Consider the following 144,179-nt stretch of genomic DNA (forward strand, 5'->3'; position numbering starts at 1 on the left):
TTAGATTTATTTGGAGGGTCTCTGTAGTCAAACTGCAGGTCGTTGACCACCGTCAGGCTTGTTCTTCTTCCACATATTATGTCCAAGCCCTCACCTGAACGACCTAAAAGAAAGACATGATGAAATTAGACATAAATATAGACTTCTGTTTGTAGGAAAATAAAACAATCTTAGAAAGTTGATTAAATACTTACTTGGTTATTTTGTAATTCCAGTCAATTTAACTGCTGATTCACAGTTTTGCGCTCGGATGAAAAGATCTCTTTTTTCAATGCAAAAAACGGCAACTTGGTGGTAGTTGTCAATCTGCAATATCTGTTTTTTAAATGCTGATTATATAATTATGGACACGTTGTGTAAGTATCCGGTTACACACGTGTCGTCCTCGTCCAGTTTGATTCTCTTGGATGCGGATGCCATGATGAGCTGTCAGTAGGAGAATGTGATACAAGGTCGATTTTACACACTTTTATAACCTACGCCCATCAGAAGTCAGACAAGGCTAGACAATGATAGATATCAAGTCAAAAGGGTTGAATTAAAGGACAAGCAGTCTTGCCAAAATGAAACATGTTACTAGGCTATTCATAGATGCCACCTACGTCACTCCAAACCGAACGCCGCCATATTTACGCCCGATCTCGCCCGGTACGGCCGCCCAAACTGCCCATTTGACTGAGACGGAGAGACAGAGATATCTGGAGAAAATTTGTATTTTAGCCTCCGATCCTTATTTCTTACCCCCAGTTTTCTTTTATCCATTATTATCTGCCCCAGATAATACACATTTTACACATTTTAGATGTCTTCCCTATCTGTATTATTTTTTTTTTGTCTTGGAGAGTCTCTACCATAGTAAATTGATAAGTTGAATCATCATTAAAAAGACACAATGTTCAGTTTTGGTCCAATACTACTGAACCATGTGTTTGTTTGTTTTTTAGCTGTTTTGCCTCATTTTAACATACAGTAGTATGAAAAGATTTTTTTTTTCAATGCAAAAAACGGCAACTTGGTGGTAGTTGTCGCGATCAATCTGCAGTTGTGCATTGCAATATCTGTTTTTTTTTATGCAGATTGTTTAATTATGGACACATTGTGTGAGTATCCGGTTACACATGTGTCGTCCTCGTCCAGTTTGATTCTCTTGGATGCTTTTTTTTAGCTGTTTTGCCTCATTTTAACATAGTATGTTTTAATTTGAATAGAGTCTGTTCTCTGTTGTCTAATGAATGACCGTAACTGTAGATCATGGATTTGATCCTGTGGAACAAAAACTATTTTTAAAATCAGACAATATCCAAGTCTTGCTGTATTTTCTGGAATGGTGAGTTCGATCTTTTGTACAGGGAATATAACGTTTTCTAATTTTGAAAATAGGGGTTTGATAGTGTTTAAGTGAAATTAAGTACATACATGTGTGTTTTAGATTGAAACAGTTTCTTCTTTTGTAAACTTGTCTTTAAAAGCAGAGGCGGACAGAGTAAAAGTACAGATGTCCCTTGCTAAATGTTACTCAAGTGTAAGTAAAAGTGTGACCGGTGCAGGCCGGGGTGGACTCGGATGACCAGTCGGCCTTCTGACCAGACACCACCGTGAGGAGCCGACGCCACAGGTGCGCGACAGAAAGACGACAGAGGCGGAGATCATTTCAAAGGAGTAACAATCTTTATTGAACACAATATAGTAATGAGCACGAAGTTGATGTACTTCAGCGTCTTCTCTAGGTCTTCTTCAGTTATAGCTAGTTTCTGACCGAACGTCACCACTTCGCCCCACGGCGACTCCACCAACGATACGCCTTCTTTCAGACGGTAAGTATGGAGGTAAAGATTCGATACGTACGACTGATCTTTTAGGGCATAAAACGAAAGTGGCTTTCACATGGTGGAGCAATGATGGGAGTGGCACCATAAAAGTAGTCTAGAGATTGCATTAAGAGATTAGGGGGTGCGTTCATTAATTAACTCTGAGCGCAGTTTCCGAACCATCAAGAGTGTAGCAGAGCGAATTTACAAACGCACCCTAGGTTAACAAGTTCAACTGTGAACATTTCGGTGTGTAGCCTAATATGCTTAGAATTAAAAACAGTTAAATGATTAAATAGTATGAAGGATAAAAGTGCCTTGTGTCACTCCAAGTAGACGACCACCCGCATCCTAGAATCACCCCAAAACCACCCAACCTATGGTTACCTTGAGATGAAAAGGCACGGAGAATCTTTCTAGACTGGACCACACGGAGAAAGGGCAGAAGATTTTCTTCACTTAGAAGGCTCATGTCCTCCTTGTTCTCCACACCAAGTTCCTCCAGGCCTGCCATCAAGGTAGTTAGTGTTTCTGCGGGGAGGTCCGGAAGTACTGCCAAGACAGCCCTCCTGAGCTCCTCCTGTGCTGGAGCCATGTTTCTGGAAAGGAGTGATGGAGACAGATCATTGTAATGTCACACATTGTGTAGGCTGACAAAGGATAATAATCCAGTAGATCATCATGCCTAATGCAAACAAACTGCTCTTGAGGTGTCCCCAAAACACTATAGACCCCAATGTCCCTCAACTTAACAAAACAATATTTTTCAGAGACAAAGGACACAGAGCCATGGTGCACAATGACCAGCTCTATCTTGCCAACCTCCAACTCTTCTTCAGTTTTCCCCAGCTAAATAAACATGCCCTTTTTGTATGATGTGCCCTTCACCATCACTGTGTAAGATGCTACTGTATCTTTAGATTCAAAATGCAAACCAACAACAGCTTCTCGGATTTTGTCACTAGCCATGTTTCCATCGACACGTTTTTATCCGAATTAAGTGATATCGAATGAAAAATGCCTTATGGAAACAGTAAAATTCGATGAAATTTCATGAAAATCGACTCAAATGAAATACGTTCGGTCTCATCGGATTTTCTCTTGATCGATATACGGCTAATGCGATAAAAGCTGATGGAAATGTTATTTGCCGAATAAATAATGAATTGCGATTAAGTTTTATGCCCTTTTATGGTTGCAACACGTCAGAAGACGAGTTCATTTCCGGCCAGTCTGTTTGCGTACACATGTCGGATGACGTCAACAAAGACAGATGTAAGTGGACAAAGCAAAAAGATGCTTCAACCAAAGGGTTTCCGTGAACCACGATCTCCCAGAACTGATGGGCCGCTCGTTCCCAAACCACAGTCACCTCCGCTGTCGTCGGGCATTTACGTGCATCGGCATCATCATAGCAATGTTTATAGCGTCGCTGTTTTCTTAGGTTAGTTTTGCTTGTTTTTACGTGGCTTGGTTGAATTGTAATGTATAATGTGGTCTGTTATTTCTAGTTAACAGATTGCGGCGCTGCTATAACACACCGTTGCCATGGACACAGTTCAGAGACGGAACAGACTATTTTCTTTAGCAGAAGCAATACTCGTTTTTAATTCAATAAACTCGTTTTAAGTCAATATTTTGTGTCAAATAATGTATTTATTTATTTATTTGGTTGATTTATATGTAATAAGCAGGATAATATATAGCGAGGCGGTTGTTAGCGAATACAACCGCTTCAACAACCACCTCATACATTATCCCATACATATGTCGCTATCAACTGGCACATAAGCATTATTAGGCTTCAACTTGTGAAATATTGATCATTTTTGGTAGATGGCGCAATCTGTTTTGTCTAACAAAAGGTTGTTCGCAAAAGTTTGCTTGAATGTTGTTCGATTCAGTGCGAAAATGGATGGAAACATCTTAAAATGTCTCAAATCAATTCGATATACCAATTTGATCGCAAAACAGCATGTGACGTCATTACGTACAGGTTTTTATTCGCTTTAAAGCCGTTTGATGGAAACACACTTTCACCAGCTTTATCCGCATGTGTTTTTTTTACCGAACTTCCGATAATTCGATTGACAAGTGGATGGAAACATGGCTAGTGTTTCAGTTTCATTGTCCAACCCCTGTAGCTACTACGGTTACAGAAACACCAGCTGTCAAAAGAAAGAGATGTTGTACCAGTGAAGTGACCCCATGATAACTGGACTGGACTACAGTGACAGCTTTCCTGAGAGTGGGCAGAGTGGGGAACACAGCTACTGTAAAGACCCATCCATACTGAGAGCTGAGTAGCATGATCTGATGAAGCCTGTGGAGAAACTGACGGATGAGTGAACCAGACTGAGGGCAGAGGTCGGACAGGGTGAGGAAGTTATCTTTCCAGCAGGAGGTGTTCAAAGTACATCATATAAGTTTACTGAGTACATCCTAATAAATGAATAAAGTGTGTGAAAGGTTTGATATTGTGTAGTGTGTGATCCTCCATCAGCAGCTGCAGTTTCTCTCAGCTGTATCAGTGCAGTCACTGTGACGTCTGACTGACAGAGGTTTTTGTACGACTCTTTATCACTGTGTGAACACCCATTTACTGTTTGGATAATGTAAACTCTGACAGTAATAATCTCCTGTATCTTCAGTCTGGACTCCACTGATGCTCAGAGTAAAATCACTGCCATAGTCAGATCCACTGCCACTGAATCTAGATGGAGTTCCAGTATAAAGGCTGTTCACTCTATAAATCAGGAGTTTAGGAGCTTCTCCAGGTTTCTGCTGATACCAGTGTAAGTAATTACCATACACATCACTGCTGGTTTTACAGTTTATTCTGACTTGTTCTCCTGGTTGAACTGCTGATATTGATGGACTCTGAGTTACAGTATACTGTCCTCTACACTCTGGAAGAAAACACACAACAATGATTAATATTTATTTCACATTTTAAGAGAATTTATAATTATTATAAAAACTGTATCACACAAACCTTGAATAAACAGTGCAATGGTCCAGATGAAGATGCAGATGTTGTTCATAGTTGTAGTTTAGTCTTGTGTGATGATGAAGAGTGTGTGTGTTCTGCTCTCAGTCATGAAGTGTTAAACTCACAGCACTATAAACACTCTCAGAGCACTGAAGCATGTGCTGACAATGCAAAGAAGTGGGCAGGATTTACAACAGCTTGTGCTGACAACACACTCATATACACTAGAGTTACACAATCATGACTTTATTTAGTGTGTTTATTGTGACTCCTGAGACACTGAGGATGTGCAGATGAACGTCCATCTCTGTGTCCATATTCAGTCATGTGACCATCATCACTGCTACACTTCCACTAGATGAAGCGCCATCACTAAAGTAAGATCATGAATCATGAGTGTGTTCAGAAAGTATCAGGACTGATTGTGAATCTCTAATCAGAGTTCATGGTGTCACTCCATCTATCATGAAGCCTCATGTGTGTCTGAAATCATCAGATGGAGAAGAAACAGGCTGTTAAAGATGGACACATATTAGAGCTTGTTCACGTTTCATGAGATTCAGAACCAGTCCAGATACTTTTATAACACACCTTGAATATGAAAACATGCAAAACACAACTTTGAGATCTTCATTGTCACACTTTCTATTGACTTTGGCTCTAATATTCAATAAAGTCATTATTTGAACAGATTCTCACTGAAGATTGAAGTGTGAAGCTGCAGGTTTTTCTGTCAATCATGATGATTGATCTGCATATGAAGAACAGAAGCATCATTATGACAAACTCAAACACAACATCATCCATGATCAAAGAGGTCAAAGGTCACCTCAGAGGTCACAGCTCATCACATATATTTCTTTAAACAGTGTTATATCAGAAAGCATTTAGTCAAATCTGAATGAGTGAGTGTTGAGAAGAGCTGAGGATCTTCTAATATCAGTGTGTTGAAGTGTTGTTTCTCTCTCTCTGCTGGAGTGTGTGTTCACTCGAGTGGAATAGAGGTTTTTGTACGAGTGTTTCATTAGATTGAATCACTGTGGTACACATTCGGTGGAGGAACTAAACTGGTGATCAGTAAGTCTGTCCATTTAATCACCTAATTAAAATATAATTTAGATTTCAGAAAGTGTTTTACAGTTGTTAATAATAAATGATTATTTTGATGATTAGATGTTGTGGTAAAACTTTACTTCAAGCTTTAATGTACGATACATTATAAAGTATTTCATAATGTATGTTATAATGCAGTATATATTTTCTTAAATAATTGCAACCACATTTAAAATGTATTATAATACTTAAAATATCTTGTTTCATCTGAAATTGTTTGTTTTTCATGAGTGTGAAAATGAATAGATAATATTATAATGTGTTAAAGCCTTGGTTACAATTATTGATGAGATCATACATGCATTATAATGAGTAAAACAATATATAATTAATGCATTAAAAATACCTTTATAATGCAATATGTATAAAGGCTTTAATTAAAGTGTTACTGATATTTTTGTATAATTATTTAATCTAAAACAATGTTATTATTATCAGAATAGCATTATTTCTTTAAAAAAATCAATACAATTCTAAGCATATCTCTATACTGTGTCTCACTATGAGTTTATTCAGTTTATTACAGGTTTGTTTCTCCTTCATTTATTTCTACACTGAGTTCATATTTAGTTCATCTTTTATTGTAGAAATCATACATGTAAAAAGAGATTTGACATCAGAATGTAAATGTTGCTCCTTTCTGTAGTTCAGTCAATGATACTGAATCTCTTTTGCTCATGTTGTGCTTATAATTCAGTGCTTTATAATACAAACACAGACGTTGTTTTCTAGTTCTTAAAAGTTATATACATTTCTTTTTATGTGAGCTTGAGTCAAACTTTTACATTGAGTTTTTTATTTGATGAATATCTCACTTGAGTACAAACTAACTTTATAAACTAACAGTCTGTGTATTCCGATGTTTAGTTTGATTGATGCGGTGTGTGTGTGTGTGTGTGTGTGTGTGTGTGTCTCCTGCAGCTGGTCCCACAGTGAAGCCCTCAGTGTCTCTGCTGCCGCCCTCTTCTCTGCAGATCTCTGGAGACTCAGCCGCACTGCTCTGCCTGCTCAGCTCTTACTCTCCACAGGGGGCGCTGGTGAGCTGGACACTGGACGGGTCAGAGGTCACCGAGGGGGTTCTGACCAGCGCAGAGAGCCAGCAGGACGGCCGCTACAGCCGCAGTAGCGTCCTGACCCTCAGCAAAGCACGCTGGGAAGAGGGAGAGCTGTACGTCTGCAGAGTAACACATGATGGAGCTCCTCATGAGGTCTCGTTCCACAAGAGCTCTGAGTGCTGATGTTTCTCTCCTGAAGATGAGCCGTATCTGAGTGTCCTGTGTCAGGCAGGATTCACATGAGTCTAGTGCTGCAGCTGGAGTGCTTTACAACTCAATACTCAAACAGTGTGTGTGTGTGTGTGTGTGTTTGCTGCAACATTCAATAAAGCTTCTCAACAAGTTCACTTTGTGTCTGACAACATCATTCAACTAACAGATGAAGATGCAGGAGCTTTTCAGAAGGTTGATGTGGCAGTAAATGTCAAATAAAGCTCTTGGGGTTTGAACATGGTCTCTGGAGACAGAGCTGCTCTATTCTGAGAGATCACAATCACTCCACCCTGACAATGCAAATGGGCTTTCAGTCTCACTCTCTGATTGGTCACATCATCTGGACTGGAACACTTTCACTTCTGCTGCACATTTACATGTCAAATGTTTCACAAATAAAGCTCTTGGGGTTTGGTCCTCAAGCTTGCACACAGATCCTGTCAGCCGGAGCTGGGCCGTATGTGGCATTTAAAGAAGTTTAGCTGTAGATCTAGCGCTATAATTACAGCTGTAATGAGATAAAACACTACAGATATAAATGGGTCATTTAACTGACAATTCCTGAGCAATAAACAAAAACACTTTATATTCATCAATATATTACGCTCATATTCTCCAGAGCGGCTGTATAGATAAATTAAGTAAATTAATTTACAACAGAAATGAACCATCACTGAACTTACTTAACCCGTCCAACGTGTTTTTGGGGTCCTTAAAATATTTTGACATGCCCTGACATTTGTGTTTTTTCCAGTTACTTATAATCATATGAATGTCATTTCTGTCAGGCCCTCTATCGTCAAATATGATTGACAGTTAGCAACAGTTTGGACTGGCGGTGGGTTTCAACATCAATGTATGCAGATATCATTCATTCAAGATTTGAAAGTATTTTAGGGGAATCAAATGCCAAACCCTGCCTGAGACAGGAGGAGCTGGGGAGGGAGGAGGGTAATCGCTCCTGAGAAACGCCACAGCTGCTGATAATACTGAAGGAGCTTATATATGTATACAGTGATAGAGTCGTATTCCTGTAGTAGACGAGGATCAGCCGAGAGTCACTGATGAGAGCTTCACTAACATGACCTGCCAGAACTGACGCTACGCTTGATTTGTGTCGTTACTCTATTCAGCACTACCAGGACTACCATCATATGTGAGCAACATGTTTGTACGGCCACTTTCAACATGCAGTCTCACACAAATTCTCCGTCACTAAACGGCTTGCTCCGCTTAGCTATTTCTTGAGCCGGTGTTACAGCTTCACCGGTTTTAGCCAAATTGTAAAACTGACTGTAGTCAGTCCTGTCCTTGACACTGAACTTATGGTAGGTTTTATGTTTGGTATCATAATGGATTTAACAAGTTGTCAAATTCGTTCAACACTCGTACATATTTGTATACTCGTACATAATCCTGCAGCTTTTACTCCTGCTGTCATTGGCTACTGCCTCAATTCATATTTATGGCCATATTTGTAATTCAGTTTTGCCCCTTCTTGGAAAGTAGTCGGATGTCCCACACACTGTCAGAAAGTTTATATTAATTTCATTGTATTCTTTAAAATTATTACAAATTAACCCGTGTGTGTTCATGATCCAGTGATACATGACGTCTCTCCACACATCATAACCTTCCTCTGTTTGCAAGAGTGGGAAAGCTCATCTGACTTGACACATGACATCAGATACTCGATTATTTGGTCATGATCAGTTACACTGCTGATAACGATCCCGTTTGCATGTAAATCGTGTCATTTTTAAACAAGTTCACATGATTATTGCTTGCTATTAAAGACATACTTTTGGTCATTCCCACATATCAGTGAACTTATTACATAAATGCATTTAACATTGAATTATGCAACACTCTCTAGATAAAAATATCCCACAGCTGTGGATAAACTCATCATCATCATCATCATCATCATCATCAACCAGTGTCCTCCAACGTGTTCGATCCGTGGCCAAGTTCTCCACATCTTCCCATGGGCACTGACATTCTTCAGGTCTTGGTGAAACATCTGTCTCCATGTCTTCCCTGGTGTTCCCCGTCTCCTGATCCTCCTGGTGATGTCCTCTTCATCACTGTCTCTGGGTGTTGGTGTTCAGGCATGTGTAGGACGTGTCAGCGAGGTGCAGCCTGTACTCTGTCTCAGTTTCTGAGTCTTCATGTGGAGTCAGGGCCAGATTAGAAGTTCAGAGACCCCTGGGCACAATGTCTTGTAGGCCCCCTTTTAAGCAGGCCAAATGTATATTTTGTCCAAGGACATTTTAATATGGCATTTACAGTTTTACTGTCTTAAAATTAACTTTGTTGAACTATGCTGGAGTAAAGTTCATAAATGGTTGTTCTTTCCTATAGGAATTTGTAAAACTATGTTGGGTGGACCCTTAAAGGGGGGTTTGACTGCGATTTCACTTTTTTCATTTTAAATAGTGTGTTAAATAGTGTTTAAATAATGTTGCTGTTGGTGCATGAACAGTATTCGCAAAGTTGCAGCGCTGAAAGTTCAGTGTAAGCAGAGATATCGTCTTTTAATATCAGGAAGTATAATTGCCTACAAAAACGACTGGATTGGGACTACAGCTGGGTTATAGACGTCACTAACCCACACATTTGCATCAACCCCTCCCTCAGAATATGCAGAAAAGGGCATGCGCATATTTCAGCAGCTCCAGCTCATCGAGTGTGTTGTTCACGCAGCTGTCAGGTCTTCTGTCTTCGAGCTTCCCACGGACGCTGTACTTCGTCAACCATGGATACAATTTATGTTTGATTATGTTCCTGAAAATGACGATCGTAATTTCGCTCTCTGTGCTGCACATTTACGGAAGACAGCTTCCAGAATCTCCACGAGTTCAACACCGGATTTAACAAGAAACTGTTACTAAAACATGAAGCAGTTCCGACTTTAAAACCAGAGGCAGCAGTTGTTGGGCCACAACCTGTAAGTCGGCGAAGACTTCATCATTTTAAATGTATTTGCATGTATAATTCCAGACGTAGCCTTGTGTTTTATTTTTTTAGCGCTGTCTTTATTGCCACTAGGCTATTAGTTATGCTATTTTGTGTCTACGACAAACGCGTACAAACATAAATTTTGTATAAGTACTAATGTTTTAAACGTATTTTTTCATGTATATATGTTTTATGACGTTATTTTCGATTTGATCAAGAACGTAAACTTGCCGACGCTGTTTGAGTATAACATTAGTAGCCAGTCAGTTGCTAATGTTGCCAGTCAGATGCTATTGTGTAAAACAAACATGTATAAAGTTTAAAAAAAATGTAGCAAATTATCATTCAGAAACGTTTATTAAGAGCCGTGTGTGTGGAGGTTATGCTTGACTCTCTTCATCGCCGCTTTCTCGGTCTGATTCTGCCTCAAACTGATACTGCAGTTCGACGCATATTTACATCTGGACCGGAGCTCATGACGTGCACGTTTCACCCGTAAAGGTAATGGGCGTTAACTTTCCGGACAACGTGAGCGACAGATTAGCCAATCACAACACACCGGGCTAAGCTAACCAATCTGAGCTTACTGCGTGTTTCTGAGGGAGTGTTTTCATAGAATCAGGAAGTGAACCGCTCGTTTGAGGACAGAGGAGAGCGCGGCTGACAATAAAGATGAAGTTTATGAAAAGTAGGACTTTTTAAAAACGAAAAACCACGAATACATGTTATATTGCACCCCATAAACACGGGGGCATGCTCCCCCGCAAGAAAATTTTGTACATTTTAATGTTAAATGCATCAATCTCGTGCTCTCTGAGAGATCAAAATTAAGAGCTTTAACCCATGAACTGCCCGTTGAACAAAGAAAACGCATTGATTTGTGCCAGGACAATAAAGAGGGCTCAAACATCTTTTTAGTTATGAGAGTCTCAGTCTGCATTACATTATCAATGGTGTTTTAGGATCCTAAACAAGTATTATAATAATTTAATAATGATTTATATAATTATTCCTATGACGTAAAATCCATATAGCCTATAAATGTACTATATAAATGAAAATGAATATCTCAAAAGTATATTTTAGTCTACATTACACTATAATATGAAAATTAAAATACTTTTGTCTAGACCTGCACGATTCTGGGAAAAATATGAATCACGATTTTTTTTAGCTTAGAATTGATATCACGATTTTTTCACGATTTTTTTCTCATAAGTGTAATCAGGGTTCGTACAGATTCTGTAAAATGAAATTCCAGGACTTTCAAGGACTTTTCAAGCACTACTTTTTTGGATTTCAAGGACTTCAATAACCAATCCCTGAATTGTCACTGCATTTGTAATTTTTAAATGTTTTTTAAAACAAAATAAGAATAAATAATGTAATTACAAGTAGGACAAATAAATACAAAAATAGAACAAAGAAAAGCTGCAAATTAAATAAACAGTGTTTTTATAGTAGATCGGTATACATTGGAATAAAGTAATCAAATGTGAAAAAATTGCAAATTCATTACTGTATAAATTAAATATAGATGGATATTTTTGTAAAGTTTAAAAGGGCAGACTATTTAGTGTAAAGCAGTGAGTAATTTATTTGTCCTTTGATTAATATGAAAACACAGCAGCAGTTTTATTAAACTCCTGCCCATTTAAAGTCCCCGTGAACCGGAAGTTGCAAACGATTTTTCTCCAGTGCTGTGACGTATTTCCAAGTGAAACGGAATATTGAACAGAGGGCAGGGTTTGACTCTAGCGCTCCTCCTCTCCATCTCTCGCTCATAGCAAACTAACGGTTTGAGGGGAGTGGTTACGCGTTTCCCCACCCAAACTGTGAAACCTACGTCATCAGAAAAAGAAACCGTTCCAGACCGGAAGTAACTTTTCAGATTTTGATTAAAGATTACTAAGGTAAAACATTTTTTAAATATATATTCACTTGCACGGATTAATTGTTCACCACAAGACTAGTAATATGCGCTAACAAAGTAAATAGGTTCAATTTTGATTTCACGGGGACTTTAAGTCCGAACGCATGGACCCCATTTGAACATGGCTAACTTACATTCACTTGAGATATAACCGACTTTGTTAACTAATAAACTTTGTTTACTCTAAACGACTTTATTTTTACATAATTTTGTGTAAATTTGTCCATACAAGCGCAAGACGTGAAAGACAATTTAATTCAGTATTCTTGCATGTTTGCGTTTATTGAACTTCTTGACCTGCAAACGCCCAGTAATAATGTACGTAGACTCACGGTGTTCTGGACGGCTGTAAATTTCTACTCACTGTGTTTCGGACAGGTAGAAAGAGTCATTTCTAATATATAACGCATACATCTCAACAACTATAAGCTGGGTTGGTCGGAAGCGAAAGAGGACGAGGCACAGATGACGTGGATATATATATATCCCAGACAGCAAACTGACATTGAATCAACGTGGAAACGACATCGCTCATGACATTGAAACAACGTTGATTTTGCTCATCGAATTAACGTTGAACCAACGTTAGACGCGGCATTCTTCAAAGCTAAATGAAAATCGAAAATTGGTTTGCTTTCATAACGTTGAAACAACGTTGATTTCAAGTTGATTTTCCGCTAGTTTTGAAAGAATGATGCGTCTGACGTTGGTTCAACGTTAATTCGATGAGCAAAACAATGTCAGATCAACGTTGTTTCGATGTCATGTTTCCACGTTGATTCAATGTCAGTTTGCTATCTGGGTATAGATGCAATGACCGTTAAGTGCTTATTTAAAGAATTTGCAGAAAACGGTCTAGTGTCCGGAATACTGTGATGTCCAGAATACAGCGAGTCTACGTTAGAGAACTACAAACTTTCCACTGATGTCTGTTTAAAGTGATGTGCTCGACCAGCTCGTGCGTTTCTAGTGCTCGCGCACCACACTTTCCACTAATAAGACGCATTTACTTCATAGACAGCCTTCTTTTTTTTATCCCCATTCTGAGTGTTTCTTTGTCTGGACTCACACACACTGTAGTAGGCTATACACGCTTCAAAATAAAGGCCGATTTTTTTTATTTTTAAATCGAAGTCATTTAAAAAATAAATCGTGAACAGGGTGAATCGAGATCGCGATTTTATAACGATTTATCGTGCAGGCCTACTTTTGTCCTTATTTCTTCACTTCCAAGAAATAAACCCGTGAGCTTGTATTTAGGAGAAAACACCAGATGACCGTCCTGATCGCGTGAGCAAAGTGCACACTTTTCTTTAAATCACCCAGCACTGATGCCTATTCTTAAAGTCTTGTGCTGTTTTAGAAACGCAAACAGCCATGCGATTTTAGTTCGTTGGCAAAATAACACGCTAGAGACCTATGTTAGGTTATACATTTTACATCTCATATGTGTTGGGAAAAGGGAGAAGAGACTTCGGCAAAAAGCGAATTCGAACTCGGGTCCGAGCGCATCTAAAGCTGATTTGCACGATTAGCGCATTACGACCTACGCCACTTTAGATGTAACGTGGTCGGCGTCTTTTTTCATAAAAGACAGGCACATTGCACAATACTGAATGCTCAGGTATATAGTATAGTTAACAAACTGTAAATCACTACTAATAAATGGTAGAGCAAACCGAATGCATGTAGAGGTTTAATAATTAGGGAAAGTTGTCAGTGTGAAAGTGTGATGAGATGGGAGATGAGTTTTTATATTTTGTGTAGAATGTATTTTAGATCTATTGCTCAAATTAATAATTGCATGTTTTTGCTCTGATTTTTTATTTATTTTTATAATTTAAGGATGACAAGCCGGAATGAAAACAAGCTGAAATTAAATAGGAGTAACTAGACTATTTTTGAAATGTATGGAGTAGAAAGAACAGATAATCGAGTAGAAATGTAAGGAGTCGGCTGAAAAAGAATTACTCCAGTAAAGTATAGATACCCAAAATGTCTACTTAAGTAAGTTAACAAATAGGGATGTCAACGATTAATCGATTATTATCGATTAATTGTCGATAAAACATGAATCGATCAAACTTATCTATCATCCATTAACCAGGTCTATGCGTGTGCCTGCTGCTCAACCGCGAAACATGTAAGCGAGCGCGCCGGAGTTATGTTTGGGACTTCATCAGGACTACGTTTGCGTGTGTATTCGCAGCCTTTTGTTTAATGCAAATGTAAGTTGTAATAGTTTATTTTGTGTAACGTTATGCCTTACTATATCTGATTTATCTCATACAGTGTCTGGTTGTGTTCCCTTGTTTGTCACTAGAGGTCTTCGTGTTTAAGGTGTCCTTCACTATTGACTTCATTTCCCAGCATTCTGTCTGTCACTGTCACTCATCAGTTCATTGCACTCAGCTGTTTCCCGTCATCATTGTTCCCAGCTGTTCATTGTTAGTCTTGTTAGATCTGTGTATTTATTCCCTGTCTGTGTTAGTATGTGTACGGATTCGTTGTTCGATGGCACCACTTCTTTGGTCTGTTTCCTAGTTGGTTTGTGTTTGGTTTTCATGTTTGGTTTGATTATTTGGATTTTGACTGGAAGACTATGATTTTGGATTGCCCTTTATAATAAACATCTGCAAATTGGATCTTCTGTCCCCTGTGTGTCGTGACACATATTGGATGAATTTTGTGAAGAATTGAAGCGTGATCTTTGGCTCAAACGGCAATGCACGACTAATAATTACTATTTGGGGGTGTCATATTACATAACATTATAAAGACAACAATATTGTAATAAAACGTGGTGAATAATTTGGGTATAGTTGCCCTGTCGCGTTGTTCCAGAAAGAGCGCGTGCACAACATTCAGTTATTCTGAATGTCACATAACGTGGTTCAAGTTCACTTGTGTATTCACGTCATTTTGTGAAGATATTATTTGTAAAATTATGTTCATTTTGTATATATCTGACTAATCTCATATCGGTTGTGTTTCTTTGATTTAAATAACGAAAGTGCTCATCGGTTATTCATTCAGCCCGCGCTGCTCAAGCAGAAATGCACTACTAATAATAACAATGATTAATTTGTGACTGTCATCTTAGATAACATCAGAACACTATTTTATTAAATGGTTGTGAATTCATTGTGTTTGGTTGCTGTTTTCAGTGCGCGTCCACAACACATTCTGACAAGCACGCATCTGAGGCGGCGTTGGTGACACGTTCTATGAGTCGTTATATTTGATTATTAAATAATTAATTTAATTTAATTATCTATAATATTGAAACATTTTACAATCCTACTAGTCCTTTATTTAGATTAAAAACCATTCTCTTTAATTTGGTGAGGAACATAGCGTTTTGAGCAGTAGCAGAGACCCTGTCCAGCTTTTGGCCGTACGCCACCCACTGCAGCAGACGCATAATTGATTGTTAATTTAAATGACGATCAATCATGGGAATTTGTGAAAATGGACATCCCTTCAGTTTTATATTTGACATTTCCAGGTCTGGTAATCTTACTGTGACCTTTCTCACACCAAGGGGGATTATAAGAGCTGCTGCTAATGTTTACATTTTTTTTATACAAGTAGTTTACCAGACAGATTATTATATATAGACTTAATATATTAAGGCTAAGCCTACCCATATGGATTTTTATTAACATATATTTTATCTTGCTAAATGTTTGCAAGAGGTGAGCCAGTGCACGAATATTTTTTTATGTATTTAAATTTTCTATGCATAATTTATTTTGTTAAACTACATAAATGCCATTCTGTACCATATCCCAACTGTTACAATAAAACATCATTTGAGCAATATAACATGCATTTTTATTCAGTATAAGCAATTGTTGCGTTCCAATATGTTACGGTCGGACGGACACCACCCTGAACATAGAGGAGAGACGCACACCGGCCAGCTCGTGTCAAAAATAGGGGTATGTTTATTTAGTAGGTCGGTCAACAAGTACCGGATAGCTTCACGAAACACAGACAGATTAGTTACAAAGGCGGAGCGCTTCTGATTCCCGGGGTGGACTGCAAAAGCTCCTACGACAGACAGCACGGCAGTGCATCGACTCAGGCTCTCGTTCTCAGGCTCTGTGTGCCCTCAGGTGTGGGTCCGGAAAGCGATTGTAGCTCGAGTATGCGGCTGCTGCTCAGGTGTAGCTCATCTATAATTAAGAGCAAGAGAAACTCAGATGTGTAGAAACACACAGCGGGCTGAGGAACGTAACAGCAATATTTCGCTTTTTATGTTAAGACACTATTGATACAGTGAGAAATGTACAATCTCAGGAAAATAGCCGCTTATCAGTTAATCGTTAATCGATCGATAAGGTTAATGAATTAATTGATAATTTGCATCCCTAGTAAGTTACTTGACACGTCTGGTTTAAACTAATCAATGACAGTTCCTAATTGATTATGTTTTTACTAGTAATATTGTTTAATTAGTTTAGATGTGAACCTTTCCTCTCCTCCTTCTTCTAGACGTATCCAAGTCCGGGCGTGAGGTGCCAGTGCAGCGAATGGGCAACAGTTTCCCTAAGACCCTCCAGCAGAAGCGACTGGTTCAAATCTCATCCCTGGTTAGATTACTCGCACTCGAAAGATGCCGTTACTGTTTTGCTGGTGGCCATTTTTCCTCCCCGATGCTCCAAGGACAGTTTTCACCTCATTCGAGGGTTATCGTAACTGTAAAAAGCCTACAATGAAAGACAGTGGTTTCTGTTCTCAGGCCAGATCTGAAGGCCATGTAAAGGCAATGTTCGTATGGACAGAAAACAAGAAAACTATGGATAAAAATACTTCAATGTTTGGACTAATGGATGAGCAAAAGAAGAAGCAGGAGGCTGAAAGTCAATACTATATTAAAATGTTTTCCACAACAGTGTGTTTCATGGAAGCTTTCTAGAGTTTGAAGGGGCAGAACACCAGGATGCTGCCGCCTGAAGTGATGAGATTATCTTCTTCCTTGAGTACCATGGGCTGGAGCACAAGAAAAACCTTGTAGGCCAGGGCTACGATGGCGTAGCAGTGATGTGCGGGGACATGCAGGTGTTCAAGCTGAAATTAAAGAAGAAGCCAAACATGCCACAGTAGTGCACACTGCTTGAACTTAGTTATAGTAGATGCTGTAAAAAGTATGGCAGATGCAGGAAACTTCTGCTCATTATTGGAACGACTGCATGTATTCATGTCTGGGTCTTATGGACAGAACAAATGGCTGGAAGTGCAGCGGGAGATGTTTGATGGTGCACAAGGGAACTCCAGCAGCAAGTGACACACGTTGGGCCTGTAGACACATAGCATGTTGCAATGTTATGGACAGGTTGCCTGCAATAGTACAGATGCTTGAAGAGATCGCACCTGAGAACCATACACAAAGAGCTGTCGAAGCAAGAGGGATATTGGCTCAAATTGATCTGAATTTTGCTGGATCTCTTGTTCTGTTCAGAAAAGGTCCTGAGTGACTCCTGAGGAGGAGACGATGCTTGAACCCATTTGGGAGGCTATCAAAGATCGCAGTCTTGGTTTTAGTGCTTCTGCATCCTAATGCTGATGCTGAGAGGGTATATTCGATGGTTGGTTTGAACAAAACCTCAACAACAAAACAGCTTGTCTCTGGACGGGACATTGTCCTCAATCATGACCCTGAATTTGCTGGACTTGAGCCGAACTGTTTCAAATGGGAGCCAACGCCAGATAAAGAAGTCCAACAAAGTCAACAAACACTTTCAATAAATAGTCTCTCTATCTCTCTCACACACACACACACACACACCCACACACACATACATGAATTGTCAGTGCCATGTGTCAAAGCTTTTCTTCTGCAAGTCTGAGCAATTATTAATAACAACAAAAACACTAATAATAATATTACTCCGCTTTCAAGAAAACTATGAAATAATCCATTCAGCGGTGTTCCAGAGGTTTCTTCCTCACCAATGTTCCTGAGACTGCTGGACGAGAGCAGTCTCGGCCTATTAAGCTCCTCGCAGCACAAGGTGCAAAACAGAACAGTCTAGCCAGTTAGAGATATGCATCCTCATCACAGGAGGTTCCTGAGGTTTGCTTTCGGGGGCGAAGCATACCAATATCGGGTTCTCCCATTCAGCCAAGGTTTCTCACCCCACACCTTTGTTTTCAATATGCGTGGATGCAGCTCTGGCTCCTCTGGACTCCAGGGCATTTGCGTGTTATACTATCAATGATTGATTGATCCTAGCTCAATCTGAGCTTGTGGCAGTTCGGCATTGAGATGTCGTTCGGTCTCATTTAAAGATGTTGGGGGTTGTTGTTCAACGCCAAGAAGAGTGTGCTCTGAGGACCACTTTTCTAGGTGTAGCCTTTTACAGCAGTAAATGGGGTATATATCATGGCAGCTGTGTCCAACGTAGTTATTTTTGGCCTTTTGTACATGAGACCCATGCAGTGATGGCTCAGGACCAAGGGGTTTTCTCCGAGGAGAAAACGTTTCGCATGATCAAGGTCAACTTTGCCTTCGTGCTTCGGTCATGTCGAAGAACCTTGGTCCCTCGCCCAAGCCCAGTTTTGTGGGGCTTCTTGTCGACGCATAATGCTATCGACCGATGCTTCCCTCACAAGTTGGGGGTGATCATGAGTGGTCGCTCGGTGAATGGTTCTTGGCAGGACTATCTACCTTTTAGCACATAATTGGCTAAAAGTAATGGCGGTATTCCTGAAAATCTCAATACTTCCTGCCAGACCCAAGAGGGTCACCATGTGTTTGTCATTTCGGATAAAACACTGATGGTCTCGTATATCGGAGAGATTCAACCAGATATAATAGTCTGGAAACGACACCTCCGGCCATTTGGTTGGGTTATTGACCCAGTTTTTAATTAAATAAGGGCAATCATAACCTATTACAGTTCATTTTGCAATGTACCATTGCCGGTCGGCAGGCATAAATGACTTGCAATACGACATTTTTGTCATTCAAATACATAGGATGGTCGCGCTGCTTTCCCCCACGCCGACCACGCCCCCCCAACTATGACGCGTTGCCGACTGTATGTATAGTGTTGTAAATCCTGGAATTAATGTAACAATAAAGATCTGTTCAACTTCTCTCTCTCTCTCTCTCTCTCTCTCTCTCTCTCTCACACACACGAATTGTCAGTGCCATGTGTCAAGTCTTTTCTTCTGCAAGTCTGAGCAATTATTAAAGAGCCCCTATCATGGATTTTTGAAAATGACTGTTCATATGGTGTGTAATATAGCTCTAAGGGAATGAAAACATCCTGCGAAGATTTATATCTGAAAGTGCACCGTATATAAAGTTATTGTCTTTCAAAAGTGAGAGTCGAATCTGAGTCTATGAAATGAATTGTTTTGAAGTTTGTTTTAGCTGTTACATCGTGACGTAGAGAGGTAATTGGCGGCGCTCAGTTACTGCGCGCGCAGACGGGAGTGAACACATTCAAATACTTCATCATAGCATCATGTGGAGAAGACGCTGTGTTCTACAATGCAAAGATAGTTCAGCCACTTGTTTTCATTTACCAGGGACGAGCAAGTGAAGAATCGGTGGTTAGAGTTCATATTTGCAACAATACCACAACAGTATAGCCCGATTGTGTTCATCATTTCAATGACGAATCGTTCAAAAACATAAATTTGTTCCTGAAGGAGGGCTCAGTAACTTACTTACCCAGTGTATATGGATCAGCTTCCTCCTTCGAATCACAACCTGTAAGTATTATTAATAATTGTTGCTTTTATGGGTTTTGAACAGTTTTGTAGTGTCGGGACGTGAGGTAGTATGTGTGTGCGCTTGTATCTGTGTGTTTGTGTGTAAGTTACGCTCAGCGCAGCTTCTAGGTCTCCAATGTCAATTTTTTTTAAATATGTGAAATGTTTGTCGCTGTTATTGGAGTTGTCATAAAGAATAGAGCGTCTTGTAGTACTGCAGTGCTTTATCAATATGTTTATGCGTTATGCTAATAAACAATAACTGACTGGGTCTGTCATCTGACCAATCACCGCCGATTAGCGTCACGCAAAGGAGTGGTTTGGAAAAATGAGTCATTGTACGAATCATTTGGGAGTCGGTGAGCAAATCAGTTAAAAATAAATCCATATTATAAGACAAATAAAGTGTTTTTTGTCATTGCATTCATGTAAAACTGTTGTTGGGGACTCCCAGAACAATATTAGGAACATTTCAAATGCCATAATAGGTGCCCTTTAATAGCAAAAAAACACTTAATAATCATAAACGGATCCTTGAACCGTGATAATTTTAGCATAAAGAAAATCTGATGTTTTACATTTACCTTTAAAGTCTTTATAAAGTTTGTTAAACATTGATATTGTGTAGTGTGTGATCCTCCATCAGCAGCTGCAGTTTCTCTCAGCTGTATCAGTGCAGTCACTGTGACGTCTGACTGACAGAGGTTTTTGTACGACTCTTTATCACTGTGTGAACAGCCTAGTGTTTCCTGGCCAGTGAAAACTCTGACAGTAATAATCTCCTGTATCTTCAGTCTGGACTCCACTGATGCTCAGAGTAAAATCACTGCCAGATCCACTGCCACTGAATCTAGATGGAGTTCCAGTATAAAGATATGTTGCATCATATATCAGGAGTTTAGGAGCTTCTCCAGGTTTCTGTGAGTACCAGTGCATACGATTACCACCATACACATTACTGCTGGTTTTACAGTTTATTCTGACTTGTTCTCCTGGTTGAACTGCTGATATTGATGGACTCTGAGTTACAGTGATCTGTCCTCTACACTCTGGAAGAAAACAAACAAAAATGATTAATATATTTTTCACATTTTAAGAGAACTAATAATTGTTGTAAAACCTGTTTTACACAAACCTTGAATAAACAGTGCAATGGTCCAGATGAAGATGCCGATGTTGTTCATAGTTGTAGTTTAGTCTTGTGTGATGATGAAGAGTGTGTGTGTTCTGCTCTCAGTCATGAAGTGTTAAACTCACAGCACTATAAACACTCTCAGAGCACTGAAGCATGTGCTGACAATGCAAAGAAGTGGGCAGGATTTACAACAGCTTGTGCTGACAACACACTCATATACACTAGAGTTACACAATCATGACTTTATTTAGTGTGTTTATTGTGACTCCTGAGACACTGAGGATGTGCAGATGAACGTCCATCTCTGTGTCCATATTCAGTCATGTGACCATCATCACTGCTACACTTCCACTAGATGAAGGAAGATCATGAATCATGAGTGTGTTCAGAAAGTATCAGGACAAATTCAACAAAGTGAATTTATACATTATTATTTGTGCTTTTGAGTACTAATGTAACAGTTAAAGGGGGGGGGGGGTGACTGCTTTTTTTCTTTGCATGATTGTGTTTATGGGGTGCAATATAACATGTATTCGTGTTTTTTCTTTTTTAAAAAGTCTTATTTTTCATAAACTTCACGTTTATTGTCAGCCGCGCTCTCCTCTGTCCTCGAACGAGCGGTTGACTTCCTGAGTCTATGAAAACACTCCAGCAGAAACGGTCAGTGGGCTCAGATTGGTTAGTTTGGGCCAGTGTGTTGTGATTGGCTAAACTGTCGCTCACGTTGCCCGGAAAGTTAACGCCCATTACCTTTACGGGCGAAACATGTATGTCATGAGCTCCGGTCCAGATGTAAATATGCGTCGAACTGCAGTTTGAGGCAGAATCAGACCAAGAAAGCGGCGATGAAGAGAGTCAAGCAGAACCTCACCACACACGGCTCTTACTAAACGTTTCTGAATGATAATTTGCTACATTTTTTAACTTTATACACGTTTTTTTTTAACACAATAGCATCTGACTGGCAACAATAGCAACTGACTGGCTACTAATGTTAAACACAAACAGCGTTGGCAAGTTTACGTTCGTGATCAAATCGAAAATAACATCATAAAACATATATACATGAAAAAATACGTTTAAAACATTAGTACTTATAGAAAATTCAGGTCCATAATGTTTGTACGCGTTTGTCGTAGACACAAAATAGCATAGGCTAACTAGTGCTATAAAGCCAGCGCTGGCATTTGAAAAAAATAAAACACAAGGCTACGTCTGGAATTATACATGCAAATACATTTAAAATGATGAAGTCTTCGCCGACTTACAGGTTGTGGCCCAACAACTGCTGCCTCTGGTTTTAAAGTTGGAACTGCTTCATGTTTTAGTAACAGTTTCTTGTTGAATCCGGTGTTGAACTCGTGGAGATTCTGGAAGCTGTCTTCTGTAAATGTGCAGCACAGAGAGCGAAATTATGATCGTCATTTTCAGGAACATAATCAAACATAAATTGTATCCATTGTTGACGAAGTACAGCGTCCGTGGGAAGCTCGAACACAAAAGACCTGACAGCTGCGTGAACAACACACTCGACGAGTCGACGTGCCTCAGAAATATATGCATGCCATTTTCTGAGGGAGTGGTTGATGCAAATGTGTGGGTTAGTGATGTACCATAACCCAGCTGTAGTCCCAATCCAGTCGTTTTTGTAGGCAATTATACTTCCTGATATTTAAAAGAGGATATCTCTGCTTACACTGAACTTTCAGAGCTGCAACTTTGCAGATACTGTTCATGCACCAACAGCAACATTATTTAAACACTATTTAAAATGAAAAAAGTGAAATCGCAGTCAGAAGTTAACCGAGTCAGAAGTTAAAGGTGACAGTGCTTAAAAAAAGGGAACCTGTTGGTTCATAAGAGAAAGTATAATGAACGTGTTCATTCTAATGGCGTGTAAAGAGATAATTATTTTTGCTGACACATGCTATAATTCCTAATTTGAAAAGTTTAAGAGAGTTGAAGACATGAGAAAAGATGCATATGTCTAAATTGTTAGGCAGAGTATCATATGTCAGAGTTTCCCCTATCATTGTATAAGGTGGAGCCCCGCCCTCCTAACGGCTTGCCACACCCTCCTACAAATATCTAGGTCTGCAGTTGGACAACAGACTGGACTGGTCCAAAAACATAGATGCTTTATACAGGAAGGGACAGAGTAGACTATACTTTCTGAGAAGGTTAGGCTCCTTCAATATTTTTCAGAAGCTACTGCAGATGTTTTATCAGACGGTTGTCGCTAGTGTCCTCTTCTATGCTGTAGTATGTTGGGGGAGTGGCATTAAAAAAATGCGGCTGGATAAGCTGGTGAAGAAGGCTGGTTCAGTGGTGGGGGTGAAACTTGACTCTTTAACATCGGTGGCAGAGAGGAAGACTCTTAGTAAATTTTCTTCTATCCTAGAAAATACCTTTCACCCACTGCACAATATAATTGTTAGACAGAAGAGCACCTTCAGCGACAGGATGCTCTCTTTGTCCTGCTCCACCGACAGACTGAGGAAGTCTTTTGTCCCTCAGGCGATACACCTTTTTAACTCATCCCTGTGAGCAGGGCTTAATTTAATTTTTATATATTTTCATATTTTTGTCCTGTTTGTTTGTTTTTAATTCATTGTTGCTACTGGAAACTTGAATTTCCTTAACGGATTAATAAAGTATCTATCTATCTATCTATCTATCTATCTATCTATCTATCTATCTATCTATCTAACAGCTCACCCCGCCCTCCTAACGACTCGCCCCGCCCTCCTAATGACTTGCCCCTCCCTCCTAACGGTTCACCCCGCCCTCCTAACGGCTCGCCCCTACCCCTTACGGCTCGCCCCACCCTCCTCCTTTATAGTGCCAGATTACAATTTGTTAATTTATTAAACAAACTAAATAGCCCTTAAGTAATACAAGACTGATCTTGGTAATTAACTAAATACATACATAAATAAATGTGACAGCAGGGTTCTCATCTAACTCATGACATAGCAATTACTTACGGCCTAACTTATTCATAATATATTGTGGTAATTGCATGAAGGGTAACTGAAACCTGTAATTTCATTAACAATAACATTTATATGAATGAATTACATACCACTTACTATTTACATACTTTAAAATGTGTATTTAAAATGTGTTTAGTCAGGACATTGTAAATCTGCTGATTAAATAAGCACAGAAACCATTCAAAGGAAATTATTTAAGATATCTTTTTGGTTTTATGAATGTTCTGTCGAATATGTAGACAACATAAACAAGCGGTTGTGAGAGGAAATCAGACCCGGCCATTTATAGTCTCCCTGCCAGTCCTACAGAAAGGACAAACTTGACGAACATGTGGCATCTGAGCATCACAGAACAGCCTGTCAGCGCCAGTCAAGTCTGATAGCAGGTCATTTTATTTTATTATGATTCGATCAATAATATGTTTGATTCTTTATTAACAAATTGACAAAACATCTGCAATAGACTGCAAGGAGACCATCTTACAGCATGCATGCAGTCGGATCTCAATAAACAGGCCAGACGTTTCTGACTCCCCATATCAAGAGACTCTGGAAATGCTCTTCCAGCCCAGAAAGAGACACTGCAGTGACAAAAGCTGCACACTTTGTGGATAAATTATATAAAAATAAATGTTCCAATGTTTAGAGTAATGTACAGTTCAAATAATTGTTCAGTTAACATATTGCTGCTGCCCCCCATTTATGTATATTTGTATTTATGTCTATATTTATTTATAGATGTATTGCTCTGTATGCTAATGAGGGGGCGTGTTTTACCTCAGACATAGCAATCGATCTCAGAGTGACTTTACAGGTCAAGCAGGAAATAAATGATTTCTTATATCACAGTTTATGAGCTTTAAAGGGGAACTTGGCAACTCTAGCCATTTGTTGGCTGATCTTCACTTTTGTTGTTGCGTGTTGTCTTTACGAGCTCCCCCTACAGCTGTGGGACGTATATTTCACAACACTGTCGTAAATCCCTCATTTGCAGCACCCTCGTCCCCCCTTCTGCCGCTCATGTGCATTTGTTATTATCGGAGCCGGACAACTTTATCATGTGGAGGTATGTCTACCGAGGTGGGTAACACATCACACACAGGATCATGTGGCGTGTGTGTTAATGTCGAATTACAGAAAATGATTGGCCATAAAACATCAGCTGGTCGGGATTTCTGAACTGTCTGGGCACACATGAACACAATCTGCTGATAACAGACACTTTTACAGGGAAGCGCGTCAAATTATCCACTATTAACCACATTTTATGCCAAACATTGGAGATCCGTACACTCCACATGTGTGTCCATTTTAGTAAGAGATATTACATTATTTGTTACATGTTTACTTACATCCTAATAAATGAATAAAGTGTGTGAAAGGTTTGATATTGTGTAGTGTGTGATCCTCCATCAGCAGCTGCAGTTTCTCTCAGCTGTATCAGTGCAGTCACTGTGACGTCTGACTGACAGAGGTTTTTGTACGACTCTTTATCACTGTGTGAACACATACTGACTGTTGATCCAGTGTAAACTCTGACAGTAATAATCTCCTGTATCTTCAGTCTGGACTCCACTGATGCTCAGAGTAAAATCACTGCCAGATCCACTGCCACTGAATCTAGATGGAGTTCCAGTATTAAGGGTTGATGTATAATATATCAGGAGTTTAGGAGCTTCTCCAGGTTTCTGCTGATACCAGGCTAAGTAATGAACACTCCACAGATACACATCACTGCTGGTTTTACAGTTTATTCTGACTTGTTCTCCTGGTTGAACTGCTGATATTGATGGACTCTGAGTTACAGTGATCTGTCCTCTACACTCTGGAAGAAAACAAACAAAAATGATTAATATATTTTTCACATTTTAAGAGAACTAATAATTGTTGTAAAACCTGTTTTACACAAACCTTGAATAAACAGTGCAATGGTCCAGATGAAGATGCCGATGTTGTTCATAGTTGTAGTTTAGTCTTGTGTGATGATGAAGAGTGTGTGTGTTCTGCTCTCAGTCATGAAGTGTTAAACTCACAGCACTATAAACACTCTCAGAGCACTGAAGCATGTGCTGACAATGCAAAGAAGTGGGCAGGATTTACAACAGCTTGTGCTGACAACACACTCATATACACTAGAGTTACACAATCATGACTTTATTTAGTGTGTTTATTGTGACTCCTGAGACACTGAGGATGTGCAGATGAACGTCCATCTCTGTGTCCATATTCAGTCATGTGACCATCATCACTGCTACACTTCCACTAGATGAAGCGCCATCACTAAAGTAAGATCATGAATCATGAGTGTGTTCAGAAAGTATCAGGACTGATTGTGAATCTCTAATCAGAGTTCATGGTGTCACTCCATCTATCATGAAGCCTCATGTGTGTCTGAAATCATCAGATGGAGAAGAAACAGGCTGTTAAAGATGGACACATATTAGAGCTTGTTCACGTTTCATGAGATTCAGAACCAGTCCAGATACTTTTATAACACACCTTGAATATGAAAACATGCAAAACACAACTTTGAGATCTTCATTGTCACACTTTCTATTGACTTTGGCTCTAATATTCAATAAAGTCATTATTTGAACAGATTCTCACTGAAGATTGAAGTGTGAAGCTGCAGGTTTTTCTGTCAATCATGATGATTGATCTGCATATGAAGAACAGAAGCATCATTATCAGAAACTCCACATGATCAAAGAGGTCAAAGGTCACCTCAGAGGTCACAGCTCATCCCATATATTTCTTTAAACAGTGTTATATCAGAAAGCATTTAGTCAAATCTGAATGAGTGAGTGTTGAGAAGAGCTGAGGATCTTCTAATATCAGTGTGTTGAAGTGTTGTTTCTCTCTCTCTGCTGGAGTGTGTGTTCACTCGAGTGGAATAGAGGTTTTTGTACGAGTGTTTCATTAGATTGGATCACTGTGGTACACATTCGGTGGAGGAACTAAACTGGTGATCAGATGTAAGTCTTTTTAATTACATATTTAAAACATAAATACAATTTTGATTTCAGAAAGTGTTTTACAGTTGAAACAAGAACAACATTTATTAATAATAAATGGTTATTTTGATGATTAGATATTGTGGTAAAACTTTACTTCAAGCTTTAATGTACGATACACCTTAAAGGTTTTCATAATGTATGTTATAATGCAGTATATATTTTCTTAAATAATTGCAACCACATTTAAAATGGATTATAATACTTAAAATTCTTTGTTTCATCTGAAATTGGTTGTTTGTCATGAGTGTGAAAATGAATAGATAATATTATAATGTGTTAAAGCCTTGGTTACAATTATTGATGAGATCATACATGCATTATAATATGTAAAACAATATATAATTAATACATTAAAAATACCTTTATAATGCAATATGTATAAAGGCTTTAATTAAAGTGTTACTGATATTTTTGTATAATTATTTAATCTAAAACAATGTTATTATTATCAGAATAGCATTATTCCTTTCAACTAAATCAATACAATTCTAAGCATATCTCTATACTGCGTCTCACTATGAGTTTATTCAGTTTATTACAGGTTTGTTTTTCCTTCATTTATTTCTACACTGAGTTCATATTTAGTTCATCTTTTATTGTAGAAATCATACATGTAAAAAGAGATTTGACATCAGAATGTAAATGTTGCTCCTTTCTGTAGTTCAGTCAATGATACTGAATCTCTTTTGCTCATGTTGTGCTTATAATTCAGTGCTTTATAATACAAACACAGACGTTGTTTTCTAGTTCTTATAAGTTATATACATTTCTTTTTATGTGAGCTTGAGTCAAACTTTTACATTGAGTTTTTTATTTGTTGAATATCTCACTTGAATACAAACTAACTTTTGGGATATCCAATTAAATTGAATTAAAGCAGTCTGTGTATTCCGATGTTTAGTTTGATTGATGCGGTGTGTGTGTGTGTGTGTGTGTGTGTGTGTGTCTCCTGCAGCTGGTCCCACAGTGAAGCCCTCAGTGTCTCTGCTGCCGCCCTCTTCTCTGCAGATCTCTGGAGACTCAGCCGCACTGCTCTGCCTGCTCAGCTCTTACTCTCCACAGGGGGCGCTGGTGAGCTGGACACTGGACGGGTCAGAGGTCACCGAGGGGGTTCTGACCAGCGCAGAGAGCCAGCAGGACGGCCGCTACAGCCGCAGTAGCGTCCTGACCCTCAGCAAAGCATGCTGGGAAGAGGGAGAGCTGTACGTCTGCAGAGTAACACATGATGGAGCTCCTCATGAGGTCTCGTTCCACAAGAGCTCTGAGTGCTGATGTTTCTCTCCTGAAGATGAGCCGTATCTGAGTGTCCTGTGTCAGGCAGGATTCACATGAGTCTAGTGCTGCAGCTGGAGTGCTTTACAACTCAATACTCAAACAGTGTGTGTGTGTGTGTGTGTTTGCTGCAACATTCAATAAAGCTTCTCAACAAGTTCACTTTGTGTCTGACAACATCATTCAACTAACAGATGAAGATGCAGGAGCTTTTCAGAAGGTTGATGTGGCAGTAAATGTCAAATAAAGCTCTTGGGGTTTGAACATGGTCTCTGGAGACAGAGCTGCTCTATTCTGAGAGATCACAATCACTCCACCCTGACAATGCAAATGGGCTTTCAGTCTCACTCTCTGATTGGTCACATCATCTGGACTGGAACACTTTCACTTCTGCAAATGAAGGTGTTTAAAATATAAAAATATATTTAAAATGTTTTAATTAACCAAATGCAGTGTGTTCAGTTTGATTGATTATATATTACACCTAAAACATGATGATTATATTAAAACACTGACTCATTCTCTTCATAAACACAAGATTGTTGTAGATTGTAAATATATAGTGTTATTAGTGTGAGAAAACACAATCATAAATCATTCTTCAAACCTGGACTAAACACTGCCAGAGAGGAAGATGATGCTGAAAGTCATGTTTGTTGGTTGATGAAGAAGAGCTCTTGATGATGTCATGTTCAGTTCATAGAGCTATAAACACATTGGAGTGAAGTGTGTGTTGATCATATAAAACACACTCTGAATGCAAAAGCTGCTGTAGACTGTGAGCTCACGACGAGACCGAAGAGAGATCAGGACGAGTCGGAGATATATGTGACTGACATTCAATAGAGCTCATAATAGTGAACTAATCCAATCATGAGAGTGTCAGCATCACTTCCTAATTATTTAAGGTTTATTTTTAAAAACTGTCTTTATTAGGATTATTTTATGTTTAAGTTTTAAATAAACAGAGAACATGCGTCCATCCTGGCAAGAGTAGAGGTCACGATCTCAACCTAGCTAATGTATTTAGGGGATATATAAACTTCATAAACTGGTTTCCACAAAGAACCCATTTGAGGCACGTGCTTCTGAAATGTTATGACCATGTTAAGAGTATAAAACCCCCACAATTGTTCACTTTTTAGACATGTTACTTTTGTGATTAGTAATTAATTGGTTATTATTTCTTAGTTCACAAGTAGTTCTCAATGAGGATATATTTCTTTAGTAATAATCAAATACCAAGGAACTACCTTTGTACTAAATTACCTATTACTTAATGCTCAGTTAATATTGCTTCCATATTAGTTAATAGTATTAACTTCAGTGTTAATGCAGTACTACCTATTACTTTCTGCATGGATACTTGTTAACTACTGACCATTATTTTAAAGTGTTACCTTGAAATGATTCCAGCTTTGTGACATGGTGCATTATCCTGCTGGAAGTAGCCATCAGAGGATGGGGACATGGTGGCCATAAAGGGATGGACATGGTCAGAAACAATGCTCAGGTAGGCCGTGGCATTTAAACGATGCCCAATTGGCACTAAGGGGGTAAAGTGTGCCAAGAAAACATCCCCCACACCATTACACCACCACCACCAGCCTGCACAGTGGGAACAAGGCATGATGGATCATGTTCTCATTCGGTTTACGACAAATTCTGACTCTACCAACAGAAATCGAGACTCCCCAGATAGCAGCTGACTCTGGGCCGGATCCGCCTCCAAACCGGCAAATCCGTGTAACAGTCACGTCCGTTTTACTGCCCCATTCCAGATACGGCCCGCATGTAGTCTGTGTACATCGGGAGTAGGCGTGAACATCTATCAGTCGGCGGAATCATAATAGTTCTGGCCCGGACTCGTCGGAACGAGCGCGCGAATTTTTTTCCTTTTTTTTTTTTTTTTTTTTAACCGGTTCATTCCAGATCAGAAGTCAGTCGGCGGAATCGTTGTTGTTCTGGCCCGGGGCCGTTGGAACGAACGCGCGAACTGTCATTTGGATCTTCGGACTGCAAGCTCCGTGTGTAAAGAGTTTATAACGGTAAGTTGAACGATAAAACAGTCAAACAGTTTAGTGTGCTTGTTTTTAATAGCGGTGTAATAGTAAACATGTTTGTTATCAACATTTCGGAAAGTTTTGACCGGGTTTTAACTTCTTACGATGGCTATAGAGATCACCGTACGCTTTTTAGCTGGGTTAGCTAAATTAACAGGTTGCTAACGTTAACTGAATGAACTGATAGCTAGCATTAATAAACAACTTTGTGTGTAGCTAGCTTAAACATTAATGCTGTTTAACGTTAGTTAACTTACAATGATGTTGTAGTTTTGAACAGCACTAACGTTAATTAACAGCATCTTCCTTTTTAGGTTCAATATTTTCTTCACCCCTGGCTGCGAGAGCCCCGGATTAATAGGGTAAGTTAAGTTAACTAAAGTATTTTTTTCCGGCTTTGATTTTATTTATTTTTTAAATCCATATCCTGCTATGGTAAAGCACAAAATTATGAAGTTATGATAGGTAAAGTATTAAAATCAAAGCCAGAAAAAATTAGAATTTTCATCTGACATTAATTATAAGTTAATTCATAGGTGTAAATTAATTCTTTACTAAGTTCACTGTCAAATTATGACAAATATAAGGTCTATGGGCGGGAAAACGCATCTCTCCGTTTCTTTTCGTTGACTTTGTATGAAATCCCGCCGTGGTATTATATGGTTGAGGAGCAGTGCCTGATTCATTTTGGATATTTATTTGGGTTATGGCAAGCCACTTAACATTTAATCATTTTAACCTACTAGTCTCTATTTTCATGCTACTAGTACTTATATTTTAGATACTATTCCATTAAGTACTAGTACTTATTCAATAGCTTTTATTCTTTAAATACTAGTGCCTTTTCTTTAGATACTAGTGTTGATTCTTTAGGTACTAGTACCTTTTTAAAGATACTTAGATACTAGTTCTTTTTTATTAGATACTAGTACTTATTCATTAGATACTAGTACTTATTATTTGATACTAGTACTTCTTTTTACTTATTATTTGATATTAGATACTAGTACCTATTAAATAGATACTAGTACTTATTGTGATAGTGACTGACTATTCTTTTGTGACTAGTAACAAATAAATTTTTTTTTGCCATTGACTTCTATGGGGTTCTGTCATTCAGATATCAACTATTCATATTGTGACTAGTACATATACATTAGATACTAGTACTTATTTTTTAGATACTAGTACCTATTAAATTGATACTAGTACCTATTAAATAGATACTAGTACTTGTTCATTAGATACTAGTACTTATTCATTAGATACTAGTACATATTTATTAGATACTAGTACGTATTAATTAGATACTAGTACTTATTCAATAGATACTAGTACCTATTTATTAGATACTAGTATTTATTCCAAATGTTACTAGTAAGAATTTTTATTTTACTAGTTTTACACAACTGCTTTTTTACTAGTCTTATGTTATGACTAGTCAGAACGGCCACTGTAGAGTTCAATTAAAAATCTTACTAGTAAAATAAAAATTCTTACTAGTAGCATTTGGAATAAATACTAGTATCTAATAAATAGGTACTAGTATCTATTGAATATGTACTAGTATCTAAAGAATAAGTACTAGTATCTAATGAATAAGTACTAGTATCTATTGAATAAGTACTAGTAGCTAATGTATAAATATGAGTATCTATTTAATAGGTACTAGTATCTATTTAATAGGTACTAGTATCTATTGAATAGGCACTAGTACCTAATGAATAACTACTAGTATCTAATATACTAGTATATGACAGATCCCCATAGAAGTCAATGGCAAAAAAAAAAACTGTTACTAGTAACAAAAGAATAGTTACTAGTCACTATTGAAATAAGTACTAGTATCAATTTAATAGGTACTAGTATCTAATAAATAAATACTAGTATCTAATGAATAAGTACTATTAACTAATAAAAAAGCACTGGTATCTAATAAATAAGGACTAGCATCTAATGAATAAGAACTAGTATCTAATGAATAAGTACTAGTATCTAAAGAAAAGGCACTAGTATCTAAAGAATAAGCACTAGTAGCTACTGAATAAGTACTAGTACTTAATGGAATAGATACTAGAATCTAAAAAATAAGTACTAGTAGCATGAAAATAGAGACTAGTAGGTTAAAATGATTAAATGTTAAAACGGCTGGCCATATTTGGGTCGTTTTCCGAGGGATATAACTTAGTGTGCTAGGTTAATGTTAAGCTTATGTTAAATATCTGTCAGGAGCTGTAAGAAATGTTTTGTTTTGTCTAGAGGCTGATGGGTTTGCTGCATGGTATTTTTCTCAAATGTATCAATGTTACATTTCAGCACTTCAGCATGATGGTTCGTATTTGTAAAAGTCTCTCCAAATTGTTCCTCAAACCACTTATCCATCGTCATGCCACGTAGCAATTCGAAATTAACTTTCAACATTTTAGCCTTTTTAATCCTTAAGTTTTTTTTCTATGTTTATGTTGATATGTGTGGTTGCTAAGGGTGTTGCTAAGGGCGCAGTGATAAATAGAACCGTTGGGTGAAGCGGTCATAGCCGTGTTTCATCGTGAATAAAGCACAGCTATTGACCATTCAGAATCAATGATTGGAACTAACCGTTTTATAAAGGCAACTTATTTTGAAAACTGGATGTTGTGTGTATCCTCGAGCTAAATTCATCAACTCCGAGCCAATTTGATATGTTGTATGTGGTTCTCCTATAGCGTAATGTGAAGACAGTTACAGGAGGAGATTGGTGGTGAAGTTAATTGTACCAAAGAGCTGACAGGAAATCAGCTGATGTGTGATTACTTGACGATGTTGACTGTAGAGTGTGCATGTGCTCTGGCACGAATAGTCAATTTTCAGGAAAGAAAACTGATTAGCTTTAGTTCAACATTTTTGTAACCTAAAGGTGTTTTGTGAGGCCATGGAAGGGTGGGTGGGTGCCCTTAATACAACAATGTTATTGTGTATTAACAATGAATAATAAGATGTTTAGTAAATTCAAGTACTTGGTAAATCTAGGGCTTCAAATCCATACAGATTTTCCATTAAATCCTTCATACTGTGAATTTGGCATTAAATTATTTTCTAAGTGGTATTATAAAGGTCTTACAAATTCATACATTTTACTTGGGGAACCCTGCCAGTACACTGTGATGGTTCATTCTTTTTTTTTTTTTGTCACAAAAAATCTTATTTAGAGACAAGATGAAAAGGAGTCAACCTCTATTAACAAGCTCTGGAGTCAGGCGAAGGGCCCGTTTTTCACTCGAAAAACGACTCCATGAAATTGCTGAAGACTGTCAGTTAACATCAGAGCAGACAGTAGCAAACAAAGTAGACACCTGTCACAACACCGATGACAACGATAGCAACAACAACTGTTGCGCTACCAGTGAGGCTGATGACAACAATGATTCTCACACCACCAGTGAGGCTGATGATGATGATGACTGTGACTCTAGTGACTCTGACAATTCAGATGGCCACACAGACATAGAATGGGCAGAGGGAGAACTTGTTTCAGAGTCTGATGCAGAAGAATTAAATGAGCATGTGAGCCTTTTGGACAGCTTGGCCAGTTGGGCTATCCAGTTCAGTGTTTCTTTAGTAGCACTCACAGCTCTTCTTAGTTTGTTGAGGGTGTACCACCCAGAACTGCCCAAAGATGCTAGGACTATTCTCAAAACCAAAATGGACTACAGAATCCAAGAAAAATGTGGTGGGTTTTATCATTATAGAGGTATCCTGAAAGCGCTTTATAACACCTTAACTCAACTGATTGTCAGTGTTGCTGATGGCTTTACATTTAGGCTGCAGATTAATATTGATGGGCTACCACTTTTTAAAAGCACAAATATGCAGTTGTGGCCTATTTTAGGACTTCTTTTAAGTGTTCCAATGAAGGAACCTGCTGTAATTGGCATTTTTTGTGGTGTAAAAAAACCAAATGCTGCCAATGATTTTTTGCAAGACTTCACTCATGAGCTACAGCAGCTGCAGAGAGGATTTGATTTCAAAGGGAAAAAGGTGTTCATCAAACTGGATTCTGTGGTGTGTGATACACCTGCTAGGGCATTTGTAAAAAACACAAAGGCTCACAACGGATACCATGGATGTGATAAATGTTGCCAGCCAGGTGTTTACATTAACAAGCGAATGACATACCCCATTAATGATTACATGTTACGGACTGACTCATCATTTTCAGAGAGGGCTGATGAGGGCCATCATCATAGAGGACCACATGGATTTTCTGACTTAGATGTTGGTATGGTAACTCAGTTCCCCCTAGATTACATGCACCTTGCATGTTTAGGTGTAATGCGTCGACTGTTAAATATTTGGATGAGGGGCCCTTTGAAGTTTCGTTTGTCCTCTAGTCTTGTTGACAGGATTTCAGAAAGTCTAACTCGGATGCGTTCTTATATTCCAGCAGAGTTTGCAAGGAAACCAAGATCCCTCAGAGAGCTAGATCGTTGGAAAGCAACTGAGTTAAGACAATTTCTCCTGTATACAGGCCCTGTTGTTCTGGCACCATATGTAGACAGTAATGTATACAACAACTTTATGTTGTTATATACAGGTATTTGCATCCTTGTCAGTCCAAAGCTCTGCTTGGTGTATAGTAATTATGCAAACACTTTGCTCACCATGTTTGTAAGTCACTTTGGGGAGCTGTATGGCAGAGATGCAGTTGTTTATAATGTGCATGCTTTGGTCCACTTATCTGCAGATGTACAGCTACATGGTTGTTTGGACTCTATCTCTGCCTTTCCGTATGAGAATTACCTCCATAAACTAAAGAGGTTTGTAAGAAAGCCGGAATTTCCACTTGCTCAGATAATAAGAAGGTTATCAGAGGTTCAAAATATTTGCAGCATTGAGTTGCCTTGTAAGGGTTTAAAAAAGCAACATTATGTTGGACCTGTTCCTGATGGCCTTCAGGCAGAAGCACAATACAGAGAGCTACACACAGAAAAATGGCAAATGAAAGTTTCCACAGGTGACAATGTTTTTGCTATAGGCAGAGATATATGTGGGATATACAACATCATTCAAACAGCAGAAGAAATTCATGTAGTATATAAAGTTTTTACAAACATGGGAAATTTCTTCAGCTACCCCCTGAGTTCTGATTTTCTCAAAGTATTTATTGTCACTCAACCAACAGGGCCATTTAAGGTGGCCAAAGCATCAGAGATATCTCATAAGTGTGTGCTCCTACCTTATAAAGATAGGTTTGTTGTCATGCCCTTTTTGCATAGTCATAGTGATAGGGCATAGGTGTGGTGGTGGCTTAGAAGTGAGTTTGAGGAGCTGAGAAGTGGGAGACAAAAAGACTTAAGACTGACTTAATACTAACACACGGACAGACATTAAGGAGAGCAACCTACTCCACAATTGAAATGATGTGAGTATCCCTAACGAATATCTAAAAATTCAGAGCCTCTAACCGACGTAATCTGTTATTTTGGTTATTTAACCCTGGTAATATTGTGTGTTTATGTACTTTCCCCTTAAACTGTGTGTGTAGTCCAGTCCTCGTCATCCAGTCCGAAGGTCTGAAGGTCAGGAAGATGTTAGCTAGTGCTAATCGCCTTCACTTTGCAGTAGTTGTGTAGCAACAGACAGACTTTTAATAACAGACACACTGTCAGGGAACTACACTAACCTTTTCCACTGGTGGCAAAACATGATTTGGTGGCACAAATTATTTATAGTAAGCCGCTCTCTGGATAGTAATGAATAATAATGAAACCTGTACTGGATTAGGGGTGGAACGGTACAGAAGTCACGGTTGGGTTCATACCTCGGTTCAGACATTCAGACTGTTCGGTACGATTTCGGTACAATGGAGTGAAAAGCAAAACAAAAATGCAGAAGGCATTTTATAAATCTCTTAAGCCTCGTATTTTTAAGTTGTTTAAGTTTTATTAATAAAGGCATAGAACCAGTTTATTTGTAGTGCACTGAAAATAGTTTTATATAAATAGTTTATTAATTAAATTAATAAAAAGACAAAATGACCTTGATATATGTTTGGTAATTGTACTTGAATGAATGTAAAATTAATTTGCTATATTTCAGATCAATTTGTTTTCTTTAATTTTAATTAACCCTGACTAACAGTGATACATTTGCGACCCATTACAAATTAGGGTCGCAATGGGGTTTCAAAAGGTCGCATATGAGACCATTTTGGTCGCAGTGTAGTTCCCTGACTGTGACCTACTCTGTACATTACTGCCAGACTGACAACTTATTACTCGCTTTCCACATCACTTTCTGCCGTTCTCTCACTCTCACTCGCTTAGCCATTGACTCGCTATGCAAAGGTGTTTTACAAGCACGAGATAAAACAACAGTGAACACACCAGTGCAGATGTAATTCATTAGCTACCCGGTTGGTTTTCTGATAGGCTATGTCGTTAACAAGACTCCACAAGCGGTGCTTGTGCTGCTATAATGATCACAGATAGTATTTAAGTGGAGGGGGGTTAAAATAACACAGAAAAAAAAAAAATCTGAGTTAAAAGAACTTAAAACTTAAAAAAATAACAACAACATATTTTGCCTTTTCAGATGTATATAGTTGCAGAATTTACAGAGTCCAAGACTGTAAATATTATATCAGACTCATGGTTTGAAGATGGTGCGACTTTGTGGCCAAGCTATAAAAGCGATGAACGCATCAACAGAGCTGTTCAAAAACATGAGGTGCCAGGATCAGACTGGAAAATGTATGACGTTCGAGTCCTTTCAAGAGCTGGTAAGGGTGCACTAATATGTTCCTATTCCATAACTTTTCAACCTATTAAGTATTAAATTGTCAAATACTTGCTAACTGGGTTTGTATATGTGTGTGTAACTGCAAACTGAAGTTAAAGGCTGTCATAGTGATGGGTATTGTTAGGATTTTATTGATATTGATACTGCTTGTCAATACTGATAGTAATCAATACTTTGGTGCAAAAAGTAAAGATGTGAAAACAGAAGTATTTTTATTTTTTTGCAGAAATAACCTCCTGTTTTTTCTAAAAATGTAAAAAAACTGTAAAAATAGTTTTCTATTTTTACAGTGACAATTGCTACAAATGGCTGGTCTGACAATAGTTTTCTCTAGTTGTCAGAGAGACACCTCCCATTAAGTTAAGCTGAAGCTTGAGGGAGCTGCTATCACTAAAATGAGAATAGCTGATTGACCTTAAATATCAGCACATAATGAGCCTGGGCCACTTTAGCTTGTTGCTAACATCAGGACTTGACTTAAGTCTTGCGTTGGGGCATTTATTCACAGCCTAAGCTTTACACATTCTACACAGCTATAACTTTACTGCTTAAAGGAGTAGTTCACTTAAAAAAAAAAAAACTTTTGCTGATAATTTACTCACCCCCATGTCATCCAAGATGTCCATGTGTTTCTTCAGTCGAAAAGAAATGAAGGTTTTTGATGAAAACATTCCAGGATTTTCTCCATATAATGGACTTCAGTGGGAACCAAACGGTTCAAGGTCCAAATGAGTTTCAGTGCACACATCACTATCGCCAAACTATAGGCTATGGTTTGAGAATGGACACGGGTTTGGTTCCCATTGAAGTCCATTATATGGAGAAAAATCCTGGAATGTTTTCATCAAAACCCTTAATTTCTTTTCGACTGAAGAAAGAAAGACATGGACATCTTGGATGACACGGGGGTGAGTAAATTATCAGCAAAAGTTTTTTGAAAAGTGAAAAACTACCCCTTTAACTCGCACACATGCATTGCTACGTTCACAGCTAACTGCCAACTTCACACTCACTGTCACACACACATTATCTGTATCATTTTGTCTTTACTGCTCACTTGGGTTAAATGTTTATATATATATATATATATATATATATATATATATATTTTTTTTTTTTTTTTTAATTATTATTATTATTATTTTTAATTTTTTTTATTTTTTAACACACACATTGTTTTATTTATTAATGCACTTTATTGTTAACAGTGATTTTAGACACAGAACAGCAGAGATAAACTAATATTTAATCTTTTCTCAATTCTGATCAGGTGATTATCAAAAAGCCAGAGAAAAGCTGAGGGCTTCGCTGACCTGTAATACATCGGAGCTACAAACAGATGACGAACAAGAAGTAGTAGTAGCTAGGAAAAGAAAAATTAAGCCAAGGTTTTGTATTTGCACGTATACATGATTTAAAAACAAAAGACCATTCACTGCAGTCAGATACAATTATTCAGAGATCTCACAAAGAAGTTTTGCAAGACAGCATTTAGTCTTTTTCTGATATAGCTATATGCACTGAATGTCAAATGACAAAGGTAGAAATGGTATTGCATCTTGCATTTCAATGTAGTAACTGATTCCTAGTGCAAACTAATAGTGTCGACTAATTAAATATTTTGAGTATCGACATTTAGCACAACATTTCTCACATTTTAAAGTTGGTTGCAGGGGCTATTTTTGATTTTCTTAACTAATTTTAGTATTTTTTGCAAATGCCACATTGTTAACTAGGGCTTGGGGGGTTACTTTGTTTGTTAGGCTCGTCTTTGGTGATACAGACTCTGAAAGTGAGCCAGAGGAGAGGAACAATACAAGACCCACTTATCACTCTCTCACTCCAGCACCAACTATTCCCCCACCGACTCCTAACTTCTCAGCTAGACCTCTGCCAGATCCGAATCATGCTGAACATCTTCATTTCACTGGTATGTTCTTGTACTGCAGTAGGATCATTCAACCCCTGGTTATGAAATATCATTTACATTTGTTCATTTAGCTGATGCTTTTATCCAAAGCGACTTTACAAGACCCACTTATCACTCTCTCACTCCAGCACCAACTATTCCTCCACCGACTCCTAACTTCTCAGCTAGACCTCTGCCAGATCCGAATCATGCTGAACATCTTCATTTCACTGGTATGTTCTTGTACTGCAGTAGGATCATTCAACCCCTAGTTATGAAATATCATTTAAATTTGTTCATTTAGCTGATGCTTTTATCCAAAGCGACAATTGATATATATTTCAGAGGTCATACGCCTCTTGAGCAACTAGGCTTGAGTGTCTTGCTTAGGGACTAGGGGTGTGACGAGATCTCGCGAGATAAAAACATGACAAGATTTCCCGTTGAGTGAAAAGCTGTCTCACAAAATCATGACTGAGTGTGAGGGTGAGATTACAACTAAATATTCCATCCACCGCTACACTCTCACATTCGCCTAAACTATCGTTTTGCTGTTATAAATAGAACACCGAGGTCCTGTGATAATATTAGTCCCGTGCGAATCGACATCTCTGTGATTTGGCCGGATAGTATATCATTTTTTCAATGTTTTTGTTTCATCTGCTTCTTTTTATCCATCTTTCACGAAGAATAGAGGCTGAGTTGAGTGTTTTGATAGTATTTTGGGTGCGGGGTCATATTTTCCACACTATAAAGTCTTTAATTTTCTCAAAAAACGACAATGCGCTTTATAATCCGGAGCGATTTATACACACGAACAGACACACTGTCCCCGGCGCTGCTCGCGTTCATAAAGCGCTCCCCATTCACAGTAACCGGGTCGTCTCATTCAAAACAGCCAGCTGTTGCTGTCAGGGAACCGCAGCACATTGAATACAATAGTCAGGCTGCAAATGTAAGTTACGTGCCAGCCCCAGCGCACTCACACTTACTAAATTTGAGAGATAATCCCGAAGTAATGTTGTACTTGCAAGCGTGTCTAGCTAAGACGTATGGCGACGTACACAGTGACGTAACAACTTCGTTCCCTGGGCGCTCTAGTCAGTGGAAAATCAAACAGGTTCTGAACGGAAGCTGAACCATCTCCGAACCAACTTTGAACCAGCAACAGTTCCGAACCAGTTCTTTTTTGGTGGAAAAGGGGTAATGCATAGCCTATGTCCATTTCTGTCAACTTACTTCTGCGCAGCTCAAGTAACACCTTTTCTTACACCTACTTTCTGCTACTACATTGATCAACCTCTGAATGTCTCCTTTTTTTTTTCTTTAAATATACGTATGCTGCAAATTTTCTTCTATAAGATAACAAGGGCTGTTTTAAAATCTGTTGTCAGTTTTTGGGCCCTAATAATGAAATTTTCAAATGCCTTCTCCTCAGCGGCTGCACCACTTGCTCCCGTCCCTCCACCTTTCATACCTTCAAGTCCTCCATGCCAGATTTCTGCTGGACCTCTGCCTGATCTGAGGCAATGTGATCGTGGTAGTTACACAGGTACCACAATAGAGTATTTTTGTTAAGCTTTTCCTATCAAAGTACTCACCTGTTTGCAAAAATAATATGTTCAATCTACATCTCCTCAGGTCCAGTGGCACTTGTTCCTACCCCTACGTCTCGCATACCCTCAAGTCCTAGGCGCCGGATCACTGCCACTCCTCTTACAAATGACTATCAAGGCCATTGTTTTGTCCCCACTTTTAGACTGGGGAGGACTGGCACTGCACCTGTTCCTTGCTCTGGTAAAATATTTTTTTTTTTAAACTCTGTGACCGACTACATGGTTTGAATGAGCTATTTTGAAAAAAAAAAAAATACTTATAGAAGGATATGATGTATAGTGTGTGTGTGTGTGTGTATGTATGTGTGCATATATATACTACTGTATATATATCCACACATACATACACACACACACACACACAGGCCAAAAGTTTGAATACAATTTCTCATTTAATGTGTTTAGTTTATTTTCATGACTATGAAATAGTAATACGTTACGTCCACAGACCAGCAACATTCAGCAGGTAGCTGCCCTTTACTAAATAAGCCACAAAGCTAATGCCGTGTTTATCAGTGGAGGAGTGCTAACGGTAGTGAGCCATTAAACTGATTGTTTCTGATGTATTGTAAATATTTCTGCCAGCAGCCTTTCTGCAGTTATAGTCTGCGTGTCTGAAATGGTTAAACCAGAGAGGACATGAAGAGTTCAGATGCAAAAGCCTCTAAGTGCCATTTGAAATTTTCTTCTAAAATGATCATTTTTATCAAGCTTGTATATTTAAGTTCAGTAATTTCACTTAAATTACAATGAAGATTACCTATGAATTGTCATTTAAGTGAAATCACTGAACTTAAATACACAAGCTTGATAAAAATGGTCATTCTAGAACAAAATTTCAAATGGCACTTAGAGGCTTTTGCATCTGAACTCTTTACATGTAAATAAATGTGAGCTGAACAAGACTCTAACACGGCTTTCTGCAGCTCCTCTTTGTGTGACGTTGTAGATGTGAAACACTGTAGTACTTTTAATATAGTTATTTCTTAACTCCTTTTGTAGCGGCTGAGCTGCACATTCTAACTTTGCTGGAACATATCAAGGAGCAGCAGATGCAGCTGGCTGCTGCTGTAAATAACATTGCTGCAAGAATGGGGACGGAAACTCCTATGGCTGAGATGCCTCAAAATATCAGTGTTCCGCTGGCCACCATGTCTGAAGTGGAAGAATTGGAGGAGTGGCTTAAAGATGCTAGAAACTCGCATGCTAAGCAAAACATGGTATGGTAACAATGTAGGGCCAGGTGGTATATAGACTTATTAAATCGATTAAATGATTAAATCGATTTATTTTAAAGGGACACTTCACCTATTTTCATTAAGCTTTGTATCTTTAGAAACCCAGTCATATTTTTGAATGGTCATGGTTTATTCGACTTATTTTCCCAGTAGCACCTCATTGCAGTACACAAGATCCAGGGGTGGAGTCAGATCTGAGGGGTGGAGTTGGGTAGGTGTATGGGTGGGTTTAGGGATCAGGGGGTGAAGCTGGGTAGGTTTGAAAAGTATAGAGACATTAGCTCCTCCTTATTTCAGGGGGTGGGACCCACTCACACTACAGGCCTATTACAGATCAGTAGGTGGGACTTCACTTGCAGAAACTGAATCAATATATCAGCCATCTTCACCGGCCTTGCGCCGCTCTCACATTCCTCACCCTCGTCCTGCTCGCCTAGACATTTTGTGGGAAATGAATTTCAAACTCTGGTGACAGCTAACGTTACCTTGTAGACAAAAGAGTGATTTCACTGTTTGCGCTGTTCTGGATTAGTCGGTGTGGCTTGCAGAGCTGTGCAATGTGGTGCATTGTGGGAGTTGTTGTCTTGCATACAAATGTGCCCTTAAGTTATTTTCTGTCTTTTCTCAGTCAAGAGGGCACCAAATAAAAAAAATATTTTACATTTCGACTACATATATGATCCACTTTCAATAAAGATTGATGTTGAAATGGGTGAAATGCTCCTTTAAAACAAGATGTTCAATGAGAATATCGTTTAGATCAGGGGTGCCCAATCCTGCTCCTGGCGATCGACTGTCCTGCACAGTTCATCTCAAACCCTAATCAAACACACCTGAAGTAGCCAATTAAGGTCTTTAGGATCACATTCAGGTGTGTTTGATTAGGGTTGGAGATGAACTGTGCAGGACAGTCGATCGCCAGGAGCAGGATTGGGCACCCCTGGTTTAGATTGATAGTTTAATGTTGTAACCCTTTTTTTCAAAGTTAAACTGTTGTTTACTGTACTGTTTGTTTCATGATTTAGTAAACCGACATACAATTTGCGCAATTGTCTCTGTTGAACTAAAATGCTTTTCTGTATTGTCAGATTTCGGCTCTCGGTGCTGTAGGAGGACAGAACTCCAAAAGAGTAACTTGGAATGTACTTTCGAGGATTTTCTCAAACACAGTGGCCAAACAGATTAATTGGAAAGGAGTAAACGGGAAAAGAAGTTTTAAAGAAATGCTGACACAAACTCTGTTGATCAGTAAGTATTTTAGTATACATATTGTAGTATATGTGTGGGTGACTAGTAGATGAGAACAATAAAAAAAAAAAAATAAATAAATATATATATATATATTAGAGGTGTAACGGTTCTCAAAATTCACGGTTCGGTTTGATACGATACACTTGTGTCATGGTTCGGTTCGGTACAGTTCGGTACGTTTCAATTACAGCAAAAAGAAATAAATGGCAGAGAAATTTCCTTGATTTAATTTTTTTATTATATTTTTATTAAAACTAACATCATAAAGTATGATTTTTTTTTAACTTTGAGCAATGATGGAACTATACTTGACTTTTCTTAGGAGCATATAAAACAAAACAGCACTTTGGACAAAATGAAATGTAATATTGTAGTAGTTATAAACAAAGGTTTATTTTAGTTCAGATTAACATTTGAGGGCAGCAATTGTATTCATAATGTCAAAATACAGCCGACGTGATGTTACTTGAAAGCATTATAGCCTACTATTCCTGCCAAACTTACAGATAGTAGTGTTATACAGTAAATCCTTGGTGATTGCTGATCTGTGGACACTGGATAGTTCATTCATGGCACAAAGTTTCTTCCTGGTTTCCACGTCAGCGCTGTTTGATCCGTTAATAACGGAGAAATGTGAATGTTTCTCACTATATCTCGCAGCGATGTTATTACTTCAGTGGCAAATTCAAATGTTTTCTTTCAAGGCTACTGGATTTGGTGTAACAGTGACAGTGACAGTAACAGTTAGTAACAGTGCTGATGATGAAGATCGGCTCGCGCTGCATTGGTCCAAACTGATAAACGGTCCGTCATCCAAACAACCACACAATAACGAGTAGCTTCGTTCCGCTTACATTACATTTGCCATTTGATGTTGGGCAATGTTGTGGTCGCGCACGGCAGCATCTCTTACATTATGAATGCGCTTCCCATGCGTGACGCGCCTACATTTGAATAACGAAATGTTGGTTGGCAGGAAAAATTAACCGAACGAACCGTTCGTTTCAAAAATGCGTACCGAAAACCGAACCGAAAGCCTCGTACCGAACGGTTCAATACGAATACGTGTATCGTTACACCCCTAATATATATATATATATATATATATATATATATATATATATATATATATATATTAGCACTGTCGCCTCACAGCAAGAAGGTTGCGGGTTCAAACCCAGTTGCTCCGGTCTTTCTGTGTGGAGTTTGCATGTTCTCTCCGGGTACTCCGGCTTCCTCCCACTGTCCAAAGGCATGCAAGCTAGGTTAATTGATGTCCCTAAATTGTCCTTAGGTGTGAATGTGAGTGTGAGTGGTTGTTCAACTATGTGTGGCCCTGCAATGGACTAAACTGGCAACCTGTCCAGGGTGTACCCCACCTTTTGCCCACTGTAAGCTAGGATTGGCTCCAGCCCCCCTGTATGCAGGATATAATCCCTTATAATGCATATAAGGGATGCAACTTTAAAACCAAAAAAAATACTTTGATAGCAGTGCTGAAATAGATTGCAGTCATGACAGAACCGGCTATTCACATAATCACTTCCTCTTGAAAAGGTTGATTTAAGGATGATCCAATACAATCTAGTTGTGATTTGTTATTCATTTGTTTTGAGTTACTAAATGAAAGTCTACACAAAATTAGGTCTTCTGCCACACCAACAATAGTAAACATGGGCAACATCTAAAGCTTTTCTCAAAACAGTGGGTTATTGGCTTGACTTAGAGGTAATTTTCAGAATTTGTGCCCATCAACCAATTGACTTTCTCTCTTAACAGAGGCTGTACGGAAGAACCAAGTTGCTAGCAGCGCATCGGATAACGAAATTAACCAGCACGCCATCCGTTGGTTCAACCTGGCCTCTGACCGCGGAGGTGGCCGCAAAGAACGTGCCATGGCCAGAGATGGATTAACCATGGTAAATTGTAGATAAATCATTGTGCTAGTCTTTTGTAGAAACATTTGTTTTGTGTTTAACTTTGCAAATTGTTGTTAATAGCATTGCAGCTACGTAGTACGTATGTAGGAACAGTGACATTTTTTCAGGGCTGTCCTGGGAACGATAGAAATATTTTGTAGGATGCATCTATAGGACGAAAGGGATTGTGTAATCCTATGTCAGGGATGTGATTTTTCCGGATTAATCCGGAATTCCGGATTTTCCGACCTGAAAATGTGACCTGCGTGAATCATGCAGATCTGTAAAAAAAAAAAAAAAGAGGGGGACGGGTGTCGGCAGCCGGAGTGAAAAGGAGAGAATATGAGGACATAACCCATTACTGGCTGACGTGCGTACAGAAAGTTCCTTTCAAAGTATCCAGAAACACTTATCTAGTATCAACAAGGACGTATTTGCGTTCAGCCAGAGAATGTCTAATTGGTTCAGCTTGTTCACCTGCTCAATTTCGTATCTATAGTCGCTCTCGCGCTGGTATCGTTGTTAGTTGACCAGAACATCACAGTTAGGTCACCAGGGCTGGGCGATATATCGATATATATTTCAAATTTGCGCTATGATCCTTGCTCCAAGCAAGCTGCTGACTGCTTTTGTAGAAATATGTAGCAGCTATATCGTGCATTCTGTCAGTTGCAGTCCTGACACCTCCGTCTCAACAGCATTAGTGTACAACGCGACAAATACTCCCAATATTAACGCAGAGGAACGGCTATCTGTTCAGCGAGTTCACAAAAGTTAATTTGCATGTGCTTTAAAGCCTTGCCGGTTAAACATGTCATTGCGGGGAACACCCGATGTGCCCATGTACTAAAAGCTTGTCTAACAGCACCTGGTTGCTGCACTAAGTTATCTTTCGAGTATGTTTTCGCTAATACTCTCAAATACACACAAGGTTTACATAGAAACATTTGGTTATGTCTAAATTCAAAGCAAACCGAGAAAATTGAGAGAAATCTGCTTGTCAAATGCTCCGTGTATATTAGACGTGTTGCGTACAGGTCTTAAAGTGACAGTAACCCTAATAATAAAAATGCAGCCGCTTGTTCTTAAAGGGATAGTTGACCCCAAAATAAAAATTCTGTCATTATTTATTCACTGTAAATGTTGTTCCAAACCTGTATTAATTTATTTCTTGTGCTTAACAAAAAAGAAGATATTTTGAAGAATGTCGGTAACCAGACAGTTGCTGGTCCCCATTGACTTCCATAGGGAAAAATTTACTATGGAAATCACTGGGGTACCTCAACTGTTTGGTTACCGACATTCTTCCAAATAACTTATATAACTTAAACAGAAGAAAGAAACTTTTTCAGGTTTAAAACAACTTGAGAGAGTAAATGATGAAAATTATTTTTTTTGGGAGAACTATCTATTTAATGTTAATTAAACAACAAAACAGAGGAAATCACTCACTGCTCTTGACTGAGAACTGTAATAGTAGCTTTAATAAGAATCAATGTATAATTTATACAGTGAAGACTATATTTGACTTTGAACATTTGCTCTCATTTTGCGGAAAAGATATTGTGATATATATTGATCGGGGGGGGGGGGGGAGGAGGGGGGCTCGGTACATTTTCCTGATTTTTTGTCCTTAGCCAATTACATGCCTGCTATGTGATTATTTATTACGATCACTTAGCAAATGACAAACTGAACCAACTGAGCGCTGACTACAATGGAGGCCATCTTCTCACACTGTTACGCTGGGGTGTGACCACCAGGGCTCCAGACTAACTTTTTTCACCTCAAACCAACATACTTCCAGAGAAAACATCTATTAACTTGTTAATTTTAATGATTTTTGTTTGAAGTTTGAAAATGCAATACAGATACAGATTTAACTACAAAAAACACCCCAACTACAACAGTTGAGCATGTTTGCGGTACAAGATAATCATTCATTAGTTGTAATTGTGGTAAAATGTTCTCTTAATCTGGATTTTGATTTTAGGTCAAATCTTCCAGCCTAGTCCCCTTTAATATTACCAATCTCAGTGGATTATTATGTAATTTGTGATTGCCATTATCAATTGAGTTCTTACACTCTTTTTATACTTTGCAGGAATGAACGCATCGGCCATCCCACACTCTCCATGTTTGTTGGACGTTATGTGAGGGCTGTTTGCTGTTTGCAGAAATTAGCTGTAGAAAGGTTCTGTTAGCAGTTTCTGTCCTGTTTTTTTTTTTTTTTTTAGACATTTTGAAATAAAATGTTAAATGTGGATTTTAAATAAAATTTATGTGTCACTCATCTGTTCTATCACTTTCTTTGTTGAAATTATATGCAGGACAAATAGAAACAGTCTGTGTAACAGCTTTGACTGTCCATGCTTTGTGCTCCAAGAAAGAAAAGTAATCGGGTTTAAAATGCTAGGAAAAAGAAAACGCAAGTAAAACAAGAAATCGTAAGATTGGTGGGGGAAGGGGATTACGGTAGTAATATTTACTCATTACAATTGACGACAACATTGCCCAGTACAATTGCTCTAAAAGTTGCTCTGTGAATCATCAGCTTTAGTGTACTTTGAAAATATACAAGTCATTATTTGTTACACTTCGCAGACAGAAATGGTATACCTTCACTGATATCTATTACTAGGACCCATAGTACAAGCTGAATCATGCACAACATCTAAAACAAACTAAACTACCCCTTTAACTGAAAAAAATCTGTATTTTTGTATATGGTTTGTTTTGTGGTATAGATCAAGGTTATGACAGATGCCAGAGGTGGTGTGATTCCGGGCCAGAACTAATAAATGGAGCTGGCCCAGTGCCTGTCCAGATCTGGCCCGGATCCAGTATGGAACTGGTCCAGATCTGGCCCACCTTTGGGCCAAATAACTAAAATAATTCTCATCTGTTCTGGAGCTGGGCCAGTGCCGGCCCAGTGCCGGCCCAGATGTGAAAACCGGATCCACACCGGCATTGGCCCGTTGTGCTAAAGGACACCGGCCCGGGTCCGTTTTACAGATCTGGCCCAGAACTTATGAAGGTTCTGGGCCAGATCTGGCCCGCATGATTTTTGCTATCTGGGTCATCAGACCAGGCAACATTTCTCCAGTCTTCAACTGTCCAATTTTGGTGAGCTCTTGCAGATTGTCGCCTCTTTTTCCTATTTGTAGTGGAGATGAGTGGTACCCGGTGGGGTCTTCTGCTGTTGTAGCCCATCCGCCTCAAGGTTGTGTGTGTTGTGTCTGAGATACACACTCATATACTCATATCTAGCGTTACCCAATGTTCACAATGACATTGTGTCCTATACATTTCCTAATATACAGTCACATACAAAACTAATGAAAACGAAATGCATAACTCAATTCACAGACATAGTGTTAATTACCCAAGTATGCAAATTCAAGATAACTGAAATATTCAAACAATGTTGACATCAATGACCGTCTCTCGTGTATAGCAGGCTAACACGCTGACCGCGAAGATCCATGCTAACCATGTGCTCGGGCCGGCTAACTCACGACACACTATCACTAAACTAAAACAAACTACTTTCAACCTGTAAAACTCATCAGTATAGACCCCTTTTCAGTTGGTAAACATGGTGACGTTTTTTTTGTGGGCGGAGCTTAGGTGGAGGCAGAACGATCCCTCTTGCCGCTTCATCAACGCTAGTTAGCAAGGATTGTTAGCTTGTTTTTTAACAATGACTGGAGAAAATCAGATTTTATCTTAATGTGTAAGGTCACTCAGTGTCCAGGACCGTGATTCTTATTTCCAAAAGTACGTTACCTCGGTTGACACCATAGAGAGATATATTGCAAATGAAGTTTTTCTCTCAATTTGTTTCATAATCACTGCATTTATGGTTTTTATGCACACATTGTTAAGGGTTTCTGTCATAATGTGATCAGTGTGATTAGTACATTGTCTGAATTATTTTTGCTTTTAAACGTTTAACTTCTCATTCATGTCTTTCTACACAGGGATGAGAGAGTAGGTCTTCTGATGGGAAGTGTGAGATTTCTCCTTCTAGATGATCGTTGAAGAGTCCAGAGAAACTCTCTCGCTGACAGAGAGGAACTCACTCATATAAAGATGTTCCTCTAGTGGTGAAACATGGAAGTGCAATTATTACATTGGAGAGGCTTTACAGGAACAAGCTCCACTCACATGTTATACACATTTTAGTCCAGTTTAGTGAGAGATATTAGATTATATGTTTACTGAGTACATCAATAAATGAATAAAGTGTGTGAAAGGTTTGATATTGTGTAGTGTGTGATCCTCCATCAGCAGCTGCAGTTTCTCTCAGCTGTATCAGTGCAGTCACTGTGACGTCTGACTGACAGAGGTTTTTGTACGACTCTTTATCACTGTGTGAACACATACTGACTTGTAATGTGTAAACTCTGACAGTAATAATCTCCTGTATCTTCAGTCTGGACTCCACTGATGCTCAGAGTAAAATCACTGCCAGATCCACTGCCACTGAATCTAGATGGAGTTCCAGAATTACGATATGTTGCATAATATATGAGGAGTTTAGGAGCTTCTCCAGGTTTCTGTGAGTACCAGGCTAACCGATCATTACTATACACATTACTGCTGGTTTTACAGTTTATTCTGACTTGTTCTCCTGGTTGAACTGCTGATATTGATGGACTCTGAGTTACAGTGATCTGTCCTCTACACTCTGGAAGAAAACACACAAAAAAAATGAAAATGATATATGATGATATACAGTAAATGATAAACTCACATTTCACATTTTAGGATAATTAACAATCATTATAAAAACTGTATTACACAAACCTTGAGCAAACAGTGCAATGGTCCAGATGAAGATGCAGATGTTGTTCATAGTTGTAGTTTAGTCTTGTGTGATGATGAAGAGTGTGTGTGTTCTGCTCTCAGTCATGAAGTGTTAAACTCACAGCACTATAAACACTCTCAGAGCACTGAAGCATGTGCTGACAATGCAAAGTGACTCTCTCTATTTAAATCATAATCTTGAAGACTGTAGATCAGTCACAAACACATTTTACAAAAACGTCCTCGTTGGAAAATGCCAAGCTATTATACACACATTTGAGTCTATTGGCAGAATCATACAGTAGCTACATATTATTTATCCAGTCATTATTAATATTTAAATTGCACTTATTTAACAACTGTCGTGGAACTATTCAGATGGGGTTCAGATGTTTTGGGAAGAAGGAGGCGGGAAGCGGCGAATAATCAACATTTTTAATCAAATAAAACAAATACAAAATAAAAGCATAAGCCAGAAGCCCCTCACGGACGAATGCTAGGAATAAAATAAAATTTGGTCAATTTTAGACTCATTAGAAATAATTTAACCACTGTGGCTTCAAAGTTATATGTTAATGCCATGATCTTTTCACAAAAGAATTATTGCCTTACCATTTGGATGCAGGGACTACATTACAATCAAGACTCTATAAGCAGGCTTTGAAAAAATTGGATAAAAGGTCTAATTTATATCACCATTGTAAGATTTTAACTAAATATGATTTTTTTTAAATTGGGAAAATATGATTAAATTTGGGGATATTTTTCTTGCGAATAAAATTTTGCATGGTTTGGCCCCACCTCCACTCAAAGCCACAATATGTAATTTTTCTGCTTTAAAAATAGCAAAAATAACTGTATCTATGTTATATATTTCTATTAGATGTGTACTTACATTAACTTCCTTGCGGAACCCGGCGAAACCGCCAAACACAAAGGGGAACACTGACTACCACAAATAAAGCAAAGAAAATGACGACGAAAAAAAAGTAGTACGTATTTTTATTAGGGATGTCCCGATCCGATACTCAGGATCGGTATCGGCTCCGATCCAGCCATTTTTGCGGGATCGGGTATCGATCAGACGAGGCCAATCCAAATCCGATATTGTGTGTATACTATTATGTTATTGTTAAGCCCCACAGAAGGCACAAACACATTCTAAAGTACCATAACGTTTTCGTGCGCTCTATTATAAGTGTTCTGAAGCCATTATGTGTGTAAGAAATTAATATTTAAGTCATTAAATTCAAGATCACATAAACTTTTCCCTCTCGCGGCTGTCAGTCATTCTCCATTCAGCACTCAAACAGCGCGTCACGTTCGGTTACAGTCAATGATGAAACGATCTTCAAGATGATTCAATGTTTATACTATTAAACTTTATCTGTAGATAAAGGTCTATGTTTTCGCATAAAACAACATTATCTTGCTGGACTTTATTGCTGTAACTTAATCGTGTTACTTTCTACCAGGTGTCGGACGCTGTCGGTTAGATCACAACACTAGAGTCACTCGGCACTATTGTTCTTCATGCGCACAATAACTGAAATGTAAAACTGTTTAAAGAAAAGGTACAATAAACTATTGTATAGATAGATACTGTTTAATACACTGTCCATCAATATGTATTTCCTTTGTGCTTTGAACTTTTCAAAGCGGACTCGACGCACAGCATGCATAGCTAGCTAGCTTTAAGTGCTGAAGTACCTGTATTTTCTTTTATATATATATATATATATAGTAGTGTTTGAATAAAGGGTGGCAGTCTTTCATAATCAACTGTTGTTGTGGACTATATACTGGAGGTATATTTTCAAGGGAAATTGCTAAATTTTTTATTATTTTAAAAATAAAAGAAAAATATCGGATTGGTATCGGTATCGGCCGATACTCAGAATTTTGATATCGGATCGGTTTTGAAAAAACGGTATCGTTGCATCCCTAATTTTTATGTGTGTAAATCACGTGCCCGCTCACGAGCGCTCACTCTTAACAGACACACTGACCCCGGTGCTGCTCACGCATAAAGCGCTCCCCGCTCACAGTAACCGTGTCGTCTCATTCAAATCAGCCAACTGTTGCTGTTAGCGAGCCGCGCACATTGGATACTCATATGAGTCAGGCTGCGAATGTACGTGCCCGCTTCAGCGCGCTCATGCTTACTAAATAAACGCCTCACCTCCGGCGCCGCGCACTCGCTACATTCCCTTTAGCCTTTAGCACATAGTGGATGAATAACGCAAACCCAGTCAAACGTTTGACTGCAGTATCTTATGTGCTTTATAATCCGGTGCGCCCTATATATGAAACATGTTCTCAAATAGGTCATTCATTGAAGGTGCGTAATATTAATATTTATATTCGTCTGTATTATAGTTATGGACCACGATTACGCTTTGCCTGCACGTTCTGCTGCTACAGCCAGCTCATTAGCTAAAGCTCAAACGTACCTGAAAAATATGACCGAGAAGGGTTTGGGACAGGAGAAGCATGACACAGGTAAACATTGGGGTTGCATTTAAAGCTTCTCGACAAGCTAAATCTACAGAGAGATGCCGTATATATTTTGTGAAACGATGATGTCATGTCATGACCTGAGCTGGTTGTCATTGACAGCGACAACAACTCCCGTGAGCCCACGCTCTTTCCCGACGTCATCAAAGTACGTCTTTTGTTATTATTTTAAACGAGTGACCCCTGGTGGCCAAAAATCGCATACTGTACGTTTAATGAGTTTATTAGACAAAATCATAGGCCTGACCAAAGTCCCTTTAGGCAAGTCATGCCACTCAGCCACCGTCTTGGCATCGCCTCCGGGCAGCTTTTTCGGACTAACAAGACCAGGCTCCTGTTTAAAGCTGCTGTAGGTAACTTAGGAATTTAGTTTTTTACATATTTGATAAAACTGTCATTATGTCCTGACAGTAGAATATGAGACAGATAATCTGTGTAAAGTGACTGTGGATAAAAGCATCTGCCAAATGCATAAATATAAATACTTGGTACAGATAACATCCCTTAAAAATGTCCTCTACCTTTTTGAAACATGGGACTACAGTTCTAGAAGTTTTAGAAGAGACTAAATTTGATGTTGAAAAGACGTCCACAAACAACCCCATTTGGACCCACGACGTCAATATTAGACGTGCAAAAGACGTCGAATAAAGATGTCGCCTGGCGTTACAAATCAACCCCTTCAGTGGACCGAAATTGGACGTCCAAAAATGACATAGAAAAGACGTCACTGTAACGTCACATTGCGCAGTGGGTTGGATTATAGGATTTTCATGAAAAGTCACTTTTAACTGATAAAATGCAGCACTTCTTTCCCCCCAAAATGTCCATCACCTTCTGTATGCTATATTGCACAATACTGAATGCTCAGGTATATAGTATAGTAAACAAACTGTAAATCACTACTAATAAATGGTAGAGCAAACCGAATGCATGTAGAGGTTTAATAATTAGGGAAAGTTGTCAGTGTGAAAGTGTGATGAGATGGGAGATGAGTTTTTATATTTTGTGTAGAATGTATTTTAGATCTATTGCTCAAATTAATAATTGCATGTTTTTGCTCTGATTTTTTATTTATTTATTTATTTTTATAATTTAAGGATGACAAGCCGGAATGAAAACAAGCCGAAATTAAATAGGAGTAACTAGACTATTTTTAAAATGTATGGAGTAGACAGAACAGATAATCGAGTGGAAATGTAAGGAGTCGGCTGTAAAATAATTACTCCAGTAAAGTATAGATACCCAAAACGTCTACTTAAGTAAGGTAACAATTAGGGATGTCAACGATTAATCGATTATCGATTAATTGTCGATAAAACATGAATCGATCAAACTTCTCTATCATCCATTAACCAGGTCTATGCGTGTGCCTGCTGCTCAACCGCGAAACATGTAAGCGAGCGCGCCGGAGTTATGTTTGGGACTTCATCAGGACTACGTTTGCGTGTGTATTCGCAGCCTTTTGTTTTATGCAAATGTAAGTTGTAATAGTTTATTATGTGTAACGTTATGCCTTACTATATCTGATTTATCTCATATTGTCACAGTGTCTGGTTGTGTTCCCTTGTTTGTCACTAGAGGTCTGTTTGGGACTTCATCAGGACTACGTTTGCGTGTGTATTCGCAGCCTTTTGTTTTATGCAAATGTAAGTTGTAATAGTTTATTATGTGTAACGTTATGCCTTACTATATCTGATTTATCTCATATTGTCACAGTGTCTGGTTGTGTTCCCTTGTTTGTCACTAGAGGTCTTTGTGTTTAAGGTGTCCTTCACTATTGACTTCATTTCCCAGCATTCTGTCTGTCACTGTCACTCATCAGTTCATTGCACTCAGCTGTTTCCCGTCATCATTGTTCCCAGCTGTTCATTGTTAGTCTTGTTAGATCTGTGTATTTATTCCCTGTCTGTGTTAGTATGTGTACGGATTCGTTGTTCGATGGCACCACTTCTTTGGTCTGTTTCCTAGTTGGGTTGTGTTTGGTTTTCATGTTTGGTTTGATTATTTGGATTTTGCCTGGAAGACTATGATTTTGGATTGCCCTTTATAATAAACATCTGCAAATTGGATCTTCTGTCCCCTGTGTGTCGTGACACATATTGGATGAATTTTGTGAAGAATTGAAGCGTGATCTTTGGCTCAAACGGCAATGCACGACTAATAATTACTATTGGGAGTGTCATATTACATTACATTATAAAGACAACAATATGTAATAAAATGTGGTGAATAATTTGGGTTTAGTTGCCCTGTCGCGTTGTTCCAGAAAGAGCGCGTGCACAACATTCAGTCATTCTGAATGTCACATAACGTGGTTCAAGTTCACTTGTGCATTCACGTCATTTTTTGAAGATATTATTTGTAATATATGTTCATTTTGTATATATCTGACTAATCTCATATCGGTTGTGTTTCTTTGATTTAAATAACGAAAGTGCTCATCGGTTATTCATTCAGTCCGCGCTGCTCAAGCAGAAATGCACTACTAATAATAACAATGATTCATTTGTGACTGTCATCTTAGATAACATCAGAACACTATTTTATTAAATGGTTGTGAATTCATTGTGTTTGGTTGCTGTTTTCAGTGCGCGTCCACAACACATTCTGACAAGCACGCGTCTGAGGCGGCGTTGGTGACACGTTCTATGAGTCGTTATATTTGATTATTAAATAATTAATTTAATTTAATTATCTATAATATTGAAACATTTTACAATCCTACTAGCCCTTTATTTAGATTAAAAACCATTCTCTTTAATTTGGTGAGGAACATAGCGTTTTGAGCAGTAGCAGAGACCCTGTCCAGCTTTTGGCCGTACGCCATCCACTGCAGCAGACGCATAATTGATTGTTAATTTAAATGACGATCAATCATGGGAATTTGTGAAAATGGACATCCCTTTAGTTTTATATTTGACATTTTCAGGTCTGGTAATCTTACTGCGACCTTTCTCACACCAAGGGGGATTATAAGAGCTGCTGCTAAGGGACTGTTCGTTATTTATTTAAGGGACCACCGGAGGAGATTTGAGATCTGTGGTCAAAAAAAAACTTGACCCTCCCCTCGCCAGCAAATTTTCTATGACCCTCCAAAATGATTGTGAAAAAAGGCATGACCCTCCCCAATAATTTATTGATTACTTCTGTACTGGTTTGCGCTTGGCAAAGATGTTCAGATAGCCATGATAAACGACTAAACTCCTGCTTTCTCATCTTACTAGGGCTGTAACGATAGACCAAACCTACAATTCGGTTCGTATCACGAGTTTTGATTTGAATTTTTTTTTTTAAATCATGTTTTCGGTGCTGATGCAGTGGTGACGCGTTTATAGGCGCGTTTCCATTACAGATTTGTGCAAAAATTTTGCGATATTTTCCAAATGTCGATAAAAAACTATTGCGAAATGACGGTGTTTCCATTAACCGAAGTTTTGCGACTAAAACGTCTTTTTTTCCTCTCGCGAATAGGTTTATAACCTATTTTACAGCCATGCACCGCAGTAGACATTATTATTATTAATGGAAGGAGACGTGCTGTGTTATCCAAGCATTAATGGCAGGGAAAGACACAGAGTTCCTGGTGTTTCTACCTTATTTCTGCTTCGATGTCTTGTATCACACGAAATAAGTTCTGAGGAAATTATTTTGCAAATCGCAATTACGTTACATGCCAACATATAAGCAGTGCTATTACGTTGGTCCTTAACCTAATGTCTCATTGTTAATACGTAGGTTTAATACAATATTTTCAAAGATATGAAACGTACGTTTTTGTACGTTTGGATAGATGCTAAAACGTATAATATGGACGTATTTGCAACATTTAAACGTGACCTCATTAAGTTTTTACAGCTACAAAACGTTAACTATTTACGTATATTTCATATCATAACGATATCTGTATACTTTCACTTTTAAAGATAAATGTAACAAGACCCCTTAATCCTACTCCAAAAACCTAAACATATTTATTTTATACAGAATATAAAAAGGATAAAACGTAGGCCTAATGGACAGAGAGATGTGTAGGTAAATGAGTTTTAGCATTAAAATATCTTTCGAGCCACTAATCCTACTCCTACCCCTAAACCTAACCATAACCATTCCTTAAAACTACGTAGACTAACACAATTATGAAGAAAAAAAACATGTCGTAACGCTTCTTGAAGGCGCATTATTTGAATTCATCACCAGTGCGGATTTGACGTTTGCGGTCGCTGCTGAGAAATGAAGATGAAGATCACTGGATAAAAGGCTGAATTTGGATCTGTTTCTTTCAAACAATGTATGTATTCTAGGATTTGGTTTACATCAAGCTAATAAAATGTCTTTTGTGAATGTATCAGGAAGTTGTGTTTTATTGGAGAAAATGCTTTTTGTGTAAATATATTTATGAGTATCGTTGGCCTATTATATTAATAAATGCGAATGAAAACCTAATTGATATGACAGTTGAATGCAATAGAGTCACAACTTTAATGCCACGATTATGCATAAATAGTAAAGAAACCTGCTTTGGATGTATTATTCAGGAAAAACGTAATAGCACTGCTTATATGTTGGCTTGTAACGTAATTGCAATTTGCAAAATAGTTTCCTCAGAACGTATTTCGTGTGATACATAGTTGGTGTCTTGATGGCATTTCTTTGAGGTTTAGAGAGGCTATTCCTGTAATTATTGTTTCTTTTTTTAGAGTTGTCATGACAAAGACATTTTAAACAATGTCAACTTTGCATTAAGAGTGTCATAATTTACCGAATGACAACAGTCATAAACATTCATAAAGACTCCTTCATGTTCATGACAGTGTCATGTCAGTCTTATGCACACCCCTTCAAATAAAGTGTTACCCAATCTAGTAATTATATCTACTGTGTTTACGTGAATACTTTGATATATTTCTGTATTTATTTGGCCATTTAGCTGTGCAACCGAAAAGCTAATCAAATGATCAAACTCCTAACACAGTGTCCTAACTACAGTGTCTGTCCACAAAGTGTACAGACTGTCTGTCCACACTAGATGCGACTGTGAGACGCCACACGTCAATCAAAAATCACAGCCATTCAGAACAGCGAGTGGGCGGAGTCTCTCTGTGAAAGCGCACTGTTGACCCGCACTCGCTTTGGAAATGGGTAAGGACATAATCAAATCAAGAAATAACATTATTAAAAATCAAAACATTAACGAAATATATTCATTGACTAATTTTGTTATGACGTACAGTTGTATGTTTGCATATAATTCATTTTGAACGCTATATTATATGCTTTCAAAATCTGTCGCTTGTGGCACAGTGACCTATTTTTAACTAAAAATAAATAATGTGTACTCATAACCAGTGTAATTTCTTCATTCTGTCAGCCGCGACGTCGCAGAAAGAGGAACCGTTTCTAAATTAGAAGCTTTGTGTGTCGCCGGCGCGTCTGGTTAGGACAAAAACTCTGATTAACATGGAAAAGATATCTTTTATCACGTGTCGCGGCGTGTGCAGTTAGGACACGGTGTAAGGCACTGTATTGTGTGTCGTAACGTAACGTCGGCATAACGGCGACCATAAGTAAATGTTATGGATACAAACAATATTTTATATTTTTTATTAAGTTGTTCTTGTCTTTACTAAAATCTAAATTAGATTATCAAAGGGAAGAGTCACGAGGGATCAGTTTGATCGATGATTTTGGCTAACGTAATAGACTCGCTGTTTTTGCTGATGCTGAATCGTCTCTAGCATACAATACATTCATCACAAATGTAACTAAATTAATTAAGTAATTAATAAGTAATTACTCTGTATCACGTACACAGAAAAGCGTATATTACATTTACCTTTAAATGTTAAGTCTTTAGAAACTTTGAACTAAACATTGATATTGTGTAGTGTGTGATCCTCCATCAGCAGCTGCAGTTTCTCTCAGCTGTATCAGTGCAGTCACTGTGACGTCTGACTGACAGAGGTTTTTGTACGACTCTTTATCACTGTGTGAACACATCACCACTGTGATAACTCTGACAGTAATAATCTCCTGTATCTTCAGTCTGGACTCCACTGATGCTCAGAGTAAAATCACTGCCAGATCCACTGCCACTGAATCTAGATGGAGTTCCAGACTGGAGGTGGTTTGTCCAATAAATCAGGAGTTTAGGAGCTTCTCCAGGTTTCTGTGAGTACCAGGCTAATAAATGATAACCACTCCACACATACACATTACTGCTGGTTTTACAGTTTATTCTGACTTGTTCTCCTGGTTGAACTGCTGATATTGATGGACTCTGAGTTACAGTGATCTGTCCTCTACACTCTGGAAGAAAACACACACAAAAATGAAAATTATATATGATGATATACAGTATATGATCAAAATATATATATTTAACATTAAAAAAATAAATATTATTAAAACATGTATAACACAAACCTTGAATAAACAGTGCAATGGTCCAGATGAAGATGCAGATGTTGTTCATAGTTGTAGTTTAGTCTTGTGTGATGATGAAGAGTGTGTGTGTTCTGCTCTCAGTCATGAAGTGTTAAACTCACAGCACTATAAACACTCTCAGAGCACTGAAGCATGTGCTGACAATGCAAAGAAGTGGGCAGGATTTACAACAGCTTGTGCTGACAACACACTCATATACACTAGAGTTACACAATCATGACTTTATTTAGTGTGTTTATTGTGACTCCTGAGACCAATGGCGGATCTAGAAAATTTGACATGTATGTGAATTGATTTAACAAAACAAACATAAAACACTTTTAAACTATAGTAGTTTTTGTTTAATCAAAGGTTTGAGCCCAGTGCAGTGTTCAAACAAAACAAACTGTGCATCTTTTAAAAAGTAAAAGTAGAAAAAGCAAAATGAAAATTTATTTCAAAAAGTACAATAATTGTGTCCAAGGTGTAGTGGACTACAGATATAAAACAGTTGACAGTAACATCATTTCAACTAATGTTAACTAATACAACCTTTGATTTTAATAACGTATTAGTAAATGTTGGAATTAATATTAACTAAGATTAATAAATGCTGAAGATGTGTTGTTCATTCTTAGTACATGTTAACTAATGAACCTTATTGTAAAGTGTTACCGAAAATGTACTCTTGATACTCAAGTACTTTTAAAAACAAGTTCTTCAGTACTTTTACTCAAGTAGACATCTGACTGTAGTACTTTTACTTGTACTTGAGTAAAATTTAGCAAGAGGTATCTGTAGTTTTACTCAAGTAATAAAGCTGTGTACTCTGTCCGCCTCTGGATTTAATGTGACACTTTAGTAAATTATAAAGTGGAAAGTTACATGTTAGGGTTAGTGATATATTAATCTTATTTTTAAAACACAAGCTTTGAACTTATTTCTGATTATTATTATTATTAAATTGTTTTGTTTTTCTTGTTTTTCGTAGCAATACCTGGCAACATTTTACTGTCGGCATTAAAAAAAAGCTTATGGACAAACTGTAATTGCATAAACAAACGCAATGATCATCGTGATTATCTGTAAGAAATGTATAACACTATATTAAACTATAGCATAATACAGATCTGTAGGTTATGTTACAGAATGAAATTTGCCAAAAACTTACTGGCCAGCAGGAAGACGCCTCATGCTGTTTACTTAACCTTTCACAAAGTCGTCATAAAAACATTAATTAAAGCAGTGTTTCTTAACTAGTAATCTATTCTGTCAGCATATTTGTGTTTTGATCTGTGTGAATTACAAAAATATAAGACTTGTTAGACCTGCTTTTTTCTATATTTCTTTGCACAAAACTCTCCAGAAAGTGCAATTTAATGGTTTATTTTTCTTTTTTTTTTATCTACTTTTTTTCGTTCTCTTTTAAAGATAGGATGGGGGGCCCCATACTACCTTCGCCTTGGGCCCCCAATTAGCTAAATCTGCCACTGGTCTCATTCCTATTTAACACCTATTTATCCTATTTAACATTTTCCCCTCCACAGACGCACGTCGGTAAACTAGGGAATGAACTTGCGCTCCCTGGGCGGATCGGCACAAAAAAGAGGCGTGTTTCGGCGCAAACATTCCCTGGTGCTATTTTACACTTCCAGAAAACAATTGCGTCACTGACCAGAAAAAACCTGGTCTAAAGTCAGTGGCGCGTTGTTCATAATGCTATTTTAACCGCACATGCTTGGCCATAATGTAGCAGGTACACAACGCGCTTTGATTCTCTCATCAACAGATGCAGCAGTTTTTATTTTTGCAAATCATACATTATAACAAGGAAAAATATTAACACATGAGGGAAATCATTGTGCTTTACATGAAGATGAAAAAACCGAATTACCCATTTTTTAAGGCTAATTTTATTAAGGAAGGATCAGACCTGTTTGCCCAATAGTGGCAAGAAACATATGTATATAATGTTTAACCGACGCTGATGTGCGAGAGTTTCTCCCATCCCCATACACCGTCACCTCTCTGTCTTTCACTGTCTACAAGATCGTCGGTCTCATCGGCTGTGAACGCTCCTGACGCGCGCCTGGTAAACCCGCCGTTATAATAACAATCCGTCATGCAACATGCGCACCTGCTCTTAAAGGGTATGTTGGATGGCGCTCTGATTGGTTTATTTCACGTTACGCCCAAACCACACCTATGAATAATGAAGCTACTTCAGACCAACCCCTTTTAGATTTGCGCCAGAGGCATTTATCCCGCCGGGAAAACAGCAACAGCGCCGGGACCCGCCCACAAAGTCGCGCTGTGACATCGTTCGTTAAAATAGGGCCCAATATGTGAAAACCTCTAGTTATCCTTGTATTCAGGGGCGCAACTACCCAGTTTCAGAGGGGTATGCAGCAACAATTTTAGCGCCCCCCCCCCCCCCCAAAAAAAAAAATAAAATAAAATAAAATAAATGTAATGTAAGTGTGCTATGTAATAACTGAGTAGGAAGAAATCAGAGCTAACAGAAAAAAATAAGTGCAAAATTGTCGTTTATTAACACAATTAAACTATAGCAACTCCACCTTGATGAACCCCCCCTAAGAAAACTAAGCTCCATTGTAACAGCAATAGCAGTGTTTCTCACAGGATTTTAGGTAAAACTGTGGTAGGTGGACCTCTGTTTCTCTAGGGGGGTTCGGGGCATGCTCCCCCGTAAGAAAATTTTGTGTTCTGTAATGTTAAATTCAGCAGTCTGGTGCACTTTGAGAGTTCAAAATTAAAAGCTCCAACCCATATTCAGGGTGCAAATTAAACAGAGAAAAATTTGAACCTCTTTTAGTTAGTGTCTGTCTACATTACACTACTACATAATAATAGTTATAATATTAATCCCATGATAGTAATTGCCATTAAGGCTATTGTAAAACAAATGCACAGAAAAATAAAGGAAACTTTCATAATTCGTTTTGCACTAATTTCTATACTTGAAAGATACTTGCGCATAATGACATATTTCATGGGCCAGTGTGTCAGAAAAAAAAACTAAAGCTGACTTTTTTGACCAATGCATTACACCAGCACAGCGCCGCCAATTAAGCAAAAAACAAAACAAAAACAAACAACAAACAAACAAATGGGCCGCCGATGTATGAGTTTTGTGGGCCGTTAAGACAAATAAATTAAAAAAGGAAAAGCACGTCGGCCCAGCGGGAATCTCCCGGTAGTCCCGATGGCCACCGAGATATAGATAGCCTATGCCTGGATGTCACATTTTAAATCCTACCTGTTGGCTTTCAGCAATGCATGCAGTTATTTAGCTGCTGTTGCATCAATTGACATGCCATCTCCTTTTCTCTCTTTCTTTTTCTATTTTTAGCCCCACAGCATTTTGTTTTATCCATCTTTTTCGACGACAACTAACTACTCGTACCTGCTCGCTCAGAGCTCACGGCGCCCCCGCCCGCTCGCGATATTACCCGCCCCCCCTCTCCATGAGGGCGCCTACTCTTGTTAGTCCTCTAAAATTTTATATAACATTGAAGGAATGCAGAAATGATTTAGAAACGGACAACGGCAGCTACATATAGAAATACAATATAGCCTATATATATATATATATATATATATATATTTTTTTTTTTTTACCATCGCTTTGGCGCCCCCCATTGTGCTGCGCCCCTATGCGCTGCATATAGCGCATACCCACTTTTTGCGCCACTGCTTGTATTACATTACACTGTAGGGCCATATAGCTAATAAGTAGCTTATAACAAATATAAAATCTGAAAGATTTATCACATGCACACACCAGTTATGTTTAGACTACTTAATCCTATTGTATTTGTACCTGGTTTCATTGAGTGATATCTGAGAGGAATTAGATTTATAAGACTGCTTATCTCAGGGGTCCCGAACCTTTTTTGACCAAATAGCCTTTTTTTTTTATTTATGGTTAATGCATTTTTCCAAAAGAGCCACAGTAAAATAAATATATAATATTATTATTAAAGACGTGCTTTTTTCAGTTAAATTTCAACAGCATTAGGCTAATTATTAGGTCCATAAAAACAAACAAATATTTAGCAAACAAACTTTCAATATTATTAATTGTGAAGGGCTTTCACAGTGAGGTTGAGTTATCAACTGATGAGTATAGTTCCCTCTGTCTGCGTGTGTGTGTGTGTGTGTGTGTGTGTGTGTGTGTGTGTGTGTGTGTGTGTGTGTGTGTGAGACAGAGAGAGAGAGAGAGAGAGAGAGAGAGTACTTACAGTACTTACAATCTAGTAATTACATCTACTGTGTTTACGTGAATACTTTGATATATTTCTGTATTTATTTGTTCATTTAGCTGTGCAACTGATCAAACCCCTAATAACACCGTGTCCGAACTACACGTGACACGATAAAATTCCAGCGACACCAAGAGTGTCTGTCCACACTAGACGCGACTGTGAGACGCCACACGTCAATCAAAAATCACAGCCATTCAGAACAGCGAGTGGGCGGAGTCTCTCTGTGAAAGCGCACTGTTGGCCCGCACTCACTTTGGAAATGGGTAAGGACATAATCAAATCAAGAAATAACATTATTAAAAATCAAAACATTAACAAAATATATTCATTGACTAATTTTGTTATAAAGTACAGTTGTATGTTTGCATAAAATTCATTTTGAACGCCATATTATATACTTTCAAAATCTGTCGCTTGTGGCACAGTGACCTATTTTTAACTAAAAATAAATAATGTGTACTCATAACCAGTGTAATTTCTTCGCAGTAATAGGAACCGTTTCTAAATTAGAAGCTTTGTGTGTCGCCGTCGCGTCTGGTTAGGACAAAAACTCTGATTAACATGGAAAAGATACCTTTTATCACGTGTCGCTTCGTGTGCAGTTAGGACACGGTGTAAGGCACTGTATTGTGTGTCGTAACGTAACGTCGGCACAACGGCGACCATAAGTAAATGTTATGGATACAAACAATTATTTTATATTTTTTATTAAGTTGTTCTTGTCTTTACTAAAATCTAAATTAGATAATCAAAGGGAAGAGTCACGAGGGATCAGTTTGATCGATGATTTTGGCTAACGTAATAGACTCGCTGTTTTTGCTGATGCTGAATCGTCTCTAGCATACAATACATTCATCACAAATGTAACTAAATTAAACACGTGTTTAAACAACACCTGGGGAAACACGTATGTAACCGACTCGGCCTGTAACACATGTGTAACAGTAGCTGCCTATTACTCGAGTGTAATTACAATCTGTAAGTGCAGGCTGTAAAATGTTCATTACATTTTTTAATATGTTCTTACAATGTTTAATACTAAGTAATTAATAAGTAATTACTCTGTATCACGGACACAGAAAAACGTATATTACATTTACCTTTAAAGTCTTTATAAAGTTTGCTAGACATTGATATTGTGTAGTGTGTGATCCTCCATCAGCAGCTGCAGTTTCTCTCAGCTGTATCAGTGCAGTCACTGTGACGTCTGACTGACAGAGGTTTTTGTACGACTCTTTATCACTGTGTGAACACATAACCACTGTGATAACTCTGACAGTAATAATCTCCTGTATCTTCAGTCTGGACTCCACTGATGCTCAGAGTAAAATCACTGCCAGATCCACTGCCACTGAATCTAGATGGAGTTCCAGTATAACGGGTTGATGTATAATATATCAGGAGTTTAGGAGCTTCTCCAGGTTTCTGTGAGTACCAGGCTAATAAATGATAACCACTCCACACATACACATTACTGCTGGTTTTACAGTTTATTCTGACTTGTTCTCCTGGTTGAACTGCTGATATTGATGGACTCTGAGTTACAGTATACTGTCCTCTACACTCTGGAAGAAAACACACACAAAAATGATTAATATTTATTTCACATTTTAAGAGAATTTATAATTATTGTAAAAACTGTATTACACAAACCTTGAATAAACAGTGCAATGGTCCAGATGAAGATGCAGATGTTGTTCATAGTTGTAGTTTAGTCTTGTGTGATGATGAAGAGTGTGTGTGTTCTGCTCTCAGTCATGAAGTGTTAAACTCACAGCACTATAAACACTCTCAGAGCACTGAAGCATGTGCTGACAATGCAAAGAAGTGGGCAGGATTTACAACAGCTTGTGCTGACAACACACTCATATACACTAGAGTTACACAATCATGACTTTATTTAGTGTGTTTATTGTGACTCCTGAGACACTGAGGATGTGCAGATGAACGTCCATCTCTGTGTCCATATTCAGTCATGTGACCATCATCACTGCTACACTTCCACTAGATGAAGCGCCATCACTAAAGTAAGATCATGAATCATGAGTGTGTTCAGAAAGTATCAGGACTGATTGTGAATCTCTAATCAGAGTTCATGGTGTCACTCCATCTATCATGAAGCCTCATGTGTGTCTGAAATCATCAGATGGAGAAGAAACAGGCTGTTAAAGATGGACACATATTAGAGCTTGTTCACGTTTCATGAGATTCAGAACCAGTCCAGATACTTTTATAACACACCTTGAATATGAAAACATGCAAAACACAACTTTTAGATCTTCATTGTCACACTTTCTATTGACTTTGGCTCTAATATTCAATAAAGTCATTATTTGAACAGATTCTCACTGAAGATTGAAGTGTGAAGCTGCAGGTTTTTCTGTCAATCATGATGATTGATCTGCATATGAAGAACAGAAGCATCATTATGACAAACTCAAACACAACATCATCATCCATGATCAAAGAGGTCAAAGGTCACCTCAGAGGTCACAGCTCATCCCATATATTTCTTTAAACAGTGTTATATCAGAAAGCATTTAGTCAAATCTGAATGAGTGAGTGTTGAGAAGAGCTGAGGATCTTCTAATATCAGTGTGTTGAAGTGTTGTTTCTCTCTCTCTGCTGGAGTGTGTGTTCACTCGAGTGGAATAGAGGTTTTTGTACGAGTGTTTCATTAGATTGGATCACTGTGGTACACATTCGGTGGAGGAACTAAACTGGTGATCAGTAAGTCTGTCCATTTAATCATCTAATAAAAATATAATTTAGATTTCAGAAAGTGTTTTACAGTTGTTAATAATAAATGATTATTTTGATGATTAGATGTTGTGGTAAAACTTTACTTCAAGCTTTAATGTACGATACATTATAAAGGTTTTTATAATGTATGTTATAATGCAGTATATATATTTTCTTAAATAATTGCAACCACATTTAAAATGTATTATAATACTTAAAATATCTTGTTTCATCTGAAATTGTTTGTTTTTCATGAGTGTGAAAATGAATAGATAATATTATAATTTGTTAAAACTGTGGTTACAATTATTGATGAGATCATACATGCAATATGTATAAAGGCTTTAATTAAAGTGTTACTGATATTTTTGTATAAATATTTAATCTAAAACAATGATATTATTATCAGAATAGCATTATTCCTTTCAACTAAATCAATACAATTCTAAGCATATCTCTATACTGTGTCTCACTATGAGTTTATTCAGTTTATTACAGGTTTGTTTTTCCTTCATTTATTTCTACACTGAGTTCATATTTAGTTCATCTTTTATTGTAGAAATCATACATGTAAAAAGAGATTTGACATCAGAATGTAAATGTTGCTCCTTTCTGTAGTTCAGTCAATGATACTGAATCTCTTTTGCTCATGTTGTGCTTATAATTCAGTGCTTTATAATACAAACACAGACGTTGTTTTCTAGTTCTTATAAGTTATATACATTTCTTTTTATGTGAGCTTGAGTCAAACTTTTACATTGAGTTTTTTATCTGTTGAATATCTCACTTGAGTACAAACTAACTTTATTTTGGGATTTCCAATTAAACTGAATTAAAGCAGTCTGTGTATTCCAATGTTTAGTTTGATTGATGCGGTGTGTGTGTGTGTGTGTGTGTGTGTGTGTCTCCTGCAGCTGGTCCCACAGTGAAGCCCTCAGTGTCTCTGCTGCCGCCCTCTTCTCTGCAGATCTCTGGAGACTCAGCCGCACTGCTCTGCCTGCTCAGCTCTTACTCTCCACAGGGGGCGCTGGTGAGCTGGACACTGGACGGGTCAGAGGTCACCGAGGGGGTTCTGACCAGCGCAGAGAGCCAGCAGGACGGCCGCTACAGCCGCAGTAGCGTCCTGACCCTCAGCAAAGCACGCTGGGAAGAGGGAGAGCTGTACGTCTGCAGAGTAACACATGATGGAGCTCCTCATGAGGTCTCGTTCCACAAGAGCTCTGAGTGCTGATGTTTCTCTCCTGAAGATGAGCCGTATCTGAGTGTCCTGTGTCAGGCAGGATTCACATGAGTCTAGTGCTGCAGCTGGAGTGCTTTACAACTCAATACTCAAACAGTGTGTGTGTGTGTGTGTTTGCTGCAACATTCAATAAAGCTTCTCAACAAGTTCACTTTGTGTCTGACAACATCATTCAACTAACAGATGAAGATGCAGGAGCTTTTCAGAAGGTTGATGTGGCAGTAAATGTCAAATAAAGCTCTTGGGGTTTGAACATGGTCTCTGGAGACAGAGCTGCTCTATTCTGAGAGATCACAATCACTCCACCCTGACAATGCAAATGGGCTTTCAGTCTCACTCTCTGATTGGTCACATCATCTGGACTGGAACACTTTCACTTCTGCTGCACATTTACATCTAAAGAAGGTTGTGATACTTCATATATATAAAGTATAATAAAAATGATTAAGAAACCATGATCACAACTCAAGAATCAGCCGTTGTGACAGTATTTGTGTAATAATGTAAACATTTCTAATAAATATGGAGTTCAGTCATGAAACTCTAGATCAGGTTCTCCAGCTGGACACATTTTGGACGTCTCTCTAATCTGACAAACATTTCAGGTGTTGCAGTCTCTCTATATTCAAATGTCAGAAGAGAAAATATATGTAGGCTACTAAATATTTATTAGATTAATTATATGAAATAGTCTAAAATGGCTGGATTGTCTGAGAGGAAAAGTAATTATTAAGGCGTATAATTCTTTGACGTGTTGACTCCAAGATGTCTTTGATAACATTATGATAGCATTGAGGAAGAAGTTTTTTTTTTGTAAAGGTGTAATTCACTATGAATACCACAATGAAATGTTAATGCAATATCAGTAAAGATATTTGTCAAATATACAAAAATTATTTTAAATGACTATGGTATTTTTAAATATTATTTTTCTTAAGGTGTAAGCCTATGTGTAGCTCATTGTAGCTATGCTTTAAATATTGTAGCCGAAGTCTAAATTTGTGTAGCCTGTAATGTGTAATAAAAAGTCAGCACGAGATTACAGTTGCAAAAACAGAACAGTTTATTGAAAATAAGCAACAATACAACGAAAGTGTCACAGTCTGCGTCTCCAGCACTACACTTCCCAAGATCCTCTTGTCTCCTCTCCTGAACTCACTCCCTCATTAGCCACCTGTTCCTCGTTTTGTTCATCTGTTTCACCTGTTTTCACCCCATTTAGCTTAATTCCTCTGTGTATTTAGTTCAGTTCAGTTCCATTCAGTCTTGGTCGGTCGATGTTGCATGTTACCTTGTGTTGCTCCTACCTGTATTCTTGTGATATATATTGATAGTAAAAGTTCTCTTCGTTGTAATCTGGACTCTGTCTGCTCTTCTGCCTGCACCACACCGTGACAGAAAGTAACAATAATAATGTCAATACAACACAAAGAAATGAAATTTAAACACAAAGAACAGAAAATTATTGAGAAATAGGCTATAAAAAATACAACAACAAAAAATGCTATTTATAGGCTATATGCAATGCAAATATTTTAATTTAACTTTAGTTTTAACATGAACATTATTTGTTTAGGTCCAAATAGAAAGTTTAACATTAACATTTTTAACGTTTATTGAAATTATTTTTGAACAATTGAAGTTTTCTAATTAAAATGAACATTTCTTTGTTTAATATAGAGTAATTAAGAAGCAGGCTTTGGAAAACCTTCTGGCATTAGTGCTGCGACTGCGGGCGGTTGTGGAGAGGATTTCATGGACTTTCAGCGACAATTTCCACTGCAACGACATTGTCGTTTTGAATGTTCACTTTTAATAAGGAAGTCCTCCTCCACGTCCTGTCCATCCTCTACAAGTTTAGAAAAGAGTGATGTGTGCTGTGGCAGTGGCTTTGGACATGGACGTTTTTTGCAGCATGTTGCATTTTTGGCAACGGTGAAATTTGTTTTTGGGGAAAACTCAAAATGTGCAATTCCCTCAGTTGCGGGACACAGCGACCTCGGCCGGTTAATGACGCCGGACACAGCTGTTACCGGTTGCTCTGTTTATGTCACCCAGCCCAGGCCATGATGGGATTTCTTGGATTTCGGTTTCTTTCGTTGTTGTAATAAACAGTTCTCCATCGAATTCCCTTGTGGTCAAAGAGGTGAACTGGTCGCATTTTCTGTAGCAAATCAGTCCAATTTGAGCATCCCAGAGCTGTAGCTTTATCCTGCGGTGAGGTCCTCCACCTGAGCGCTCTGAGTTTCCAGCTGTTCCAGCAGTTTTTAAGTATAATTTAAAATAATATAATTTACTTAAGAACTTACATGTTGCTTTTGGGACATTTTTTATCCTCCTCCACGGTCCGTTTAGATTTATTTGGAGGGTCTCTGTAGTCAAACTGCAGGTCGTTGACCACCGTCAGGCGTGCTCTTCTTCCACATATTATGTTCAAGCCCTCACCTGAACGACCTAAAAGGAAGACATGATGAAATTAGACATAAATATAGACTTCTGTTTGTAGGAAAATAAAACAATCTTAGAAAGTTGATTAAATACTTACTTGGTTATTTTGTAATTCCAGTCAATTTAACTGACGATTTACAGTTTTGCGCTCGGATGAAAAGATCTCTTTTTTCAACGCAAAAAACGGCAACTTGGTGGTAGTTGTCAATCTGCAATATCTGTTTTTTAAATGCTGATTATATAATTATGGACACGTTGTGTGAGTATCCGGTTACACACGTGTCGTCCTCGTCCAGTTTGATTCTCTTGGATGCGGATGCCATGATGAGCTGTCAGTAGGAGAATGTGATACAAGGTTGATTTTACACACTTTTATAACCTACGCCCATCAGAAGTCAGACAAGGCTAGACAATGATAGATATCAAGTCAAAAGGGTTGAATTAAAGGACAAGCAGTCTTGCCAAAATGAAACATGTTACTAGGCTATTCATAGATGCCACCTACGTCACTCCAAACCGAACGCCGCCATATTTACGCCCGATCTCGCCCGGTACAGCCGCCCAAACTGCCCATTTGACTGAGACGGAGAGACAGAGATACCTGGAGAAAATTTGTATTTTAGCCTCCGATCCTTATTTCTTACCCCCAGTTTTATTTTTTTATCCATTATTATCTGCCCCAGATAATACACATTTTACACATTTTAGATGTCTTCCCTATCTGTATTAATTTCTTTTTTGTCTTGGAGAGTCTCTACCATAGTAAATTGATAAGTTGAATCATCATTAAAAAGACACAATGTTCAGTTTTGGTCCAATACTACTGAACCATGTGTTGTTTTTTTTTTGTTTTTTTTTAGCTGTTTTGCCTCATTTTAACATAGTATGTTTTAATTTGAATAGAGTCTGTTGTCTAATGAATGACCTTAACCAACCGTAGATCATGTGGAACAAAACCTATTGTTGAAATCAGACAATATCCAACTCTTGCTGTATTTTCTAGAATGGTGAGTTCGATCTTTTGTACAGGGAATATAATGTTTTCTAATTTTGAAAATAGGGGTTTGATAGTGTTTAAGTGAAATTAAGTACATACATGTGTGTTTTAGATTGAAACAGTTTTTTCTTTTGTAAACTTGTCTTTAAAAGCAGAGGCGGACAGAGTAAAAGTACAGATGCCCCTTGCTAAATGTTACTCAAGTGTAAGTAAAAGTGTGACCGGTGCAGGCCGGGGTGGACTCGGATGACCAGTCGGCCCTTCTGACCAGACACCACCGTGAGGAGCCGACGCCACAGGTGCGCGACAGAAAGACGACAGAGGCGGAGATCATTTCAAAGGAGTAACAATCTTTATTGAACACAATATAGTAATGAGCACGAAGTTGATGTACTTCAGCGTCTTCTCTAGGTCTTCTTCAGTTATAGCTAGTTTCTGACCGAACGTCACCACTTCGCCCCACGGCGACTCCACCAACGATACGCCTTCTTTCAGACGGTAAGTACAGAGGTTAAGATTCGATACGTACGACTGATCTTTTAGGGCATAAAACGAAAGTGGCTTTCACATGGTGGAGCAATGATGGGAGTGGCACCATAAAAGTAGAGATTGCATTAAGAGATTAGGGGGTGCGTTCATTAATTAACTCTGAGCGCAGTTTCCGAACCGTCAAGAGTGTAGCAGAGCGAATTTACAAACGCACCCTAGGTTAACAAGTTCAACTGTGAACATTTCGGTGTGTAGCCTAATATGCTTAGAATTAAAAACAGTTAAATGATTAAATAGTATGAAGGATAAAAGTGCCTTGTGTCACTCCAAGTAGACGACCACCCGCATCCTAGAATCACCCCAAAACCACCCAACCTATGGTTACCTTGAGATGAAAAGGCACGGAGAATCTTTCTAGACTGGACCACACGGAGAAAGGGCAGAAGATTTTCTTCACTTAGAAGGCTCATGTCCTCCTTGTTCTCCACACCAAGTTCCTCCAGGCCTGCCATCAAGGTAGTTAGTGTTTCTGCGGGGAGGTCCGGAAGTACTGCCAAGACAGCCCTCCTGAGCTCCTCCTGTGCTGGAGCCATGTTTCTGGAAAGGAGTGATGGAGACAGATCATTGTAATGTCACACATTGTGTAGGCTGACAAAGGACAAAAATCCAGTAGATCATCATGCCTAATGCAAACAAACTGCTCTTGAGGTGTCCCCAAAACACTATAGACCCCAATGTCCCTCAACTTAACAAAACAATATTTTTCAGAGACAAAGGACACAGAGCCATGGTGCACAATGACCAGCTCTATCTTGCCAACCTCCAACTCTTCTTCAGTTTTCCCCAGCTAAATAAACATGCCCTTTTTGTATGATGTGCCCTTCACCATCACTGTGTAAGATGCTACTGTATCTTTAGATTCAAAATGCAAACCAACAACAGCTTCTCGGATTTTGTCACTAGCCATGTTTCCATCGACACGTTTTTATCCGAATTAAGTGATATCGAATGAAAAATGCCTTATGGAAACAGTAAAATTCGATGAAATTTCATGAAAATCGACTAAAATGAAATACGTTCGGTCTCATCGGATTTTCTCTTGATCGATATACGGCTAATGCGATAAAAGCTGATGGAAACGTTATTTGCCGAATAAATAATGAATTGCGATTAAGTTTTATGCCCTTTTATGGTTGCAACACGTCAGAAGACGAGTTCATTTCCGGTCTGTTTGCGCACACATGGCGGACGTCAACAAAGACAGATGTAAGTGGACAAAGCAAAAAAAGATGCTTCAACCAAAGGGTTTCCGTGAACCACGATCTCCCAGAACTGATGGAGCGCTCGTTCCCACACCACAGTCACCTCCGCTGTCGTCGGGCATAAACGGGCATCATCATAGCAATGTTTATAGCGTCGCTGTTTTCTTAGGTTAGTTTTGCTTGTTTTTACGTGGCTTGGTTGAATTGTAATGTATAATGTGGTCTGTTATTTCTAGTTAACAGACTGCGGCGCTGCTATAACACACCGTTGCCATGGATGCAGTTCAGAGACGTAACAGACTATTTTCTTTAGCAGAAGCAATACTCGTTTTTAAATCAATAAACTCGTTTTTAAGTCAATATTTTGTGTCAAATAATGTATTTATTTATTTATTTGGTTGATTTATATGTAATAAGCAGGATAATATATAGCGAGGCGGTTGTTAGCGAATACAACCGCTTCAACAACCACCTCGCGTACATTATCCCATACATATGTCGCTATCAACTGGCACATAAGCATTATTAGCCTTCAACTTGTGAAATACTTGATCATTTGTTGGTAGATGGCGCAATCCGTTTTGTCTAACAAAAGGTTGTTCGCAAAAGTTTGCTTGAATGTTGTTCGATTCAGTGCGAAAATGGATGGAAACATCTTAAAATGTCTCAAATCAATTCGATATACCAATTTGATCGCAAAACAGCATGTGACGTCATTACGTACAGGTTTTTATTCGCTTTAAAGCCGTTTGATGGAAACACACTTTCACCAGCTTTATCCGCATGTGTTTTTTCTACCGAACTTCCGATAATTCGATTGACAAGTGGATGGAAACATGGCTAGTGTTTCAGTTTCATTGTCCAACCCCTGTAGCTACTACGGTTACAGAAACACCAGCTGTCAAAAGAAAGAGATGTTGTACCAGTGAAGTGACCCCATGATAACTGGACTGGACTACAGTGAGAGCTTTCCTGAGAGTGGGCAGAGTGGGGAACACAGCTACTGTAAAGACCCATCCATACTGAGAGCTGAGTAGCATGATCTGATGAAGCCTGTGGAGAAACTGACGGATGAGTGAACCAGACTGAGGGCAGAGGTCGGACAGGGTGAGGAAGTTATCTTTCCAGCAGGAGGTGTTCAAAGTACATCATATAAGTTTACTGAGTACATCCTAATAAATGAATAAAGTGTGTGAAAGGTTTGATATTGTGTAGTGTGTGATCCTCCATCAGCAGCTGCAGTTTCTCTCAGCTGTATCAGTGCAGTCACTGTGACGTCTGACTGACAGAGGTTTTTGTACGACTCTTTATCACTGTGTGAACACATCACCACTGTGATAACTCTGACAGTAATAATCTCCTGTATCTTCAGTCTGGACTCCACTGATGCTCAGAGTAAAATCACTGCCAGATCCACTGCCACTGAATCTAGATGGAGTTCCAGTATAAAGGGTTGATGTATAATATATCAGGAGTTTAGGAGCTTCTCCAGGTTTCTGCTGATACCAGGCCATACGATTACCACTAAACACATTACTGCTGGTTTTACAGTTTATTCTGACTTGTTCTCCTGGTTGAACTGCTGATATTGATGGACTCTGAGTTACAGTGATCTGTCCTCTACACTCTGGAAGAAAACACACAACAATGATTAATATTTATTTCACATTTTAAGAGAATTTATAATTATTATAAAAACTGTATCACACAAACCTTGAATAAACAGTGCAATGGTCCAGATGAAGATGCAGATGTTGTTCATAGTTGTAGTTTAGTCTTGTGTGATGATGAAGAGTGTGTGTGTTCTGCTCTCAGTCATGAAGTGTTAAACTCACAGCACTATAAACACTCTCAGAGCACTGAAGCATGTGCTGACAATGCAAAGAAGTGGGCAGGATTTACAACAGCTTGTCTGTGTCCTGTGTCTTTTATTGACTATATCTCCCCTTACCAGTAGAGGTGGGCAGATCGATACTAATATCGATAATATCGATACCAACGTTGGTATCGGTATTGATCGATACCAACGTGAAAATATCGATACTTAAGTTTCAGTTTCTCTCGTTTTGCGACCTGACCGTGTTTGTCAAAATGCTGCAGCGGTCGCAGAGCAGAGCAAGCTCTCTGTGATCCTAGTGCTGCTCTCGCCCCCCTCTCCTGTGTTGTACCGTCACGTGACTCACCACTAGCGCGCTCCAGGACTACCACCAGTCAGGCACGCGCGGCCGCGCATTTCTACTCTACAGCAGCACAATCAGAGACGGAGAACTTGTGACTTTGTTTATTTAAGAAAAAAAATACCGAAAAGAAGTGCACTAAAGAAGAGAAACATTTTTTTGTTAACATGCTACTTGAAAAGAGAATTTTTTTTTACATTTTTTATATTTGTGAAGTAATAATTTTGTAACTTTGTTTAACAGAAGTAACCAAAAGTTGTTTCTGAACAAAAGCTTTTGTAGTACTGATTTTAACTGATTAATAACCCAAAATGCAAATCACAAAAACAAAAGTGATGAAAATTCATTTAGATTTAGGCCATGTCCACACGGACACGGGTATTTTTATAACCGTGCCTTTTTACGCGGTTCGGCCGTTCGTCCACACGGAAACGCAGTATCAGGATACTGAAACCGAACATTTTTGAAAACCCCTGCCAGGGTGAGTATTTTCTGAAACGCCGGTTGCTGCGTTGTCGTGTAGACAGTGAAACCGGAGTTTTTTCAGCGCTGACGGCTTCTGATTGGCTAACGTGGCTTTACGGTTAGGTTTATATCGCCGCCTGCTGGTGTTGCATGCTCTTGACAGCGCTTGAAAGCGTGTTTTTGCGTTTTCATGTGGACAGAGGTTTTTTTTTTTAAACGCAGGAGGGAAAAACTCTGGTTATAAAAATACCTGTGTCCGTGTGGACAAGGCATTAGGTTGAAGAGGCATCCACCCTAATTATTAAAAAGTATCGGTATCGGTATTGGTATCGGTATCGATACTGGCCCTGTATTTACTTGGTATCGGATCGATACCAAATCTAGCGGTATCGCACACCTCTACTTACCAGGTGTTAAATGAGTAAATTGTCATGGAAATACATGTTAAATGAGTCAAGGCTGTGAAAAATGGCAAATGCCATTCTTTGAAGTGTATTTATTGTTTTTATATTGATGTCTAAAAGTTTGGTTCAAGTTAACCAACTGGTGAATGCTAAACTGATGGCAGAGACCATGCAGTTACAGAAATATGAAAAACAAAGTGAATTTATACATTATTTGTGTTTTTGAGTACTAATTTAAGTTTTTCTGTGGTGGAAATACATTAGCTACTAAAACTTCTCTGTCGTTGTGGAGAGCGCAGTGCATGGTTGTATTATAGCAACGACAGCCATGGGCAAATCGGACCGAATTTTACTATTAATAATAAAGATAAGCTACTGTGCTTTATAAATGTCAGGATCTTTATTGACTCATTCTTTTTATAGAGTTGATTTAAATGCTGAAATATGAGGTTTATCTTTTTATAAAAACTTTTTTGTGTTAACCTTTTTTTTTTAGTTTAGTAGGTAACATAAAAGACACTCCTTTAAAACAAATCTTTAATGTTATTAACTTGGTGAATTGATTTCATTGTGTATTAGGCTTTTTTGAACAAGATTCTGTGTTTATGATAATTTTGGTCACTATATTCATGAAATGAAAATAATTTTCATATTGATCAACTAAAATCAACTTTAATTATGTGTTTTTACAGCAGCCTATAATATGCAAAGTACAATTTTCTATTTTCTAAATAATCTCTGATTCTGTCCTCTTCTCTGACATTTAAGAGTGACATATAGGGCTACAAAAGCTATTTTAGGTCTATAACAGTTTGGATAGTTGTTAATATGAGAGCTGTTGGAAATTATTTAAGAGATAGCCTAAGTATTGTGTTACTAAATAAGTATCTCTTTGACCCTTTAACTTTTAAAAACTCCATTGCGTGACAAATTATAGTTTAAGAAGTCATAACTAAAAGTGTGCAATGCAGAGCTCCCTTTCAAGGGAACTTCGAGCTGCGTTGTCAAACGCGATGGGAACGCTCTGCGTGATTGCGTCGTGAAGCGTCTGTACAATCAGTCCAATGAGAGAGTAGGACGTCAGGTGACGTCATCGACCAGGAAACTATAAAGCACCCTTGAGATCAGACCGCGACAGCTTCTGTAGCCTTCAGCAAGCGATCGCTGTACTCTGTCCTTGTCTATTTAATGTTGTTTGTCAAAGCCAAGAAAAGAAATATATATCACTATCTATATTTATGGCAAGCAAGATTATAGACGATGTGTGGTTCCCTGCCCTCGTTACATCACGGGTGGGGACACACATCAGCTATTTGTTTGGGAGTGGAGCATGCCAGCGGTCAGTTCTCGAGGGAGCTGCTGACTGTGGGCATTGCCAGAAGCTGTCCGCTCCCGCCGGGCGTTCTCCGAGGAGGATGGTTCGGTTCGGTTCGGTTCGCGTTCCCCGTGCGGGTCTCTCTGTTGCCGAGGCACAGAGACGACTCGCATTTCGGGGTTCGCAAATGGATCTGACAGCGGGGGTTGGGACGAGCTCAGCTCTATCTCAGCTTTCACATGCCAGATCTAGTGGACTGCGATTTCCAGTTCCGAGGAATTGGTATTGTTAGTGTTTTGTTTTAAAAAGAAAGAGTACAAAACAAATAAAAATGTTAAGAGAAATGCAGATGTTTGAGTTTTAAATGAATGATGAATAAATAAGTCCGCTCATATCTACTGAATAAAGAGGAGCTTTTAAAAGGAGGTTTTATTTATGCTTTTGCCAGTTAAAATTTTACTGGCTAGCTGAACATTATGAGATTGAAAAATAAATAAGAGTTTTTAGATTAAATTTATTTTAAAAACTAGAAAACTCTGTATCTGTGTCCAGTGTTGGTCAAGTTACATGGAAATAGTAATTAGTTACTGATTACTTCTCCAACAAAGTAATCCAATTACTTAACTGATTAGGCCTACTTATTTTCAAAAGTAATTAGTTACTTTACTAGTTACTTTACTAAGTTACTTTTCAAAAACATAATGCACAACCTGAATACGCTAAAGCATAGACCTTTCAGCCTAATCCTATTCTTTCTGCATATTCCATCATCTAAAATGTAATCAAATTAAACATTCTCTTTTTAAAACTTGTTTTATTTGTTTCAATATTTTATCTTTATGCACATTGCATTAAGCAAAAATTAAATTAAATGCAACAGTCTCAGACTAGAAGAAAATTGTTGAACATTTAACATTTCGATCATTTCTGCACATTCCAAAATTTTAATGAAAAAGACAGCCCTTCTTCTGTTAATATAAATTTCTACATATATTTCCAGCATATAAAATAAATATATTTTGTAAAATCCTTCATTTCAATAGATGTTAAAATAAAATAAAATCATGAAAGTCGCTCCTGACTATATTACAGTGTATTAACACTTACGTCTTTTAACAGTAAATTGCAGAGAGGAGTAAAAATTAGTTGATCAAAACAGAAAATGCTGTTGCATGCCGTATTTTGACTTCAAGTTTTTTTTTTTTTTTCTTCTTTCGGAGTTAAACAGTCAGCATGTAGCCGCAAGCGGTCATGTCAGATGGGGGAGTTTCACATTCCTGTACCGGCTTGTTGCGTTGGTTAACCGTGTGAGGCTGTCTCGTGACATGCTTGCTCAGATTTGAGGTAGAATTTTGACATTCTCCAACGGGGGTCCTGTTTCCAGATCAGGATGCTCTCTGCATAGTACGCAAGTCTCTCTCTCCTCGTCGTGCGCGCGATACGAAGTTTGGACTTTGGAGCAGTCTCGCATGCGCGCTCGCTCTAGATTCCGGGAGATTTTAACTAATTTGCGCTATAACAAGTCAATCACAAATGTGGCTCAACGGTTAGATTTATAGATAAACTCATCTTTCAGGCATTTGACCGACGGGATTGACACTTCAGCGCGAGAAATCAGGGGTGTGTCGTGTGAGCGTGTGTGAGAGTTGGCAGCTCGGCTGCTCTCTCCCGCGCTCTAGTCGTCTCTCACTGATGTCGCGGCGCTCATACATCATTTTTATTCACGCACGACTCATGTCACGAGACAGTCTGACTAAACGAAATCACGGTTAACTAACGCAGTAACGCAGGCTGTTTACGGAGAAGTAACGGTAATCCAATTTTTTCAATTGTAATCCCTTACTTTACTCGTTACTAGAAAAAAGTAATTGGATTACAGTAACGCGTTACTTCTAACGCGTTACTGCCCATCAGTGCAGATGTCTAATTATAGCAATGTTTGGGTACTGTATTTCAGTGCCTCGGGTTAAAGAGACTCTTGCGAGCTTTCGCTCTCCCGAGTCGGTGTCATCGTTTTTAACCCCGACGTTACCCACCAGCCATCATAAATAATGAATACATTTTTATTAGGCAGCCCCGGTGGGTATGGAATGAGTGTGAGGAGCGACTCTCTGAGGAGGGTCACAGCGCTGCCAGTTCGGTTGTTCCCGCTGGTGGCCACAGAATTATATATATGTATATATATATATATATATATGTTTTTCCGATATAAAGATAATGGAAAATAAAGATATAAATATGTCTGTTCTTCTGGACGCTCCGCTTTCAAGAAAACTATGTAATAATCCATTCAGCGGTGTTCCAGAGGTTTCTTCCTCACCAATGTTCCTGAGACTGCTGGACGAGATCAGTCTCGGCCTATTAAGCTCCTCGCAGCACAAGGTGCAAAACAGAACAGTCTAGCCAGTTAGAGATATGCAAGATCTGAGGACTGTTTTATCTCTAAAAAAGCTTGGACAAAGGAGAATCCCTGACGCCGAGGCGGTCAGGCTCATAAGGGTGGTCCCCTCTGGGGTAGGGACTGTTTTGAGAAATCGTTTCTCCTCAGCGCCCTTTGGGATGCGACTCTCTGAGGAGGGTCGCAGCACTGCTAGTTCGGTTCCCTGCCGGTTCGCCGTTTCAGGGCACCAAGGTCTCAGTGTCCCCAAACAAGCTTTAAAAAACGGCAGTCAGTTCGGTCTGGCTTTGGCTCCCTTTGAGCTCATTGAAGAGGTTTCAGAAAAATTCCTCACTTTGAAAACATTTCTCCTTGCTGTTTCATTTACCGGAGATTAGGAGATTTGCATGCCCTGTCGGTTGCTCCTTTATGCCTGGAATCTGCACGGGGTATGGTGAAAGCATTTCTATACCCTAGACCGGGTTATACTCCTTAGGTCCCAGTTAATTTTGTGGGGGCCTTATAGTGCTGCAGGCCTTTTATCCTCCACCTTTTAATACCCCAGATCAGGAACGACTGAACCATGTCCAGTTCGGGCATTAGATGCCTACGTTCACAGAGCTGCCCTGTGGCGCAAGTCTGAACAATTATTTGTCTGCCGTGGGTCACTCAAGAAAGAGTCCCCTGCATCTTAACAGGTTATGAGCAAATGGATAGTCGAGGCTGTATCATTAGCTTATGAAGCGGCTGAACAGCTTTCACCTATGGCTGTTCGGGCCCATTCTACTAGAAGTATGGCGGCCCCTACGGCCTTTATTCTGAGTGTTTCCCTTCTCGATGTTTGTAATGCGGCAGGATGTCCTCTCCACATACATTTGTCAGATTTTATGAGCTTGGCCTCTCCACTCCTCGGGCTAGGTTGCTTGCTTCTTAGTGTACGCAAGGACTTAACACAGAACGGGCATTTCTCAGCATGGCGTAGTGGGTATGGGGTTCCCATCGCGTTTGACAACGCAGCTCGAAGTTCCCTTGAAAGGGAACGTCTCAGGTTACGTATGTAACCCTGGTTCGAGAGGGAACGAGACCTGCGTTCGCCTGCCATACTTCCTGCATGCCCTGATCGACTTGCTTCAGGCCTTTCACAGAAGCTGTCGCGGTCTGATCTCAAGGGTGCTTTATAGTTTCCTGGTCGATGACGTCACCTGACGTCCTACTCTCTCATTGGACTGATTGTACAGACGCTTCACGACGCAATGACGCAGAGCGTTCCCATCGCGTTTGACAACGCAGCTCTCGTTCGCTCTCAGGGAACCAGTGTTACATACGTAACCTGAGACGGTTTTACAAGAACAAGCTCCACTCACATGTTATACACATTTAAATCCAGTTTAGTGAGAGATATTAGATTATATGTTTACTGAGTACATCCTAATAAATGAATAAAGTGTGTGAAAGGTTTGATATTGTGTAGTGTGTGATCCTCCATCAGCAGCTGCAGTTTCTCTCAGCTGTATCAGTGCAGTCACTGTGACGTCTGACTGACAGAGGTTTTTGTACGACTCTTTATCACTGTGTGAACACATACTGACTTGGAATGTGTAAACTCTGACAGTAATAATCTCCTGTATCTTCAGTCTGGACTCCACTGATGCTCAGAGTAAAATCACTGCCAGATCCACTGCCACTGAATCTAGATGGAGTTCCAGTATTAAGGCTGTTTACTCTATAAATCAGGAGTTTAGGAGCTTCTCCAGGTTTCTGTGAGTACCAGGCTAAGAAATCATTATTATACACATTACTGCTGGTTTTACAGTTTATTCTGACTTGTTCTCCTGGTTGAACTGCTGATATTGATGGACTCTGAGTTACAGTGATCTGTCCTCTACACTCTGGAAGAAAACACACACAAAAATGATTAATATTTATTTCACATTTTAAGAGAATTTATAATTATTGTAAAAACTGTATTACACAAACCTTGAATAAACAGTGCAATGGTCCAGATGAAGATGCCGATGTTGTTCATAGTTGTAGTTTAGTCTTGTGTGATGATGAAGAGTGTGTGTGTTCTGCTCTCAGTCATGAAGTGTTAAACTCACAGCACTATAAACACTCTCAGAGCACTGAAGCATGTGCTGACAATGCAAAGAAGTGGGCAGGATTTACAACAGCTTGTGCTGACAACACACTCATATACACTAGAGTTACACAATCATGACTTTATTTAGTGTGTTTATTGTGACTCCTGAGACACTGAGGATGTGCAGATGAACGTCCATCTCTGTGTCCATATTCAGTCATGTGACCATCATCACTGCTACACTTCCACTAGATGAAGCGCCATCACTAAAGTAAGATCATGAATCATGAGTGTGTTCAGAAAGTATCAGGACTGATTGTGAATCTCTAATCAGAGTTCATGGTGTCACTCCATCTATCATGAAGCCTCATGTGTGTCTGAAATCATCAGATGGAGAAGAAACAGGCTGTTAAAGATGGACACATATTAGAGCTTGTTCACGTTTCATGAGATTCAGAACCAGTCCAGATACTTTTATAACACACCTTGAATATGAAAACATGCAAAACACAACTTTGAGATCTTCATTGTCACACTTTCTATTGACTTTGGCTCTAATATTCAATAAAGTCATTATTTGAACAGATTCTCACTGAAGATTGAAGTGTGAAGCTGCAGGTTTTTCTGTCAATCATGATGATTGATCTGCATATGAAGAACAGAAGCATCATTATGAGAAACTCAAACACAACATCATCCATGATCAAAGAGGTCAAAGGTCACCTCAGAGGTCACAGCTCATCCCATATATTTCTTTAAACAGTGTTATATCAGAAAGCATTTAGTCAAATCTGAATGAGTGAGTGTTGAGAAGAGCTGAGGATCTTCTAATATCAGTGTGTTGAAGTGTTGTTTCTCTCTCTCTGCTGGAGTGTGTGTTCACTCGAGTGGAATAGAGGTTTTTGTACGAGTGTTTCATTAGATTGGATCACTGTGGTACACATTCGGTGGAGGAACTAAACTGGTGATCAGATGTAAGTCTTTTTAATTACATATTTAAATAATAAATACTATAAATATTTCAGAAAGTGTTTTACAGTTGAAACAAGAACAACATTTATTAATAATAAATGGTTATTTTGATGATTAGATGTTGTGGTAAAACTTTACTTCAAGCTTTAATGTACGATACATTATAAAGGTTTTCATAATGTATGTTAATATGCAGTATATATTTTCTCAAATAATTGCAACCACATTTAAAATGGATTATAATACTTAAAATTCCTTGTTTCATCTGAAATTGGTTGTTTGTCATGAGTGTGAAAATGAATAGATAATATTATAATGTGTTAAAGCCTTGGTTACAATTATTGATGAGATCATACATGCATTATAATGTGTAAAACAATACATAATTAATAGATTAAAAATACCTTTATAATACAATATGTATAAAGGCTTTAAATTGTTACTGATATTTTTGTATAATTATTTAATCTAAAAAAATGTTCAATACAATTCTAAGCATATCTCTATACTGCGTCTCACTATGAGTTTATTCAGTTTATTACAGGTTTGTTTCTCCTTCATTTATTTCTACACTGAGTTCATATTTAGTTCATCTTTTATTGTAGAAATCATACATGTAAAAAGAGATTTGACATCAGAATGTAAATGTTGCTCCTTTCTGTAGTTCAGTCAATGATACTGAATCTCTTTTGCTCATGTTGTGCTTATAATTCAGTGCTTTATAATACAAACACAGACGTTGTTTTCTAGTTCTTATAAGTTATATACATTTCTTTTTCTGTGAGCTTGAGTCAAACTTTTACATTGAGTTTTTTATTTGATGAATATCTCACTTGAGGACAAACTAACTTTTGGGATTTCCAATTAAACTGAATTAAAGCAGTCTGTGTATTCCGATGTTTAGTTTGATTGATGCGGTGTGTGTGTGTGTGTGTGTGTGTGTGTGTGTGTCTCCTGCAGCTGGTCCCACAGTGAAGCCCTCAGTGTCTCTGCTGCCGCCCTCTTCTCTGCAGATCTCTGGAGACTCAGCCGCACTGCTCTGCCTGCTCAGCTCTTACTCTCCACAGGGGGCGCTGGTGAGCTGGACACTGGACGGGTCAGAGGTCACCGAGGGGGTTCTGACCAGCGCAGAGAGCCAGCAGGACGGCCGCTACAGCCGCAGTAGCGTCTTGACCCTCAGCAAAGCACGCTGGGAAGAGGGAGAGCTGTACGTCTGCAGAGTAACACATGATGGAGCTCCTCATGAGGTCTCGTTCCACAAGAGCTCTGAGTGCTGATGTTTCTCTCCTGAAGATGAGCCGTATCTGAGTGTCCTGTGTCAGGCAGGATTCACATGAGTCTAGTGCTGCAGCTGGAGTGCTTTACAACTCAATACTCAAACAGTGTGTGTGTGTGTGTGTGTGTGTGTGTTTGCTGCAACATTCAATAAAGCTTCTCAACAAGTTCACTTTGTGTCTGACAACATCATTCAACTAACAGATGAAGATGCAGGAGCTTTTCAGAAGGTTGATGTGGCAGTAAATGTCAAATAAAGCTCTTGGGGTTTGAACATGGTCTCTGGAGACAGAGCTGCTCTATTCTGAGAGATCACAATCACTCCACCCTGACAATGCAAATGAGCTTTCAGTCTCACTCTCTGATTGGTCACATCATCTGGACTGGAACACTTTCACTTCTGCTGCACATTTACATATAAAGAAGGTTGTGATACTTCATATATATAAAGTATAATAAAAATGATTAGGAAACAATGATCACAACTCAAGAATCAGCCGTTGTGACAGTATTTGTGTAATAATGTAAACATTTCTAATAAATATGGAGTTCAGTCATGAAACTCTAGATCAGGTTCTCCAGCTGGACACATTTTGGACGTCTCTCTAATCTGACAAACATTTCAGGTGTTGCAGTCTCTCTATATTCAAATGTCAGAAGAGAAAATATATGTAGGCTACTAAATATTTATTAGATTAATTATATGAAATAGTCTAAAATGGCTGGATTGTCTGAGAGGAAAAGTAATTATTAAGGCGTATAATTCTTTGACGTGTTGACTCCAAGATGTCTTTGATAACATTATGATAGCGTTGAGGAAGAAGTTTTTTTTTTTGTAAAGGTGTAATTCACTATGAATACCACAATGAAATGTTAATGCAATATCAGTAAAGATATTTGTCAAATATACAAAAATTATTTTAAATGACTATGGTACTTTTAAATATTATTTTTCTTAAGGTGTAAGTCTATGTGTAGCTCATTGTAGCTATGCTTTAAATATTGTAGCCGAAGTCTAGTAAATTTGTGTAGCCTGTAATGTGTAATAAAAAGTCAGCACGAGATTACAGTTGCAAAAACAGAACAGTTTATTGAAAATAAGCAACAATACAAAGAAAGTGTCACAGTCTGCGTCTCCAGCACTACACTTCCCAAGATCCTCTTGTCTCCTCTCCTGAACTCACTCCCTCATTAGCCACCTGTTCCTCGTTTTGTTCATCTGTTTCACCTGTTTTCACCCCATTTAGCTTAATTCCTCTGTGTATTTAGTTCAGTTCAGTTCCATTCAGTCTTGGTCGGTCGATGTTGCATGTTACCTTGTGTTGCTCCTACCTGTATTCTTGTGATATATATTGATAGTAAAAGTTCTCTTCGTTGTAATCTGGACTCTGTCTGCTCTTCTGCCTGCACCACACCGTGACAGAAAGTAACAATAATAATGTCAATACAACACAAAGAAATGAAATTTAAACACAAAGAACAGAAAATTATTGAGAAATAGGCTATTAAAAATAAAAAATGCAAAAACAAAAAATGCTATTTATAGGCTATATGCAATGCAAATATTTTAATTTAACTTTAGTTTTAACATGAACATTATTTGTTTAGGTTGAAATAGAAAGTTTAATATTAACATTTATTGAAATTATTTTTGAACAATTGAAGTTTTCTAATTAAAATGAACATTTCTTTGTTTAATATAGAGTAATTAAGAAGCAGGCTTTGGAAAACCTTCTGGCATTAGTGCTGCGACTGCGGGCGGTTGTGGAGAGGATTTCATGGACTTTCAGCGACAATTTCCACTGCAACGACATTGTCGTTTTGAATGTTCACTTTTAATAAGGAAGTCCTCCTCCACGTCCTGTCCATCCTCTACAAGTTTAGAAAAGAGTGATGTGTGCTGTGGCAGTGGCTTTGGACATGGACGTTTTTTGCAGCATGTTGCATTTTTGGCAACAGTGAAATTTGTTTTTGGGAAAAACTCTAATGTGCAATTCCCTCAGTTGCGGGACACAGCGACCTCGGCCGGTTAATGACGCCGGACACAGCTGTTACCGGTTGCTCTGTTTCTTTGTGAGGAGTTATGTCACCCAGCCCAGGCCATGATGGGATTTCTTGGATTTCGGTTTCTTTCGTTGTTGTAATAAACAGTTCTCCATCGAATTCCCTTGTGGTCAAAGAGGTGAACTGGTCGCATTTTCCGTAGCAAATCAGTCCAATTTGATCATCCCAGAGCTGTAGCTTTATCCTGCGGTGAGGTCCTCCACCTGAGCGCTCTGAGTTTCCAGCTGTTCCAGCAGTTTTTAAGTATAATTTAAAATAATATAATTGATTTAAGAACTTACATGTTGCTTTTGGGACATTTTTTATCCTCCTCCACGGTCCGTTTAGATTTATTTGGAGGGTCTCTGTAGTCAAACTGCAGGTCGTTGACCACCGTCAGGCTTGTTCTTCTTCCACATATTATGTTCAAGCCCTCACCTGAACGACCTAAAAGGAAGACATAATGAAATTAGACATAAATATAGACTTCTGTTTGTATGAAAATAAAACAATCTTAGAAAGTTGATTAAATACTTACTTGGTTATTTTGTAATTCCAGTCAATTTAACTGACGATTCACAGTTTTGCGCTCGGATGAAAAGATCTATTTTTTCAACGCAAAAAACGGCAACTTGGTGGTAGTTGTCAATCTGTAATATCTGTTTTTTAAATGCTGATTATATAATTATGGACACGTTGTGTAAGTATCCGGTTACACACGTGTCGTCCTCGTCCAGTTTGATTCTCTTGGATGCGGATGCCATGATGAGCTGTCAGTAGGAGAATGTGATACAAGGTTGATTTTACACACTTTTATAACCTACGCTAATTAGAAGTCAGACAAGGCTAGACAATGATAGATATCAAGTCAAAAGGGTTGAATTAAAGGACAAGCAGTCTTGCCAAAATGAAACATGTTACTAGGCTATTCATAGATGCCACCTACGTCACTCCAAACCGAACGCCGCCATATTTACGCCCGATCTCGCCCGGTACGGCCGCCCAAACTGCCCATTTGACTGAGACGGAGAGACAGAGATATCTGGAGAAAATTTGTATTTTAGCCTCTGATCCTTATTTCTTACCCCCAGTTTTCTTTTATCCATTATTATCTGCCCCAGATTTGCCTTATATCTTGAGCATAACCCCTCGAAACAGAGCTCAATACATTACTCGTGCGCTGTATAGGGGAATACGGCTGCACGCTTCGGCTCGGGTGTGTGTGTGTGTGTGCGCACAGAGAGATGAGACATGATACACTATGAGACATGAAGCTCTTCTCTTCGAATGACAGCCAGGGTTGCCAGATGCCAGCAAGTTTTCCAGCCCAAAACCTCGTCAAAAACCGCGAGAATGCACAAAAAAACGCCCATTTTTTTGCCTTGTTTGTTTCTCGCTATGGTTTCTCGTTTAAATCATTAACTAGTTAGTCCGTTTTTCCTTTTTTAACCTGTAATTGAAAAACGAAAAATTAACAGTTGTTTTATTTTTAAAATGCAAAGTTGAACACCAAAATTTGAATTTGAACAGCAAATGCTGCAGTAAAAAAAAAAGCGTACACATTGTAAAATAAATAAAATAAATAGGCCTAGATAAGAAATATTTCTTTTTATATAATAATTAAAAAAAAAAATATTGACATATTGTTTATTTTGTCCCTTTATGAAACATTTAAAATGTCCACAAATTAATATGAAAAAAATTCGATTTTACTGGTTTTCTAAGGCCTATGTGAAGTTAAATATCTAAGCATCGTATATATAAAGAAAATAAAAAAGTTTGTGAATATTGTTTCACCAGTCTAAAAACGAATAAAGAAAGCATGTTTTTCATTATTCAATTACGAGTTAAAAAAAGGGAAAAGGAATGTACGCAAAAGTACACCGGCCTTTGACTTGGCCTATTCGATTTCAGAAATCAAATGAACGCAAAAGTAGGCTATTATAGCCTACTATTAAACTAGCGTATTTTATGTAAAATAATGCGAACAACTTAGGCTATCAATAAGTCTGTTTATTGTCAATAAAAGTCACTTGGAACAAAACCATTCAGAAACATCAAAAACATTGAGTGGATATGGACATACAAAATAACCCATTTTAAAATTGAAATTATTTCAGTTAGCAACATAAAACATGCATATAGGCATATTTATGAATAACATTAGGCTATATGAAAATCGAGTTGATTATAGAACAGGGCTGTGCTGCAGAACAGAACACAGAAACAAACAATAATTGTGTTAATAGAATTATTCTGAATAACATGTTCAAAGCGATTTTCACAAAAACATACGTCGAACTGCCTGAGGTTATTCCCCGTCCGTCAGACAGTAAGGAGCGTGAGTTTTCTGAAAATAGCTTTGAACAATTGTTATTAAGAATAATCTGAATTGATTAACACAAAAGCTGTAGTATATACTAGAGTCAAACTTATTCAACAACTGTCCGGGCGGACGGAATGTAGCTGATGTCAAGACCTGTGCTCGCGGGGAGGAGCCGCCGGCGTGCGTGAAGTGAGCTGAAGGGAGGGAGTGTCTGTTTTGAGTTTAGACCTGTAGTGGGTGTGTATGTGAGTGAGTGAATGATAGTAGCTATCCACAAGTTTCCGAGGGGCGCTCCTGTAAAAAATAAAGTGGGTGAAACTTCCGGTGACGCGGCGGAAGTAGCATTCCAATGGTGTTTTGTGTGTTAGTTAGCGAAGGTGCTAGCTGTTTTTCGGAGAATTATTTTACTATTTAAAGACACAAATCTTCATGAGAGATGTCGTTACGGAGCTCAGGGACAACATGTGCTGTTCGCGGTTGTATGTATAACCGGACTAAACTAGTTCAGTGGCTTAAACGTGATTGTTTTGAACATAAGCTGAAAACGAAATCAGAGTGATCCTGCCAGAGCCCGTCTCTGATCCTGCCAACGACTGTAGTTTCCATCACCTCCCAAAAGACGACGAATCTTCCTGTGTACATTTGTTTAAATTCTTAATGTTCTATAAACTCTATCAGCATGTGATTGGCTGTTCGCTACTGATGTTACACCTTAACTCAGGGTCAAAGCCTGTGTTGACAGAATACCAAATGTGCCAGTTAATGTTATTCAAGCAGCACATTCATTTATAATTTTGAATAAACTCCAAAGCACAATGACTAAGCGTGTATTTTTTATTTTAATTGTTTGTCAGCTCGCACAACTGTCTGTCACCATGCCTTGATGAGTATTGATTATTAATAATGTTATTATAATACTCCCAATCAGCTACTGCCGAGGGTAAAGGTACTGTTATTTCACCCTTTTTAATTTCGTTGAGGTTGTGTTCCCACATCGTTAGCTAGTTTGGATCGCTATAACTTGAATGACTGTCAACTGTTGAATGAACGAGTGTCAAGCATGTCAAGTCGCGCTTTGTTTACTTCCAACCGGAAGTCACGCCCACTTTTGACGCAAGGCCTCATGGGGTGTAGGAAACTTGTGGATTCAGAGAGTCGCTGAAAGAAGGATCTGAAGTACCGGTGTTTTGACTACAAAAACCCGTCGAACTGATCTGAAACCAGCCCAATTTTTATCCACCCGCCCAAACCCATTTTCGCCCGCAAAAAATATTACAAAACCGCCCAACCCTGATGACAGCTAAACACTTCTTTCTTCTGCCCTATTCTTTTTGTATATAATAAAATACCAGTTCGGGTTCCTCTTTCGGCTGTTTGTGACGTGTAGCCAACTGCACAACATATTGCAGGCATTACTGAGACCGTCGGTCGTAAAGATGGCAGCGCAAAGCAACAGTGACGTCATGTGACCCGAATGAATACTTTTATGCTATAGAATAACAGTATAATCAGGGGCGAAAATTTCATCAAAATGTTGGGGGGGACAATAAACATAACAATTCTCAAGAGCAAATTTTGAAGGGGACACCAATAATACAGGCAAAAAATAACAGAGGAAAGCCTTACTACTATTATTAGTGTAGCATGGAGATCATTTCATTATACTTCTTAAAATTTCTTTCTGGTTTAAGCCAGCTGCGAATCTGTTTACATACTCTCCTCACGCAGCGCAGCGATTTCATTTCATTCATTGACTCATTCTTTAACTATATTAAATGATATAAACCAACAAAATCACAGTGAAAGCGTTACAATCTAAATGCACAGCGCACCCGGACTTTCTCACCAGTGTATGGCCAGCAATATTGTAATGTTTAATGACATGAAGATAATGTCTGTTCTAAGTTATTATTGTACTGTACAATTAAAAACAATCGTTCCTGAGTCTGCAGTCTGAAAACTTTACCTCAGAGCATCCGTTTACTGAATGAATTGAGAATATCACCTGAAAAATCCAATAACCAGCAAGTCATTCAAGCAGCTGATTTCTGTAAATAAATGCAAAACTAAATGCATATTGCAGCATAGGGCGAAGTCAGGATCCGTCAGCACCGATTTGAGACAAAAATAATTTAAATTGTATATAATACTATGTAAATGGCGCTCTGTGGCGCAGCAGGGTTTTGAACACGGTCCTGAGCCGTTGCTGGGCGCCGCGGACAGACGCCGAACGGCGCCGCCGGTGTGTGTACACTTATAGAGAATAATGTGTTCGAATTTTAAAGACGTGGCACTGCGCGACGCGACGCTTCTCGTCCGGTGTGCGACCCCTTTACTGGAGTTCCACAACTACTCAAAAACTGTTTTTCTCTCCCGCCACCGGAATGTGTGTGTCTAAGGTAAAAGGGACGGAGGCAGTGGACCAATGCACTGTGAGGCAAGGGAGGGGGGTCTCAAAATGTTTAGAACGCTTTTTTCGATATTGCCCCGTTTGCATTTGTGTTATTTTATTTCTTAATTATTTTAAGAACATATCAATACATTATTTACAATACACATATTTTAATGGTTTTTTTGGGGGGACAACCCTCAGATAGGGGGGGTCCTGACCCCCCCGACCCCCCCACGATTTCCGCCTATGAGTATAATTTCAATGTTAGTTATTTATATGTATTATTTGTTTTGTAATACAGTAGGTAGACAACCAGAATGTGGCTTTTACCGCTGGCGTTCTGCCGCGGCAGTAAAATTTGGGGTGTATTTGCTGCCTTTTGCCGCTAAGAGGCGCTACAATCACAGACTTTGAAAAGTGTCCGTTTATTGTGTAATCTGCAGCTGCGCCGCGGCTCATTCAGAGCGATTGAAAGCTGGTAGCAGATTAATTTAAGTGAAATGTAGTTAAATTAAGTGATTAATCACAATACTGAAATAAGGAATTCTTCAGAAACGTGTAGAGTATCAGTGACTGTAGCGGCTGCGAAGAGGAGCTTTACAAAGATCAAGATCAAGCTGATTAACACACACATGAGGTCTACCATGAGCCGAGAGAGTCTAAGTGGACCAGCAGAGATCAGCATCCGCCATCATGAGTCTCAAACTTGGCTTTTGATTCTGTCATCGATGACTTGAGATAAAGAGCTCTAGGCGAGTGCAGTTTTCAAATGAACCGTTTCTCACATTTTTGCGCAAATAAACGTGAATAACCTCACAATTGTTCTCTGTAATGCTGAAATGTTTGCCTGGTTCAACTAGACTTTAGTACATTTCATTTCCACATAGAGTCTGGCCCCTCTCCATTGAGAAACGTTTCCTTCCTTGTAGGCGGGTTCACTATTAAAGTTCAAAACTATTGGATCTTCCCAAAATCACTCACGAGTCACGACCTGCCATAGCCAATCGCTAACGTGTGGTCGTGAGTGACGTATGTCACGCGCCGAAACGGCTGGAAACAACAAGTCCGAATGACCAGAGGATTATGTTTTCAATAGGATTTCAGTCAACGAGAGCTGCAGGTTTGGTTAATCAAGGAACAATTTTTAATGCGAAATGTATATTTGACACGAAGGACAGTGATATATTCATTCAACGGTGGAAGCTGTGTCTAATCATTACAAATACGCAGCTGAGGTCATTTCTGATCTACCGCAAATGCTGTAGCAGCTACAGTGAATGATCAGTCTGTCTCTATCTGCAGATGTGTAATAAACGACAAATTTTCATATTACGTCTTGTTGTTTCTTAATTACCTTAATTATGGTCTTCAAAGTATGTGTTTGTACATTTTTATGTGGCATTTATTTTTTTTAGTAAAACAAATCAACCATTGCCATCTAAAACTGAAAATCAAATATCTTGAAAGTATGGTTTTTCACATTTTTATTTATGACAATTATTTTTTAAAAATCACAACCAATTTGTATGAATTACAACATGTGAAACTGACACACCAACCTCCTGCACGAGTACACAAAGGGGCTCAAAATGTTCTATTCATCACAAGAATCAGTAAATGTACAGTTGGGAATATGAGCGACTGACACATGACTCCTGAGCGGATCTACAATAGTTTAGCAGCGGGACTCGGGGCTTCTGAACACCGCGAACACCAGACTAAACCGTCCGTCCAAAATGTCACGGTCATCGTGCACGAGCTGCCCAGCACAAACTTCCAACCTTTCTGCCTCCTTCACTTGGTCCTCCGTTGTGCAACAAGAGGAGAGACGACAACAATCCGGCTTTAAATTCTGTATATTCGGCAGTTTCTCTTCCAACAACGGACCGAATAGCTTTTCTCACGTCTTTCTCCGCCGCCATTACTGAACTCAAACTGACTCGCTTACATCAACGTCATCGTTCTCAGCCACTCCCTCTATTCGCTGATTGGTCCTACAAAAAATTGATTTCTGGAAACCTAAGGATACACAGCAGTCCCAGACGCAGTACTGAAGGAAAATGAAATTGAGCGGAGCCAGGCTACTGAACTGTATCATGTAATAGAGTTTTTACACCTTTTGTCGATTAGTACTTTAATTATTGTGATTTGTTTTCTTCCAGAATTGTTGTTTATTATTTATTTCACCATTTATTTAACTTATGTATATGTTAACGTTGATCAATATTCATGCTATATTATTGTAAACTGTAATTCGTATGAAAGATCTGTCTAAAATCTGCATGTCTAAAATCTGCATGTCGGTCCTGCATTCGAGAGAGATACACACATGAATGGCAGTAATAGTCAATGAACAATGAACTGGGTTAATGTATTTTAGCATAAAGAAAATATTACATTACATTTACCTTTAAAGTCATTATAAAGTTTGCTAGACATTGATATTGTGTAGTGTGTGATCCTCCATCAGCAGCTGCAGTTTCTCTCAGCTGTATCAGTGCAGTCACTGTGACGTCTGACTGACAGAGGTTTTTGTACGACTCTTTATCACTGTGTGAACACATACTGACTGTTGATTACATGAAAACCCTGACAGTAATAATCTCCTGTATCTTCAGTCTGGACTCCACTGATGCTCAGAGTAAAATCACTGCCAGATCCACTGCCACTGAATCTAGATGGAGTTCCAGTATAACGGCTGTTCACTCTATAAATCAGGAGTTTAGGAGCTTCTCCAGGTTTCTGTGAGTACCAGTGCATACGATTACCACCATTCACATTACTGCTGGTTTTACAGTTTATTCTGACTTGTTCTCCTGGTTGAACTGCTGATATTGATGGACTCTGAGTTACAGTGATCTGTCCTCTACACTCTGGAAGAAAACACACACAAAAATGAAAGATATAAATATTTGACATTTTAAGAGAACTAATAATTGTTGTAAAAACTGTATAACACAAACCTTGAATAAACAGTGCAATTGTCCAGATGAAGATGCCGATGTTGTTCATAGTTGTAGTTTAGTCTTGTGTGATGATGAAGAGTGTGTGTGTTCTGCTCTCAGTCATGAAGTGTTAAACTCACAGCACTATAAACACTCTCAGAGCACTGAAGCATGTGCTGACAATGCAAAGAAGTGGGCAGGATTTACAACAGCTTGTGCTGACAACACACTCATATACACTAGAGTTACACAATCATGACTTTATTTAGTGTGTTTATTGTGACTTCTGAGACACTGAGGATGTGCAGATGAACGTCCATCTCTGTGTCCATATTCAGTCATGTGACCATCATCACTGCTACACTTCCACTAGATGAAGCGCCATCACTAAAGTAAGATCATGAATCATGAGTGTGTTCAGAAAGTATCAGGACTGATTGTGAATCTCAATACAGAGACCCAGAAGATGTTGCCGCCGCTCTCCGTGTCCTGTGACTTTAATTGACTATATCTCCCCTTACCAGGTGTTAAACGACTAAATTGTTGTGGAAATACATGTTGAGTCAAGGCTGTGAAAAATGGCAAATGCCATTCTTTGAAGTGTATTTATTGTTTGTATATTGTTGTCTAAAAGTTCGGTTCAAGTTAGTTAACCATGTGTGTAACTGGTGAATGCTAAACTGATGGCAGAGACCATTACAGAAATATGAAAAACAAAGTGAATTTATACATTATTATTTGTGTTTTTGAGTACTAATGTAACAGTTAAGTTAACCGAGTCAGAAGTTACAGGTGAAAGTGCTTAAAAAAGGGATCCTGTTGGTTCATAAGTGACAGTGTAATGAACGTGTTCATGCTAATGGCTTGTAAAAAGATAATTATTTTACATTTACATTTAGTCATTTAGCAGACGCTTTTATCCAAAGCGACTTACATCTGGGGACTAAAACAATGTCATCGTGAAGAGGCAATAACAACACAAGATATGCTCAAAATACAATTGTCACGAGGTGACGAAGTTGAAGCGGAACCAAGTCCCGCTGAAGTTGTGTTCCCCCCGGAACGGTGCCATTGTAACACCGGGCCGGTTCCGGTTGTGTATCTGTCACCATAACAACGGTGGCAGTGTTGTAGTACTCGAGACTCGGACTCGTCTCGGACTCGGTCTCGAGACCATATTTTAATGGTCTTGGTCTTGTCATGGACTCGTGTCCATTTGGACTCGGAATTGACTCGTACTCGAACATTTTTTTTTTTTTAGGACTCGGAATTATTCCCGAGTCCACTCGAGTTCAATTAAAAATATTTTTCATGATAATAATTTTTCATGATAACAATAATAAAATATTTCTTTAAATTGATTGAAACGCCCAGTGATTGGTGATTTTCTAGTGCGCAACTGCGCATGACAAATTGTAATAAAATTACTTTTAACACCACCTACTATGTGGCCTTTTTACCCTAAACTGATAATATTTTTTAAACTCTAAGTAAATTCAGTAAAAAAAAAAGGATTTCTCTAAATAAATAAAAGTAAATTAGGTAATCAACCCTCACTGGTCTCGGACTTGACTCGGACTCGACTCTCTCTGGTCTCGGTGTCAACTCGGACTCGAGTGAGGTGGTCTCGACTACAACACTGAACGGTGGCTAATGACAGATCAACATCAGGTGCGGGGGATTTGTGATAGGGCTGTGGAGGCGAATGGAGTGTATAAAAGGAAAGTGAAGAGACAGTCGAGTGTGGTGTTCCCCCGGGAGAAATCGTTTCTTTGGTGGTGTCGCTGATTCGCGGAGGCATCTGGAGAATTTTGTGAGGACTCTGCTATATTGAGGGGCAACGGCGATTGTATGAACACGAGTTGAAGACGTCAAAGGATGGGAAGTGAGTGAATTGTGGAGATGAATTGTGGAGATTCATGCAGAGATGAACAGAGGAGTGACGTGGGCCCTTTTGGGCTTGTTGAAGACAAGACGAGCAGCAGCATTCTGGATCATTTGTAGAGGTTTAGTTGCACATTATGGAAGTCCAGCCAGAAGAGCATTGCAGTAATCAAGCCTAGAAATAACCAGGGCCTGGACAAGAAGCTGTGTCGCCTGCTCAGTTAGGAAAGGCCTGATCTTCCTGATGTTGTGCATTGCAAACCTGCATGATCGTGCTGGTCATCAAAGATTACTCCAAGATTTCTGACCGATCTTGATGGGGTGATTGAGGAAGAATTTAGCTGGATAGTGAAGTCGTGCTGTAGAGACGGGTAGGCAGGGAGGATGAGAAGCTCAGTCTTAGCCAGGTTGAGATGCAGGTGATGCTCCTTCATCCATGCTGAGATGTCTGCCAGACAGCTTGAGATTCGTGCAGCTACTGAGTGATCATCTGGTTGAAATGAGAGGTAGAGCTTGGTGTCATCAGCATAGCAATGGTAAGAGAAACCATGTGCCTGTATGATGGGTCCCAGTGATGTGGTGTAAATGGAGAAGAGGAGGGGTCCAAGTACTGAACCCTGGGGAACACCTGTGGTCAGTTGATGTGCTTTGGATACCTCGCCTCTCCATGCGACCCTGAAAGACCTACCTGTGAGATAGGACTCAAACCAGTGGAGGGAAGTTCAATATGTTTGATTCTTTATTAACGATCCATGTAATTTCAGGCAATGCTGTCCTTGCCTCATTTGAGCCCACATTTGTCCTGGAACATGAAGCTATGAAGCAGGCGTTCAAGTCAAGTCTCCTTTATTTATATAGCGCTTTTTACAACACAAATTGTTTCAAAACAGCTTTACAGAGATAACAGGAAAGAAAAGTTGTAATGGTATTGTTAAATTCAAAATTAAATGTTAAATGTCCCCAACTAAGCAAGCCAAAAGCCAATGGCGAACAAAGGCGAACAAAGGCAAAAAAGGCGACAGTGGCGAGGAAACAAAACTCCATCAGTAAGAGAATGGAGAAATAAACCTTGGGAGAACCCAGACTCAGTCAGGGGCCAGTCCTCCTCTGGCCAACGAACGATCCAGTTCATCAGGTTAGGGGTCGGAGTCATCACGCAGGTGTGGAGACGAGGTTGTTCAGGTGTCCATGAGGCCTTCACAGTGCTTGTACTGGCTAATAAAGCATGAAATAGCCCACCACACCAACTCTCCTGCCTTGCTGCAACTAGCTAATCTTTTGACTTTTAGAGATTCTCGGTGTGTGTGATCTGGACGTGAAGGTAAATAAGATAACTTATGCCTAAAAGAAAATGCCATATATGAATACTTTACTTGGATTAATTTATTTTTTTAAACTGTTTTTTTTTTTCTGTCATTGACTAGTAAGTAAAGGACACACAGTGGCTCTCCCAACATGAAGCAGTAAAAAACCTGCTAAGGAGCAAAACTGCTGTACTGGATGCCTTGGCAGACGAAGTAGAGACCCGCTAATGTCCTACTGCTAAGAGACTTATTCATTCCTTGCCACCTATCGCTTCATTGCCGGCCTTCGTCTGCAAGCTGATGTGTTCCTCACCTGGCACGCCTCTCTAAGCTCTTTCAAAAGGAGGATGTCATGTTCCTGGCAATCAAAGATCGGGGAACTTAAATAACTCAGCCATGTTTTATCTAGTCTATTTATTTGTATTTATATAGGGTACCACAATTAATATGCTTATTTTCTCCAGTTATCTGTCACCCTGGCCTTAATAAAGGGCATACAGGACTCTGGTGGTCATCAACCTGGCTCACACCTGAGTAAGTTGACCTACAATGTGGAAGGCTCTTCAGGACTGGGTGCATTTCTGCATCTCTGCCGAACATGAAAGAGGGAGAAGAGGGGTAAAGCAGGAGACAGACAGCAGTACTGCCAAAGATTTCAATCACAGGGATGATTATGTGGCTTTTGTCTAACTTTATTGATCTAAATAAAATATTGTACAGTTTTATTTATACTAATAGTTTACTGACATTTTTCATGTGTTTGATTAGGTCATCGGTTCCCAACAGGGGGGTCGCGGCCCACAAGGGGGCCTCAGCGAGCTCTGTGGGGGGTCACGGCATATTTTGAAGGTTTGAGGAATGAGCATTAAATAAAAGTCCTTAACTTTTTTCTGTTCAAAATTTACAAAATCTATATGAGTGAGTTCATCATGAATCCATTTTCCAATCCGTGTTTTTGTCTTATCCTGAACCACTATGGTACACCTATAATAAGTGTTTACATTGGGACTATTTTCCACTGGTTCGGATCGCTGCCGCTGCGGAGTATTACAGTACCTGCGTGACTCGTCATAGACGTACACAGAGAGAAGTAGTGGGGGCGTGTTTTACCTCAGACATAGCAATCGATCTCAGAGTGGCAGTGCTGAAGCTTTGAGGCCACAGTGACACCTTGTGGTGAGACCAAACACTACGCAAGAGTTTTGTGGACGTAACTTTACAGGTCAAGCAGGAAATTAATGATTTCTTATATCACAGTTTATGTGATTTAAAGGGGAACTTGGCAACTCTAGCCATTTGTTGGCTGATCTTCACTTTTGTTGTTGCGTGTTGTCTTTACGAGCTCCCCCTACAGCTGTGGGACGTATATTTCACAACACTGTCGTAAATCCCTCATTTACGGCACCCGCGTCCCCCCTTCTGCCGCTCATGTGCATTTGTTATTATCGGAGCCGGACAACTTTATCATGTGGAGGTATGTCTACCGAGGTGGGTAACACATCACACACAGGATCATGTGGCGTGTGTGTTAATGTCGAATTACAGAAAATGATTGGCCATAAAACATCAGCTGGTCGGGATTTCTGAACTGTCTGGGCACACATGAACACAATCTGCTGATAACAGACACTTTTACAGGGAAGCGCGTCAAATTATCCACTATTAACCACATTTTATGCCAAACATTGGAGATCCGTACACTCCACATTTGTGTCCTTTTAAGTAAAAGATATTAGGTTATCTTACATGTTTACTTACATCATAATAAACAAATGAATAAAGTGTGTGAAAGGTTTGATATTGTGTAGTGTGTGATCCTCCATCAGCAGCTGCAGTTTCTCTCAGCTGTATCAGTGCAGTCACTGTGACGTCTGACTGACAGAGGTTTTTGTACGACTCTTTATCACTGTGTGAACACATACTGACTTGGAATGTGTAAACTCTGACAGTAATAATCTCCTGTATCTTCAGTCTGGACTCCACTGATGCTCAGAGTAAAATCACTGCCAGATCCACTGCCACTGAATCTAGATGGAGTTCCAGTATAAAGGGTTGATGTATAATATATCAGGAGTTTAGGAGCTTCTCCAGGTTTCTGTGAGTACCAGGCTAAATGATTATTACCATGCACATTACTGCTGGTTTTACAGTTTATTCTGACTTGTTCTCCTGGTTGAACTGCTGATATTGATGGACTCTGAGTTACAGTATACTGTCCTCTACACTCTGGAAGAAAACACACACAAAAATGATTAATATTTATTTCACATTTTAAGATAATTTATAATCATTATATAAACTGTATTACACAAACCTTGAGCAAACAGTGCAATGGTCCAGATGAAGATGCCGATGTTGTTCATAGTTGTAGTTTAGTCTTGTGTGATGATGAAGAGTGTGTGTGTTCTGCTCTCAGTCATGAAGTGTTAAACTCACAGCACTATAAACACTCTCAGAGCACTGAAGCATGTGCTGACAATGCAAAGAAGTGGGCAGGATTTACAACAGCTTGTGCTGACAACACACTCATATACACTAGAGTTACACAATCATGACTTTATTTAGTGTGTTTATTGTGACTCCTGAGACACTGAGGATGTGCAGATGAACGTCCATCTCTGTGTCCATATTCAGTCATGTGACCATCATCACTGCTACACTTCCACTAGATGAAGCGCCATCACTAAAGTAAGATCATGAATCATGAGTGTGTTCAGAAAGTATCAGGACTGATTGTGAATCTCTAATCAGAGTTCATGGTGTCACTCCATCTATCATGAAGCCTCATGTGTGTCTGAAATCATCAGATGGAGAAGAAACAGGCTGTTAAAGATGGACACATATTAGAGCTTGTTCACGTTTCATGAGATTCAGAACCAGTCCAGATACTTTTATAACACACCTTGAATATGAAAACATGCAAAACACAACTTTGAGATCTTCATTGTCACACTTTCTATTGACTTTGGCTCTAATATTCAATAAAGTCATTATTTGAACAGATTCTCACTGAAGATTGAAGTGTGAAGCTGCAGGTTTTTCTGTCAATCATGATGATTGATCTGCATATGAAGAACAGAAGCATCATTATGACAAACTCCACATCATCCATGATCAAAGAGGTCAAAGGTCACCTCAGAGGTCACAGCTCATCCCATATATTTCTTTAAACAGTGTTATATCAGAAAGCATTTAGTCAAATCTGAATGAGTGAGTGTTGAGAAGAGCTGAGGATCTTCTAATATCAGTGTGTTGAAGTGTTGTTTCTCTCTCTCTGCTGGAGTGTGTGTTCACTCGAGTGGAATAGAGGTTTTTGTACGAGTGTTTCATTAGATTGGATCACTGTGGTACACATTCGGTGGAGGAACTAAACTGGTGATCAGATGTAAGTCTTTTTAATTACATATTTAAAACATAAATACAATTTAGATTTCAGAAAGTGTTTTACAGTTGAAACAAGAACAACATTTATTAATAATAAATTGTTATTTTGATGATTAGATGTTGTGGTAAAACTTTACTTCAAGCCTTAATGTACGATACATTATAAAATATTTCATAATGTATGTTAATATGCAGTATATATTTTCTTAAATAATTGCAACCACATTTAAAATGTATTATAATACTTAAAATTCCTTGTTAAATCTGAAATTGGTTGTTTGTCATGAGTGTGAAAATGAATAGATAATATTATAATGTGTTAAAGCCTTGGTTACAATTATTGATGAGATCATACATGCATTATAATGAGTAAAACAATATATAATTAATGCATTAAAAATACATTTATAATGCATAATGTATAAAGGCAAGTGTTACTGATATTTTTGTATAATTATTTAATCTAAAACTATGATAATGATAATTATTATCAGAATAGCATTATTCCTTTCAACAACAAAAATATAATACAACATTAAATACAATTCTAAGCATATCTCTATACTGCGTCTCACTATGAGTTTATTCAGTTTATTACAGGTTTGTTTCTCCTTCATTTATTTCTACACTGAGTTCATATTTAGTTGATCTTTTATTGTAGAAATCATACATGTAAAAAGAGATTTGACATCAGAATGTAAATGTTGCTCCTTTCTGTAGTTCAGTCAATGATACTGAATCTCTTTTGCTCATGTTGTGCTTATAATTCAGTGCTTTATAATACAAACACAGACGTTGTTTTCTAGTTCTTATAAGTTATATAAATTTCTTTTTATGTGAGCTTGAGTCAAACTTTTACATTGAGTTTTTTATTTGTTGAATATCTCACTTGAGTACAAACTAACTTTTGGGATTTCCAATTAAATTGAATGAAAGCAGTCTGTGTATTCCAATGTTTAGTTTGATTGATGCGGTGTGTGTGTGTGTGTGTGTGTGTGTGTGTGTGTGTGTCTCCTGCAGCTGGTCCCACAGTGAAGCCCTCAGTGTCTCTGCTGCCGCCCTCTTCTCTGCAGATCTCTGGAGACTCAGCCGCACTGCTCTGCCTGCTCAGCTCTTACTCTCCACAGGGGGCGCTGGTGAGCTGGACACTGGACGGGTCAGAGGTCACCGAGGGGGTTCTGACCAGCGCAGAGAGCCAGCAGGACGGCCGCTACAGCCGCAGTAGCGTCCTGACCCTCAGCAAAGCACGCTGGGAAGAGGGAGAGCTGTACGTCTGCAGAGTAACACATGATGGAGCTCCTCATGAGGTCTCGTTCCACAAGAGCTCTGAGTGCTGATGTTTCTCTCCTGAAGATGAGCCGTATCTGAGTGTCCTGTGTCAGGCAGGATTCACATGAGTCTAGTGCTGCAGCTGGAGTGCTTTACAACTCAATACTCAAACAGTGTGTGTGTGTGTGTGTGTGTGTTTGCTGCAACATTCAATAAAGCTTCTCAACAAGTTCACTTTGTGTCTGACAACATCATTCAACTAACAGATGAAGATGCAGGAGCTTTTCAGAAGGTTGATGTGGCAGTAAATGTCAAATAAAGCTCTTGGGGTTTGAACATGGTCTCTGGAGACAGAGCTGCTCTATTCTGAGAGATCACAATCACTCCACCCTGACAATGCAAATGGGCTTTCAGTCTCACTCTCTGATTGGTCACATCATGTGGACTGGAACACTTTCACTTCTGCAAATGAAGCATATTTGCATTTAATGAAGAAGAAAAAAAAGAAAGAAAGAAAGAAAAGAAAATCATTAATAAAACATGATCAGTTTGATTGACAGGATCATATATTACACCTAAAACATGATGATCATATTAAAACACTGACTCATTCTCTTCATAAACACAAGATTGATGTAGATTGTAATGATATAGTGTTATTAGTGTTTGTGCTGTGGTCAGTGTGTGTGTGATTGTGTTGTATGTATCAGTGCAGTCACTGTGACGTCTGACTGACAGAGGTTTTTGTACGACTCTTTATCACTGTGTGAACACATACTGACTTGTAATGTGTAAACTCTGACAGTAATAATCTCCTGTATCTTCAGTCTGGACTCCACTGATGCTCAGAGTAAAATCACTGCCACGGTTAGATATGCCACTGAATCTAGATGGAGTGTTTGAAACTCTTTGGTTTACAGAATGAATCAGGAGTTTAGGAGCTTCTCCAGGTTTCTGTGAGTACCAGGACAAACATGTATTTGAACCAGAACAGCCATGGCTCACTACTGTGTTTGTTTTGCAGTTTATCGAGACTGATTCATCAATTGTAACCGTTTTTACAGAAGGAGTCTGAGTCACAGTCACCTGTCCACTGAAACCTGTGAGAAAAAGCAGCATTGTTAATAATATTATAATCATTTATTGTGTAAATTTCTTATTTATTTATTTTTTACCTTGAATAAACAGTGCAATGGTCCAGATGAAGATGCAGATGTTGTTCATAGTTGTAGTTTAGTCTTGTGTGATGATGAAGAGTGTGTGTGTTCTGCTCTCAGTCATGAAGTGTTAAACTCACAGCACTATAAACACTCTCAGAGCACTGAAGCATGTGCTGACAATGCAAAGTGACTCTCTCTATTTAAATCATAATCTTGAAGACTGTAGATCAGTCACAAACACATTTTACAAAAACGTCCTCGTTGGAAAATGCCAAGCTATTATACCAACGCATTCTCACCCCAAGGCGTCACCTTTGACCATGCTTCAATATTTGACGTTTTAGGCGCCCTTTAGCGTCACTTACATGACGCGATCCTACGGCGTCATCTAACTGACGCTAAAGGAAAGCGTCAGTTAGAGGACGCGGTTAGGTTTAGGTATGGGGTGGGGGTAGGGTACACGCGATCCTAGGGCGTCATCTAACTGACGCTAAAGGGCGCCTAAAGCGTCAGATATTGAAGCATGTCCAAATGCTTCCCAAGGCGTCAGTTAAGTGACGCCTTGGGGGTGAGAATGGGCTGATTATACACACATTTGAGTCTATTGACAGAATCATACAGTAGCTATATTATTTATCCAGTCATTATTAATATTTAAATCGCACTTATTTAACAACTGTCGTGGAACTATTCAGATGGGGTTCAGATGTTTTGGGAAGAAGGAGGCAAGAAGCGGCGAATAATCAACATTTTTAGATAAAAGCATAAGCCAGCAGCCCCTCACGGACGAATGCTAGGAATAAAATAAAATTTGGTCAATTTTAGACTCAGTAGAAATAATTTAACCACTGTGGCTTCAAAGTTATATGTTAATGCCATGATCTTTTCACAAAAGAATTATTGCCTTACCATTTGGACGCAGGGACTACATTACAGTCAATAGAAAGACTCTATAAGCAGGCTTTGAAAAAATTGGATAAAAGGTCTAATTTATATCACCTTTGTACAATTTTAACTAAATATGGGAAAATATGATTAAATTTGGGGATATTTTTCTTGCGAATAAAATTTTGCATGGTTTGGCCCCACCTCCACTTAAAGCCACAATATGTAATTTTTCTGCTTTAAAAATATCAAAAATAACTGTATCTATGTTATATATTTCTATTTCTATTCTATTCCTATTAGTTTGTTCGTTTATTTATTTATATAGCACCTTACAGACTGCTACCGCAGTTCCAAAGTGCTGTACATTGTCATAAAAAAGTCACACAAACATGAAGACAAAATAAAATAAAAGAAACACAAAAACATCCACGTACTAAAATGCCAAAGAATACAGATACGACTTTAAGCGGTCCTTAAAAACATTTAGATCTGCGGAGGATCTAATATCCAACGGCAGATTATTCCACAGTCTAGGACCGGCGACAGAGAAAGCACGATCACCTTTCGTTTTGAGACGTGCACAGGGAACAGTTAAAAGGAACTTGTTTGCTTATCTTAATCTTACACCTACCCCATAGGGCTTATTAAGCTCAGCCAGGTATTCTGGTGCCATTCCATGAAGCGATTTAAAAACGTATATCAAAATTTTATACTGTACTCTAAAATGTATTGGTAGCCAGCCTAAAAAAGATAAGAAGGGAGTAACATGGTCTGTTTTCCTACCATTCATCAACAACCTGGCGGCAGCATTTTCAAGACGTGAAAATATATAGGCATGAACAACTTTTTCCAGGTTGCTGGCTGAAAGTATTGGTTTCAGCTTGGCTATTGCTCTCAAGTAAAAAAAGCAATTTCGAACCACTGTTCTTATCTGTCGATCGAAAGTAATGGATGAGTCGAAAATAACTCCCAAGTTCTTGTACTTGTTCCTTTGGGTACCCCTTCCATGGGCCTAAGTGGTCAAGTAAAGTTTGGCTACTAGCAGTGCGGCCAAGAATAATAATTTCAGTCTTGGTTTCATTTAATTGAACAAGATTTGTAGCCATCCACTGCTTTACTTGCTTTAGATGTGTACTTACATTAACTTCCTTGCGGAACCCGGCGAAACCGCCAAACACAAAGGGGAACACTGGACTACCACAAATAAAGCAAAGAAAATGACGAAGAAAAAAAAAGTAGTACGTATTTTTATTAGGGATGTCCCGATCCGATACTCAGGATCGGTATCGGCTCCGATCCAGCCATTTTTGCGAGATCGGGTATCGAAATCCGATATTGTGCGTATACTATTATGTTATTGTTAAGCCCCACAGAAGGCACAAACACATTCTAAAGTACCATAACGTTTTCGTGCACTCTATTATAAGTGTTCTGAAGCCATTATGTGTGTAAGAAATTAATATTTAAGTCATTAAATTCAGGATCACGTAAACTTTTCCCTCTCGCGGCTGTCAGTCATTCTCCATTCAGCACTCAAACAGCGCGTCGCGTTCGGTTACAGTCAATGATGAAACGATCTTCAAGATGATTCAATGTTAATACTATTATACTTTATCTGTAGATAAAGGTCTATGTTTTCGCATAAAACAACATTATCTTGCTGGACTTTATTGCTGTAACGTTAACTTAATCGTGTTACTTTCTACCAGGTGTCGGACGCTGTCGGTTAGATCACAACACTAGAGTCACTCAGCACTATTGTTCTTCATGGGCACAATAACTGAAATGTAAAACTGTTTAAAGAAAAGGTACAATAAACTACTGTATAGATAGATACTGTTTAATACACTGTCCATCAATATGTATTTCCTTTGTGCTTTGAATTTTTCAAAGCGGACTCGACGCGCAGCATGCATAGCTAGCTAGCTTTAAGTACTGAAGTACCTGTATTTTCTTATATATATATATATATATATATATATATATATATATATATAGTAGTGTTTGAATAAAGGGTGGCAGTCTTTCATAATCAACTGTTGTTGTGGACTATATACTGGAGGTATATTTTCAAGGGGCTAATTGAGGAAATTGCTAAATTTTTTATTAGTTTAAAAATAAAAGAAAAATATCGGATTGGTATCGGTATCGGCCGATACTCAGAATTTTGGTATCGGATCGGATTTGAAAAAACGGTATCGTTTCATCCCTAATTTTTATGTGTGTAAATCACGTGCCCGCTCACGAGCGCTCACTTTTAACAGACACACTGACCCCGGTGCTGCTCGCGCATAAAGCGCTCCCCGTTCACAGTAACCGTGTCGTCTCATTCAAATCAGCCAACTGTTGCTGTCAGCGAGCCGCGCACATTGAATACTCATATGAGTCAGGCTGCGAATGTACGTGCCCGCTTCAGCGCGCTCATGCTTACTAAATAAACGCCTCACCTCCGGCGCCGCGCACTCGCTACATTCCCTTTAGCCTTTAGCACATAGTGGATGCTAACGCAAACCCAGTCAAACGTTTGACTGCAGTATCTTATGCGCTTTATAATCCGGTGCGCTCTATATATGAAACATGTTCTAAAATAGGTCATTCATTGAAGGGGCGTAATATAAATATTTATATTCGTCTGTATTGTTGTTATGGACCACGATTACGCTTTGCCTGCACGTTCTGCTGCTACAGCCAGCTCATTAGCTAAAGCTCAAACGTACGGGTGAAAAATATGACCCGAGAAGGGTTTGGGACAGGAGAAGCATGACACAGGTAAACATTGGGGTTGCATTTAAAGCTTCTTGACAAGCTAAATCTACAGAGAGATGCCGTATATATTTTGTGAAACGATGATGTCATGTCATGAGCTGAGCTTGTTGTCATTGACAGCGACAACAACTCCCGTGAGCCCACGCTCTTTCCCGACGTCATCAAAGTACGTCTTTTGTTATTATTTTAAACGAGTGACCCCTGGTGGCCAAAAATCGCATACTGTACGTTTAATGAGTTTATTAGACAAAATCATAGGCCTGACCAAAGTCATTTTAGGCAAGTCATGCCACTCAGCCTTTTCCCTCTGCGCGCCGGAGTTATGTTTGGGACTTCATCATGACTACGTTTGCGTGTGTATTCGCAGCCTTTTGTTTTATGCACATGTAAGTTGTAATAGTTTATTATGTGTAACGTTATGCCTTTCTATATCTGATTTATCTCATATTGTCACAGTGTCTGGTTGTGTTCCCTTGTTTGTCACTAGAGGTCTTCGTGTTTAAGGTGTCCTTCACTATTGACTTCATTTCCCAGCATTCTGTCTGTCACTGTCACTCATCAGTTCATTGCACTCAGCTGTTTCCCGTCATCATTGTTCCCAGCTGTTCATTGTTAGTCTTGTTAGATCTGTGTATTTATTCCCTGTCTGTGTTAGTATGTGTACGGATTCGTTGTTCGATGGCACCACTTCTTTGGTCTGTTTCCTAGTTGGTTTGTGTTTAGTTTTCATGTTTGGTTTGATTATTTGGATTTTGACTGGACTATGATTTTGGATTGCCCTTTATAATAAACATCTGCAAATTGGATCTTCTGTCCCCTGTGTGTCATGACACATATTGAATGAATTTTGTGAAGAATTGAAGCGTGATCTTTGGCTCAAACGGCAATGCACGACTAATAATTACTATTGGGAGTGTCATATTACATAACATTATAAAGACAACAATATTGTAATGAAACGTGGTGAATAATTTGGGTTTAGTTGCCCTGTCTCGTTGTTCCAGAAAGAGCGCGTGCACACCATTCAGTCATTCTGAATGTCACATAACGTGGTTCAAGTTCACTTGTGTATTCACGTCATTTTTTGAAGATATTATTTGTAAAAATATGTTCATTTGGTATATATCTGACTAATCTCATATCGGTTGTGTTTCTTTGATTTAAATAACGAAAGTGCTCATCGGTTATTCATTCAGTCCGCGCTGCTCAAGCAGAAATGCACTACTAATAATAACAATGATTAATTTGTGACTGTCATCTTAGATAACATCAGAACACTATTTTATTAAATGGTTGTGAATTCATTGTGTTTGGTTGCTGTTTTCAGTGCGCGTCCACAACACATTCTGACAAGCACACGTCTGAGGCGGCGTTGGTGACACGTTCTATGAGTCGTTATATTTGATTATTAAATAATTAATTTAATTTAATTATCTATAATATTGAAACATTTTACAATCCTACTAGTCCTTTATTTAGATTAAAAACCATTCTCTTTAATTTGGTGAGGAACATAGCGTTTTGAGCAGTAGCAGAGACCCTGTCCAGCTTTTGGCCGTACGCCACCCACTGCAGCAGACGCATAATTGATTGTTAATTTAAATGACGATCAATCATGGGAATTTGTGAAAATGGACATCCCTTCAGTTTTATATTTGACATTTCCAGGTCTGGTAATCTTACTGTGACCTTTCTCAGACCAAGGGGGATTATAAGAGCTGCTGCTAATGTTTACATTTTTTTATACAAGTAGTTTACCAGATAGATTATTAAATATAGACTTAATATATTAAGGCTAAGCCTACCCATATGGATTTTTATTAACATTTACTTTATCTTGCTAAATGTTTGCAAGAGGTGAGCCAGTGCATGAATATTTATGTATTTAAATTTTCTATGCATAATTTATTTTGTTAAACTACATAAATGCCATTCTGTACCATATCCCAACTGTTACAATAAAACATCATTTGAGCAATATAACATGCATTTTTATTCAGTATATAAGCAATTGTTACGTTCCAATATGTTACGGTCGGACGGACACCACCCTGAACATAGAGGAGAGACGCACACAGGCCAGCTCGTGTCAAAAATAGGGGTATGTTTATTTAGTAGGTCGGTCAACAAGTGTCGGATAGCTTCACGAAACACAGACAGATTAGTTACAAAGGCGGAGCGCTTCTGATTCCCGGGGTGGACTGCAAAAGCTCCTACGACAGACAGCACGGCAGTGCATCGACTCAGGCTCTCGTTCTCAGGCTCTGTGTGCCCTCAGGTGTGGGTCCGGAAAGCGATTGTAGCTCGAGTATGCGGCTGCTGCTCAGGTGTAGCTCATCTATAATTAAGAGCAAGAGAAACTCAGATGTGTAGAAACACACAGCGGGCTGGGGAACGTAACAGCAATATTTTGCTTTTTATGTTAAGACACTATTGATACAGTGAGAAATGTACAATCTCAGGAAAATAGCCGCTTATCAGTTAATCGTTAATCGATCGATAGGGTTAATGAATTAATCGATAATTTGCATCCCTAGTAACAATGTTTTTGTACTTCGTTACTTGACACGTCTGGTTTAAACTAATCAATGACAGTTCCTAATTGATTATGTTTTTACTAGTAATATTGTTTAATTAGTTTAGATGTGAACCTTTCCTCTCCTCCTTCTTCTAGACGTATCCAAGTCCGGGCGTGAGGTGCCAGTGCAGCGAATGGGCAACAGTTTCTCTAAGACCCTCCAGCAGAAGCGACTGGTTCAAATCTCATCCCTGGTTAGATTACTCGCACTCGAAAGATGCCGTTACTGTTTTGCTTGTGGCCATTTTTCCTCCCCGATGCTCCAAGGACAGTTTTCACCTCATTCGAGGGTTATCGTAACTGGAAAAAGCCTACAATGAAAGACAGTGGTTTCTGTTCTCAGGCCAGATCTGAAGGCCATGTAAAGGCAATGTTCGTATGGACAGAAAACAAGAAAACTATGGATAAAAATACTTCAATGTTTGGACTAATGGATGAGCAAAAGAAGAAGCAGGAGGCTGAAAATCAATACTATATTAAAATGTTTTCCACAACAGTGTGTTTCATGGAAGCTTTCTAGAGTTTGAAGGGGCAGAACACCAGGATGCTGCCGCCTGAAGTGACAAGATTATCTTCTTCCTTGAGTACCATGGGCTGGAGCACAAGAAAAACCTTGTAGGCCAGGGCTACGATGGCGTAGCAGTGATGTGCGGGGACATGCAGGTGTTCAAGCTGAAATTAAAGAAGAAGCCAAACATGCCACAGTAGTGCACACTGCTTGAACTTAGTTATAGTAGACGCTGTAAAAAGTATGGCAGATGCAGGAAACTTCTGCTCATTATTGGAACGACTGCATGTATTCATGTCTGGGTCTTATGGACATAACAAATGGCTGGAAGTGCAGCGGGAGATGTTTGATGGTGCACAAGGGAACTCCAGCAGCAAGTGACACACGTTGGGCCTGTAGGCACATAGCATGTTGCAATGTTATGGACAGGTTTCCTGCAATAGTACAGATGCTTGAAGAGATCGCACCTGAGAACCATACACAAAGAGCTGTCGAAGCAAGAGGGATATTGGCTCAAATTGATCTGAATTTTGCTGGATCTCTTGTTCTGTTCAGAAAAGGTCCTGAGTGACTCCTGAGGAGGAGACGATGCTTGAACCCATTTCGGAGGCTATCAAAGATCGCAGTCTTGGTTTTAGTGCTTCTGCATCCTAATGCTGATGCTGAGAGGGTATATTCGATGGTTGGTTTGAACAAAACCTCAACAACAAAACAGCTTGTCTCAATCATGACCCTGAATTTGCTGGACTTGAGCCGAACTGTTTCAAATGGGAGCCAACGCCAGATAAAGAAGTCCAAAAAAGTCAACAAACACTTTCAATAAATAGTCTCTCTCACTCTCTCTCTCTCTCTCTCTCTCACACACACACACACACACACAAGATACACAAAATGAACACACGGATCCATGAACTGTGACAATTTTAGCATAGAGAAAATCGTATATTCTACATTTACCTTTAAAGTCTTTAGAAAGTTTGAACTAAACATTGATATTGTGTAGTGTGTGATCCTCCATCAGCAGCTGCAGTTTCTCTCAGCTGTATCAGTGCAGTCACTGTGACGTCTGACTGACAGAGGTTTTTGTACGACTCTTTATCACTGTGTGAACACATACTGACTGTTGATTACATGATAACTCTGACAGTAATAATCTCCTGTATCTTCAGTCTGGACTCCACTGATGCTCAGAGTAAAATCACTGCCAGATCCACTGCCACTGAATCTAGATGGAGTTCCAGTATTAAGGGTTGATGTCACATATATCAGGAGTTTAGGAGCTTCTCCAGGTTTCTGCTGATACCAGGCTAAGTAATGAACACTCCACAGATACACATCACTGCTGGTTTTACAGTTTATTCTGACTTGTTCTCCTGGTTGAACTGCTGATATTGATGGACTCTGAGTTACAGTGATCTGTCCTCTACACTCTGGAAGAAAACACACACAAATGATTAATATTTATTTCACATTTTAAGAGAATTTATAATTATTATAAAAACTGTATCACACAAACCTTGAATAAACAGTGCAATGGTCCAGATGAAGATGCCGATGTTGTTCATAGTTGTAGTTTAGTCTTGTGTGATGATGAAGAGTGTGTGTGTTCTGCTCTCAGTCATGAAGTGTTAAACTCACAGCACTATAAACACTCTCAGAGCACTGAAGCATGTGCTGACAATGCAAAGAAGTGGGCAGGATTTACAACAGCTTGTGCTGACAACACACTCATATACACTCTTGATAGAAGATTTTACTCTCAAAATAATATTAGTCAACCATTTATTATTTATTAATTGTGAAATATGTTTTTGAGAATCATGAATGTAGATCATTTTAAACATATTTGTCAAACTCAGAAATCTCTTTATGAGTACAGTCATCGGCTACACCTTTAAAAGCATGATAACAACGAGAAATCAAGAACTAAATAAATAAGTTTTACTATATTTAGAGTAATACGAAAATAGTCCATTATGGTCTTTGGAATCAATGTTGATCTGGGAAATATTTGTCTATTTTCCACATTTTCCACATGAAGTTCATCAGGTCTTATAATCAGTTCATATGAGACTTCATTAAACAATGTGGATCTGAAATATTCATAATAATTCATTTATGTCAACATCATCCATGATCAAAGACGTCAAGGGTCACCTCAGAGGTCACAGCTCATCACATATATTTCTTTAAACAGTGTTATATCAGAAAGCATTTAGTCAAATCTGAATGAGTGAGTGTTGAGAAGAGCTGAGGATCTTCTAATATCAGTGTGTTGAAGTGTTGTTTCTCTCTCTCTGCTGGAGTGTGTGTTCACTCGAGTGGAATAGAGGTTTTTGTACGAGTGTTTCATTAGATTGGATCACTGTGGTGGACATTCGGTGGAGGAACTAAACTGGTGATCAGTAAGTCTGTCCATTTAATCACCTAATAAAAATATAATTTAGATTTCAGAAAGTGTTTTACAGTTGTTAACAATAAATGGTTATTTTGATGATTAGATGTTGTGGTAAAACTTTACTTCAAGCCTTAATGTACGATACATTATAAAGGTTTTCATAATGTATGTTATAATGCGTTATATATTTTGTTAAATAATTGCAACCACATTTAAAATGTATTATAATATTTTAAATTTCCTTGTTTCATCTGAAATTGGTTGTTTGTCATGAGTGTGAAAATGAATAGATAATATTATAATGTGTTAAAGCCTTGGTTACAAGTATTGATGAGATCATACATGCATTATAATGATTAAAACAATATTTAATTAATGCATTAAAAATACCTTTATAATGCAATATGTATAAAGGCTTTAATTAAAGTGTAACTGATATTTTTGTATAATTATTTAATCTAAAACAATGATATTATTATCAGAATAGCATTATTCCTTTAAAAAATCAATACAATTCTAAGCATATCTCTATACTGTGTCTCACTATGAGTTTATTCAGTTTATTACAGGTTTGTTTCTCCTTCATTTATTTCTACACTGAGTTCATATTTAGTTCATCTTTTATTGTAGAAATCATACATGTAAAAAGAGATTTGACATCAGAATGTAAATGTTGCTCCTTTCTGTAGTTCAGTCAATGATACTGAATCTCTTTTGCTCATGTTGTGCTTATAATTCAGTGCTTTATAATACAAACACAGACGTTGTTTTCTAGTTCTTATAAGTTATATACATTTCTTTTTATGTGAGCTTGAGTCAAACTTTTACATTGAGTTTTTTATTTGATGAATATCTCACTTGAGTACAAACTAACTTTATAAACTAACAGTCTGTGTATTCCGATGTTTAGTTTGATTGATGCGGTGTGTGTGTGTGTGTGTGTGTGTGTGTGTCTCCTGCAGCTGGTCCCACAGTGAAGCCCTCAGTGTCTCTGCTGCCGCCCTCTTCTCTGCAGATCTCTGGAGACTCAGCCGCACTGCTCTGCCTGCTCAGCTCTTACTCTCCACAGGGGGCGCTGGTGAGCTGGACACTGGACGGGTCAGAGGTCACCGAGGGGGTTCTGACCAGCGCAGAGAGCCAGCAGGACGGCCGCTACAGCCGCAGTAGCGTCCTGACCCTCAGCAAAGCACGCTGGGAAGAGGGAGAGCTGTACGTCTGCAGAGTAACACATGATGGAGCTCCTCATGAGGTCTCGTTCCACAAGAGCTCTGAGTGCTGATGTTTCTCTCCTGAAGATGAGCCGTATCTGAGTGTCCTGTGTCAGGCAGGATTCACATGAGTCTAGTGCTGCAGCTGGAGTGCTTTACAACTCAATACTCAAACAGTGTGTGTGTGTGTGTGTTTGCTGCAACATTCAATAAAGCTTCTCAACAAGTTCACTTTGTGTCTGACAACATCATTCAACTAACAGATGAAGATGCAGGAGCTTTTCAGAAGGTTGATGTGGCAGTAAATGTCAAATAAAGCTCTTGGGGTTTGAACATGGTCTCTGGAGACAGAGCTGCTCTATTCTGAGAGATCACAATCACTCCACCCTGACAATGCAAATGGGCTTTCAGTCTCACTCTCTGATTGGTCACATCATCTGGACTGGAACACTTTCACTTCTGCTGCACATTTACATCTAAAGAAGGTTGTGATACTTAAAATGTAAAATATAATAAAAATAATTCAGAAACCATGATCACAACTCAAGAATCAGCCGTTGTGACAGTATTTGTGTAATAATGTAAACATTTCTAATAAATATGGAGTTCAGTCATGAAACTCTAGATCAGGTTCTCCAGCTGGACACATTTTGGACGTCTCTCTAATCTGACAAACATTTCAGGTGTTGCAGTCTCTCTATATTCAAATGTCAGAAGAGAAAATATATGTAGGCTACTAAATATTTATTAGATTAATTATATGAAATAGTCTAAAATGGCTGGATTGTCTGAGAGGAAAAGTAATTATTAAGGCGTATAATTCTTTGACGTGTTGACTCCAAGATGTCTTTGTTAACATTATGATAGCGTTGAGGAAGAAGTTTTTTTTTTGTAAAGGTGTAATTCACTATGAATACCACAATGAAATGTTAATGCAATATCAGTAAAGATATTTGTCAAATATACAAAAATTATTTTAAATGACTGGTATTTTTAAATATTATTTTTCTTAAGGTGTAAGCCTATGTGTAGCTCATTGTAGCTATGCTTTAAATATTGTAGCCGAAGTCTAGTAAATTTGTGTTGCCTGTAATGTGTAATAAAAAGTCAGCACAAGATTACAGTTGCAAAAACAGAACAGTTTATTGAAAATAAGCAACAATACAAAGAAAGTGTCACAGTCTGCGTCTCCAGCACTACACTTCCCAAGATCCTCTTGTCTCCTCTCCTGAACTCACTCCCTCATTAGCCACCTGTTCCTCGTTTTGTTCACCTGTTTTCACCCCATTTAGCTTAATTCCTCTGTGTATTTAGTTCAGTTCAGTTCCATTCAGTCTTGGTCGGTCGATGTTGCATGTTACCTTGTGTTGCTCCTACCTGTATTCTTGTGATATATATTGATAGTAAAAGTTCTCTTCGTTGTAATCTGGACTCTGTCTGCTCTTCTGCCTGCACCACACCGTGACAGAAAGTAACAATAATAATGTCAATACAACACAAAGAAATGAAATTTAAACACAAAGAACAGAAAATTATTGAGAAATAGGCTATTAAAAATAAAAAATACAACAACAAAAAATGCTATTTATAGGCTATATGCAATGCAAATATTTTAATTTAACTTTAGTTTTAACATGAACATTATTTGTTTAGGTCGAAATAGAAAGTTTAATATTAACATTTATTGAAATTATTTTTGAACAATTGAAGTTTTCTAATTAAAATGAACATTTCTTTGTTTAATATAGAGTAATTAAGAAGCAGGCTTTGGAAAACCTTCTGGCATTAGTGCTGCGACTGCGGGCGGTTGTGGAGAGGATTTCATGGACTTTCAGCGACAATTTCCACTGCAACGACATTGTCGTTTTGAATGTTCACTTTTAATAAGGAAGTCCTCCTCCACGTCCTGTCCATCCTCTACAAGTTTAGAAAAGAGTGATGTGTGCTGTGGCAGTGGCTTTGGACATGGACGTTTTTTGCAGCATGTTGCATTTTTGGCAACGGTGAAATTTGTTTTTGGGAAAAACTCAAAATGTGCAATTCCCTCAGTTGCGGGACACAGCGACCTCGGCCGGTTAATGACGCCGGACACAGCTGTTACCGGTTGCTCTGTTTCTTTGTGAGGAGTTATGTCACCCAGCCCAGGCCATGATGGGATTTCTTGGATTTCGGTTTCTTTCGTTGTTGTAATAAACAGTTCTCCATCGAATTCCCTTGTGGTCAAAGAGGTGAACTGGTCGCATTTTCCGTAGCAAATCAGTCCAATTTGATCATCCCAGAGCTGTAGCTTTATCCTGCGGTGAGGTCCTCCACCTGAGCGCTCTGAGTTTCCAGCTGTTCCAGCAGTTTTTAAGTATAATTTAAAATAATATAATTTATTTAAGAACTTACATGTTGCTTTTGGGACATTTTTTATCCTCCTCCACGGTCCGTTTAGATTTATTTGGAGGGTCTCTGTAGTCAAACTGCAGGTCGTTGACCACCGTCAGGCTTGTTCTTCTTCCACATATTATGTCCAAGCCCTCACCTGAACGACCTAAAAGGAAGACATGATGAAATTAGACATAAATATAGACTTCTGTTTGTAGGAAAATAAAACAATCTTAGAAAGTTGATTAAATACTTACTTGGTTATTTTGTAATTCCAGTCAATTTAACTGACGATTTACAGTTTTGCGCTCGGATGAAAAGATCTCTTTTTTCAATGCAAAAAACGGCAACTTGGTGGTAGTTGTCAATCTGCAATATCTGTTTTTTAAATGCTGATTATATAATTATGGACACGTTGTGTAAGTATCCGGTTACACACGTGTCGTCCTCGTCCAGTTTGATTCTCTTGGATGCGGATGCCATGATGAGCTGTCAGTAGGAGAATGTGATGCAAGGTTGATTTTACACACTTTTATAACCTACGCCCATCAGAAGTCAGACAAGGCTAGACAATGATAGATATCAAGTCAAAAGGGTTGAATTAAAGGACAAGCAGTCTTGCCAAAATGAAACATGTTACTAGGCTATTCATAGATGCCACCTACGTCACTCCAAACCGAACGCCGCCATATTTACGCCCGATCTCGCCCGGTACGGCCGCCCAAACTGCCCATTTGACTGAGACGGAGAGACAGAGATATCTGGAGAAAATTTGTATTTTAGCCTCTGATCCTTATTTCTTACCCCCAGTTTTATTTTATCCATTATTATCTGCCCCAGATAATACACATTTTACACATTTTAGATGTCTTCCCTATCTGTATTATTTTTTTTTGTCTTGGAGAGTCTCTACCATAGTAAATTGATAAGTTGAATCATCATTAAAAAGACACAATGTTCAGTTTTGGTCCAATACTATTGAACCATGTGTTTTTTTTTTTTTTTAGCTGTTTTGCCTCATTTTAACATAGTATGTTTTAATTTGAATAGAGTCTGTTCTCTGTTGTCTGATGAATGACCGTAACTGTTGATCATGGATTTTATCATGTGGAACAAAAACTATTGTTGAAATCAGACAATATCCAAGTCTTGCTGTATTTTCTGGAATGGTGAGTTCGATATTTTGTACAGGGAATATAACGTTTTCTAATTTTGAAAATAGGGGTTTGATAGTGTTTAAGTGAAATTAAGTACATACATGTGTGTTTTAGATTGAAACAGTTTCTTCTTTTGTAAACTTGTGTTTAAAAGCAGAGGCGGACAGAGTAAAAGTACAGATGCCCCTTGCTAAATGTTACTCAAGTGTAAGTAAAAGTGTGACCGGTGCAGGCCGGGGTGGACTCGGATGACCGGTCGGCCCTTCTGACCAGACACCACCGTGAGGAGCCGACGCCACAGGTGCGCGACAGAAAGACGACAGAGGCGGAGATCATTTCAAAGGAGTAACAATCTTTATTGAACACAATATAGTAATGAGCACGAAGTTGATGTACTTCAGTGTCTTCTCTAGGTCTTCTTCAGTTATAGCTAGTTTCTGACCGAACGTCACCACTTCGACCCACGCCGACTCCACCAACGATACGGCTTCCTTTGGGACTCAGACGGTAAGTACAGAGGTAAAGATTCGATATGTTCGACTGATCTCGCCGCCCAAACTGCCCATTTGAATGAGAGAGAGACATTTCTTATTTTAGGCTCCAATCCTTATTTGTTCCCCCAGTTTTCTTTTGTCCATTATTATCTGTCCCAGACTTGCCCTCCATGACATATATATATATATATCAGTCCCTCCAGAAAAACGCGATTATGCGATCGCTGAATTCAATGCAAAATCAGCCAAAGTCCGCATATTTGTGCGGGGGCCGCATTTTTTCAAATACGCCGCACTCATAAATTGCCGATTTCCTTGCAAAATATGCGGGGTTTGCATAATTTCATAATCCTCGCATTTTCGTTGCAAAAAAAGTCACGTGTATTTTAGTAGAAAGTTGAAAAATGTTCCGTTTGCTTCACACAAGAGCAGCCATTTCCCCGTTTCCATGGGAACGTTATGAAGTGACGCAATTACGCGACGCCTGACAGACTCACGGAGGCGATCGTCATCTCACAAATCGAACTCGTATAACTGTCTCACACGTTCTACCGTCACATCGTTACTTAATAAACAACATAAGATAAAAGAAGTAGCATCAAACAGAAATTACCCGCACACATGGGGTGTTCGAGGCGCACATATAACACTGCAGACAGTTCAACAGGAGCGCGCAGCTCTTAAAGGGGCCACACCTTATTTACACTCGTTACAGTCTGAAATAAAACAAGATGAGAAATGAAATATTCCCAGCACTTTCTATGATGTAGTATGCTTGCTTATCAAAGGAAGTAATAAGAAATGACTCTTACATTAGCCGAGTGAGAACAGGATGTTGGGGGAATCACTGAAAAAGAGAAATCTTTTTCATCAAACCTCAATTTTTGCAAGTTCTCTCAATTTTTGCAAATTCCTGCAATTTCATCGCATAAAATTGCATTAATATCCCGCATATTCGGTTGTTAAGTCTGACGTCACGCGTGACGTTTAGCCTCTTCCGGGTCCAAGCGCTCCGCTCGTCCATATCTTAACGTTACAACCCATAACGTTAGAGTAAGCCCTTTTCTTAAAGGACTGGCTTCGCTTCAGCGCCAGTGGGTGTTAGGGATAAAGGAAAGAATTGTAACTTACCTTATCAACTGCAGCCATTTTCTCTTTTCTTTCTCGTCACAGTGAAAGCGGTAGAATGACAGTTGAATGTCACTTGTTTTTTTTTTTTAACTCCGATCTATTTAAACAACATGGGACACAGCACTGCGGCATGTTAAAACTCGGGCAAAAGCGGTAAGCAGATAGAGAGGACCCAGCATTTGGACCCGGAAACAGTATTATCAGAGTGTGATTACGTCACGACTTAACAACCGAATTCCATCGCAGTTTTAAAGAAAACGGGCCGAGTAAGCTAATCAATCAATTTTTGCCCGCAACAATCACAAAAAAACTCCGCGTTTTTCTGGAAGGACTGAATACTATTATGGTAAATGTTATATATAAATCGCAAATTTTTTCACAAATTTTTGGAAATTACCACCACAAAATCAGTCATTTTGATCGCAAAAATCACAAAAAAAAATCGTGAAATCCTGGAGGGACTGCTATATATATAATGTACATAACTGCTCCATACAGTGGCGATCGCTTGAAGGCTTTCGAGAGTCCCGATGCTGTGGCTGGATGGGTAAAACACGGAAAAGTGCGGCACCTGGCCACCAAGGATTGATATTGAATCATGGGAAATGTAGGTATTAGAAATAAGACAAAAAATTTAGATATATGTTTTTGGCGGTAGTTTGCTCTGATTAGGTAGCGAGTTGTTAGCTAGCTAAGTGGCTAACAGCTGATAGCTTTCCAATCTCTTTTTTCATCTATTAGATGTTTCTCTCTGTCCACGCACACACACACACACACACACACACACACACACACACACACACACACACACACACACACACACACACACACACACACACACACACACACACACACACACACACACACACACACACACACTAAGATTGTTTAATATTTTTAAAAGAAGTCTCTTCTGCCCACCAAGCCTTCATTTCTTTGATCCAAGAAAAACTGTAATATTGTGACTATATTATTATTATTATTTTAACAACTATTTTCTATTTGAATATATTTTAAGATGCAATTTAAATAAATAATAAAGTGAAATGCTTTATTGTGTGTGATTTGCATGTTATTTATTTTAAGACATGTAAGCTGAAGCTAAACTAAGTTAAAATGGTTGGTTCAACTGATTTAATTGTCTTATTTTATATATATAAATGAGCTTAAATTTTAAGTTAACAGAACTAAGATTTATTTTGATCTCACATGGCCTGCACTGTGTTGGATTTACTTAAAAGATATGTGCACATTTTTTGATACAAAAATGGTGCATATATATTTTAAGTAAATCCAACTCATCATTTTTTAGAGTGTGGACAATATGAAACTAAAACGACATAAGCTTAATTTAAAATGTCTTAGGAACTACTGGATATTTAGAGGTGGATAAACGTAATTGAAAGGTGGATAAACGCACTTTGGAGGTGCAAACGCAATTCCCGAATATTGGGAGGTGGGTAAATGGCATTTACGTGCATTTAGCCTCCACTACATCCCTGGGTATGACATCACAGTACTGATTCGAAAATATACAGTGATCAACTAGAAGCAGCACTATACAGAGTACAGACGATTGGTGTATGACATCACAGTACTGATTCGAAAGCATACAGCAGACAGTGATCGACAGCACTGTACAGAGTACAGACGATTGGTGTATGCAGAGGTGTAGTTGAAGAGGTGGGTAAACTATAAATTCTGGTGGACCGACCAAGACATGGTCACCAGGTAAGGTGGGCCACTGCCTACCGGTGTATGTGTGTCTCCTGATGACATTGCTATATAGGGAGGGCTCGACATTAAGCCTTTTCATATGCTAAGTAAATCTGCCTTTCACTTGTCCGAGTAAAAAAGTTGCTTGTTCAGATTTTTTAAAAATTTGACTTATTCTTAAAAAATATTCTCATCATTGATATATCAGCTTTGATATTTAAATCACCATATTGTAATTTCTGCACCTTTAAAGGGCACCCCCCTCCCCCAATATTATTAAATGTATGCTTCATATTTCATTTTAAATTCCTAAATTTGATCAATAAATTCAATTATTTCTAATAATAAGACACCATAGGGCTGTTACTCTAGGGGTTGATCAAATTAAATCATTTACACTGAAAAATTACAATTGCATGAAATAATGTTATGAAATTGATTTTAATTTACATATAAGAAAGAATGATGCTACTTTTAAACATTTAACACTAAACCGCCAGTAGGTGGTGGCAGGCGACCGTCTTAATGAGTAAAAAAGTTCGCCTTAGGTTTAACAACCTATACTAAATTAACTAAATTAAAGAAACTAAATTAACGACATAAGCTTAATTTAAAATGTCTTAGGAACTAGGATATTTAGAGGTGGATAAACGCAATTGAAAGGTGGATAAACGCACTTTGGAGGTGGGTAAACGCAATTCCCGAATATTGGGAGGTGCGTAAACGGCATTTGCGCATTTAGCCTTCACTACATCCCTGGGTGTATGACATCACAGTACTGATTCGAAAGCATGCAGTGTACTTTGATCACCTTGACGAAGCACTGGGGAGACCGGGGGCAATTGTAACAGGGGGCAATTGTACCACACTCAATTCCTCCAATCAGAAACAAGCTAGAGTGATGACACTTAATCTGTACATGCCCAATAGGATTCTCTCTCTATCTGTGGAAAAGAAGCGTGACATTTTCAACTTTAGCAGAAGTTATTAACGACAAACTGATTTTGAGGTGTGAAAGTTATTTTTTGGATGTACAGTATTTTTCTTCTGCTGTCTAAAGTTTAGATGTCTGTCAATTTAAACTTGTATACATTTTATCCCTAGGTTATTGATTAAAAACGAACATAAACAGCACTGTAACACTGTGTTACTGTTACAGTTGCCCCCGAGCCACAAGGCCCATTGTAATAAGCTTGTTTGTGTGTGTTGACATACTTTTCTGTTAAAAAAATGAACATATTTCACTAAATTCTATTGTAAAACTTCATTTTAAAAGGGTGTATTAAAATAAATGTTTGTTCCAGTATTAACAAATCATCAATTAGCATTTTTTATATAAAATAATGTGTGTTTTATATGTGCTTGACAAAGTGGGAATATTATATAAACTCTTAAAATTAACAGCAGTAAAGTGATTACTTTGAGGTAGGCTTTTATTTGAGATAAAGTGGGTTAATAGGAGTTATTTCTCAGTGTTACAATTGCCCCCACACTGCATTTAATTGAATATTTTAGTCTTGTTCTTATAAGTAAAAATATATAAATTGTATTATTAATTAGTGCACATATATATGTTTCTTGTATCAAAAGATGACTAGTCTATCTCAAGTAGTTTGTGAGTTATTAAGGAAAATGTAAAATACGTTACAATTGCCCCGGGTCTCCCCTACAGACGATTGGTTTATGACATCACAGTCCTGATTCGAAAGCATACAGTATGATCTTGAAGCAGCACTGTACAGAGTACAGACGATTGGTGTATGACATCACAGTACTGATTCAAAAGCAAACAGTATGATCTTGAAGCAGCACTGTACAGAGTACAGACGATTGGTGTATGACATCACAGTACTGATTCAAAAGCAAACAGTATGATCTTGAAGCAGCACTGTACAGAGTACATACGATTGGTGTATGACATCACAGTACTGATTCAAAAGCAAACAGTATGATCTTGAAGCAGCACTGTACAGAGTACAGACGATTGGTGTATGACATCACAGTACTGATTCAAAAGCAAACAGTATGATCTTGAAGCAGCACTGTACAGAGTACATACGATTGGTGTATGACATCACAGTACTGATTCAAAAGCAAACAGTATGATCTTGAAGCAGCACTGTACAGAGTACAGACGATTGGTGTATGACATCACAGTACTGATTCGAAAGCAAACAGTATGATCTTGAAGCAGCACTGTACAGAGTACAGACGATTGGTGTATGACATCACAGTACTGTTTCGAAAGCATGTATGATCTTGAAGCAGCCGAACAACCAATACTTATGAAAGTAATTGGATCAAACATAAAAAAAATAAAGTATTCCTAACTTTTCAACGTTTACTTAACATATGTGTGTAACAAAAAAATATAAGCTACTAGGTGCACTTAAATGTATGCATAAATAAAATAATAAAAAAACATAATGCATGTCAACTACTACAATAATTGCATCAAAATTAAGTAAATCGATTATATCAGTTTAAGTAACTGTATGAGCCACGTGATATAGGCTATGCAATTTCCCGTGATGCCTATCCAGACAAAAAAAATATGAAACACATGTGAAGACGTTGAGAAGCGGTAAGCTTAATTTTTGTACTTAGGCCTACACATGATCATTTATTGCATTTTTGGTCAAGAAATTTACTTTTAACTGAATTTCAGAATTGCTACAAATTTTGCATCAACAATTAGAAACGTTTCTTACGAATGCAAACATTTGTAGTCTACATGTTAACGAATGAAATAAGTGTTTTGCACGCGAGTAGCTATATATTGTGTTTTTTCAAAATATATGACCATGATGTTGGCTCGTATATGCATTAATGGTGTGTTTACACCGAACGCGAATTTAATTGCGATAGCAGAGTACATTCATAGTCAATGCAAAGACGCGAAGACGCATCATTCGCGCCGGGCGTCGCGAATTGGGTGACTCGTTTGCCGCGAACGTCTTTCTCAGTAGAAAATTTTGAACTTGAGCGGGCTGCAGAAGATTCAAGCGTCTAACTAGACTTGACGTGTTTGACGCGTTCGGTGTGACCAATTCGGACTGCGCTCTCTCTCCCCCACGGATAGATTATAGGCCTACTTTATTAGCGAGTTGTTTTTGGATAAAACTAATGTACTTTGCATACTTACAAATTCCCATGTTCTCTATCTCTATTGTCTATAGGCCTACATGGATCGCGGGAACGGGGGCCTTGGGCGCGGGTTAGCCTACTTTTGGTAACGTTAACATACAAATATTAATTTCGAAAGCACATTGCCTACAGCTCCGTGTGTGCACGATTTATCATTAAATAATGGCAATCTTGATTCTAGCACAATATTATTCCTAAATGACAGCATTAATTCAGTAAATTAAACCTTCAAAATTATTATCAAAATAAGTAAATACCCTTTAAACAAAACTTTAGCTTCAAATAAAGATTGTAGATCTTTACTGTTTTCCAGTAGTTACTGCTAAAATGTTTTTGAAGAGATTCGTTCATAACCTCTGGAGGAAAGTCATTAATTAACTTCTGTTTTGTTTAAATTAATAGATATTATTTAATAGACTATTTTTTTATATTTATAGGTATTTAATAATGGACTAATTTGTTGCATTTAATTGTTTTTTTTTTATTGGTTTTTGAAAAAAATAATATATATATATATATATATATATATATAATTATATATATAGACACACACACACACACACACACACACACACACACACACACACACACACACACACACACACACACACACACACACACACACTAAGATTGTTTAATATTTTTAAAAGAAGTCTCTTCTGCCCACCAAGCCTTCATTTCTTTGATCCAAGAAAAACTGTAATATTGTGACTATATTATTATTATTATTTTAACAACTATTTTCTATTTGAATATATTTTAAGATGCAATTTAAATAAATAATAAAGTGAAATGCTTTATTGTGTGTGATTTGCATGTTATTTATTTTAAGACATGTAAGCTGAAGATCTAAACTAAGTTAAAATGGTTGGTTCAACTGATTTAATTGTCTTATTTTATATATATAAATGAGCTTAAATTTTAAGTTAACAGAACTAAGATTTATTTTGATCTCACATGGCCTGCACTGTGTTGGATTTACTTAAAAGATATGTGCACATTTTTTGATACAAAAATGGTGCATATATATTTTAAGTAAATCCAACTCATCATTTTTTAGAGTGTGGACAATATGAAACTAAAACGACATAAGCTTAATTTAAAATTTCTTAGGAACTACTGGATATTTAGAGGTGGATAAACGTAATTGAAAGGTGGATAAACGCACTTTGGAGGTGCAAACGCAATTCCCGAATATTGGGAGGTGGGTAAATGGCATTTACGTGCATTTAGCCTCCACTACATCCCTGGGTATGACATCACAGTACTGATTCGAAAATATACAGTGATCAACTAGAAGCAGCACTATACAGAGTACAGACGATTGGTGTATGACATCACAGTACTGATTCGAAAGCATACAGCAGACAGTGATCGACAGCACTGTACAGAGTACAGACGATTGGTGTATGCAGAGGTGTAGTTGAAGAGGTGGGTAAACTATAAATTCTGGTGGACCGACCAAGACATGGTCACCAGGTAAGGTGGGCCACTGCCTACCGGTGTATGTGTGTCTCCTGATGACATTGCTATATAGGGAGGGCTCGACATTAAGCCTTTTCATATGCTAAGTAAATCTGCCTTTCACTTGTCCGAGTAAAAAAGTTGCTTGTTCAGATTTTTTAAAAATTTGACTTATTCTTAAAAAATATTCTCATCATTGATATATCAGCTTTGATATTTAAATCACCATATTGTAATTTCTGCACCTTTAAAGGGCACCCCCCTCCCCCAATATTATTAAATGTATGCTTCATATTTCATTTTAAATTCCTAAATTTGATCAATAAATTCAATTATTTCTAATAATAAGACACCATAGGGCTGTTACTCTAGGGGTTGATCAAATTAAATCATTTACACTGAAAAATTACAATTGCATGAAATAATGTTATGAAATTGATTTTAATTTACATATAAGAAAGAATGATGCTACTTTTAAACATTTAACACTAAACCGCCAGTAGGTGGTGGCAGGCGACCGTCTTAATGAGTGAAAAAGTTCGCCTTAGGTTTAACAACCTATACTAAATTAACTAAATTAAAGAAACTAAATTAACGACATAAGCTTAATTTAAAATGTCTTAGGAACTAGGATATTTAGAGGTGGATAAACGCAATTGAAAGGTGGATAAACGCACTTTGGAGGTGGGTAAACGCAATTCCCGAATATTGGGAGGTGCGTAAACGGCATTTGCGCATTTAGCCTTCACTACATCCCTGGGTGTATGACATCACAGTACTGATTCGAAAGCATGCAGTGTACTTTGATCACCTTGACGAAGCACTGGGGAGACCGGGGGCAATTGTAACTAACAGGGGGCAATTGTACCACACTCAATTCCTCCAATCAGAAACAAGCTAGAGTGATGACACTTAATCTGTACATGCCCAATAGGATTCTCTCTCTATCTGTGGAAAAGAAGCGTGACATTTTCAACTTTAGCAGAAGTTATTAACGACAAACTGATTTTGAGGTGTGAAAGTTATTTTTTGGATGTACAGTATTTTTCTTCTGCTGTCTAAAGTTTAGATGTCTGTCAATTTAAACTTGTATACATTTTATCCCTAGGTTATTGATTAAAAACGAACATAAACAACACTGTAACACTGTGTTACAGTTGCCCCCGAGCCACAAGGCCCATTGTAATAAGCTTGTTTGTGTGTGTTGACATACTTTTCTGTTAAAAAAATGAACATATTTCACTAAATTCTATTGTAAAACTTCATTTTAAAAGGGTGTATTAAAATAAATGTTTGTTCCAGTATTAACAAATCATCAATTAGCATTTTTTATATAAAATAATGTGTGTTTTATATGTGCTTGACAAAGTGGGAATATTATATAAACTCTTAAAATTAACAGCAGTAAAGTGATTACTTTGAGGTAGGCTTTTATTTGAGATAAAGTGGGTTAATAGGAGTTATTTCTCAGTGTTACAATTGCCCCCACACTGCATTTAATTGAATATTTTAGTCTTGTTCTTATAAGTAAAAATATATAAATTGTATTATTAATTAGTGCACATATATATGTTTCTTGTATCAAAAGATGACTAGTCTATCTCAAGTAGTTTGTGAGTTATTAAGGAAAATGTAAAATACGTTACAATTGCCCCGGGTCTCCCCTACAGACGATTGGTTTATGACATCACAGTCCTGATTCGAAAGCATACAGTATGATCTTGAAGCAGCACTGTACAGAGTACAGACGATTGGTGTATGACATCACAGTACTGATTCAAAAGCAAACAGTATGATCTTGAAGCAGCACTGTACAGAGTACATACGATTGGTGTATGACATCACAGTACTGATTTGAAAGCATACGTATGATCTTGAAGCAGCACTGTACAGAGTACAGACGATTGGTGTATGACATCACAGTACTGATTCGAAAGCAAACAGTATGATCTTGAAGCAGCACTGTACAGAGTACAGACGATTGGTGTATGACATCACAGTACTGTTTCGAAAGCATGTATGATCTTGAAGCAGCCGAACAACCAATACTTATGAAAGTAATTGGATCAAACATAAAAAAAATAAGTATTCCTAACTTTTCAACGTTTACTTAACATATGTGTGTAACAAAAAAAATATAAGCTACTAGGTGCACTTAAATGTATGCATAAATAAAATAATAAAAAAACATAATGCATGTCAACTACTACAATAATTGCATCAAAATTAAGTAAATCGATTATATCAGTTTAAGTAACTGTATGAGCCACGTGATATAGGCTATGCAATTTCCCGTGATGCCTATCCAGACAAAAAAAATATGAAACACATGTGAAGACGTTGAGAAGCGGTAAGCTTAATTTTTGTACTTAGGCCTACACATGATCATTTATTGCATTTTTGGTCAAGAAATTTACTTTTAACTGAATTTCAGAATTGCTACAAATTTTGCATCAACAATTAGAAACGTTTCTTACGAATGCAAACATTTGTAGTCTACATGTTAACGAATGAAATAAGTGTTTTGCACGCGAGTAGCTATATATTGTGTTTTTTCAAAATATATGACCATGATGTTGGCTCGTATATGCATTAATGGTGTGTTTACACCGAACGCGAATTTAATTGCGATAGCAGAGTACATTCATAGTCAATGCAAAGACGCGAAGACGCATCATTCGCGCCGGGCGTCGCGAATTGGGTGACTCGTTTGCCGCGAACGTCTTTCTCAGTAGAAAATTTTGAACTTGAGCGGGCTGCAGAAGATTCAAGCGTCTAACTAGACTTGACGTGTTTGACGCGTTCGGTGTGACCAATTCGGACTGCGCTCTCTCTCCCCCACGGATAGATTATAGGCCTACTTTATTAGCGAGTTGTTTTTGGATAAAACTAATGTACTTTGCATACTTACAAATTCCCATGTTCTCTATCTCTATTGTCTATAGGCCTACATGGATCGCGGGAAAGGGGGCCTTGGGCGCGGGTTAGCCTACTTTTGGTAACGTTAACATACAAATATTAATTTCGAAAGCACATTGCCTACAGCTCCGTGTGTGCACGATTTATCATTAAATAATGGCAATCTTGATTCTAGCACAATATTATTCCTAAATGACAGCATTAATTCAGTAAATTAAACCTTCAAAATTATTATCAAAATAAGTAAATACCCTTTAAACAAAACTTTAGCTTCAAATAAAGATTGTAGATCTTTACTGTTTTCCAGTAGTTACTGCTAAAATGTTTTTGAAGAGATTCGTTCATAACCTCTGGAGGAAAGTCATTAATTAACTTCTGTTTTGTTTAAATTAATAGATATTATTTAATAGACTATTTTTTTATATTTATAGGTATTTAATAATGGACTAATTTGTTGCATTTAATTGTTTTTTTTTATTGGATTTTGAAAAAAATAATATATATATATATATATATATATATATATATATATATATATATATAATTATATATATAGACACACACACACACACACACACACACACACACACTAAGATTGTTTAATATTTTTAAAAGAAGTCTCTTCTGCCCACCAAGCCTTCATTTCTTTGATCCAAGAAAAACTGTAATATTGTGACTATATTATTATTATTATTTTAACAACTATTTTCTATTTGAATATATTTTAAGATGCAATTTAAATAAATAATAAAGTGAAATGCTTTATTGTGTGTGATTTGCATGTTATTTATTTTAAGACATGTAAGCTGAAGATCTAAACTAAGTTAAAATGGTTGGTTCAACTGATTTAATTGTCTTATTTTATATATATAAATGAGCTTAAATTTTAAGTTAACAGAACTAAGATTTATTTTGATCTCACATGGCCTGCACTGTGTTGGATTTACTTAAAAGATATGTGCACATTTTTTGATACAAAAATGGTGCATATATATTTTAAGTAAATCCAACTCATCATTTTTTAGAGTGTGGACAATATGAAACTAAAACGACATAAGCTTAATTTAAAATTTCTTAGGAACTACTGGATATTTAGAGGTGGATAAACGTAATTGAAAGGTGGATAAACGCACTTTGGAGGTGCAAACGCAATTCCCGAATATTGGGAGGTGGGTAAATGGCATTTACGTGCATTTAGCCTCCACTACATCCCTGGGTATGACATCACAGTACTGATTCGAAAATATACAGTGATCAACTAGAAGCAGCACTATACAGAGTACAGACGATTGGTGTATGACATCACAGTACTGATTCGAAAGCATACAGCAGACAGTGATCGACAGCACTGTACAGAGTACAGACGATTGGTGTATGCAGAGGTGTAGTTGAAGAGGTGGGTAAACTATAAATTCTGGTGGACCGACCAAGACATGGTCACCAGGTAAGGTGGGCCACTGCCTACCGGTGTATGTGTGTCTCCTGATGACATTGCTATATAGGGAGGGCTCGACATTAAGCCTTTTCATATGCTAAGTAAATCTGCCTTTCACTTGTCCGAGTAAAAAAGTTGCTTGTTCAGATTTTTTAAAAATTTGACTTATTCTTAAAAAATATTCTCATCATTGATATATCAGCTTTGATATTTAAATCACCATATTGTAATTTCTGCACCTTTAAAGGGCACCCCCCTCCCCCAATATTATTAAATGTATGCTTCATATTTCATTTTAAATTCCTAAATTTGATCAATAAATTCAATTATTTCTAATAATAAGACACCATAGGGCTGTTACTCTAGGGGTTGATCAAATTAAATCATTTACACTGAAAAATTACAATTGCATGAAATAATGTTATGAAATTGATTTTAATTTACATATAAGAAAGAATGATGCTACTTTTAAACATTTAACACTAAACCGCCAGTAGGTGGTGGCAGGCGACCGTCTTAATGAGTGAAAAAGTTCGCCTTAGGTTTAACAACCTATACTAAATTAACTAAATTAAAGAAACTAAATTAACGACATAAGCTTAATTTAAAATGTCTTAGGAACTAGGATATTTAGAGGTGGATAAACGCAATTGAAAGGTGGATAAACGCACTTTGGAGGTGGGTAAACGCAATTCCCGAATATTGGGAGGTGCGTAAACGGCATTTGCGCATTTAGCCTTCACTACATCCCTGGGTGTATGACATCACAGTACTGATTCGAAAGCATGCAGTGTACTTTGATCACCTTGACGAAGCACTGGGGAGACCGGGGGCAATTGTAACTAACAGGGGGCAATTGTACCACACTCAATTCCTCCAATCAGAAACAAGCTAGAGTGATGACACTTAATCTGTACATGCCCAATAGGATTCTCTCTCTATCTGTGGAAAAGAAGCGTGACATTTTCAACTTTAGCAGAAGTTATTAACGACAAACTGATTTTGAGGTGTGAAAGTTATTTTTTGGATGTACAGTATTTTTCTTCTGCTGTCTAAAGTTTAGATGTCTGTCAATTTAAACTTGTATACATTTTATCCCTAGGTTATTGATTAAAAACGAACATAAACAACACTGTAACACTGTGTTACAGTTGCCCCCGAGCCACAAGGCCCATTGTAATAAGCTTGTTTGTGTGTGTTGACATACTTTTCTGTTAAAAAAATGAACATATTTCACTAAATTCTATTGTAAAACTTCATTTTAAAAGGGTGTATTAAAATAAATGTTTGTTCCAGTATTAACAAATCATCAATTAGCATTTTTTATATAAAATAATGTGTGTTTTATATGTGCTTGACAAAGTGGGAATATTATATAAACTCTTAAAATTAACAGCAGTAAAGTGATTACTTTGAGGTAGGCTTTTATTTGAGATAAAGTGGGTTAATAGGAGTTATTTCTCAGTGTTACAATTGCCCCCACACTGCATTTAATTGAATATTTTAGTCTTGTTCTTATAAGTAAAAATATATAAATTGTATTATTAATTAGTGCACATATATATGTTTCTTGTATCAAAAGATGACTAGTCTATCTCAAGTAGTTTGTGAGTTATTAAGGAAAATGTAAAATACGTTACAATTGCCCCGGGTCTCCCCTACAGACGATTGGTTTATGACATCACAGTCCTGATTCGAAAGCATACAGTATGATCTTGAAGCAGCACTGTACAGAGTACAGACGATTGGTGTATGACATCACAGTACTGATTCAAAAGCAAACAGTATGATCTTGAAGCAGCACTGTACAGAGTACATACGATTGGTGTATGACATCACAGTACTGATTTGAAAGCATACGTATGATCTTGAAGCAGCACTGTACAGAGTACAGACGATTGGTGTATGACATCACAGTACTGATTCGAAAGCAAACAGTATGATCTTGAAGCAGCACTGTACAGAGTACAGACGATTGGTGTATGACATCACAGTACTGTTTCGAAAGCATGTATGATCTTGAAGCAGCCGAACAACCAATACTTATGAAAGTAATTGGATCAAACATAAAAAAAATAAGTATTCCTAACTTTTCAACGTTTACTTAACATATGTGTGTAACAAAAAAAATATAAGCTACTAGGTGCACTTAAATGTATGCATAAATAAAATAATAAAAAAACATAATGCATGTCAACTACTACAATAATTGCATCAAAATTAAGTAAATCGATTATATCAGTTTAAGTAACTGTATGAGCCACGTGATATAGGCTATGCAATTTCCCGTGATGCCTATCCAGACAAAAAAAATATGAAACACATGTGAAGACGTTGAGAAGCGGTAAGCTTAATTTTTGTACTTAGGCCTACACATGATCATTTATTGCATTTTTGGTCAAGAAATTTACTTTTAACTGAATTTCAGAATTGCTACAAATTTTGCATCAACAATTAGAAACGTTTCTTACGAATGCAAACATTTGTAGTCTACATGTTAACGAATGAAATAAGTGTTTTGCACGCGAGTAGCTATATATTGTGTTTTTTCAAAATATATGACCATGATGTTGGCTCGTATATGCATTAATGGTGTGTTTACACCGAACGCGAATTTAATTGCGATAGCAGAGTACATTCATAGTCAATGCAAAGACGCGAAGACGCATCATTCGCGCCGGGCGTCGCGAATTGGGTGACTCGTTTGCCGCGAACGTCTTTCTCAGTAGAAAATTTTGAACTTGAGCGGGCTGCAGAAGATTCAAGCGTCTAACTAGACTTGACGTGTTTGACGCGTTCGGTGTGACCAATTCGGACTGCGCTCTCTCTCCCCCACGGATAGATTATAGGCCTACTTTATTAGCGAGTTGTTTTTGGATAAAACTAATGTACTTTGCATACTTACAAATTCCCATGTTCTCTATCTCTATTGTCTATAGGCCTACATGGATCGCGGGAAAGGGGGCCTTGGGCGCGGGTTAGCCTACTTTTGGTAACGTTAACATACAAATATTAATTTCGAAAGCACATTGCCTACAGCTCCGTGTGTGCACGATTTATCATTAAATAATGGCAATCTTGATTCTAGCACAATATTATTCCTAAATGACAGCATTAATTCAGTAAATTAAACCTTCAAAATTATTATCAAAATAAGTAAATACCCTTTAAACAAAACTTTAGCTTCAAATAAAGATTGTAGATCTTTACTGTTTTCCAGTAGTTACTGCTAAAATGTTTTTGAAGAGATTCGTTCATAACCTCTGGAGGAAAGTCATTAATTAACTTCTGTTTTGTTTAAATTAATAGATATTATTTAATAGACTATTTTTTTATATTTATAGGTATTTAATAATGGACTAATTTGTTGCATTTAATTGTTTTTTTTTATTGGTTTTTGAAAAAAATAATATATATATATATATATATATATAATTATATATATAGACACACACACACACACACACACACACACACACACACACACACACACACACACACACACACACACACACACACTAAGATTGTTTAATATTTTTAAAAGAAGTCTCTTCTGCCCACCAAGCCTTCATTTCTTTGATCCAAGAAAAACTGTAATATTGTGACTATATTATTATTATTATTTTAACAACTATTTTCTATTTGAATATATTTTAAGATGCAATTTAAATAAATAATAAAGTGAAATGCTTTATTGTGTGTGATTTGCATGTTATTTATTTTAAGACATGTAAGCTGAAGATCTAAACTAAGTTAAAATGGTTGGTTCAACTGATTTAATTGTCTTATTTTATATATATAAATGAGCTTAAATTTTAAGTTAACAGAACTAAGATTTATTTTGATCTCACATGGCCTGCACTGTGTTGGATTTACTTAAAAGATATGTGCACATTTTTTGATACAAAAATGGTGCATATATATTTTAAGTAAATCCAACTCATCATTTTTTAGAGTGTGGACAATATGAAACTAAAACGACATAAGCTTAATTTAAAATTTCTTAGGAACTACTGGATATTTAGAGGTGGATAAACGTAATTGAAAGGTGGATAAACGCACTTTGGAGGTGCAAACGCAATTCCCGAATATTGGGAGGTGGGTAAATGGCATTTACGTGCATTTAGCCTCCACTACATCCCTGGGTATGACATCACAGTACTGATTCGAAAATATACAGTGATCAACTAGAAGCAGCACTATACAGAGTACAGACGATTGGTGTATGACATCACAGTACTGATTCGAAAGCATACAGCAGACAGTGATCGACAGCACTGTACAGAGTACAGACGATTGGTGTATGCAGAGGTGTAGTTGAAGAGGTGGGTAAACTATAAATTCTGGTGGACCGACCAAGACATGGTCACCAGGTAAGGTGGGCCACTGCCTACCGGTGTATGTGTGTCTCCTGATGACATTGCTATATAGGGAGGGCTCGACATTAAGCCTTTTCATATGCTAAGTAAATCTGCCTTTCACTTGTCCGAGTAAAAAAGTTGCTTGTTCAGATTTTTTAAAAATTTGACTTATTCTTAAAAAATATTCTCATCATTGATATATCAGCTTTGATATTTAAATCACCATATTGTAATTTCTGCACCTTTAAAGGGCACCCCCCTCCCCCAATATTATTAAATGTATGCTTCATATTTCATTTTAAATTCCTAAATTTGATCAATAAATTCAATTATTTCTAATAATAAGACACCATAGGGCTGTTACTCTAGGGGTTGATCAAATTAAATCATTTACACTGAAAAATTACAATTGCATGAAATAATGTTATGAAATTGATTTTAATTTACATATAAGAAAGAATGATGCTACTTTTAAACATTTAACACTAAACCGCCAGTAGGTGGTGGCAGGCGACCGTCTTAATGAGTGAAAAAGTTCGCCTTAGGTTTAACAACCTATACTAAATTAACTAAATTAAAGAAACTAAATTAACGACATAAGCTTAATTTAAAATGTCTTAGGAACTAGGATATTTAGAGGTGGATAAACGCAATTGAAAGGTGGATAAACGCACTTTGGAGGTGGGTAAACGCAATTCCCGAATATTGGGAGGTGCGTAAACGGCATTTGCGCATTTAGCCTTCACTACATCCCTGGGTGTATGACATCACAGTACTGATTCGAAAGCATGCAGTGTACTTTGATCACCTTGACGAAGCACTGGGGAGACCGGGGGCAATTGTAACTAACAGGGGGCAATTGTACCACACTCAATTCCTCCAATCAGAAACAAGCTAGAGTGATGACACTTAATCTGTACATGCCCAATAGGATTCTCTCTCTATCTGTGGAAAAGAAGCGTGACATTTTCAACTTTAGCAGAAGTTATTAACGACAAACTGATTTTGAGGTGTGAAAGTTATTTTTTGGATGTACAGTATTTTTCTTCTGCTGTCTAAAGTTTAGATGTCTGTCAATTTAAACTTGTATACATTTTATCCCTAGGTTATTGATTAAAAACGAACATAAACAACACTGTAACACTGTGTTACAGTTGCCCCCGAGCCACAAGGCCCATTGTAATAAGCTTGTTTGTGTGTGTTGACATACTTTTCTGTTAAAAAAATGAACATATTTCACTAAATTCTATTGTAAAACTTCATTTTAAAAGGGTGTATTAAAATAAATGTTTGTTCCAGTATTAACAAATCATCAATTAGCATTTTTTATATAAAATAATGTGTGTTTTATATGTGCTTGACAAAGTGGGAATATTATATAAACTCTTAAAATTAACAGCAGTAAAGTGATTACTTTGAGGTAGGCTTTTATTTGAGATAAAGTGGGTTAATAGGAGTTATTTCTCAGTGTTACAATTGCCCCCACACTGCATTTAATTGAATATTTTAGTCTTGTTCTTATAAGTAAAAATATATAAATTGTATTATTAATTAGTGCACATATATATGTTTCTTGTATCAAAAGATGACTAGTCTATCTCAAGTAGTTTGTGAGTTATTAAGGAAAATGTAAAATACGTTACAATTGCCCCGGGTCTCCCCTACAGACGATTGGTTTATGACATCACAGTCCTGATTCGAAAGCATACAGTATGATCTTGAAGCAGCACTGTACAGAGTACAGACGATTGGTGTATGACATCACAGTACTGATTCAAAAGCAAACAGTATGATCTTGAAGCAGCACTGTACAGAGTACATACGATTGGTGTATGACATCACAGTACTGATTTGAAAGCATACGTATGATCTTGAAGCAGCACTGTACAGAGTACAGACGATTGGTGTATGACATCACAGTACTGATTCGAAAGCAAACAGTATGATCTTGAAGCAGCACTGTACAGAGTACAGACGATTGGTGTATGACATCACAGTACTGTTTCGAAAGCATGTATGATCTTGAAGCAGCCGAACAACCAATACTTATGAAAGTAATTGGATCAAACATAAAAAAATAAGTATTCCTAACTTTTCAACGTTTACTTAACATATGTGTGTAACAAAAAAAATATAAGCTACTAGGTGCACTTAAATGTATGCATAAATAAAATAATAAAAAAACATAATGCATGTCAACTACTACAATAATTGCATCAAAATTAAGTAAATCGATTATATCAGTTTAAGTAACTGTATGAGCCACGTGATATAGGCTATGCAATTTCCCGTGATGCCTATCCAGACAAAAAAAATATGAAACACATGTGAAGACGTTGAGAAGCGGTAAGCTTAATTTTTGTACTTAGGCCTACACATGATCATTTATTGCATTTTTGGTCAAGAAATTTACTTTTAACTGAATTTCAGAATTGCTACAAATTTTGCATCAACAATTAGAAACGTTTCTTACGAATGCAAACATTTGTAGTCTACATGTTAACGAATGAAATAAGTGTTTTGCACGCGAGTAGCTATATATTGTGTTTTTTCAAAATATATGACCATGATGTTGGCTCGTATATGCATTAATGGTGTGTTTACACCGAACGCGAATTTAATTGCGATAGCAGAGTACATTCATAGTCAATGCAAAGACGCGAAGACGCATCATTCGCGCCGGGCGTCGCGAATTGGGTGACTCGTTTGCCGCGAACGTCTTTCTCAGTAGAAAATTTTGAACTTGAGCGGGCTGCAGAAGATTCAAGCGTCTAACTAGACTTGACGTGTTTGACGCGTTCGGTGTGACCAATTCGGACTGCGCTCTCTCTCCCCCACGGATAGATTATAGGCCTACTTTATTAGCGAGTTGTTTTTGGATAAAACTAATGTACTTTGCATACTTACAAATTCCCATGTTCTCTATCTCTATTGTCTATAGGCCTACATGGATCGCGGGAAAGGGGGCCTTGGGCGCGGGTTAGCCTACTTTTGGTAACGTTAACATACAAATATTAATTTCGAAAGCACATTGCCTACAGCTCCGTGTGTGCACGATTTATCATTAAATAATGGCAATCTTGATTCTAGCACAATATTATTCCTAAATGACAGCATTAATTCAGTAAATTAAACCTTCAAAATTATTATCAAAATAAGTAAATACCCTTTAAACAAAACTTTAGCTTCAAATAAAGATTGTAGATCTTTACTGTTTTCCAGTAGTTACTGCTAAAATGTTTTTGAAGAGATTCGTTCATAACCTCTGGAGGAAAGTCATTAATTAACTTCTGTTTTGTTTAAATTAATAGATATTATTTAATAGACTATTTTTTTATATTTATAGGTATTTAATAATGGACTAATTTGTTGCATTTAATTGTTTTTTTTTATTGGTTTTTGAAAAAAATAATATATATATATATATATATATATATATATATATAATTATATATATAGACACACACACACACACACACACACACACACACACACACACACACACACACACACACACACACACACACACACACACACACACACACACACTAAGATTGTTTAATATTTTTAAAAGAAGTCTCTTCTGCCCACCAAGCCTTCATTTCTTTGATCCAAGAAAAACTGTAATATTGTGACTATATTATTATTATTATTTTAACAACTATTTTCTATTTGAATATATTTTAAGATGCAATTTAAATAAATAATAAAGTGAAATGCTTTATTGTGTGTGATTTGCATGTTATTTATTTTAAGACATGTAAGCTGAAGATCTAAACTAAGTTAAAATGGTTGGTTCAACTGATTTAATTGTCTTATTTTATATATATAAATGAGCTTAAATTTTAAGTTAACAGAACTAAGATTTATTTTGATCTCACATGGCCTGCACTGTGTTGGATTTACTTAAAAGATATGTGCACATTTTTGATACAAAAATGGTGCATATATATTTTAAGTAAATCCAACTCATCATTTTTTAGAGTGTGGACAATATGAAACTAAAACGACATAAGCTTAATTTAAAATGTCTTAGGAACTACTGGATATTTAGAGGTGGATAAACGTAATTGAAAGGTGGATAAACGCACTTTGGAGGTGCAAACGCAATTCCCGAATATTGGGAGGTGGGTAAATGGCATTTACGTGCATTTAGCCTCCACTACATCCCTGGGTATGACATCACAGTACTGATTCGAAAATATACAGTGATCAACTAGAAGCAGCACTATACAGAGTACAGACGATTGGTGTATGACATCACAGTACTGATTCGAAAGCATACAGCAGACATTGATCGACAGCACTGTACAGAGTACAGACGATTGGTGTATGCAGAGGTGTAGTTGAAGAGGTGGGTAAACTATAAATTCTGGTGGACCGACCAAGACATGGTCACCAGGTAAGGTGGGCCACTGCCTACCGGTGTATGTGTGTCTCCTGATGACATTGCTATATAGGGAGGGCTCGACATTAAGCCTTTTCATATGCTAAGTAAATCTGCCTTTCACTTGTCCGAGTAAAAAAGTTGCTTGTTCAGATTTTTTAAAAATTTGACTTATTCTTAAAAAATATTCTCATCATTGATATATCAGCTTTGATATTTAAATCACCATATTGTAATTTCTGCACCTTTAAAGGGCACCCCCCTCCCCCAATATTATTAAATGTATGCTTCATATTTCATTTTAAATTCCTAAATTTGATCAATAAATTCAATTATTTCTAATAATAAGACACCATAGGGCTGTTACTCTAGGGGTTGATCAAATTAAATCATTTACACTGAAAAATTACAATTGCATGAAATAATGTTATGAAATTGATTTTAATTTACATATAAGAAAGAATGATGCTACTTTTAAACATTTAACACTAAACCGCCAGTAGGTGGTGGCAGGCGACCGTCTTAATGAGTGAAAAAGTTCGCCTTAGGTTTAACAACCTATACTAAATTAACTAAATTAAAGAAACTAAATTAACGACATAAGCTTAATTTAAAATGTCTTAGGAACTAGGATATTTAGAGGTGGATAAACGCAATTGAAAGGTGGATAAACGCACTTTGGAGGTGGGTAAACGCAATTCCCGAATATTGGGAGGTGCGTAAACGGCATTTGCGCATTTAGCCTTCACTACATCCCTGGGTGTATGACATCACAGTACTGATTCGAAAGCATGCAGTGTACTTTGATCACCTTGACGAAGCACTGGGGAGACCGGGGGCAATTGTAACTAACAGGGGGCAATTGTACCACACTCAATTCCTCCAATCAGAAACAAGCTAGAGTGATGACACTTAATCTGTACATGCCCAATAGGATTCTCTCTCTATCTGTGGAAAAGAAGCGTGACATTTTCAACTTTAGCAGAAGTTATTAACGACAAACTGATTTTGAGGTGTGAAAGTTATTTTTTGGATGTACAGTATTTTTCTTCTGCTGTCTAAAGTTTAGATGTCTGTCAATTTAAACTTGTATACATTTTATCCCTAGGTTATTGATTAAAAACGAACATAAACAACACTGTAACACTGTGTTACAGTTGCCCCCGAGCCACAAGGCCCATTGTAATAAGCTTGTTTGTGTGTGTTGACATACTTTTCTGTTAAAAAAATGAACATATTTCACTAAATTCTATTGTAAAACTTCATTTTAAAAGGGTGTATTAAAATAAATGTTTGTTCCAGTATTAACAAATCATCAATTAGCATTTTTTATATAAAATAATGTGTGTTTTATATGTGCTTGACAAAGTGGGAATATTATATAAACTCTTAAAATTAACAGCAGTAAAGTGATTACTTTGAGGTAGGCTTTTATTTGAGATAAAGTGGGTTAATAGGAGTTATTTCTCAGTGTTACAATTGCCCCCACACTGCATTTAATTGAATATTTTAGTCTTGTTCTTATAAGTAAAAATATATAAATTGTATTATTAATTAGTGCACATATATATGTTTCTTGTATCAAAAGATGACTAGTCTATCTCAAGTAGTTTGTGAGTTATTAAGGAAAATGTAAAATACGTTACAATTGCCCCGGGTCTCCCCTACAGACGATTGGTTTATGACATCACAGTCCTGATTCGAAAGCATACAGTATGATCTTGAAGCAGCACTGTACAGAGTACAGACGATTGGTGTATGACATCACAGTACTGATTCAAAAGCAAACAGTATGATCTTGAAGCAGCACTGTACAGAGTACATACGATTGGTGTATGACATCACAGTACTGATTTGAAAGCATACGTATGATCTTGAAGCAGCACTGTACAGAGTACAGACGATTGGTGTATGACATCACAGTACTGATTCGAAAGCAAACAGTATGATTTTGAAGCAGCACTGTACAGAGTACAGACGATTGGTGTATGACATCACAGTACTGTTTCGAAAGCATGTATGATCTTGAAGCAGCCGAACAACCAATACTTATGAAAGTAATTGGATCAAACATAAAAAAATAAGTATTCCTAACTTTTCAACGTTTACTTAACATATGTGTGTAACAAAAAAAATATAAGCTACTAGGTGCACTTAAATGTATGCATAAATAAAATAATAAAAAAACATAATGCATGTCAACTACTACAATAATTGCATCAAAATTAAGTAAATCGATTATATCAGTTTAAGTAACTGTATGAGCCACGTGATATAGGCTATGCAATTTCCCGTGATGCCTATCCAGACAAAAAAAATATGAAACACATGTGAAGACGTTGAGAAGCGGTAAGCTTAATTTTTGTACTTAGGCCTACACATGATCATTTATTGCATTTTTGGTCAAGAAATTTACTTTTAACTGAATTTCAGAATTGCTACAAATTTTGCATCAACAATTAGAAACGTTTCTTACGAATGCAAACATTTGTAGTCTACATGTTAACGAATGAAATAAGTGTTTTGCACGCGAGTAGCTATATATTGTGTTTTTTCAAAATATATGACCATGATGTTGGCTCGTATATGCATTAATGGTGTGTTTACACCGAACGCGAATTTAATTGCGATAGCAGAGTACATTCATAGTCAATGCAAAGACGCGAAGACGCATCATTCGCGCCGGGCGTCGCGAATTGGGTGACTCGTTTGCCGCGAACGTCTTTCTCAGTAGAAAATTTTGAACTTGAGCGGGCTGCAGAAGATTCAAGCGTCTAACTAGACTTGACGTGTTTGACGCGTTCGGTGTGACCAATTCGGACTGCGCTCTCTCTCCCCCACGGATAGATTATAGGCCTACTTTATTAGCGAGTTGTTTTTGGATAAAACTAATGTACTTTGCATACTTACAAATTCCCATGTTCTCTATCTCTATTGTCTATAGGCCTACATGGATCGCGGGAAAGGGGGCCTTGGGCGCGGGTTAGCCTACTTTTGGTAACGTTAACATACAAATATTAATTTCGAAAGCACATTGCCTACAGCTCCGTGTGTGCACGATTTATCATTAAATAATGGCAATCTTGATTCTAGCACAATATTATTCCTAAATGACAGCATTAATTCAGTAAATTAAACCTTCAAAATTATTATCAAAATAAGTAAATACCCTTTAAACAAAACTTTAGCTTCAAATAAAGATTGTAGATCTTTACTGTTTTCCAGTAGTTACTGCTAAAATGTTTTTGAAGAGATTCGTTCATAACCTCTGGAGGAAAGTCATTAATTAACTTCTGTTTTGTTTAAATTAATAGATATTATTTAATAGACTATTTTTTTATATTTATAGGTATTTAATAATGGACTAATTTGTTGCATTTAATTGTTTTTTTTTATTGGTTTTTGAAAAAAATAATATATATATATATATATATATATATATAATTATATATATAGACACACACACACACACACACACACACACACACACACACACACACACACACACACACACACACACTAAGATTGTTTAATATTTTTAAAAGAAGTCTCTTCTGCCCACCAAGCCTTCATTTCTTTGATCCAAGAAAAACTGTAATATTGTGACTATATTATTATTATTATTTTAACAACTATTTTCTATTTGAATATATTTTAAGATGCAATTTAAATAAATAATAAAGTGAAATGCTTTATTTTGTGTGATTTGCATGTTATTTATTTTAAGACATGTAAGCTGAAGATCTAAACTAAGTTAAAATGGTTGGTTCAACTGATTTAATTGTCTTATTTTATATATATAAATGAGCTTAAATTTTAAGTTAACAGAACTAAGATTTATTTTGATCTCACATGGCCTGCACTGTGTTGGATTTACTTAAAAGATATGTGCACATTTTTTGATACAAAAATGGTGCATATATATTTTAAGTAAATCCAACTCATCATTTTTTAGAGTGTGGACAATATGAAACTAAAACGACATAAGCTTAATTTAAAATTTCTTAGGAACTACTGGATATTTAGAGGTGGATAAACGTAATTGAAAGGTGGATAAACGCACTTTGGAGGTGCAAACGCAATTCCCGAATATTGGGAGGTGGGTAAATGGCATTTACGTGCATTTAGCCTCCACTACATCCCTGGGTATGACATCACAGTACTGATTCGAAAATATACAGTGATCAACTAGAAGCAGCACTATACAGAGTACAGACGATTGGTGTATGACATCACAGTACTGATTCGAAAGCATACAGCAGACAGTGATCGACAGCACTGTACAGAGTACAGACGATTGGTGTATGCAGAGGTGTAGTTGAAGAGGTGGGTAAACTATAAATTCTGGTGGACCGACCAAGACATGGTCACCAGGTAAGGTGGGCCACTGCCTACCGGTGTATGTGTGTCTCCTGATGACATTGCTATATAGGGAGGGCTCGACATTAAGCCTTTTCATATGCTAAGTAAATCTGCCTTTCACTTGTCCGAGTAAAAAAGTTGCTTGTTCAGATTTTTTAAAAATTTGACTTATTCTTAAAAAATATTCTCATCATTGATATATCAGCTTTGATATTTAAATCACCATATTGTAATTTCTGCACCTTTAAAGGGCACCCCCCTCCCCCAATATTATTAAATGTATGCTTCATATTTCATTTTAAATTCCTAAATTTGATCAATAAATTCAATTATTTCTAATAATAAGACACCATAGGGCTGTTACTCTAGGGGTTGATCAAATTAAATCATTTACACTGAAAAATTACAATTGCATGAAATAATGTTATGAAATTGATTTTAATTTACATATAAGAAAGAATGATGCTACTTTTAAACATTTAACACTAAACCGCCAGTAGGTGGTGGCAGGCGACCGTCTTAATGAGTAAAAAAGTTCGCCTTAGGTTTAACAACCTATACTAAATTAACTAAATTAAAGAAACTAAATTAACGACATAAGCTTAATTTAAAATGTCTTAGGAACTAGGATATTTAGAGGTGGATAAACGCAATTGAAAGGTGGATAAACGCACTTTGGAGGTGGGTAAACGCAATTCCCGAATATTGGGAGGTGCGTAAACGGCATTTGCGCATTTAGCCTTCACTACATCCCTGGGTGTATGACATCACAGTACTGATTCGAAAGCATGCAGTGTACTTTGATCACCTTGACGAAGCACTGGGGAGACCGGGGGCAATTGTAACTAACAGGGGGCAATTGTACCACACTCAATTCCTCCAATCAGAAACAAGCTAGAGTGATGACACTTAATCTGTACATGCCCAATAGGATTCTCTCTCTATCTGTGGAAAAGAAGCGTGACATTTTCAACTTTAGCAGAAGTTATTAACGACAAACTGATTTTGAGGTGTGAAAGTTATTTTTTGGATGTACAGTATTTTTCTTCTGCTGTCTAAAGTTTAGATGTCTGTCAATTTAAACTTGTATACATTTTATCCCTAGGTTATTGATTAAAAACGAACATAAACAACACTGTAACACTGTGTTACAGTTGCCCCCGAGCCACAAGGCCCATTGTAATAAGCTTGTTTGTGTGTGTTGACATACTTTTCTGTTAAAAAAATGAACATATTTCACTAAATTCTATTGTAAAACTTCATTTTAAAAGGGTGTATTAAAATAAATGTTTGTTCCAGTATTAACAAATCATCAATTAGCATTTTTTATATAAAATAATGTGTGTTTTATATGTGCTTGACAAAGTGGGAATATTATATAAACTCTTAAAATTAACAGCAGTAAAGTGATTACTTTGAGGTAGGCTTTTATTTGAGATAAAGTGGGTTAATAGGAGTTATTTCTCAGTGTTACAATTGCCCCCACACTGCATTTAATTGAATATTTTAGTCTTGTTCTTATAAGTAAAAATATATAAATTGTATTATTAATTAGTGCACATATATATGTTTCTTGTATCAAAAGATGACTAGTCTATCTCAAGTAGTTTGTGAGTTATTAAGGAAAATGTAAAATACGTTACAATTGCCCCGGGTCTCCCCTACAGACGATTGGTTTATGACATCACAGTCCTGATTCGAAAGCATACAGTATGATCTTGAAGCAGCACTGTACAGAGTACAGACGATTGGTGTATGACATCACAGTACTGATTCAAAAGCAAACAGTATGATCTTGAAGCAGCACTGTACAGAGTACATACGATTGGTGTATGACATCACAGTACTGATTTGAAAGCATACGTATGATCTTGAAGCAGCACTGTACAGAGTACAGACGATTGGTGTATGACATCACAGTACTGATTCGAAAGCAAACAGTATGATCTTGAAGCAGCACTGTACAGAGTACAGACGATTGGTGTATGACATCACAGTACTGTTTCGAAAGCATGTATGATCTTGAAGCAGCCGAACAACCAATACTTATGAAAGTAATTGGATCAAACATAAAAAAAATAAGTATTCCTAACTTTTCAACGTTTACTTAACATATGTGTGTAACAAAAAAAATATAAGCTACTAGGTGCACTTAAATGTATGCATAAATAAAATAATAAAAAAACATAATGCATGTCAACTACTACAATAATTGCATCAAAATTAAGTAAATCGATTATATCAGTTTAAGTAACTGTATGAGCCACGTGATATAGGCTATGCAATTTCCCGTGATGCCTATCCAGACAAAAAAAATATGAAACACATGTGAAGACGTTGAGAAGCGGTAAGCTTAATTTTTGTACTTAGGCCTACACATGATCATTTATTGCATTTTTGGTCAAGAAATTTACTTTTAACTGAATTTCAGAATTGCTACAAATTTTGCATCAACAATTAGAAACGTTTCTTACGAATGCAAACATTTGTAGTCTACATGTTAACGAATGAAATAAGTGTTTTGCACGCGAGTAGCTATATATTGTGTTTTTTCAAAATATATGACCATGATGTTGGCTCGTATATGCATTAATGGTGTGTTTACACCGAACGCGAATTTAATTGCGATAGCAGAGTACATTCATAGTCAATGCAAAGACGCGAAGACGCATCATTCGCGCCGGGCGTCGCGAATTGGGTGACTCGTTTGCCGCGAACGTCTTTCTCAGTAGAAAATTTTGAACTTGAGCGGGCTGCAGAAGATTCAAGCGTCTAACTAGACTTGACGTGTTTGACGCGTTCGGTGTGACCAATTCGGACTGCGCTCTCTCTCCCCCACGGATAGATTATAGGCCTACTTTATTAGCGAGTTGTTTTTGGATAAAACTAATGTA

At 37.8% G+C, this 144,179-nt stretch overlaps 2 protein-coding genes, 1 long non-coding RNA gene, 6 pseudogenes and 9 gene segments (V, D, J or C); 8 read left to right on the plus strand and 10 right to left on the minus strand.

The window, feature by feature from the left end:
• The first annotated feature begins 5,542 nt into the window (after positions 1-5,542).
• On the plus strand, positions 5,543-7,151 carry LOC120483649 (immunoglobulin lambda constant 7 pseudogene; annotated as a pseudogene).
• Positions 7,152-16,002: 8,851 nt separating this feature from the next.
• On the minus strand, positions 16,003-16,773 carry LOC148965013 (uncharacterized). Its single transcript, XR_016150747.1, has 2 exons — positions 16,553-16,773; positions 16,003-16,256 (listed from the first exon to the last, which is right to left on the minus strand). It is a non-coding gene; the product is annotated as an uncharacterized LOC148965013 (long non-coding RNA).
• A 3,530-nt stretch (positions 16,774-20,303) lies between these two features.
• On the minus strand, positions 20,304-21,031 carry LOC120483645 (immunoglobulin kappa variable 3-15-like). The segment is given in 2 exon segments: positions 20,304-20,855; positions 20,942-21,031. Coding segments are annotated over 2 exon segments (375 nt in total).
• A 4,290-nt stretch (positions 21,032-25,321) lies between these two features.
• On the minus strand, positions 25,322-25,915 carry LOC148965014 (immunoglobulin kappa variable 4-1-like). The segment is given in 2 exon segments: positions 25,322-25,762; positions 25,849-25,915. Coding segments are annotated over 2 exon segments (381 nt in total).
• A 722-nt stretch (positions 25,916-26,637) lies between these two features.
• LOC148965015 (immunoglobulin lambda constant 7 pseudogene) lies at positions 26,638-28,226 on the plus strand (annotated as a pseudogene).
• Positions 28,227-33,441: 5,215 nt separating this feature from the next.
• Positions 33,442-35,867, plus strand: LOC148965016 (uncharacterized). Its single transcript, XM_089127370.1, has 2 exons — positions 33,442-35,356; positions 35,814-35,867. The coding sequence occupies exons 1-2, from the start codon at positions 33,485-33,487 to the stop codon at positions 35,865-35,867; spliced, it is 1,926 nt and encodes a 641-aa protein (XP_088983496.1). The 5' UTR covers positions 33,442-33,484.
• A 1,312-nt stretch (positions 35,868-37,179) lies between these two features.
• LOC120461499 (uncharacterized) lies at positions 37,180-47,220 on the plus strand. The gene is made up of 9 exons (XM_089127371.1): positions 37,180-37,183; positions 38,775-38,999; positions 39,128-39,211; positions 40,417-40,530; positions 40,620-40,775; positions 41,597-41,814; positions 42,921-43,080; positions 44,863-45,002; positions 47,107-47,220. The coding sequence occupies exons 1-9, from the start codon at positions 37,180-37,182 to the stop codon at positions 47,110-47,112; spliced, it is 1,107 nt and encodes a 368-aa protein (XP_088983497.1). The 3' UTR covers positions 47,113-47,220.
• A 2,047-nt stretch (positions 47,221-49,267) lies between these two features.
• LOC148965017 (Ig kappa chain V region K29-213-like) lies at positions 49,268-49,905 on the minus strand. The segment is given in 2 exon segments: positions 49,268-49,695; positions 49,815-49,905. Coding segments are annotated over 2 exon segments (372 nt in total).
• Positions 49,906-58,197: 8,292 nt separating this feature from the next.
• On the minus strand, positions 58,198-58,849 carry LOC148965018 (immunoglobulin kappa variable 4-1-like). The segment is given in 2 exon segments: positions 58,198-58,640; positions 58,758-58,849. Coding segments are annotated over 2 exon segments (375 nt in total).
• A 5,292-nt stretch (positions 58,850-64,141) lies between these two features.
• LOC148965019 (immunoglobulin kappa variable 4-1-like) lies at positions 64,142-64,787 on the minus strand. The segment is given in 2 exon segments: positions 64,142-64,611; positions 64,700-64,787. Coding segments are annotated over 2 exon segments (375 nt in total).
• Positions 64,788-65,438: 651 nt separating this feature from the next.
• On the plus strand, positions 65,439-67,019 carry LOC120468039 (immunoglobulin lambda constant 7 pseudogene; annotated as a pseudogene).
• Positions 67,020-73,046: 6,027 nt separating this feature from the next.
• LOC120483652 (Ig kappa chain V region K29-213-like) lies at positions 73,047-74,035 on the minus strand. The segment is given in 2 exon segments: positions 73,047-73,851; positions 73,938-74,035. Coding segments are annotated over 2 exon segments (366 nt in total).
• Positions 74,036-80,263: 6,228 nt separating this feature from the next.
• Positions 80,264-81,064, minus strand: LOC148965020 (Ig kappa chain V region K29-213-like). The segment is given in 2 exon segments: positions 80,264-80,851; positions 80,940-81,064. Coding segments are annotated over 2 exon segments (372 nt in total).
• Positions 81,065-81,678: 614 nt separating this feature from the next.
• LOC120468087 (immunoglobulin lambda constant 7 pseudogene) lies at positions 81,679-83,291 on the plus strand (annotated as a pseudogene).
• An 8,226-nt stretch (positions 83,292-91,517) lies between these two features.
• LOC148965021 (immunoglobulin kappa variable 3-15-like) lies at positions 91,518-93,110 on the minus strand. The segment is given in 2 exon segments: positions 91,518-92,923; positions 93,014-93,110. Coding segments are annotated over 2 exon segments (375 nt in total).
• A 4,706-nt stretch (positions 93,111-97,816) lies between these two features.
• On the minus strand, positions 97,817-98,564 carry LOC148965022 (Ig kappa chain V region K29-213-like). The segment is given in 2 exon segments: positions 97,817-98,409; positions 98,498-98,564. Coding segments are annotated over 2 exon segments (372 nt in total).
• A 672-nt stretch (positions 98,565-99,236) lies between these two features.
• LOC120468086 (immunoglobulin lambda constant 7 pseudogene) lies at positions 99,237-100,904 on the plus strand (annotated as a pseudogene).
• Positions 100,905-110,869: 9,965 nt separating this feature from the next.
• Positions 110,870-112,413, plus strand: LOC148965023 (immunoglobulin lambda constant 7 pseudogene; annotated as a pseudogene).
• The last annotated feature ends 31,766 nt before the right edge of the window (positions 112,414-144,179 follow it).

The sequence above is a fragment of the Pimephales promelas genome, chromosome 25 (assembly GCF_988280905.1).
Source record: "Pimephales promelas chromosome 25, fPimPro1.hap1.1, whole genome shotgun sequence".
NCBI classification, from domain to species: domain Eukaryota; kingdom Metazoa; phylum Chordata; class Actinopteri; order Cypriniformes; family Leuciscidae; genus Pimephales; species Pimephales promelas.

Excerpts from the sequence above, each read along its gene's own strand:
- LOC148965016 (XM_089127370.1), top strand. The coding sequence starts at position 33,485 with ATGAAAAGGAGTCAACCTCTATTAACAAGCTCTGGAGTCAGGCGAAGG. Across the intron at positions 35,357-35,813 it reads AAACAGCAGAAGAAATTCAT|TCCAGTCCTCGTCATCCAGT; the intron begins GTAGTATATAAA and ends CTGTGTGTGTAG.
- LOC120461499 (XM_089127371.1), top strand. Across the intron at positions 40,531-40,619 it reads TGATCGTGGTAGTTACACAG|GTCCAGTGGCACTTGTTCCT; the intron begins GTACCACAATAG and ends ACATCTCCTCAG. Across the intron at positions 43,081-44,862 it reads GACACAAACTCTGTTGATCA|AGGCTGTACGGAAGAACCAA; the intron begins GTAAGTATTTTA and ends CTCTCTTAACAG.